Source organism: Schistocerca cancellata, chromosome 4, assembly GCF_023864275.1.
Source record: "Schistocerca cancellata isolate TAMUIC-IGC-003103 chromosome 4, iqSchCanc2.1, whole genome shotgun sequence".
NCBI classification, from domain to species: domain Eukaryota; kingdom Metazoa; phylum Arthropoda; class Insecta; order Orthoptera; family Acrididae; genus Schistocerca; species Schistocerca cancellata.
The window spans coordinates 774,837,366-774,940,601 of NC_064629.1; the positions used below are offsets into that span (position 1 = coordinate 774,837,366).

General features: G+C 40.7%; 1 protein-coding gene across 1 annotated transcript; it reads right to left on the reverse strand.

Annotated features, from left to right (window-relative positions):
- Positions 1-36,864: 36,864 nt before the first annotated feature.
- On the reverse strand, positions 36,865-98,185 carry LOC126183777 (P protein). Its single transcript, XM_049926014.1, has 17 exons — positions 98,106-98,185; positions 84,317-84,443; positions 83,791-83,863; positions 68,784-68,977; positions 60,492-60,598; positions 60,250-60,409; positions 58,781-58,852; positions 58,173-58,304; positions 57,958-58,073; positions 57,207-57,345; positions 49,620-49,758; positions 47,630-47,774; positions 46,103-46,151; positions 42,885-43,118; positions 41,378-41,636; positions 39,732-39,825; positions 36,865-37,328 (listed from the first exon to the last, which is right to left on the reverse strand). The coding sequence occupies exons 1-17, from the start codon at positions 98,183-98,185 to the stop codon at positions 37,244-37,246; spliced, it is 2,205 nt and encodes a 734-aa protein (XP_049781971.1). The 3' UTR covers positions 36,865-37,243.
- Between the last annotated feature and the right edge of the window lie 5,051 nt (positions 98,186-103,236).

Sequence of the window (103,236 nt, forward strand, 5' to 3'; positions counted from 1 at the left end):
ATGTCTATGGACTCAAATGGAATACTGATTTTTACATACATAGACACTCCCCCACCCTGCAAGAAACACCTTGAAAAACAGCCAGCTAATCTGTATCCTGGTACAGGAAGCCTCTGAATTGTCAAATTATTTAAGTGGTGCTCCGGTATACCAATAATATCAGAATCAAAATCTATAAGCAGTTCACTAACTTTAACTCTAATATATCTTATATTTTGATGAAATATGTTAATTCCTTCTCTACTTGGAAACATGACATTTTCTGAAGGTAGTTCCTTAGTTTGAGGGACTTCGTTTAAGCAGGTGTACCTTAAAGCTGAATTCAATCTAAAAAAGGTGTAGCTCTAACACCAACTACTACAGGAATTTTTCCATGAATGATCCCACCACCACCCACTACACTGTCACCTATAAGCTTTGCCAGCCTCCACTTCCCATACCTATTACTTTGTGTTCTGCTGTATGGCAGGTCTTGTGATGGGGGAAGCCTCATCAGAGAGGTCCACCGCATGAGCATCTAGGGAAGTGAGTCCAGTGGTGGTTTCCCGTTGCCTTCCACTGATGATGTCCCATACCTATTGGGCTACATCAGAAGTGTAGCTGTAATGGTATATGTGATTGAGTCTAGGGGCTCAAGGGATTCAGTCTACATCTACACTCCTGGAAATTGAAATAAGAACACCGTGAATTCATTGTCCCAGGAAGGGGAAACTTTATTGACACATTCCTGGGGTCAGATACATCACATGATCACACTGACAGAACCACAGGCACATAGTCACAGGCAACAGAGCATGCACAATGTCGGCACTAGTACAGTGTATATCCACCTTTCGCAGCAATGCAGGCTGCTATTCTCCCATGGAGACGATCGTAGAGATGCTGGATGTAGTCCTGTGGAACGGCTTGCCATGCCATTTCCACCTGGCGCCTCAGTTGGACCAGCGTTCGTGCTGGACGTGCAGACCGCGTGAGACGACGCTTCATCCAGTCCCAAACATGCTCAATGGGGGACAGATCCGGAGATCTTGCTGGCCAGGGTAGTTGACTTACACCTTCTAGAGCACGTTGGGTGGCACGGGATACATGCGGACGTGCATTGTCCTGTTGGAACAGCAAGTTCCCTTGCCGGTCTAGGAATGGTAGAACGATGGGTTCGATGACGGTTTGGATGTACCGTGCACTATTCAGTGTCCCCTCGACGATCACCAGTGGTGTACGGCCAGTGTAGGAGATCGCTCCCCACACCATGATGCCGGGTGTTGCCCTGTGTGCCTCGGTCGTATGCAGTCCTGATTGTGGCGCTCACCTGCACGGCGCCAAACACGCATACGACCATCATTGGCACCAAGGCAGAAGCGACTCTCATCGCTGAAGACGACACGTCTCCATTCGTCCCTCCATTCACGCCTGTCGCGACACCACTGGAGGCGGGCTGCACGATGTTGGGGCGTGAGTGGAAGACGGCCTAACAGTGTGCGGGACCGTAGCCCAGCTTCATGGAGACGGTTGCGAATGGTCCTCGCCGATACCCCAGGAGCAACAGTGTCCCTAATTTGCTGGGAAGTGGCGGTGTGGTCCCCTACGGCACTGCGTAGGATCCTACGGTCTTGGCGTGCATCCGTGCGTCGCTGTGGTCCGGTCCCAGGTCGACGGGCACGTGCACCTTCCGCCGACCACTGGCGACAACATCGATGTACTGTGGAGACCTCACGCCCCACGTGTAGAGCAATTCTGCGGTACGTCCACCCGGCCTCCCGCATGCCCACTATACGCCCTCGCTCAAAGTCCGTCAACTGCACATACGGTTCACGTCCACGCTGTCGCGGCATGCTACCAGTGTTAAAGACTGCGATGGAGCTCCGTATGCCACGGCAAACTGGCTGACACTGACGGCGGCGGTGCACAAATGCTGCGCAGCTAGCGCCATTCGACGGCCAACACCGCGGTTCCTGGTGTGTCCGCTGTGCCGTGCGTGTGATCATTGCTTGTACAGCCCTCTCACAGTGTCCGGAGCAAGTATGGTGGGTCTGACACACCGGTGTCAATGTGTTCTTTTTTCCATTTCCAGGAGTGTACATCTACATCTACATCCATACTCCGCAAGCTACCTGACGGTGTGTGGCGGAGGGTACCTTCAGTACCTCTATCGGTTCTCCCTTCTATTCCAGTCTCGTATTGTTCGTGGAAAGAAGGATTGTCGGTATGCCTCTGTGTGGGCTCTAATCTCTCTGATTTTATCATCATGGTCTCTTCGCGAGATATACGTAGGAGGGAGCAATATACTGCTTGACTCTTCGGTGAAGGTATGTTCTCGAAACTTTGACAAAAGCCCGTACCGAGCTACTGAGCGTCTCTCCTGCAGAGTCTTCCACTGGAGTTTATCTATCATCTCCGTAACGCTTTCGCGATTACTAAATGATCCTGCAACAAAGTGCGCTGTTCTCCGTTGGATCTTCTCTCTGTCTTGTATCAACCCTATCTGGTACGGATCCCACACTGCTAAGCAGTATTCAAGCAGTGGGCGAACAAGCGTACTGTAACTTACTTCCTTTGCTTTCGGATTGCATTTCCTTAGGATTCTTCCAATGAATCTCAGTCTGGCATCTGCTTTACCGACGATCAACATTATATGATCATTCCAAAAAATGGTTCAAATGGCTCTGAGCACTATGGGACTCAACATCTTAGGTCATAAGTCCCCTAGAACTTAGAACTACTTAAACCTAACTAACCTAAGGACATCACACACACCCATGCCCGAGGCAGGATTCGAACCTGCGACCGTAGCAGTCCCGCGGTTCCGGACTGCAGTGCCAGAACCGCTAGACCACCGCGGCCAGCTATGATCATTCCATTTTAAATCACTCCTAATGCGTACTCCCAGATAATTTATAGTATTAACTGCTTCCAGTTGCTGACCTGCTATTTTGTAGCTAAATGATAAAGGATCTATCTTTCTGTGTATTCGCAGCACATTACAATTGTCTACATTGAAATTCAATTGCCATTCCCTGCACCATGCGTCAATTCGCTGCAGATCCTCCTGCATTTCAGTACAATTTTTCATTGTTACAACCTCTCGATACACCACAGCATCATCTGCAAAAAGCCTCAGTGAACTTCCGATGTCATCCACCAGGTCATTTATGTATATTGTGAATAGCAACGGTCCTATGACACTCCCCTGCGGCACACCTGAAATCACTCTTACTTCGGAAGACTTCTCTCCATTGAGAATAACATGCTGCGTGCTGTTATCTAGGAACTCCTCAATCCAATCACACAATTGGTCTGATAGTCCATATGCTCTTACTTTGTTCATTAAACGACTGTGGGGAACTGTATCGAACGCCTTGCGGAAGTCAAGGAACACGGCATCTACCTGTGAACCCGTGTCTATGGCCATCTGAGTCTCGTGGACGAATAGCGCGAGCTGGGTTTCACATGACAGTCTTTTTCGAAACCCATGCTGATTCCTACAGAGTAGATTTCTAGTCTCCAGAAAAGTCATTATACTCGAACACAATACGTGTTCCAAAATTCTACAACTGATCGACGTTAGAGATATAGGTCTATAGTTCTGCACATCTGTTCGACGTCCGTTCTTGAAAACGGGGATGACCTGTGCCCTTTTCCAATCCTTTGGAACGCTACGCTCTTCTAGAGACCTACGGTACACCGCTGCAAGAAGGGGGGCAAGTTCCTTCGCGTACTCTGCGTAAAATTGAACTGGTATCCCATCAGGTCCAGAGGCCTTTCCTCTTTTGAGCGATTTTAATTGTTTCTCTATCCCTCTGTCGTCTATTTCGATATCTACCATTTTGTCATCTGTGCGACAATCTAGAGAAGGAACTACAGTGCAATCTTCCTCTGTGAAACAACTTTGGAAAAAGACATTTAGTATTTCGGCCTTTAGTCTGTCATCCTCTGTTTCAGTACCATTTTGGTCACAGAGTGTCTGGACATTTTGTTTTGATCCACCTACCGCTTTGACATAAGACCAAAATTTCTTAGGATTTTCTGCCAAGTCAGTACATAGAACTTTACTTTCGAATTCATTGAACGCCTCTCGCATAGCCCTCCTCACACTACATTTCGCTTCGCGTAATTTTTGTTTGTCTGCAAGGCTTTGGCTATGTTTATGTTTGCTGTGAAGTTCCCTTTGCTTCCGCAGCAGTTTTCTAACTCGGTTGTTGTACCACGGTGGCTCTTTCCCATCTCTTACGATCTTGCTTGGCACATACTCATCTAATGCATAATGTACGACGGTTTTGAACTTTGTCCACTGATCCTCAACACTATCTGTACTTGAGACAAAACTTTTGTGTTGAACCAACAGGTACTCTGAAATCTGCTTTTTGTCACTTTTTCTAAACAGAAAAATCTTCCTACCCTTTTTAATATTCCTATTTACGGCTGAAATCATCGATGCAGTAACCGCTTTATGATCGCTGATTCCCTGTTCTGCGTTAACTTTTTCAAATAGTTCGGGTCTGTTTGTCACCAGAAGGTCTAATATGTTATCGCCACGAGTCGGTTCTCTGTTTATCTGCTCAAGGTAGTTTTCAGACAAAGCACTTAAAAAAATTTCACTGGATTCTTTGTCCCTGCCACCCGTTATGAACGTTTGAGTCTCCCAGTCTATATCCGGCAAATTAAAATCTCCACCCAGAACTATAACATGGTGGGGAAATCTACTCGAAATATTTTCCAAATTATCCTTCAGGTGCTCAGCGACAACAGCTGCTGAGCCAGGGGGCCTATAGAGACATCCAATTACCATGTCTGAGCCTGCTTTAACCGTGACCTTCACCCAAATCATTTCACATTTCGGATCTCCGTCAATTTCCTTCGATACTATTGCACTTCTTATCGCTATAAACACGCCTCCACCTTCACTGTTCAGCCTGTCTCTGCGGTATACATTCCAATCTGAGTTTAGGATTTCATTACTGTTTACGTCTGGTTTCAGCCAACATTCTGTCCCTAGTACTATATGGGCGTTGTGACCGTTTATTAATGAGAGCAGTTCTGGGACCTTTCTATAGACGCTCCTGCAGTTTACTATTAGCACATTAATATTGTTATTCCCTGTTGCATTTTGCCTACTCCTACCTTGCCGCGTCTCAGGAGGCGTCTTGTCGGGCCTAGGGAGGGGATTCTCTAACCTAAAATACCCCCATGTGCACTCCACACGTACTCCGCTACCCTTGTAGCCGCTTCCGGCGTGTAGTGCACGCCTGACCTATTCAGGGGGACCCTACATTTCTCCACCCGATAGCGGAGGTCGAGAAATATGCCCCAGCCTGAATCTGCCCTCTCCCTCATGACTTCACTTGCCCAACCTGATGCAAAGCAGCCTGAAATAGGCTGGGTCATTACAATGCAAATATTCCTCAGAGAAGACAAACAGCACCATATCAACATGCAAATGAGGCAGAGCTATGGGTATGTGGAAATAAGGATTGCCATACAGTGACATTTGTGCATGCTGCTACAATAGCGACGTGTATAGAAGTAGTAGACAGCAGATGATCATACATAGTGATACAGTGTGACCATAATACTTAGCTATCGTTGTATGTTGGACTGACACTGTAGCACTGCAAAGTGTGTCACTGTATCTTTGTCGTCAACTCAACATTTTCTGCTGCAGACTGCACTGGTGGAACCTATTTTGTTGCATTATCTTTCATTTTGACACCAACCACAGAAGCCCGAGACCGCAATGAGCTCATGAGTAACATCACTGGTGTTCTTAGTGGTGAAATGTAGTGCTTTTGGACGAGTTCCACACCATCCTTTCATACAGTGATGACTACATATGTGTTAGATGGTACTGTGGTGATCCCAATCTTGCAGCCTCCTTAGCAATATATTGGTTTAGGAAGCCACGTAAACTCGATTCCTGCATATTGAGTACAATCTAGACATCAGAGAGAGATTTCAGAGACACAGATACTGTTATTTATTCAAAGAGTTACATATATTGCTCTATTTCACCACCATATGGCATAGCCACTTTTGGTTAGTTTTGTATAGCAGTTCTTCAAGGAACGGAGGGTTCCTCTGCTTCTATGGTCAGCATGGCCCTCCTTACATAGGAACCATCAAAATTTTGGGGATATTTATGGTAATTAAATTGTTGTCATGGTCCTCCATCAACTACCATTGATTCTTTGTGGACATGCTGTATAAGGCTTTTGATTGTTAAATTTTAGTTTTATCAGTTGAAATGTTCGGTAGTTTTGTGTGATTTTTGGATGCCACAGCCAAGGGCCGGGAAACTATGTGTGCCAACAGCCAGAAAGCGATGGAGAATGTACTATTCACAGTCTTCAGTCCCCAGATCCACTCCCCAGATTGCCGAAAATGAAATAAAGTGTTCTAACTCTAATGAGAACAACGCAGAGGGCTCAAGAACCAGAATGATAAATATAATTCTACTGTCATTTAACTGAGCAATATATTTTGACAAAACTACACATTCACAAGAACTAGTTTTGAAAGTCATTAAAGCTTGTTCCAAGGTACTCAGCTGTGGACACAGTTCACAGACGATTTCTACTCTTTGCTCCTAATTACGTAAAGTCAGTTACTCGCCTTAAAGTGGAGAATAATCTCAGACATTTGTCACGCGGTTTTTTTCTAATATAGCGGGCAGCACATAATACAGAACATCGAAAATGAAACACGGGTTTTCCAGTTAAACTATTAATTCAAGTAAGTTCACTTTTACACAGTTTCACAAGATAAAAGTGATATCTCATTTGACCGAAAAACGCTTATGTGAGTCGTCATTAATGTCATCCGACGCTAGTGGACACGAGCGCCGACAGAATCATGGCATGTACTGTAGTGTAGCGTAAAACTTTTCTGTATACTGACGCCAATCGAATCACTTCTCGAGTGCAAGCACATCTGTCTTTCTATAATATCGGTGTGGATGGCGAAGGAAACATTGGATCCCAAATTGCTTCCAGCATCAGCAGCAGCGCTCATTCATCACTCTTCTTGACTACGAAATTTTTTATGCCGTTGTCAGTTGAAGACCTACAAAGATCCCAATTTTTCCCTAGGTAGAGAACAACTTTGGCTAACGCAGGTGGAAACTATTTTCCGGCTGCATAGTGTTGCCTCAGATGCTGATCAGTTTAATTTGATTATTTTCCAGCTGGAATTACGTGTAACTGAACAACTTGACGATATTTTGACTCAACAGTTGTATGCATTATTTAAAGAAACTGTGCTGCAGCGTTTGCTTTTACCCCCGGAATCGCGACTGCAGCGCATTGTCGATAGTGAATTTTGTACCAATAATTCTCCGTCCTAGATTCTCCTGTTACTACATGGGCTGGCAGGAAAACAAACTGTTGTCAGAGCAATCATTGAAACTACCTTGACTCCGTGGCCTGCTGAGAATATACGAGTCGTTCGCTCTGCTTTCTCTGGACTCTCTGTGGATGAACTGGCACAGGAGGCGGATGCTTTGGCGACTGCTTATTCAAGCATTAATTCGTCTGCCACAATGAGTGATGTTATGGATGACGGCCCCTTATCGTGCATGCAAGTAGTGGCGGCTACAACTGGCCTGAACTAGAGAGCCTGTATAGAGGGAGTGTGGACAGCGCCGCTACGGCGGCCATATTTCTGCCAAACTTCGGGCGAAACGTTCAGAAATGTGTGTGAAATCGTATGGGACTTAACTGCTAAGGTCATCACTCCCTAAGATTACACACTACTTAACCTAAATTATCCTAAGGACAAACACACACACCCATGCCCGAGGGAGGACTCGAACCCCCGCCGGGACCAGCCGCACAGTCCATGACTGCAGCGCCTGAGACCGCTCGGCTAATCCCGCGCGGCGCGAACGTGCGAACAGGCGATAGTGGAGTGCTAAGTCCGCGGAAATACCTGTCCTCGAGACAAAAACGCGAGATGAACTTCAGAGAAATACTCAAGTAAATGTTTTTCGAACGATTGATTGCTTACTGGATCAGTAATGCACAACCCTAGTAGTACAATTTCCTGTAGTGAACGTGAAAACCATTCGGGACCTAGTTATTTCTGTTCTGAAGCTCGTTCGGAAAACAGATCATCGCAATAACAAGAACGTGAGTAACAAATATAGGCCGTGAGGGATTTGTTTTCCATCTCAAGCGCAAAACGTTAAAAATATACCGCACATTACGTCTGATAAAACTTGTGACGCGTAAAAATGTTTCACGACATGACAAAAAGTATTCATAAGACGTTCTCACAGACCGAATGCTTCTCATGGATAACTTCGCCATTGAGAAACGTTATTGATATCAGGCGATGTAAAATGCACTGCAGTAACGAACTAATATAACAAGAAAACTAATTCTAACAAATATTACTGTCTCAATTCAGAAAATAAATCTGCAGACGAGGTGCACGACCGAACGGAAAAGTTTCAAAGACGATTGGTTCAGCAAAACGTTTTCAAGTGAATAGTGCTGACGCATCCAACTACAAATACGAATAACATGTGTTAATAATTTATCCGTGTCGAAACTCAGGCGCTGATAACAGTGAAACACAAAAAATGCCTTGTGTTCTGATTTGCAAATAACCTGAAACGTTAATAACCATAATTTTGTAAGACTTTTTGTATTTTTTTCAAAGGCCGTAAAGATACGAATTGTTCGAGGGTACTACGACTAAACACATTACGTGTTCATTCGTTGTTTACACAATATCCCTAAGCAGAACCTTCCTGAGTTAAATTTGACAATCATTTCATTTAGTTCCTTGCATACATTTTTTGAGTCGGAAACTTGTGAGGTTGGTCAGTCAATTGCTGTCGAAGAATGATGTCAGCAATCACTCCATCAGTTTGATGTATCGGACCTCACCAAAATGAACAGGTAGGAACCAGTGCATAAATATCATCTTTTAACAGCAATCAGTAATTCTATGTATCTAGAATTTGGATTCAGGTATGGCATATTTGGATTTTTTCTTGCTCATCACAATATTGCATTGCAATCAATACATTAATATTCTAGCCTTGCCATGACTTAATGTGAAAAATTTCATTTAAAGTATTTCTGGATTTTACTTGTAGTAAATTCTAGAGGGAAACACTGTAGGGTGCAGAAAGATTGACTTCAGTTGGCTTGTAGCTGCATTCAGTGTCAAACGTATAAAATCTGTTGACACATGTTGGCCCCTGTGGAAGGTTTTCTTTCAAAGTCTGGGAGGATCGCTCGTCTTCACGTTAATATTATCGATCCCCTACCCCCCCCCCCCCCCCCTGTAGGACAGCTTTACTAGATGGCTTCAAGCAGTTCCTGTCCCTAACATTTCAGCTGTTTCATTCACCCATGCTATTGTTTCGTCTTCATTTCCCTGATTTGGTCTCCCTCTGGTGATAATGTGAGACAAAGGCAGGTCTCTTGATTGGCAACTATGAGGAACTTTTGTGTTTGTGTGATTCTCAACATGTCAGGACTATAAGCTACCATCCCTCCAGTGACAGGATGGTGGAGCATATGAACCTCCTGCTCACAGCTGCCTTATCTTGCACCCTGGCATGTGGGTTCAGTTGGAGATCTGTGCATGAATATCAGGGTAATTTGGATGTATGCTTATCGGTACCAATTCCAATACAATCTTGCTTGCAAGGTGTGCAGACGCAAGCATGGAGAGTGTTGATATGCAGGTTTCCATGGGTTTGTGGTGCATCTGATTTTTCGCAATCAATGCAGATGGTGAACTTCCAAGATCAACATTAGGTAACACATGACAGCCGTTGCCGTGCTACAGCTCTCTGGAAAGGAGAGTGGGGTGGGGCTGATGGCGGCGGATGATCTGGCAGACACATTGAGAATCCATAAAGCTGATGGCAGTCGTTAAGGTACAAGCAATCCATGACCAATGATGTGTGAGTGATCTTTGTCTTTTATGCTTTTTTGTTTATGAAGTTCTTTGCTCTCTCTTGTTTTTCTGGTTCTCATGGTGATGTGTAGGATAATAACGTGTTTGTATTAACAAGCTTGTGCATTGAAGGGTGTAATATTGACTTCTCCCCTAAAAAATCATAGTGAAAGTTGGTACAGTTTCATTATTACTTATATCAATTACAGTGCTCTCATTTTAGTCTTGTATCTTATATACTAAGGTAATGTAAAATAATTCGTTTTTTATAGTTTTTGGCACGAAAATTAGTTTTTATTTAGAAATTAAGAAAGTAAAGGAGGTAATGGCATAAATACTTCTACCATATGTTTTTGCGGTAAACTGAACGTGATTCCAAAGGTGGAACTCTTTAACTTAAATATTAAACTCTTTTCAGAGTTCAAAAGATTGGAATAATTTAAAAAAAACAGGTGGCTTCCTGAAGACCTTTACAGAAGATTTTTATAACCAACTGAACCTAATTCCAAAAGTACAACTTTCTAAGCTTAATAGTACACACTTTTAAAATTTCGTTAACATTGATCTTCACGCAGCATTCTTCTATCGCACGTCACTATATTCCACTCTGTGGAATTCAAACGTGTGTATTTTGAAATGGAATCCATTAAACATAGATTCATGATAGTGGAAATTAAAATGTGTACTGCTCCAAGTCGGCCGGTTTGACATCCTACCCCCTTAAAAAAAACTCACAGTTAATACTGGGTAGTATTATTTGTAACCGGGAGAATAAGAACTCTTCATAAAATTTGTTTGCTTTATTGTCTATTAGCTAGTAACTTTCTCTTTTGTGTGACAAAATTAAATATAGGAAACATAAAAGTAGTAAAGACAAGAGATTGGAGTACACATTTCTCCAATGCTCAGGGCCTAGCATTTTTTTCTCCCTAATCTTGCTACTGCTCTACACAGCGAAAGAATCTATTTCCGTACCTCATTAAAGTTCCTCAAACGTTTTGCTACATGAAAAATCAAAATATCGTTGTCTGATACTGAATAAGCTGTTATTACGAGTAGTACCCAAGACTGGCGTGGTTTCTCGATCTGATTACGTCTATTTTGTCACTGTCTGCTGGATTAAACGAAATAGGCTTTTCTAACATTGCAGCAATTGTAACACACACCAAATAAGCGAGGCTGTTTTGGCGCAATGTTTTGGCACAAATGGTCATCTTTATCTACCTCATTTACATACATAAAACGACAGAATATTGTTTACCACATACCAATATCAAATGCCTGTTAGGCCTTCTACAAGCAAAAAGTTTTATCTTAGGAAACAGTTTCACATTTCAGTTATAAGATCCAGTTTCTCAAGCACGAGATCGAAAAGCAGTGCTACGAAATTTTTATATAAATTTTACAGTCGTCATATTCTTCAATATAATTTGTGTGATGTCGCCGTTTCTTCTCCTTCCTCGTCATAACAAACAATCTTGTCATCACTAATTCTGCAACTATTCCTGCCATTGTCAAAACTTATTCTCCACTTAACTTCACTAACCCTGCCAGAATCACCGGTTTAGTTATTCCGTGTTTATTGTCCGGTTAGGCGTTGTAATGTGTTCGTACAAAGCGTTTTCCGCTCTACTCCAAGAACTGAAGTTAAGCGGCTGCTAACTGGGGACTGGTAGTGTAGCGATCCGGCAAAAATTTTGTCAAAATTTCATTGTCTCACATACATCGAGAAAATAATATGTAATCTTTCTTACCTGTTATTTCTATTAGTCGTTTATTTCCAGTCTGGTAGTCTTAATCCATGGATTTCGCTAATAATTATAACAACGCTGATCATTTGCACACCCAATCAACCACATAAAGAAACAGCGATTGACATTCACCTGTTCGGGTTTATGCAGCTCAGCTCGTATAGCCCTGTCTCTTTTATCTGCAGAATAGTTTTTTATTTCTAGATGGACGTGGATTCCCCATGCAGAGACATCACATACACGATGCATGTATTCAAAAATATCTATGATTTGTTCAGAAATCAACTTGGAGCGTGTTCAAAAATGTTCAAACACCAGCAGATATGCGTTTCGAAATAATATGAGTAATCGATAGACCAACTTGCGCTGGATCCTAGGCGCTTTGTGGAAGAAGGTTATTTTTTCTTCGAGAATATGAATCTGGCCCCACCTGAAATTACCGCCCGGGGCTAATACCCCGGTTTGCTCCTTTGCTCCCTTGTAGGTCCGAGCCTGGTTCACACAAACCAGATAGAGGAAGATTCCCCAAAACATATCCTGGCGGCTTTTAACGTTTTACTATGATGATTAGTGGCTCTTATTGCAGAATATGAGTGCTTTGCATAATAATGAATTTCCGTTATTAGAGGTCATTTTAATCATAATAGTCATCTATCTTATGAGTGGTGTAAAGTACATTTTACGCACATGCATCCATTCTTGATGTCCCAATTTTCACCAAATAAGTGTGGATACTAGTGCCCATTGGCTTTGGAATATTGCATGTGAAAGGCATGAGATTTTTTAAAGTGAAGTTTTAAAATCCACAATATTTACCATAGAGTTACATTTGCTACAGAAAGATGTCCACTGGCCGTTGTGGCTGAGCAGTTCTAGGCGCTTCAGTCCGGAACCACGCAGTGGCTACGGTCGCAGGTTCGAATCCTGCCTTGGGCATGGATGTGTGTGATGTCCTTAGGTTAGTTAGGTTTACGTATTTCTAAGTCTAGGGGACTGATGCCCTCAGATGTTAAGTCTCATAGTGCTTAGAGCCATTTGAACCAAAGATGTCCAAACTTCTAGACTATTCTAGAAATCTACTACAAAAGGATGGAAGTGCTTAGGATAGTAATTCTGTGGCTCCTTTCTGATGACCTTTTTTTTTCTATGAGCTTTGCCTTTTTCCACTCATGGGAACAGTTCACTGCTCACTGTATCTGAAAAAAATTATGTGTAAGAAGAACTAATTCATTCGCAAATTATATTTCTGGAATGTGATGGGCTTTGTTGCGCCCCAGAGCTTAGTAGTGTTTTGGCAATTTCCAGAGCTTTACAACATTGCTAGCATTCATTACTGTATCACCAGGGTTTACCATCATTTGGCAGTTGAATAGTGTCAAAATTCTTTAGTTTACTGTTACATTTGAAGATGTGATTCATTTTTCAATTTTTGGTTTGATATTGCCCATTTTGCTCCCCATGTCATCAATACATATTTGGACTTTAATTTTTGCTCCTCTGGCCGGTATTACAAATATCTTACTGGGAGAGGTTTTGTCCAAAGATGTTATTATCATGGTAATTCATAGTTTTGTATTACAGCGAAATTTGCTAGATATGCAGATGTGGCACCAATTATTTTGGAAAACAACTTTATTACAGTTGTGGCCACCAGGTGAAAATCTGGCGCTGTACACTGTATGACGGTATGATATCGATGCTGTCATTTGATAAGCCATTACATGAGTAAACAATATGGATATCGAGAAGAGAGACTGTGTTCTGCTAGCGAAAATATTTTATAAAAATGGCAGCAACTGCATTGGTGCATTGACACAGCATCACGAACTGAAGGTTCTGAGGAGAAGCCCAATGTCATTAAATGGTTTAAAGAAGTTGATAATGAAATTCGAAAACACAGGCGAGCGTGGTGTTGCACCTAGAGAGGTGTCCTATCCTGATATAAGTTACGAACGAGTTGCTGCTGCTGTAACTGACCATGCATCACGTGCCCCGGGTAGTGTTAGCGCAGAACTGAAGGATCTGAGGAGAAGCCCAATGTCATTAAATGGTTTAAAGAAGTTGATAATGAAATTCGAAAACACAGGCGAGCGTGGTGTTGCACCTAGAAGAGGGAGGTGTCCTATTCTGATATAAGTTACTGAAGAGTTGCTGCTGCTGTAACTGACCATGCATCACGTGCCCTGGGTAGTGTTAGCGCTCATGCTTTGTCACGAGGATTGACCATTTCATGGTCAATGGTACAGAAAGTTTTGCAGTTTATTTTACACTGGTACCCATACAAGATCCTGCTAGGGCAGCAACTGAAACCTCATGATCCACAGCAATGTTCTGAATTTGCTTTCCATCTTCTGGCATGGATCAAAGTTGACAACACGTGGTTGGACAATATTCTATGGAGTGACAAGGCACACTACAGGGTGTAGAGAATACAGAGAACTACCACATTTGGGGTACTGTTAACACATGTGTTGTGCATAAAGAGCCATTGGTGGTGTGGATTCACAAGCACCTTAATACTTGGTCCGTTCTTCTACGAAGAGAATACACCCGGAGTGCCTGTCAAGGGGTTCATGACTTCTACACATTATCGAGACGACCTTGTACAGGATCTGATTTCTGCTTTGGAAGACTGCAGCTGTTTCCATGCAAGAACACCTCATGTCGCTCGCTCAGTGAAAGATCTGCTTAATGCAACCTCCCACAAACATGTTATCTCCAGAGGTTTCCCAGACGCATGACCTGCAAGATTACCTGATCTGAATCCATATGACTTTTCACTCTGAGGATGTCTAAACATATGCTTTTACTAGGGGCATGTTAGGTCTCTACCTGATCTGTAGGACAATATATAGGAACACATTGCTCAGATTCTAGCAGAACTGCTGTGTCCACTGTTGATCACATCATTTTATGGATGCACATTTCGTTGATGTCTCCAGTGCTCATATTGGACAAACTGTGTAAGTGGCCGTTAATAATAAAATCTACATTGTGCCTTTCTCACTTGTTTGACCTTTTCTGTCCATGTCCCATTCCTAATCCATCACATAAGGAAACGTTTCTGTACATGTTTGTTGCATTCGCAGAGCCAGATTTACTTCTGGATGGCCAAAATCGGAACATTTTTTTTCCAGCGCAAATCGGTTCCGCATTAATGGATTAGAATATCCACCAAGTTTCGCTATCATACGATAATTACAGCCCACAATGGACCTCTGTGAGTAGCTGCACTTTAATTATAACCACCTGGTACATGTTTTTCTAGGGCTTGGTGCAATATCGGCTTGAGTTTGAATCATAGTTCGGTAACAGGTTTGATGTCTGGACATACGATCTGAGAAGTGAGGTGATGTCTTTCTTATCTAACTTACTGAAGACGTAGATTTTTCTTCTTGTTTTATAGTCCTTTATATCTTGGTAGACATTATTGCCATACCTACATATGAACAAGGAAAGCGGCAAGGAAAGCGTTTCTGAAGAAGAGAAATTTGGTAACATCGAGTATAGATTTAAGTGTCAGGAAGTCATTTCTGAAAGTATTTGTATGGAGTGTAGCCATGTATGGAAGTGAAACATGGACGGTAAATAGTTTGGACAAGAAGAGAATAGAAGCTTTTGAAATGTGGTGCTACAGAAGAATGCTGAAGATTAGATGGGTAGATCACATAACTAATGAGGAAGTATTGAATAGGATTGGGGAGAAGAGAAGTTTGTGGCACAACTTGACCAGAAGAAGGGATCGGTTGGTAGGACATGTTCTGAGGCATCAAGGGATCACCAATTTAGTATTGGAGGGCAGCGTGGAGGGTAAAAATCGTAGGGGGAGACCAAGAGATGAATACACTAAGCAGATTCAGAAAGATGTAGGTTGCAGTAGGTACTGGGAGATGAAGAAGCTTGCACAGGATAGAGTAGCATGGAGAGCTGCATCAAACCAGTCTCAGGACTGAAGACCACAACAACAACAACATATGAACAATGTTGCCAGCCTCTCTGGAAGTACCTTTAAAAACGTCAGGGATCCTTATCGCCAATGCATCTCATACATTTTTATCAAGGGTGGGTTTCCTAATAATTTTTTCTCAGTAATCTGCAGAAAAATTTTTCTTAACAATTACGTGGAAGACATGTCTCATCTCCTTCTTTCGAAGTTGTAATCTGCCCAGTGTTTTGTGAGGTGGTTAAAATTCCTCCAACTATAAGAGGCAGTCATATTAAAACGAGACAGATCTAAAAAAACTAAGTGAACTGTTTATTATTTCAGAATTAATCGCCATAACTGTTCATACATTAATCCCACTCTGGGATGAGATGGTCAATGCCTTCAAGGAAAAATGTTTCTGTCTGCCTACACAACATGATTACACCCATACGTGCACCTCTTTGTCCAAAGCAAATCAGTAGCCATGAACGTCTTTCTTCATGGTTCCGAAAGTATAGGACTCCAATGGGGAAAGATCAGGACTGTATGGAGTATGTGTAAGGCTTTACAGTGACTTACTTTACTTTTTCATGTATGGGAGCCAAATCATAGTCTTTCAGCCCATTACTGGGTCACGTACAGAGCTTCTTTCTTGTCCTACCACAAATCGTAGACGTTTCACCTGTAGGGACAGTTTGGATAGATAGGAGACGTTCCCTGTCTTGCACAGCACCACAAGCGCACTTGTCGTCATGCACATTACTGTAACCCCAGTTGATCATATTTGTTTTCACAGGGGTCACCTCTGTTATTATGCAGTTCAGGGTCCTCCATGTTTTCCAGTTTATTGTGGAGTCACCAGGCACTACCTGTCCTGGTGGATAGTCAGGTGGTGGTTCTTCGATGGCTCTGTTTAAGATCCTTTTCCAGGATCTCAGTCATCCAGGCTTTCACTCAGTGACAGAGAGAGGATATCAGTCATAAACAGTTTGTCCAAAACTCTCTGTGAATTGGTGAGATGATCTTCGGGAGCTGGGATGCACAAGACCAGCAGCTCCGTAAGGCTTTTGGAGGGGCATAGGTTTCACACACACTGTTGTTCAACATGTTTTCTTTAAGGGTTTGTCAACTTTCTTTGCGTAGGTTAATCTGGTCCATACAGAGCAGGCATATTCAGCTGTAGAGAAGCATATTGCTTGTGTGACGGATTCAGGATAATAGATGTTACTCCCTGTTCGCTATTTACGAGTTTTCGCAAAATGTTATTTTTGAAGGCCACCTTCTGACGGACCTTTTCACAGAGGTGTCTGTGTGTCGGAGAGCTACTCAACATCACACCCAGATAGGCTGGTTTTTCTGTGTGTTCCAGTGTGGTATTATTTCAGGAGACATTTAGCTTTGGCTTTGCTTGCCGAGATCGAAGATGGTGAGTGCTTATTTGAGTCTTCAGAGGATTCTGTCTAAGGGAGATATTTTGATACTATTCTTACAAGTCTCCAAGTACTTTCTTTAGCTTCTGCTGTATGTCCTCAAAGGTCTTCCGCTAAGCTGTGATTGCCTGGTCATCTGCAGATAGGAAGGCTTGGTATGATTAGGTGTTGATGGCCATTAGTGTATAAGTTAAAAGCGTAGGCGTGGGGGGGGGGGGGGGGGTGTTGAGGGGAGGAGGCAGAACGCTTCCCTGTCTCATCTTTCCGTCGAGAAAGAAGACATAAAACAGGGACTCTACGATCTTGACAAAGTGGTAAAATGTGTGTGAAAACTTATGGGACTTAACTGCTAAGCTCATCGGTCCCTAGACAAAGTGGTAACAACCATATCATATGCAGAGCTTATTGTCGTACCTTCCTTCTACAAGTTCTGACAGGTACAGAACTCAGGTGGTGTATGACTTCTCAGGTAGAAAGCCAGCTCGTTGAGGGATAAGTTTCAGATCTCTAGAATCTGCTGCATGGCTCAGAATGAGTCTCTCATTCAATTTGTAGAGGTGGCAAAGAAGTGATACAGGTTGGTAGTTCTTTTGCGATTCTGGTCCCTTCCCAGACTTCAACGGCACCACTACCCTTGCAAACACTTCATGGGAGCCTTATAAATTTTGCGACAGTGCCTGAAGAGCTGTAGGATCCACATTTTGGCAACTAGGCCAAAATCTTTGATCTGCTTCGTGCACATCTCATCTGACCCTATCGCTTGTCTGTTTTTCGTAGTATTGAGGTCGTGGTTGAGTTCTTTCGTTGCGAAAGGCAAGGCTCTGAAAGGGCACGGATTTCCAATTGTAGGGCCCTGCTGATTTTTACTTTTTTGTGTTTTGTATTGGACTTTGCATTCTAGAGGAGCTGAAGAGCAAATTGGTTGAGCATTACTTCAGCAAGCTGTCTGGAGCCTTTTGGGTTACCATTGAGCATTTTGAGAAGATTCCAGGATATTTTGCTCCTATGGGTCATGTTCATCCTCTGCAGCGTCTTAATCCATTTTCTCACGTTTCACTTAGCACTTCCATCTGTGCCATACCACATTTTATAGTTTCTTCATTAAAAGGGTCTTTCTGATATAGGTTCTCATATTTAGCGAGGAGTTTCTTAGATCTATGTGAGAAACGTGGGATAAACTGCTGTCTACAGCCTCATGGTGTTTGTTGTCTCTAGAGTCTTTGTAATACTTTTACACACTCCTGGTAAGTATGAGATGCGGGGATGAGGTCCATAATGGCTTTATCAAGTTCCTTCTGGAATGATGTCCGTTTGGCCTTCTAAACGTTAAATCTTCTTCAGAACAGTACCGTATGGGTCTTCACTGTGGCATACATCTGTATCCCAATTCCTCTGTGCTGGGTTCTAGGAATAGGCTGATATAACACTTTAATGCAGCAGTTCTTTATGTTTGAACTGGTGACACAGTTGTTGGGGATGTAGCCACACTTCCACATTTTACTTGTGAAGGAACAAGGAAGTTTTGGGTCACGAAGGACGCAGAGATCACTTGTGTCTGCCCACTCCTCCAGCAGGTGTCTGTTATTGGCAGCATGGATCCTGCAGCGCTGACCATAAATCTGTAAGAGTACGAAGGGTGGAGATCTCTTTTGAACAGCACACTGCAAGGCATCCCAGATATGCTCAATAATGCTCATGTCTGGGGAGTTTGGTGACCAGCGAAAGTGTTCAAATTCAGAACAGTGTTTCTGGAGCCACTAGCTAACAATTCTGGGCGTGTGGGGTGTCGCATTGTCCTGCTGGAATTGCCCAAGTCCGTCGGAATGCACAGTGGACACGAATGGATGCAGATGATCAGACAAGATGCTTATACAGGATGAGTCACCTAACATTACCGCTGGATATATTTCGTAAACCACATCAAATACTGACGAAACGATTCCACAGACCGAACGTGAGGAGAGGGGCTAGTGTAATTGTTTAATACAAACCATACAAAAATGCACGGAAGTATGTTTTTTAACACAAACCTACGTTTTTTTAAATGGAACCCCGTTAGTTTTGTTAGCACATCTGAACATATAAACAAATACGTAATCAGTGCCGTTTGTTGCATTGTAAAATGTTAATTACATCCGGAGATATTGTAACCTAAAGTTGACGCTTGAGTACCACTCCTCCGCTGTTCGATCGTGTGTATCGGAGAGCACCGAATTACGTAGGGATCCAAAGGGAACGGTGATGGACCTTACGTACAGAAGAGACTGGGTGGAATAGAGTGTGTCCCGACGTGTCAGGCCAATAGATGTTCAATGTGATGGCCATCATTTGCTGCACACAATTGCAATCTCTGGCGTAATGAATGTCGTACACGCCGCAGTACATCTGGTGTAATGTCGCTGCAGGCTGCCACAATACGTTGTTTCATATCCTCTGGGGTTGTAGGCACATCACGGTACACGTTCTCCTTTAACGTACCCCACAGAAAGAAGTCCAGAGGTGTAAGATCAGGAGAACGGGCTAGCCAATTTATGCTTCCTCCACGTCCTATGAAACGCCCGTCGAACATACTGTCAAGGGTCAGCCTAGTGTTAATTGCGGAATGTGCAGGTGCACCATCATGCTGATACCACATACGTCGACGCGTTTCCAGTGGGACATTTTCGAGCAACGTTGGCAGATCATTCTGTTGAAACGCGATGTATGTTGCAGCTGTTTGGGCCTCTGCAATGAAGTGAGGACCAATGAGGTGGTCGCCAATAATTCCGCACCGTACATTTACAGTCCACGGTCGCTGTCGCTCTACCTGTCTGAGCCAGCGAGGATTGTCCACGGATCAGTAATGCATGTTCTGTAGATTCACTGCCCCGTGGTTTGTGAATCCCGCTTCATCGGTAAACAGGTAGAACTGCAACGCATTCTCTGTTAATGCCCATTGACAGAATTGCCCTCGATGATTAAAGTCATCACCACGTAATTGCTGATGTAGCGACACATGAAACGGGTGAAAGCGGTGACGATGCAGTATGCGCATGACACTACTTTGACTCAGTCCACCAGCTCTCGCAATGTTCCGTGTACTCATGTGTAGGTTCATGGCAACAGCAGCTACTACACCAACTGCACCCGCTTCTCCTGTGACGGGCCTGTTACGGACCCGTTTGCGTGCTACGACCATACCTGTTGCATACAGTTGGCGGTAGATGTTTTGCAATGTGCGGCACGTTGGATGCTCTCTGTCCGGGTACCGTTCTGCATACACCCTGCAGGCTTCAGCTGCATTTCGTCGACACTCTCCATAGATGAGTATCATCTCCGCCTTTTCAGAGTTCGAATACACCATGGTCACAGTTCCTACAACACTACACTATCACAGACATCTGGTAACACGGTGTACTACAGTTGGTCTGCATGCGGAGACGAATGCAGAATAACAATAGCAGCAAGCGCTACATGCGGACACTGCGACCGCTAGACCAAACCACAACAGTGCACTACAGCCACAGTCGTAAACACGGCCGTCATCGTAAACATGTCCCTGCAGATGCTGCTCGCCGACCGTGGCCCGTGTTTGTTACAACACGCAACTGAACGTCGGAGGTTTCAAGCGTCAACTTTAGGTTACAATATCTCCGGATGTAATTAACATTTTACAATGCAACAAATGGCACTGATTACGTATTTGTTTATATGTTCAGATGTGCTAACAAAACTAACGTGGTTCCATTTACAAAAACGTAGGTTTGTGTTAAAAAACATACTTCCGTGCATTTTTGTATGGTTTGTATTAAACAATTACACTAGCCCCTCTCCTCACGTTCGGTCTGTGGAATCGGTTCGTCAGTATTTGATGTGGTTTACGAAATATATCCAGCGGTAACGTTAGGTGACTCACCCTGTATAAATCTCACCTCTCAGAGTCATATCTGGACAGAACATCCACTAGCTAAGCATTCCCCTGCTGACATGCAGGGTCCATGGATTCATGAGGTTATCTCCATACCCCTACACATCCATCCGCTTGATATACACTCCTGGAAATTGAAATAAGAACACCGTGGATTCATTGTCCCAGGAAGGGGAAACTTTATTGACACATTCCTGGGGTCAGATACATCACATGATCACACTGACAGAACCACAGGCACATAGACACAGGCAACAGAGCATGCACAATGTCGGCACTAGTACAGTGTATATCCACCTTTCGCAGCAATGCAGGCTGCTATTCTCCCATGGAGACGATCGTAGAGATGCTGGATGTAGTCCTGTGGAACGGCTTGCCATGCCATTTCCACATGGCGCCTCAGTTGGACCAGCGTTCGTGCTGGACGTGCAGACCGCGTGAGACGACGCTTCATCCAGTCCCAAACATGCTCAATGGGGGACAGATCCGGAGATCTTGCTGGCCAGGGTAGTTGACTTACACCTTCTAGAGCACGTTGGGTGGCACGGGATACATGCGGATGTGCATTGTCCTGTTGGAACAGCAAGTTCCCTTGCCGGTCTAGGAATGGTACGACGATGGGTTCGATGACGGTTTGGATGTACCGTGCACTATTCAGTGTCCCCTCGACGATCACCAGTGGTGTATGGCCAGTGTAGGAGATCGCTCCCCACACCATGATGCCGGGTGTTGGCCCTGTGTGCCTCGGTCGTATGCAGTCCTGATTGTGGCGGTCACCTGCACGGCGCCAAACACGCATACGACCATCATTGGCACCAAGGCAGAAGCGACTCTCATCGCTGAAGACGACACGTCTCCATTCGTCCCTCCATTCGCGCCTGTCGCGACACCACTGGAGGCGGGCTGCACGATGTTGGGGCGTGAGCGGAAGACGGCCTAATGGTGTGCGGGACCGTAGCCCAGCTTCATGGAGACGGTTGCGAATGGTCCTCGCCGATACCCCAGGAGCAACAGTGTCCCTAATTTGCTGGGAAGTGGCGGTGCGGTCCCCTACGGAACTGCGTAGGATCCTACGGTCTTGGCGTGCATCCGTGCGTCGCTGCGGTCCGGTCCCAGGTCGACGGGCACGTGCACCTTCCGCCGACCACTGGCGACAACATCGATGTACTGTGGAGACCTCACGCCCAACGTGTTGAGCAATTCGGCGGTACGTCCACCCGGCCTCCCGCATGCCCACTATACGCCCTCGCTCAAAGTCCGTCAACTGCACATACGGTTCACGTCCACGCTGTCGCGGCATGCTACCAGTGTTAAAGACTGTGATGGAGCTCCGTATGCCACGGCAAACTGGCTGACACTGACGGCGGCGGTGCACAAATGCTGCGCAGCTAGCGCCATTCGACGGCCAACACCGCGGTTCCTGGTGTGTCCGCTGTGCCGTGCGTGTGATCATTGCTTGTACAGCCCTCTCGCAGTGTCCGGAGCAAGTATGGTGGGTCTGACACACCGGTGTCAATGTGTTCTTTTTTCCATTTCCAGGAGTGTAATTTGAGACGAGATGAGACTCGTCCAACCAGGCAACACGTTTTCAGTCATCAACAGTCCGATCCTGGTGTTGACCGGCCCAGGCGAGGTGTAAAGCTTTTTGTCATGCAGTCACAAAGATTACACGAGTGGGCATTCAACTCCAAAAGCCCATATTGATGATGTTTCATTAAATGGTTAGCAAGTTGACACTTGTTGATGGCCCAGCATTGAAATCTGCAGCAATTTGTGGAAGGGTTGCACTTCTGTCACGTCGAATGATAACTCTTCACTCGTTGTTGGTCCCGTTCTTGTTGGATCTTTTTCCACCTGCAGCGATGATGGAGATTTGATGTTTTACCAGATTCCTGATATTCATGGTACACTCGTGAAATGGTCGTATGGGAAAATCCCCACTTCATCACTTCCTCGGAGATGCTGTGTCCCATCGCTCGTGCACCAACTGTAACACCACATTCATACTCACTTAAATCTTGATAACTTACCATTGTAGCAGCAGTAACTGATCTAACAACTGTGCCAGACACTTGTTGTCTTATATAGGCGTTGCCGACTACAGCATCGAATCCTGCCTGTTTACATATCTCTGTATTTGAATACACATGCCGATACCAGTTTCTTTGGCGCTTCAGTGTAGCTCCAGTTGACGCTGTCGCAATTGAAATATCCTCAAATGAATTCGATATTTTCATTGTTAAGACTTTTGAGAGTGTGATAAAGCGAATTTTTCTCCTGATAGTTTGTACACGAATGTGACTGAAGTATCCATTTTCCATTGTTAGTATTTCAATGCTATTATTGTGGTTTTATGTACAGAGGTCACAATTATGTCTGGTGTAGTGAATATGCTACTGTTGTTCAGGAGGCTGCTCATCATTCCTACTTTTTGTCCTAGAACCAGTCCAAAGTGTATGTTGTCTTGACAAAACTCCAACCTCGACCTCCGGATCCTTTGACTTTCTCCCAGATTTGTGGGGTTCTCGCAGCCTACTACTGATGCCCTCCAACTCAACAATCCTACTCTGGACCAGATCATTGATCTCACATTCAAGTACGCAGTCTCTATGGCGGCTGACAAGCGTTTGGAATCCTGGGCGGAAGTGGCGACCCTCCGCGACCCGGACGCCTCAGAGCCCATCGCATCGTTGGGGGAGGTCGAAGACGTTGCCGCCATCCGTTCCAATGACCAGTGCCAACCGTCCTGTTCTGCACGGTGTCAAAAGGGCAGTTGCCCTGTTCAGGAATTTGCCCCCTCGGATGGCTCCGCAGGTCCGGCGGAGCAGACAGTCAGTGCACGGAGACCCCTGTGCCCTCACCAGCACCGCCAGCCCCACCGGCTGCTGTCCTGCCCGGGATGCTTTAAGAACCATGCACGGGAAGACTGACAGGTGGGCATACAGTGCAGTGTGTATCCATAACGGACATATCAGTTCGGTCTGCTCGTCTCGGCAGCCCCCTCCTCATCCAACCAATGACCGCGGAGGCCTATACCCATGGATGTCAACCAGGTGCAGTCTTCAGGATCTTCCAAGCTGATGATCGACATTCAGGTCAACGGTCTGCCACTGCAGATACAGGTGGATACTGGAGCAGCAGTCTCACTGGTTAACTATTCCTCTTATGTGAACATTGGGGCACCCCGCTGGCGCCCACACCTCGGCGCCTCCTTACTTATAATAAGCAAGTGATGGCCCTCTTGGGTCAGTTCATGGCTTCCGTCATGTATTAATCGGTTCACCAGGAAGTTACCTTCCTTGTGGTCAACAATGCGGACATGGTGGACCTCTTTGGGTTGGATGCCTTCCGGGCCTTTGGCTTCACCATCGACAACAGTGTTCATCTGGTGTCTTCCCAGGTTCTGTTCCCAGCAGGCAATGCCTTGTACATGGAATTCCAGGACCTCTTCTCGCCAGGTGTTGGCTGTGCTCAAGATTTTCATGCGTCGCTCCAGCTGAAACCGTCTGCCCACCCAAAGTACTTCCGAGCCTGGCAGGTTCCCCACATCCTCCAGCAGCCTCTTCAACAAGAAATGGTCCATCTCACCATGGAGGGAGTCATCACTGCAGTCTGTTACAGTTCGTGGGTGACACCCTTGGTCATCCTCAAAAGACCGGATGGGTGTCTTCGAGTTTGTGGCGACTTCAAGGCTAGACTTAACCCTCAGCCACAGGTTGAAGACTATCCCATCTCGCATAGCAAGGACCTGTTCTCCAAGCTCACAGGGAGACAATTTTTTTCGTAGGTCAATCTTGCCGAGGCCTACCTCCAAATACCTTTGGATGAGCCTTCTACTCACTTGGCCATTGTCAACGCACCGTTTGGGCTGTTCCGTTTGAACCATCTCATGTATGGCATCTCTAGTGCACCGGCCAATTTTCAGCATTATTTGGAACAGCCTAAAATGCAACCTTGCTGAATGCTCCTTTTTTCAACCTGCTATCTCCTACATGGGTCACATCACCTCCTCCCACATGGCCACTATAATGGCCCTTCCTCATCTGCACGACGTCCACCAATTGCTGTCTTTCCTGGGTAAAATTCCTTACTATCGAAAGTTCATTCCCTCCGCCACATTGCGGCGCCACTCCATCACCTATGCCGAAAGAACGTGCCTTTTCATTGGTCCCTGGCTTGTGAATCAGCTTTCGGAACCTTAAAGTGGTGGTTGCACTCTGTGGCATATCTCATGCCATATAACCTATCTATTCCTCTCCTCGTGACTACGGACGCCTCAGACTATATTGTTGGGGCTGTCCTTTCGTACCATCTACCGGATGGATCGGTACGCCCTGTGGGATACATATCTAAATCCATTACAGAGGCCCAATGCAAATATTCTCAAATTCAGAAGGACGCCCTAACCATCGTGTTTGCATGTACCAAATTTCTCCCATACCTCTACAGTAGGTCTTTTCACTTAATCACTGACCATAAGCCCCTCGTGGCCTTATTTTACCCATCAGCTCAGTTACCGATGAAGACTTCCCACCCCCTGCAGCGATGGGCCCTATTCCTTTCTCATTTTAGGTACACCATCCATTTCCGGCCCACCTCCCAGCATGCCAACGTCGATGCCTCAGGCCAGGATTCGGCATTTGATTCGTCGGACCTCCTAATTCTTCAGGGCGATGATGACATACAGGATGCATTAGTTACATTCCCAGTCACAGCTGAGAGGGTGGCCACAGCGATGACCGCAGATCCGCTCCTCCAACTGGTGCGCCACTATATTCTCCACGGCTGGCTCATGCCCAGGCTGACCACTGATTCTTCTTCTCCATCTGCCATCAACTGGTGGCCATCAACAGGCTGCTCCTCCATGCTGAAAATTATGCCACTCCACGAGTCATCGTACCAACTTCCCCGTTGTCCGGGATTCTCCACGTCTTACATCAAGGCCACTGGAGTATTGTTCGGACGAAAACCCTCGCATGTTGCCATGTCTTCTGCATAGGCATGACAGCGGATGTGGAGCACACAGTTCGGGGCTGTCAGCAGTGTACCCAGGCCCTTCCTGCACTGCTCGGGCCCTTCCAATCCTGGCCAGATGCTTCCCTCCCAATAGAACGCATCCATGTGGATTTCGCGGGACCCTTCCTCAGCACTTACTGGTTACTCATCAAGGATGCCTACTCCCACTTCCTTTTCATTGTTTGATGCTCCTCTATCACCACAGAGAATACCATCATGGCCCGTCAAAGATATGTTCCATTGAAGGCCTTCCCATCACCTTGGTATCAGACAACGGCCCACAGTTTTGCAGTCAAGAGTGCGCCAAATTCTGTCACGATAATGGTATCCATTACATCTTTACCCCTTCTTTCCATCCCCAATCCAATGGAAAGGTGGAATGCCTTGTTCGCACTTTTAAAACTCAGATGAAGAAGTACATGGAGGACCATTCTCTGGAAGAAACTCTTAACGTTATTTCTCAGTACCTGCAGGGCCATGCCGGTGGGTGACAAGAGTCCAGCCAAACTGCTCCATTGTCGCCAGCCTCAGAGCCTACTCCATCTCTTCCTGTCACAGGGTGGACCTTGTGCCCTGCCAGGCGCTTCCCGATATTCATCAGGCTCCAAGGTGCGGGCTCATGGTTTTGGGCCACGGCCCAGCTTGCTTCCGGGTGTCATTATCCGGCCCTGTGGTTGACAACTGTTCGACGTACGCCTGGACAACAGGGTGGTTTTACGTAACTGCAACCAACTGCATCCTCGTTTCCTCGAGCAGCCACAGCCCCAAATGCCGGCTCCTCTCTCTCTCTCTCTCTCTCTCTCTCTCTCTCTCTCTGTCTCTGTGTGTGTATGTGTTGATGCCCTCTCCTCAGTTGGTGGATGATCTTCCCAGAGATAGCTGGGAGACGCAGGCTGTTATCTCCATGCCACTGCATACTCAGGACCCGGGACAGCTACGGGAGCTTCCCCTGAACCCACTTCCTGGCCCCTCTTTGGCGCCGCCTTGGCTGGATGACGCGCACGTCCCCATGCTGCTTGCCCAGCTCGATATTGCCTCGATACTGCCACTGCTGCGGCGTTCCAGCCGCCTCACACAGAAGGTGGTGCCCTACTCTCTGGCAGCCGGGTTCCACCACCTCTTTCAGAAGGACGTAGCTGCAGATCAGCCTACGGCACCAGGCTATATTGGTACTCTTTCCCCCGGGTCACCCGTCTCGCACCAGCTTTTCCAAGAGAGGAGGGGTGTTATACGGGAGCCAAGGTATCCCCTGAGGGCCAGCAACCCATATTACACCACAGAGTGCGAGGTTGTCTCTGGCTAAGGCATACCGAAAGCACCATGGTAAACACCGGCTATTTACATACTAGGTAATGGCAACAGACATTCCGAGCACTACTTCCTGCAGGGGCAGCTCGAGCCACAGCCTGCAGGAAGTATCACTATGCTAAAACCTGATTGGCTGGAGACAGCTATTTAGGGGCTAGAACCAGCCCCCAAAATTCAGTTCATTCAGGATGCTGACCTCGTGCACTTTAATCGTTGAAGATTACGTCTTCATCTCTGAATTAGACTATTACTTGTGTGTGTGTGTGTGTGTGTGTGTGTGTGTGTGTGTGTGTGTGTGTGTGTGTGGTTTTTTTTAACCATGAACCTTTGTGGAAAATTGTAAGTGAACTTTTGTTTGCCTCAATTAGGAGACTTTCACTGGCATTGTTATTGTTACCTTTCGTTTGTTGTTCAGTCATCAACCTTGTGAACTTACAGCAATAAAAGTTGTGTTTGTGAAAAATTGTGAATTGTCAGTCATAACACGGATTATACATAAAAACAATTTGCTGTTGCAATACATAGATTAAGGAATTTACAGCTTGTGACACAGTCTTCAGATCTGAGATTCAGATATTCACAGTTTGTGACACAGTCTAAGATCTGTGATTCATATTTTTTAGATGGATGGTCTTCCATCATACAAGTGTACTAAATCTAGAAACTCATCCATTGAGTACACAGGATTGTTTAGGAGCCATAATTTTAATTTCTGTTTTAGTTCTGTAATGGGCAATTTGCAGTTAGGGTGGAAGCAATTCAGTACTTTTATACCTGCATAGTGAGGGCTTTTCCCAAAGTGTTGTTCTATGAGAGATGATGAAGGGTCTCTCTCTACTTCTAGTGTTGTGATCATTTATTTATTTAGTAACTGTTTTGTTACTGTTTACTGCCATAATTTCATTTTCATTTCGTTTGATTTATTATCATGCTTTGCATCATTTATATGATATAGCAATTGTCCTAATACTGTCCAGAATATGCACAGCAGAATATTAGGAATTTATATCAAACACATAAAATTAACATTATATAATACGTTGAAAATTAAAACATTGAATTAATGGGTTGTTCTTTTACGTGCTCTTTTAATATGTACCATATGTGATGATTTTATATATATATTTAGTACCTTTTGGAAAACACATATTACAGATAATTCACAGTTAAAAGAGTATAAACAAGACATAGAACTGACAATGAGAACATGATATTGACAACACAACTTTCAGTTAGTGATTTAAGGATTCAAAATATTCCTCTATGCCATAAAAACATTTATCAGATACTTTTTTAATTCTGACTTAAATTTTCCTTTATCTTCTGTTCCCCTGATGCAGAGTGGCAGAGCCTTATAAAGCTTTATTCCATAGTGGCTCACATGTTTTTTGAGTTTTTGTTTTTCTTGTTCTTTCTACATGCAGATTCTTACAGATACATGTATTGTAGTCATGAAGATCTGAATTTACATGTAAACTACTCCAGCATGTTCTTGTATGCAGTATGCTTTTTAATATGTACAAAAATGGTACTGTAAGTATGTTTAGTTGCATGAACAAGTGCGTGCAGTGTGTTTGTGGAGAGGTGTGTGTAATAGTTCTAATGGCCCTTTTCTGTAATTTAAAAACCTCTCTCAAGAGACGTTTAGTTGCACCCTAGAATGTTATTCCATAGGATATAATAGAATCGAAATAAACCATATACACTAATCTTGTACACTCTGCACTGCAAACTCTAGAGATTCTCAGTGCAAAACATGCTGAATTGAGTTTTTTTGATATGTATGTGACAGTCTTTCCAGCTCAGGTGCAGATCAATGTACATGCCCAAAAATTTTGTAGACAAGACTTTCTCTATTTCATGGTCACTCACTCAATGATAAATGGTGATCACCCTTGTTATTTACATTACTGTACTGTATGTAATTTGTTTTATTTAAATTGAGTGTTAACTTATCGTAAAACCACTGTTGAACACTCTTCGGAACTTTTTCAGCTGTAGTGACAGAATTTGCTGTCATCACTTATAATTATGCTTGTGTGATCTACAAATAATTTTTTATGACCTGTTGGGCTTTTCAATGTCATTTATATAGATTAGGAATAACAGAGGGCCAAGAACAGTGCCTTGGGGGGACACCTGCCACTTTCTTAGCATCAGATACCAAATTTTTTTGATTGTTCTTAGATTAGGTGAGTTCCACAACGTGAGTTCTATCTTGGAGATAGGATTCAAACCATTTCCTCCCAATTCCTCCGATGCCTATTGCCTCCAGTTTGTCAAGGAGAATTTGATGATCTCCTGCATCGAAGGCCTTGGAATGATCTAGGTTGATTCCTACTACACATTTTTTTATTGTCTAAATTTCTAACAATTTCTTCCACATAGGCCTATATAGGTGTTTCTGTGCTGTGACCTGTACAAAAACCATGTTGATTACAATTTAGAAGATTGAAGGTGTCAAGGTAGTTTATGAGTAATTTTCATCAGTTTTTCAAAAAAATTTTGATTAAGTTGGAAGGAGGGATACAGGTCTATAGTTTTATATCCTATGTGTATCCCCATTTTTTTGAATAATGGTTTAACCTTAGAAATTTTCAGCCTTTGGGGGAACACATCTTCATTGAATGATAAATTGACAATATGTACCAGTGGTTCCAATATTTGAGAGGTGACTTATTGTCACTAACACTGCGTCCAGTCCTGCAGCCATTTTGGGTTTCATACTGTTAATTACTTTCAATATTTCATATTTATTAATGGGACTTATCATGCTACTGAGTACTTTTGGTGCTGCTGTTTTTTGTTCTTTGGTAAAGCTCTTGCTTAATTTATCAGGTACACTTAGGAAGTAGTTGTTAATGTAATTGGACGAGACTTCCTTCTTTGTTTTAATGTTACCACTGGATTTAAGCACAATATCCTGGTCTTTACAGCTTTTTTTCTATTTCTTTTTTAACAATTTCCCATGTGGTCCTTGATTTATTGTCTGACTTCCTGATTAGTCTATCATTAATACTTTTGCTAAATTTATTGCTCTACTATATACCTTTTTTGTCGTTACTAACACACTTTCTTAAAATTAGGGTCAGTATTAGTTTTCATTTCAGAGTTTAGTCGTTTCATAGAGTTTTTAATGCCAGATGTGATCCAAGAACATGTGTATCTATGGCTAGATGAGTTGATTTTAACCAATCTTTTTGGAAAGCACATTTGAAAATTTATATTGTATGCAGCATCTGTATCAGTTTGTGACAATACTTCTGCCCACGATTGGTTAGTCAGTGTGATACCAAACTGATTGCAGTTTTTGGGAGAGAAAGTTATACATATCATGTAATGTTCTTGTATGTATTGGAACTGTGAGCACTTATTATAAAAGTGCGTTATGGTAAGATATTCCTAGGTCAGTATTCAAAACTTCTGTACCTGGGCTTTCTATATTTTAAAATATATCATCTATAAGACTATTTTAAGTCTTTGTTACCCTTGTAGAGCTGTTCATATTAGAATATAGGTTGAAACTTTGTAAAATAATTATATTAAGTACATACAGGTTATGAGCAGTTACTATTTTATGTTCTTGAAACAAATTTCTGCAGGACTCACTGACAACTTCTTTCCCATAATTCTAAGTGACTTCTTTTGTAGAATAAGTACACTTTCCATATTACCTTTACTGCTGGATCCACATACTTTTATTCCATAGCTCAGACAGGACTCAAATGGTGTGAAATATATTTATGGAGCGGTAATCTTACAAAACTTATTTTTCTTAGGGCATATATGGTAGTGGACAGCATTTTTCAGGTATCATTTACATGATCAGACCAGTTTAATTTTGCATCGTGTGTAAGGCAAAGAAATTTGGTCTAGTTCTCTTTAATGTATTTGTCACCCATTAAAATTTGTTTTTCGTGAGTTTGCCTCCCCTGATCAAATTCAATAGAGACATTTGTGTTTAGTTTGTTTTCGTTAAAATACTGCAGAATTATTCCTGCAGCAGTATTTGATTCCACTTCAAGCTGCAAATAGCGTGGATTGCGACATATTAATGTCGAATCATCTGCATTTAAGATAGATGTTGCTGGGTTAGTTATAGACTGAACATCATTAACAAATGATTAAAAGAAGGGTCATAATATTGACTCCTATGGAATACCAAAATTAATAATTTCATTAGTGTGATTTGTATGCTCCCTCTGTTGTACTAATAGACACAAACTGCTTCCTATTTGTAAAGTAGGATCTAATCAGATTATGAGCTGCACTTCTAATGCTATAGTTCCATAGTTTGGCAATATGGTCGTATCAATACAGCCAAATGCTTTTCTTTTAAGTCTAGAAAGATGACAGATTCACGTTCTTTAGTATCTATTGCCTTAGTGACATCTTTGATTACTTTGGATGCTGCTGTAGTGGTGGATGACCCCATTGACACACCTATACCATCCCTCAGAAATTATTTTGCTTACCAGGAAGTTGCAGGTTCTTATGTATACAAGTTTCTCAAAGATTTTAAATATTATAGGAAGAACAGGTATGGGTCAAAAGTTTACTAGATTTCTGTTTCCTTTTCTAAAAATAGGCACAACTAGCACAATTTACAACTCATCTGGAAATAGACCATCTTCCATATGGAAGTTGATAGTTGCTGATAAAGGTGAGGCAATTTTATGAACATTTCTTACGAGTGTCCAGACTTAAGCCATCATATCCTACTGCATGAGAATCCTTCAAGCCACTGATGTTAATTATTTCTTCTTCACTTGTTGGCGTCATACTTCCTGACACTGGTGTTCCTCTGAATTTGTATTTGTTTATGCTAGAACCAACAGAAGCAATCGGCTTAAAAAATCAAAGTACTTGTTAAATAGATTGACATTTTGATCAGGTTCTATTGTGGCATTTATCAGCAAGTGATTTGCAGTTTTATTTTTTCCAGATTTACCTATTTCTCTATTTACTAGTGACCATGTTTTGAAAATATTATTGGGTAACACATTAAAATTTTTGAGAGAGAATTTTCACGAATCTGTTGAAGTTTGCCTCTACATTGCAAGAAAGGAAGGTAATTCCACTACCAGTTTTAGTGCTTCATTAATGGTGTTTATATACTTAGCAGTTAACCTAACATTTATCAGTAATTAATGTCCATCATGACCTTTATGGTGTAATAGGTGATCAACATTAAACAATCTTAGCTAAATCAACTTCATAAGAAATGTACAGAAAAGTTATGAGGGCAGGACTAAAGCCTCGTAGGACTCATTTGTAAATAAGATATTTTGAAGTTTTAAAATTGAATATGTATCTGGTCCTGCTGCTCCCCATTTTGGTATGCAGTACAATGTGTGGGGAGGTAAGTCTGTATGACATGGTCAGCAGGATTTTTGTGTCCACCATTTACCACTTTTTCATTAGAGATATTTGTACTTTTTCCAACATCTCAGTGTTTTCCTGTGTCAAAAATTTGCCCACCTCCATTCCCAGAACCCTATTACAGTCCACTGAATCCCCAATGCTCAGAATAAAATCCTTTCATCTGTTCTGTGTCTCAAATTTAGTACACATTGTTTTCTTCCCATTGAACAATAAAATTGTTCTCTAAAATACCATTCTACTGTTCACATATTCTCACTGGCTGTCTTCAAAATCCTTCACCAAGTCACTACACACTAACAAAGATGTGTCGACATACATAATCACCTTTTCATTTACTGCTGTGTGCATATTTATATGTAAGAAATAGCAGGAAGTCTTAGAAATGAACCTTGAGCAACACCATATTTTACCTGCAGAGAATCATAGTAGACATCTATTTCTGGATTTACATTTTATTTTAACATTTGTCTTTTCAACAAAGACTTATAATGGCTGTAGGTTTTACTCTTCTGCCACAGCAGTCCAGCGTCTAACCATTTTGCGACAATCAAAAGATTTTGAAATGTTTAATCACACGCCATATACTTTACTTTAACCTCTAGAGGCCTGAAGTCAGCGTTTTGGAGTAAACTGGACACTCCAAACTTTAATGTGTTGGTTGGCACCACTGATTTTAAAATATCCATGAATATATTTTTATATTTACACATTGTTGCAGGTCATGTGTCTCATACAATACATTGGCTTGCTAACAAGACAATCTGCCACACAGTGAAAAAATAAATGTTACTTTATTTTTGCTTATTGCATTACATACATTCCTACTCATGATAGAAAATTCACAAAGTTGTTATGATTGTCTCATCCCATGTTCTTTTTTAAATATAAATTGTTAGAAATATAAATTACATGAACTTTTTACAGATTTTTAAAAATTTTGCAGAATGTTATTAAGTATGAAACTTTTTGAAACAGTTTCTTTCCAATGTAAAGCACAAAAACACCATACATTCAAAACGTTTGACATTCGTTAGCTTCGAACAACCCATTCCTCTGCATCTTTATCTGTTCTTTTTTGGTATCCATTTCTGGCATGTGCAAAGCACATTTGTACCTTTTGGCCACTGGTGGTACTGGCTGAACTAATCTCTTTTCATTGTCCTCTCCACTTTCTTCACTTTCCTCTTCATCACCTTCATCACCTTCCTTTTCACATCTGTCTGGGTTGTTTGCCTTTCTTTCAGTGGTGCTGAAAAGATTTTCAGCAGTATCCATCTTGAAGGACTCTTCCAGTGCAGTGTTCTTGTATTGAATACATGATGCAGCAGTAGCAGCAAAATCAAAAAATTGTGCAGTACCTCTGTTGTCCACTTCCTCATTGTGTCTTTCATGGCGTATTTGCTAATGGCCCTGTCCATAAGATCCACACTGCCCATGTGAGAGTTTTACATATTTACAGCAAAAGGGCAAGGAATCTATATGCTGACCTTGGTGCTTGCTCCACCTTCGACAAGTTTCCACAGAATTTACCCCTGAGTATGTAGAAGCCAAATGAATGGCACCATGATCATGCCATTTTATGATTGGAATCTCATCACAATCTCTCACCATTTGGTTGAAACTTCCTCTTCCCTCACATTTGAGAAGTCCATCTTTTTCAAGCCAATACTTTTTGGTAACCTTGAGGTCATCATTGTTCCACACCCTCAAATAGCTCCGTGATTGAGGAGAGAACTTTGAAGAGGCAAAGTAGTGAAATATTGACCCATGAAAATCTTTGTTCCTGCTGGCAATATATCAGACTACTACAATACCACTTTCCCTCCAATATGTAATTTTTCAGGCATAGGCGTCTTCTCTGAATTAGTTGGTCTCTGTCCACTCTCATACATAAAAATCTAAGGGTAGTCTTAGTCCACTTGCTAAAGCCATTACAAAGTTCTTCAGGCCCACAGGTTAAGATTTTCCTCTAACGTATTGTTTCATGTGGACTTTCCCATGGAATGACACCATTTGTTTGTCTGTCTGTTCTTTGGACGAAGATGGTAGACATGTTTTTCTAATCATTGACAACATTGGTGAAAGTTTCAAGTATCTGTCCGTTTTTTCATTGTCACTGACAGTATGGTCATCAACAACCTTGAGATATGCTCTAAGGCTGTAGAAACTAACTATGCTGATGTTTACTGCAACCACTGGATATCTAGTACATTGTTTCTGACAGCCTAAGCTTAGGAGAACCAAAAACTGAAATCACAATACTTACAGCCCAGTATTTCTTGATCTCATCTAGGGTGGTGGTGGTAAGAGATCTTCCATGTGATGAAACATGCTTTTATTTTGGTTTTTCTGCCATATTACTGAACAAATCTTCATTTAAATACTACTAAAATATTCGAACAGTTTCCTAACTCCTGTACCAACAGATTCTGCATTAGAACTATGATGTTGACATCATGGCAGTTGATATACAAGGCGAAAATTAAAATAGAATAATATTTCTTAAAAATTATTGTTTTGTAATAATTAACATTCATGCTTATTTAAACTACTAAAATATGTACTCTTCTGTGGTAGCAGCATTGTGTTCGATCTCTAGACCACCACCACCACCACCACCACCACCACCACCACCACCACCACCACCACCACCACCACCACCACCACCACCACCACGAAGAACTCATCCAGAAGCTAAGCTATTTCTAAATCAAATGTACCTGTCAATAATATTTGGATTTTTACATCCCGTTTGCGAAGTTTTATTCATACAGAAAGCATTAGAAATGCCTATACCATTATTAAAGTTGTGAAACAAATCTTAAAAATAATAATGTTGAAACAATGAATGAACAATATAAAATGTAGCCGCCTGCCATTTGCTCACATCCATATGAAATGTAGTCACAGAGACCCAATGTATCAAATATGATACATCTACTAAATTAAGAATTTTTCAGAAGTAAACTCATCTTTCATGTCACTTTGATATAATTAGTCAGGGAACAGTTAAAAATATTTTTGCACTTCTTTAGAAGTATGTAAATGATGAATTAACAATACTAACCTTTCTTGATGCCATGTTTACACAATTGTTACTGACTGCTCCTGACACTTAGTGGTCATTCTGAGAACTAGGAATAGGCTGCCTGGTTGTTCTGCAGAGTGTATTTAATAGGATACAGTGTTTTTACGAAAAAAAGGGCACACATTGTGTAGGAACATGATTTGAACAGATGTATTATATTTGATACAAGGGGTCGCTAGAGGTTAATGATTTAGGGCCTCCATGAGCATTATGAAATTGGTCAGCACAGTCTTCATTTTCTGAACCCACATTACACTTCACTGAAATCATTTTGTTTCTCTAATACACTTTGAATGATGTTTAAACACTGCTTCTGTTTTAGACAGAACAGTTATTATTCTTATGGGTCTATAATTTTCTGCATCCCCTACTTTTAGCAGAACTTCTGGCCTAACTATTTCAAAGTTCAGTTTGTCTCAGTTCAGCCACTATGTTGTCCTCTGTCTTTCAGTTCAGGCTGTGAAAAATGGTCTGCACCAACAGAATGCACAATCTGAATTTTGTAGGTACATTTGATGGACAGTATCAATGTTCTGAATGTTTGTTTGTATCTTTTAGATTATATATAATGGGGGTAGAAGACATTACCAGACTGTGTGTGATAATCCATGAATTAAAAATTCTTAAAGTCATTCACCCTTCATTTCTAAACTGGCTAACTCCTTGCAGTGTCCTGTTTTACCTACAAACCAGTGTAGTAAAATAGCCATGGTTCAACCACTTCCTTTCAAGTTACAGGAAGTAACTCATACCATCAAAAACATGTGGCTCATGCACAAAAGTTTCATTAAAAGTTTAAAAAACATCATTGCCAAAGTATGTTTAAATTTAAGGACTGAAAAAAATATTTCACAGAATTTATTTAGTTCATTACAGCACATTTTCATTTATTCATTAGGAAATATGAATGCAAATGATTCATCTATTTGGAATGAGCTTGTGAATAAAATACATGTTCACAAGACATTGCAATTACAAATTGGACTTCTTGTTTAAAGTTCTTGTTTTATGTTTAGAGCTTGCACATCATTTTCAATACTTAATTGTGTTTAATTTATTAGGATAAAACGAATTCAAAAAAGGGGGTTTTTGAAGTTGTCTCTAAAGCTGACAAGGGAATTGTCTTATGAAGTAATTTATAGCTTTACAGTAAATTATAGGAACTACTGTTAATTTTTTTAGTATTGTGCTTGGTAAAAAATCATCAACCAGAATCTGGAACAATTCTAGAAGTGTTAAATGTAAAGATAAAATCAGTATTTTATATACAGCAAACTTTAAAAAGCTTACAGCATTCATTTTCCACATATACAAAATATCATTTTAAGAATAAATAAGATTTCACATTGAGATTTTCATTCATCAAATACATTAATTTTACACTGGTGGCAATCATTCAGTACTTCCCTCATCACAGAGCATCACCTACAACTCAGAATAATTCTTAGTTTCAAAAACCTTAAAATGCAATTTCCCTGCATTTCTCTGGTCAACAAAGGATTGGTCTCCTTAAAGTTTCAATATTTAATGCCATTCTAAAGCAACATGGCATATTATAAGGTACACATTGGCTATTATTACAGTGACAACTGTGACTGGCATCCCAATCCTGTGGAAATAAAAGTGTTTTGTTAGTCATTCATTTTTAATATTTTTCAAGCTAATGCTAAACTATGCTGTCTTAGCATACAATACCTAACAAATAACCTACAGTAGCAGTGGAAGGTAAAAAAAAGTCAACATCAGTCATGACCACTTCATACAGGGAACAATATCTATCAACAGGGAATGCATATCTATCATAAACCAAAGGCAAATATCAAGTGCTGCTGGGATCTGTAATGTGGCCATTGCTTTTTAATATGTTTGTAGAGTACATAGGTGTTGAAGGGAAGGAGAAGAAAATTTTGTATGCAGATGGCATGATATTACTGAACTGTGACCAAAATGTGGTACAGCTGGAGAGAAGAGCATACATATCTGCAAACACTGCAGCTCATTTGCTCCTGGAAAATAAGAAGTCTGCCTGAAGAACTACAGAGCAATGTACATGACACTACATTTTCAAAGAGCCTCACAGACTGTCTGGTGGAAAAGGAATTTTGCAGTGTTGAGGAGTACTTACCACATTAAATTTATATGTATTGTTGGTGTTAAAGTCATTAGAATGTAACAAAAATGGTTAGGAAGTATGTGATAATTTAAGTTTTCTATTTTTGACATGCCCTGTATTGCATGTACATTCAATGTACAGCATCAAATGAAATCCAATGTATCTTTACCATTCACAATCCAAACACTAAAATTTGGCTAACCAAAACATTCATTTTTTAGTCAATTATCAAAATCTGTACAATGAGGTAATCAAGGTAACAATAGATAAGTCATCACATAATTTTCCTCTATAAGCCTTTTTACAAATACCATAATAATATAGCACCCTCTCAACCCATAAATGTAAAATTTTCTGTAATAACTGGTTCAGTGGCAACTGTCATAACTGCAGATAACTGCAGATAAATTTGTGCACTAGATCTGTTGTGAAATGCCTATTAGTCATGTTTTAATTTCTACTAAAAGGGTATTTTAAGACATCACAGTGATAAAGGCAGGCTGCAAGGAGTGCGATATCAAACCTACTTTGAGAGTTTACCGTATTTCGTCACAGCACTAACCAGGTGAATAATTTATCTTTGCCAATTAAGAACCACTTTAATTATAGCCATTTCATGACTAAACAGTGTCTAGTGGAAATTATCACAATCTGCATGTTGCAGTATTATATAGGTCAGAAATATTTTCTCACAGCAAATTAGAGTACAATTTTAAGTAAACAATGGGAAGAAACCGGTTATTTTGAGCATTAAAATTTAATGTTCTTAAGAGTATTTTCAGTCAGTCATTGCGTCTTCAAAAAATGTGCGTTTTTTGCTAGACACATTTCACTTTGAGGTAAAGCATCATCAATGGTCTTTAAATTATTTACACTTTAATTTGCTTCAAGATAAAAAAGACAGTTAAAACAAGTCAGTTAAAAACAAGTCAGTTTTGTTTTATGGTGACTTCCTTTTTATTACTTATCCATAGTGTAAGGTAGGTTAGGAAGTGGAGTTCAGTCTGAATTTGCTAAGCTAATAATTATCACAAGCTACTCACAAAGTTGCCCAGAAGTAATGATTCATAGATTAAGAATTAGATTAGATTTGTTGCACTACTCCATCCTAATTTCAGAAAGACACCATTTGACAATTTTCCCTCACACTTTATGGCCCATACCTAATTTTCACAATTAAGACAAGTTTTTTTTACACTGAATTTTGTGATTTTATTCACACCAGGATTTGACAATTACTTCAAATCCTAAATGCAAAACAGTTTTGCCAACTACTTTCTTATTTGGTAGTTACAACTACATGCTGATTGTTGCACGAACAGAGAAATTCCCAGGAACACCACCTTGAAGTGCCTATTAAGAAGGGCCAAAGTGATATCAGTTTTTCTTTACAGTTTACACATTGTGGCCTACTACAGTTTAACACTTCCATAAAATAGGGATTCAATTCCTTAACCACTGGGCCAACTCAGTTAAGCATCCACCAGACAACTTGTGCTGAACCCTAAATGATCAGTCTCTAGGCAATATCTATCAAGCTGCCCTTTACACTAAACAAACCACATGAGACTTCCATAAAAAACCATTTTTAAAGTTGGCGTGTATCATATAAAATGATTCTTAGTATATGTGAGTCATGCAACAACCTGACCATATTGTCCCCTAATTTATCAGCTCTATCTGGTTCCACCAGTTTGCACACATTCCTGCACCTCTGGTGATCTGGTGATCTGTTTCTCTTCAAATACACTTTTGCTTTGGTCTTTTTAGAAAACCTTTACAGGATTCGCTAGAATGCTACCAGCAATTACTAACTTAACAAAATTTTAGTTTTTTAATAGCATAAATAAATTTGAGTAACTGATTTTAAATGAATCTATAAATAAAATTTTTCCTTACTTGAAAAACTGCATAAATGTGAACCTGTAGCCATGTTGCTCAGCAACTCCAGCACAGACAACATTTGATGATGAGCCAATTAATGTACCATTGCCTATAATAAGAAAATAAAATTGATTTATTAGTGACAATTGTGTACCCTTTGCAATCTTGAGTAATTTTATGACTTGTTATGAAACATATCCACACAGTCACCTTTGTAAGCAATTTTTGATTAATGTTAGACAAGTCTGTATTAAAGCACTAATGTGTGCACTGTTCCCAACAATAGATTGCTTGTTGTCGATATTACTTTTCCATTATTACAGTACTTTTATGTATTGCCAGCTCTTTTGATAACAGTTTCATGGCTGATGTGGAACCTTTTATTCCTTCAAGATTTGGTGGCATAATGTCTTTAGTGAAGTGGCATAAGGCAGGTTGGGGCAGTGGCAGTGGGGGAGGAGGGAGAGAAGGATTACTGTTGCTCGACATGCAGTATATCAATGGCCAGTACCATTTCCTTCTTTCTCCCCTCGCCATAAGCACAGTTAGTTATTAACTTGTTTGACGCAAGCAAACACTGTACTGGGCAGTTTCTTGTAAAGTGAGTTGTGTGGTATTTTATTTTTCAAACTGAAAACCTTGGCAACAAGTTCACTATAAGCTAAGCTCAGTGAATGGTCACAAGGTTACTAGTGTGTGGTCCAAGCTCTGCACAGGGATTTTGTATAATACCAAAGTTATTCATAACGAAATGGCCAGTGATTCACGTCAGTGATTTGTAAATAGTTTCTACAATGAGTGCATTGTAGTATTAGCTCAAAATGACATCCTGGGAAATATCAGGTCCTTGCATTACAGGACTGTTACAGAAACAGTCAAATTTGTAGACATGTACGCAATGTTATGAGACAACAGAACTTGGCAGATGACTGCACTTTAACATTTACAACGTAAGGAATAAGCTGATAAAATTGTGAAATGGGATGAAAAAACTTTTCAACACTGCCCTAACAGTGGGTGCACAGCCACTAAGATAGGGATAACAGTGCATCTTCATCTTTGATTATAATGTATTGTATTGGCTCTACAAGTTGGGTGGTATAGCTCTTGTTTGTTTATGCTCACTGTAACTCCTCTGCACATTACATCTAGTTCAGTAATTACCATTTACATCACATATTGAAAATATTTCCTCACTGCATGCAACAGTATAACCTAGTAACAATGTATAAACCAAGTTTTTACCATCTTGACATACTCAGTGCTTTAGTTTAAATAAAATTTATGAGAACACTTTGATCTAGATTGCATCTCATCTATAGGCCTTCCAATGAAAATGGAATTAAGACTTTAACCACCAATGTAGCTGTAGACTATAGTCATGAGGAAACTTTCTTGAACTCTACAAATTTCATTATTATTGACTGCAATAAAATTTATATAGATAGGGTTTGGTGTAAGTGTTTCTGGTAACACTCTTTCCACCTAAGAAAAGCACTGCACATATGCTAACATGTGATGTGGATGTAGCAGAAGTTCGAAATTTCTTATATTAATGAATATAGGAATTTTAAGCTCCAAATATTAAACAGGAACTAATTTTTGTACACTGGAATAACTGCATGAAACATCAAAGATGCTTTAATACACAAGTCTCTTACCTCCTAGACAGGCACCAAAAGCCATTGCCCACACTAAAGGTCTTAATGGCAGATTCAATTCTTCTTTCTTCGCAAGTGAAGTGATTACTCTTACCATCATCGTTGAGAGAGGAATGTTGTCGACGAGTGATGACATTGCTGCCGATACCCACAATATTAACTCAATTGCCACTGCCAGTCTAGCAGATTCAGAGACAGACAGAATTACATTTTCTGTTTGCTGACCAACCCATTCTATTAAACCCAGTCTTGAAAGTGCCTGAAAACAGACACCTTTATCATCATTCATGCATTAACACCTTCATGAGAAACATTATATGATAAAATTATGTAAATTTTCAACAAAACATTAACACAAGAATATGGCTTTTCTGTATGTGACAGGTGGTGGTTCAGTTATGATGTAATGTATCATATGTATACAAATGTGTAGAAGTGAAATGTCTGTTTAACCATTTTCAGAAAATTTGTATAATTGTATAATATAAGGTTTTAGGTGTATGCCATATATTTTATGAATTCTTCAGTATATGGAACTTTATGGAATTTATAGGAATGTTTCTTTAATGAGCATGTCCTATGTTCTTGGATACTGATGTTTGAACACTTCTCATATGAACTGCAAGTTCATGAACAAGTTTTTTGATATTTTATGTAGGAGATTATTCTGATGCTTCATATGATAAGTTTGTATCAGTGTAGCATTGAAAGGACAGTAATGAAAATTTGTAATTGCGAATCTAATTTTTGTGAGCATAGATTGAACTGGATGGAAAATTTTTTAATGACCCACTATTGGTTTAATCTAGATCAAAAAATCTGTAGTGTGTACTGAGGAGAGAGTACTGATTATTCAGGAACAGATGCTGTGATCCACACATGTAGGAAGAGAAAGAACAGCTGTTCCTCTCATGTATTAGAGAATTACAACTTCAAGCTGCCCTGTGTGTGGCAGCTACAACAGTAAGCATTTTGGCAGGCACAGTGGATAGATCATGGTGCATTAAAAATACTGGGAGTAAAATGGCAAAAACTTATCGACACCATCTCAACCACTGCACCTCTTCTCTCTGAACTTAGTATAAGCCAAGTTGTGCCATAAATGACGAAGGAAGGGTTTTATATCAGGACAAACTGAAAATCTTGCGGAGTTCCTGGAAACAATCCAGAGTAGAGCAACAAGCAACTTCTCATTATGGAACCATACCAGCTATCCACTTCAATTTTAGGAAACCATTGTATGAATTACAAATTTTTTATATAGGCCCCACTTTTCCTGATTTTATTCTGGTTTGTAAATTTTCTAACTTTTACAACATTGACTGAAAAAACAAAAACGTTTAATGGAGTACATAGTTTCAAGTCTGAAGTGAAATATGAAATGTCAACATCTTTCTGATATTTACATTGAAATTTACAAATATTTATATTACTTTTATTTAAGTTACATTTATATTGCTGTTAAGGTAATATTTAAGGAACTTCTGAATTAAGATTATGTTAATACCTCCATTAAAACAAAAAGTGCAGCAAAAAATATCAGTGTCCCCCACTCAACACGAGCTAGTACACCTTCTATATCTTCATTATCAGCTAAAAGCAAAAGCAGCATTGCACCTAGTAGGGCAGTCCAACCAAGAGAAAGTTTCAAGGCTGGCACTGAATGCAAAAAGAACATTGAAATCACAAGTAGTAATGTGATTCCCGACTTCCACAGCAATTCCTTGTCACGGATAGGATACTGAAAAAAAAAAAAAAAAAAAGATACTTAAATGCATTTTAACATTTCCATAACAAATCAATTATAAGTATGTAACAGCCTCTAGAGTTCTATAAAATGCAAGTGCCTGAATGTGTACACACACAGGTAACTAAGATAAAAAGCCTTTGTTCATTTAAATGAAAAATTATGGAAGTAACATGCTAAATGTTTATATTGCTGAAGTTTACAGAAGGCCACAGACAAAATTTTTGAAACTTCAGTCTACCATGTTCAGCACACATCAGATCACTTTCAAGAAGCATCTGTGCACACTACAGCTGATGATTAAACTTAACTGAACACAAGAACAAAGTCTGTCAAAATAACTAAGTTCTACTGAACAAACAAAAATCTCAAGCAAAATGGATGAAGGTTACTGTTATCATATGCATCCTCAACATTTACTTTTGAAAAGTAAAGTCTTTGACAAAATAAACTTAATTGTTAAGTAGCACTGCTATAAAGCAAATACCAGATAAACTTACCAGTTGTTTGTGTACGAAGTAATGTATCATGGTGCAACAGTCACTGATTAGAACAGCAACCCTAGACACTATGAAACAGTAACTTTATATTTGTACTGAATGATTATCTGAGAAAATGGGCAAATAAGGGAGTCAACAAGAAAGCTCCTGCAACTATCATCAGTGTCAAGTACACAAAAAGAGAACAGTCATCCTCAAAATATGAAAGACTGATCTAAACTTTAGTTTTAATGAAATTCTTACTCTGGTAACACTAGTCTCTTAAATCATATGTTCAATTATAATTACAGCTTGTGAAACCTTGAATGCACACTTTCAATGCAAACTGGTTCTCTTTTTATTTGATTCTACTTCAATGTTGATTGCCACTATATACAAGACACTAATGCTGCAACTGAGGAAGTTTTCTATCACAATGGCAAATTTTTACCAAATACAGTGTGCTAAGATTATCTGAATTCCACAAACTTAAATTTTGGAACAACATGTAAGTTATAGTAAGGGCATTAAAACCAGTGAGCTTATTGTTAATTGTTAAACAAAGGCAATACTTCTGTGGCACAATTAAATTATATTTTTTAAATGTCAAGTGTTGGAACCAAGTGCTTAATGTACAAGGCTTTCACAACCAATCAACAAATTCAATAAAAGGCTTTAACAAATTTTATGATTCAGCATCTAGATGTATGTACTGTTATATAAAATTTGGAGGAAAACTGACAGCATATTTAGTGATTGGAGGGTTTTCAGGTGTATGTTTTGTTTCCAGGGTTCTTTGGTGTCCAGTCAGATGCCACTGTTTCAGCCCCACAATATTTTGGCAAATGACCCTTCCGCCATCAGGTGGTTCTGATAGAATGGTCAGTCTGCTCTCACTTAAAATGACAAGCCTTTCCTGGGCTTGACAGCAGGTTAAGCACCTGGTGCGCTTTTCCTACTGTTCTTCGGTTTAGGTAGGTGTGCTTCACTTCTCTGATAATGTTCTTTTGAGGATGGCTGTTAGGCCTTCCACAGGCTAGTGTGATAGATTTCTATTCCTCAGCAGGTCAAGACAGCACATGGTTGGCCTGTAGTGGATCTGCTTGGAACAACAGCAAGGGCACATAGCCCAGAATTTGTTTCAGAACAAGTGGCACTTAGTACCTGGTGCATTCTGGTGGCAATGTTTTAAACCACTTCCACACTGATAGACCAGTTCTTACTGACTAAGGTTAGGCACATAGCCCATATTTTGACAGTAAAACTAAATTTTTGGCACAGACCAGATTTTATAATTAGTTGATATATTTATTTACTATGTTGACACTACATGCCATAGTCAGTGGCAATAGTATTTTCAGTTAAATGTTTGCTATGATCTGAATTAATATTTTGATCAGAAATGTTCCAACTATTGTGTTTTTTTATTTAAATCTTAAGTATTATGAGAAATGTTTTAGTAGCAGCAGCAGTAGTAGTAGTAGTAGTAGTAGTAGTAGTAGTAGTAATACTTTAAATGTCAGGAAATTTCAAGACTGCACATACTACTGCATAGTGGAAGAATTGTACTGGTATCATTAACATATTACACAGATCTAGACATTTTCAAATTTTCGGACAATGTGAGGAGTTCAGCAACTGCTTAATTGTTTATGTTTACATTTCTAGTACCTACATAGAAGTGATATGATACTAACAAACTCCTTACACAAAAGTAAATTAGCCATTTGGATTGCGGGAAACCTAAATCAGGACAGACGGAAGCAGGTTTGAACTATTGTACACCCACATGCAAGTCCAGTGTGCTAAACACTGCATCACCTCACTCAGTGTAAGCTCTTAAGAGAAAATGGAAAATGTTTCAGCACATTTTAACACCACCTCAACACAGGAAATTTAGTCGTATTAAATGCATTGAATATGGACAAACATGTAACTAGGTCCAAGTACTTTAGTATCCAGTAGTCTTCTAATTTTTTCATGGTGTTTGCATTCTTTAACCAAACTGTTCATGAAAATATAAGAGCCCTTAACCCTCAGCATCAGGTTAATTCATAACACTTTTTCCTATGAAATTTCAAAAGTACTAACCAATATGTGTGAAAAAATATTTAAAGCAGATTTATCAGTAACCAAACTATTTTATCAGTTAACTGTGTATTATTCTTTAGACTTTTTTGTTACACAAAATTTGCTGCAGACTAATACTAAACTGAAAATATTCCACATCAAATCATATAGGCTGTAAAAAATATTTTTTTTTTAATTTTACAAATGAAGTAAGTCTTTCACTAATTTTTTTCAGAATGATCAAATTAAACTACTGAAGTTTGACAATTTCAATACAAATTTTATCCACCGTAACTTGGCATTTTTAGATAACTGTGGCTTTGCAGTTTATCTTAGTATCGTTTCTAACGAGTTGGAAGCCTGAACTATTATCAAAAGAGTAGGCTTTTTCATACTACAGGTCAAAATGAATTGCTCTAAAATACTGACCATGTTCTGCAAACGATCTAGTTCTGTAGAATAATCAGGCTTGTCCTCCCTGAAAAAATATTAAAGCAATCAGTTTCATAGTATGGTAACCAACATTTGATAAATTCCTGAAGTCTTTCTCAAAAGCATTATACAACTACTATATTTTATAAACACAGCTGGACATTATGAATTTTGAAGAATTTTAAATGCTAAAACTGAATTATCTTTAACCATTTCTTTTTTGCTATGTCAAATTTGAATTAGACATCATGAAAGCATACTGGAGGTCAAGTAAATTTCCTTACCTGTAATAATGATATAGTGGATTTTGAGAATAATGAGCTTTTTTAACCTGAGGGCAGTAGTTTACTTTCCCACGAGTCTGATTGACAATATTGTTGTGGACACTAACAATTGATAACATAAGCTTAACAAAAATCTTAAATGGTCTTTCAGACCGCAATGGGCAGTTGTTAAAAATGTATGGTGTGAACCTGACTAGCAAGAGTAGTTTTACCATTAGAGGTTTTAGACTAACAAATAGTGAGAATCTGGAAACCTTCAGCAGACATTTGCAGCAGTTGAAATGGGACACAGTGTATCAGGCTAAAGATGTATATGACAAATTTAAAATATTCCTTAATGAATGTTACCATTTTTGAAGCAGTATTTCCCAAGAGAATTTCAAAAACACCCAGATTAGTGATTACAGGCAACAATGACTCACTAAGGAAATCAAAAATCCTGTGAAAGAGAATGCTTTGTGTCTCAATCAGAATTTCTAACAAACCACATGATAGGGAGCAAGACAAGTTTTACAATAGCATCCTAGAAAGTGTCATTAAAAAAGTGAAGAGCATTTTTATCAGACCAAATTAACAATTCAAATAATTAAATAATTATTTGGAAGGTGGTCAAAAGGGAGACAAAGTTGCTGAATATACAGACAGTAGGGAAGTGTTTCATAATGAAAGCATGGTTGATGATATAGTTGCCAATATCTTCAATAACCATTTTTCAACAGTAGCGTATCTGACTAAAGGGTCTATAGTTGAAGCCTTGAGTCTTCTACAATAAGTTCGGGGGGGGGGGGGGGGGGGGGGGGGAGCCCCCCTTTTGTAGCTGTTTCTTTAAAGTGGTGGGAGGACTGGAGGTATGTGGGGACATGGCGTAGTAATTCTATTGTGGATTAGGTTAAGGGTTGTTGTCTGTCTGAAGGCCTTCGTGAGGTTTTCAGCATACTGGGGAAGGGGTTCTCACAGCAGATGTCGTCCACAGGTGGGAGATGACTGCAAATACATAGGCACGAAGGATAGAAGTGTCTAGTGTTAACACATTTGTTTTATTTAAAAAGCTTTAAGTGTTTTCGAATAAATTCAGCAGCTTTACTTTCCAGCACACTCTTAGAAGCTTTAATTTCATGCAATAGCTTTAATAAAGTTTGTGAATGAATATGGTAAGTGGATAAAGAACTAATCAGATGAAGCTCACTGTATGAATTCACATTAAACTACGCAATGAGTTACGTTTCAAGAAGATAATTACCCTTCATTGTTTATTCGCTCTGTAAGGTCTCTTGTAAGGTGTTTCACCTTTTTCAGTAGTGCTCTTCTCACAATATCTTCATCTTTTGAATATGATGTTAATGATGCAGCTGCTCTTTGCCAGACACCAATCTCATGCCGTAAATCTAAGACAGCATTTATGCAATTAATTCTGAAGCAGAAGCTTATTTCTGTATTACATAATATGTAGGAAATAATAAGTTAAATATTCACATCAGCATATATGGTAGCTTTGATTTATGTTACAGACCATCTAATATGAAATATGAATACTAGTTTTAATACTAAATGCTAGAACTGAATGATTCACTGTTTTTTTACATGCCTGTCTGTATCTGTACAGGCAAGGTTTTTGTTGCCAGTGAAGGTCTGAACATACAAAATGTGTTTATTTTGCTAATTTTATATTTTGATGGATTTGTATTCATTTACTAATCTCTCAATTAAGTATTATTATTTGATAGATTTCAACAGACTTTGAAATTGCTAAAATTGGCAATTGCTTCCTTATTTAAATATGAGTCTTACATTACTCTAAAGAATTTGGGTAACTGCTTTTATTGCAACATTTTGTATAAGTGAAACCATTATTAAATATACTGTATTGCTAGGCAACATGCCATGTAACACTACAAATTTGTTTAAGAACTCAATATATTTTCAGTGAAAATTTTTAAATCCATAGAATTCCTTTGATAAATCGCTTTTTGGCCAATTTGTGGCATGAGAAGTTTGAACATTTACTTTAACATGTTAAATTGATACAGTTAATATGGAACCAATGACAAAGTTGGCTGAAAGCTCAATGTGCAAGAACCTTTTCATTGTATCTGTTTGCAACTCAACATGTCAGTTTTTACAGTCAGTAGCAATATCTCCTTTTCCCAATATTGTTGACGTTCACTTACGTATTCACTAACCACAAGGACACATGGTTATAATGCTTATGAACCACAACACAGATGGAAAATAAGCATACAGTAACTGATAAAAGTGTGTTGCCTATAGAAATGGTGATATGGAATAATGGCTCTGAGCACTATGGGACTCAACTGCTGAGGTCATTAGTCCCCTAGAACTTAGAACTAGTTAAACCTAACTAACCTAAGGACATCACAAACATCCATGCCCGAGGCAGGATTCGAACCTGTGACCGTAGCGGCCTTGCGGTTCCAGACTGCAGCGCCTTTAACCGCACGGCCACTTCGGCCGGCGGTGATATGGAATACAAAAATCAACAAGTGCACTCTTAGAATAATTAAGTCTAATGATTGGATTCCTATACATTGATGCAAGAGCCAGCAAGATAGTTAAAAAATAGTTAATTCCATTAAGTCTAAACAGGGAAGCTTAGTCTTTCATAAAATAATTGTAGACCACATTCAGGTCCAATTATATATAATTTTTCCATTTAATAAATGAACTCTTGTTTTCATATGCTGTCTGGAAAGTTAAAACTGTTTAGATTCAATATTTTTGATATAGTTAACAATAAGAATTTTTTCTACCTCAAAATAATTATGCTATCATATGATTCCTGTATAAATTTCCATTTAATTTTAACTCTGGAGCCCCACACAGAATTTGAGTTTGCCAATTTCCCATTTGCCATTAAATACAGTGCATTTACAAGAAACTGAAATGCCATACATTGTGTTGTCTCTGTTTAAACAAAGTTGTGAAAACAGATATTCAGAGAGCCAATGCTTAACTGTGTGGAATGATCACTATATTATGAGGGCTATTTTGCAAGATATGAGTTTTTGAAGATACCCATGTTAAATTCCTTATGTTTTCTATGCTTTTCAGATAAAAACTAATTAGTAAACACAAAGAAAAGTTTCACACAATGTGTTAAGTCTCTTATAATTTATTTTCTTTAAGATAAATGTAGAAAGGTTGTAGCTATGATTAATTGAAATTTTAAAAACCATATTTAAGGAAAATTCAATTTGGAGAAAAGTACTTACCCTGAACCTCTTGTGGTTCATTGTAACGCAGATCCTCTATATTTCTGAAGAATATGAAGCGCAGTAGGATGTAGAGTGATGACATGACAAATACTAATCCAACTCCCATATGCAGTATGAAAGACCCAAAATTGACACCCTGTAAATAAATGCTACTTTATTTTTTTACAAGAATGAACGAAAACTTAAGTTACAAATGAGTTAGTATAAAAGTGTACAACTTCACAGTGACAAAGTAGTAGGTACTTGGCAATATTTAGTCAATATTTTTAAGATTATAAAATCTCTTCATGTACATCTGGTGTTTTTCTTTGTGGTAGCCATAGTGCTGGTGTTGCTGCTCTCTAATGCACAAAGTTTCAGAAAATGTGTGACAAGTCAGATACTGGGAAAAATCTACACTATTTACAGAGATATTTTTAGATTACACCCAAAGTGTACAGCCAGAGCTGCTCTGAGGCTAAGGCAAGAGTGACTCCTGACAAGGGCACAGGCACAAAGGAGGAGGGAGGGTGGGGGGCAGACGGGGGCCACACAAAAAAAGTGTAAGACATAACCAGCAACAGTTCACGGCATTTCCTTCAGCCCAGTACCATAAATGCATGCTGTTGCCAGTGTCATTTCACCCAATTGGCATCAAAGAAGTGACTAAGTGAACAGTTATCACATGGATTGTGTTGATTATACAGCTAGCTCGTTCTCAACAATGAAGCTTTTGTAGGATATCAAAGGTTGGCAAATGGGTGCTTCGGCAAATATCCTAATTGACTGTTGGCTTCCCAATTTCTGCCATTTAAGGACAGGAATGAAACCGAGATTGCTTCAAATTATTTTATCAAATAATGTGTTAGATGGGAACAGGTCTCTCCGACACTTTGAACTAAGTTTCCGGTCACCAATATGTTAAATGAGAACACACACATTAAAATAGCTTTGAGGATATTTATGAAAATTCTAGGGACTGCAGCATCTTAATCATTTTTAATTTGTTGGCACTTTACTACTTAGGGTCAAGTACACATGAACCAGACTATAATTCAGCTAAATTTTCAATAGAATACAACAGCTGCTAAATTTGACTTTAGTGGCATAACCAATAAGTTTGGCTCACTTAAATGAAGGATATGAAAAAATTTTACCAAAATCACTGGGGAAGGTTATTTTCTCACCATTTCATTATAGCTTTTCATTTATTTACAGTCAATTTCTGCACTATTTATAATTTATGAGGAAAAATAAAACTATTATTATACATCATAGGAAAATCAGTGTACAGTAGCCAACAATTTTAAGATATTTTGTTTTGCCTTCACCACTTTAGAAATTTACACAATCTATTTTATTTAAAATTATGTATTTAATTAGTTTTCTACAACATTTGTCTTTTGTGGTGGTCTTTAGTCCAAAGACTGGTTCGATGCAGCCCTCTATGCTTGTCTGTCCTGTAAAAGCCTCATCTCTGTTAGTACTGCTATCGACATATTTGTACCATCTTTCTGTATTAATGAGTCTTCCTCTGCAGTTTTTACTCAAACACCTGCTTCTATTTTCAGACATAATGACTTGACTCAAGGAATTAGTTACTAGCTGAGCCCTTCTTTTAATATAGTTTCACCATTTCAATTTATAAGCTATTTCCTCTAGTCATATAATCTTCAGCATTCTTCTGTATGAAGATATCCCAAAAGCTGTGTAGTCTGAATTGACTTTCATCCATGTTTCACTTCTGTACAAGACTACACTACAGACAAATAATGTCAGAAAAAAATGTTCAGTAGACTTCCTAATCCACAGAATTTTATAATACAATATTTTCCACTCTTTCAGAAAATTTACATTGCTATTACTAGTCTGCACTTTACATATTGTATTTCAGTCAATGTATTTTGTGTGCCCAGATAATAGAATTACTACTAGTGTGTCATTTGTAATTTATTTCCCTTAGCATCATCAATTTACTTTGTCTACATTCCATTTCCCTCATTTTATTTTTATTAATGTTCATCTTATGACTTCTTTGCAATACACTATCCTGTCCATTTAACCACTCTTTGAAGTCATTAGCTGTGACAGAATTACAATGTCATTAGTAAACCACAAAGTTTCTATGTCGTCTTCCTGAAATTTAATTCCTTTCAAAGTTTCTTAGTTTCTTTCACAGCTTTCTCAGTATACAACTTCAGTATAAGGGATGAGCTACATCCCTGTCTCATTCCCTGCTCAACTACCGTTGCCTTTTCATTTCCTTAGACTCATAATAGCGATGTCATTTCTCGAAGTTGTATTTCATATTATCTGTTTCTAATATCGTGTTATAATTTCATGTATTGACTCGTTCCATGACCATGGAGACTTCTCCTTAATTTGGTCCCACAGAACAATAAATAAATAAATAAAATAACTATTAAATACCTATATTTCAACCCTGCTATATATAAAATCTTTAACAGTATAGTCCTTTCCACATTAGTTTTTTCTAAATCTAAAAATGCTGTAGATGTAGGTTTGCCTTTCTTCAACCTATAGTCTAGGATAAATGGTATTGACACCACTATCTTGGTTATTTTTCTCCAGAACCCACACTGTTTCCCAAGGTCAGCCTCTACCAGTTTTTCCATTCTTCTGTAATTTATTCCTGTTAACATTTTTTGCAACAACCTTTTATGATATGTTAGTACTTACACCAGTCAGCACCTGCCACCTTTGGAACTGGAATTATTACATTCTTCCAGAAGAATTAGTGTATTTTGCCTGTGTTATCTTCAGAACAAGTAGAATAATTTGGTCATGGATGACTCTCTGAAGAATTGCAATAATTCTGAGAGAATATCCTCTACTTCACATGCTTTATGTCTACTTTAGTCTTTCAGCACACAGTCTAATTATTCTTGCATTTTGCCTTGCATCTCATCCTTCCTTACGTACACTTCCTCTTCTCTACAGCCTTTTTTTGTCCTCTGCCCCTTCCTGCTTTATCTTTTGCACTTAGTCATTTTTTGGATGTTTTTCTTTGTGACAACTTTACTGCATTTTTATATTTTCTCGTTTTGTCAAATTCACTGTCTCCTTTGTTAGCCAAAGCTTTCTATTATGTCTTATTTTTACCTATGTTATCCTCTGCAGCCTTCACTACATCTTAGACCCACCAATTTATCTTCTGCTTTATTCTTTCCCCAGTTTCAGTCAAATTCTGCCTAATGCTATGTCAATAAGCTCTGGTTCCTTCAGTTTATCCAGGTCCCATCACAATTTCCTACAATTTTTGCAATTTTGTTTAGTTTTGTCTGCAGCTCAAAACCAAAAATCAGAATTCACATTTTTCCCTAAAATGTCACAGTTCAAAACCTGGTTTCAAAATCTGTCTTAAGTTATGTCTAAAGCCTGCTAGTGTCCCCATGTTTCTTCCATGTACAGTGTTCTTACACGAGTCTTAAACCAAATATTGCCAGTGATTCAATTGCTTTGTGCAGAATTCTGCTGGTCACCTTCCTCATTTCTTTCCACAGTACATTTGCACCCACTATTTCTTTCCCTTCATTTTCCTGTCATGAAATTCCAACACCCATCAATTCATATTTTTCCTTAACTATCAGAATAATTTCTTTTTCTCATCATACATTTTTCTAATCCCTAAATCTTTAGAACTTCTGGGCATATAAATTTTTACTACTGTCATGGCGCTCTGCTTTGTGTATCATGGCTACAATCATTCAGTAATCAGTGGTGTATCTGAGCTTTTGGGGGTGCACCTGCAAACAAACATTGGGTGTCTTACTAATTTGCATTTGAAGAACAAATATGGGAACAGATATACACACACCACAAACTGACAAATTGATCCACTCCTTGTAATGTAACATGTAGCCTCAATTTATGTAAATGAAGGCATTGCTTAAAGTAAACATTTTTCCATTTCTCTTATGTTAAGCACCCAAAAAATGACCACATTCAAGTTAAGAAAGTGACATGTTCATGCACACTTGCTAAAGCACTTCATTTTGACTGGCCTCTAATTTCCAAAAACCATTTTGAATAGTTTGAAATTAGAAAATGACTTTTCTGCCACACCAGCAGAAGTAACTGGCATAGACAAGTACAGCTGAAGAGCTGTGTATACATCAGAGATACTACTTGCAAGTAAAGTAGTTTCAACAAACATTGAGAGATCTTTAACTGAGAACATTTCCTTTCTTTCCAAATTCTTTCAACATGAGTTTGTTTAGCTAGTAAGTTCATGCTAAAGAGAGAGTTAAATGTCATTATTTCTAACCAACTTTCTTTGCTCTGTTCTGAATTTTTCAATTTCTAGAATAGCAATGGGATATAAGCTATAAAAATAATCATTAACATTTTGAAGGCTCATAAAACATTATGTTTAACTATTGATATTTTATTCAACAAAAGTATGAGAAACTGACTTGAAAAGACAAGGCTATCCACAATTTTATGATCTGCAGAAAGCATATCAAATTTATTCACTGTATGGGTATGTTTTGAGGTCAACTAAGTATCAGTGCTCTAAACTGTCACTAGTACTTTCACATTTCTTACTACAGCTTCCAAGTTGTTTAGGGTGGTGATTTTTTCTTGCAGTTTGGAAATAGGTTAATATTTCTCAGTGTTTAAGTACAACAGGCAGGACAATGTTTAAAATTTTGATATTTATCAAATTAGAAGCTGCTTCTGTTTTCTTTTTTATTCTTTAAAATGATACTGGATGGACACTGCAAAATGTGTACAAAATTTTGTTTGGTAATAAATCTGGTAGACCATCTAGTGGAACACAGTTGTGTCAGTCTTAACTAAAATTGTTATAACTGACAAATGTGTTATGTTGCACAACACTAAAGATTACAAATACATTGTATTTTCTCATAAGACTGTTTCAGTTACATTACATTCATGACAATCATTTAGTCAAATTCTGTTTAACAGAAACTTAACATTTGGGACACTTCCTTTAAGTCTTGACTGCAGATCTGATTATTTGCCTCTCAGATGGAGCACCATCATATCCTTGACCTCTGCTTTTATGCAGTTTTATGTTCATCTCTATGTCTTCTTTCTTTTTCAAAACTTGCAACACCATGGCCCCTTAATAGAATAAAACTATTGCTTTACTGCAAACTACTTTCTATATGATTTGCTTAAATCTGAATGCAAATATTTTACAACATAGTTTGTTCTTTCCTGATATGTCATGGGTTGTGTCTAATTTTGAAGAACAGCTGCTGTTTAATTTCACTGATCCACAGCAAGAATCATTTAACAATTTTATCATATTTTGAAATTGTGGGCTTAGGTATTTTGTTTTAGCTTTTCATTTGAAAAACTCCAGAAGGCATACCTGGAGAGGAAGTTGTTATATTTAAGAAGTTGTCAGACTTTCTGTTTCAGATTCACAATTGTGACAAACATATTTCATGGGCAGCACATATGACATACTACACTAATAGTAGGGAAATAGCATAGTCAAAATACTGAAGTTTCACGATTTCTTTTAGTACAATTACAACAGGTAAACTATCTTATTAGCATCTCTAAGGAAATGGCCTGCAGGCTTGTATGGACTACTATTTATGATTTTTAGTGTATTTTCTTCATTCAGTCTACCTTTGAATAGTTCTCTGCATTTGCTGACTGTCTTAAGTTAGAAAGAGCAATTCACTGGTGGAAATTCATCAATTACTGGTGGTCCATTTTAAATTGTGCATCACCTGAATTTACACCCAATTCATTTTTACAGCTTGTGTCATGTCCACTATGTACTTGCCAACTAACAATTTTTCAATATAAGGCCACAATTTTTTTTGGCAAATATGCTTATTTCAAAAACCTTTATATGTGGTGAAATTGTTCAATTTTTCCTACTGGCAAACGGAGCATTATTTGTGTATGTTCTTGTTACACTTTGTGTCAGAATTATTAATCTGAATATACAAAGTATCAACACATACATCCAGTACTCTAACATTGGGTTAAATGGAGATGGAAAAGTAAAAATATCTAGGTTTACACTACCCAATTAAGAAGCATCTGGATAACACTATCTGTAATTGACCACTACATGTCAAAGGGTTGTACTGGCAAGTATAAAAGGAGGCAGGGAGTATTTCATTCTCAATAGAAAAGCAGTGTCACCAGAATGGGTCAGATGATCTTGCCTTGTGACTTAACAGACTGGTCATTAGATGTCACCTATGATATCCACAAGAGTAATTTCAAGCCCTCTGAAGCTGCCCAAGTTTATTTTATTTTGAGATTATGACATGGTAAAATGAAGGAACAATCACAGCTAAACCAAGACCAGGCACGCATCATACTGACAGGGACTATCTGGTATTGCAAAGTATGGTTGAAAAAATTGCCAGAAATGTGAAGGAATCACTTTTACTTCTGAAGTATTACCAGCAGTCCAGTTAGTACAATAATTGCATAGGGAGTTAAATAGAATGACTTTCACAGTGGCTGACCAGCTCAATACAAGTCATGTATTTCTGGAATCAAGATGAAGCAACACCACTAAACAGTTTTAGACAGGATGGGAGTGATTTAGAGTCATGTAGAATGTCATAAGTCATTTGTTTAAGACTTCATTACTATTTCCAGCTTTGTTTCTTTGTAACTGACAATTTGAAGAATTTGTTTTTCATATGTAATTTAATGACTACTTACTAGTATCCCTATTTAAGGGTTTTTTGAGGGTTGCTCAGAAAGTAATGCACCACATTTTTTCCTCAGCCAAAAACAATGCTACAAATGCGAAATGTTATGTATGTGTTATTTGAAGTCTGAGTGAGCATGCCAAGTTTCCATTACTGCTAACAATAGCATACCTGCAGGACAGTTTCAATATGGCGTCTTTAGACAATTTACATTACATTCAAAGTGCCACCATTTGATTTTTCACTGTAGAGAAAGAAACTGTGGGAAATATTCTCAAATGCTTGTGCAAATTCTATGGAGCATCTGCTGTCAGCAGAAGCACAATTAGTCACTGGGCATGGAAGCCGAGGTCATAAGAAGGTGATTTGGCAGAGCTCCACAGATCTGCAGACCATCCATGGCTGTCACACTTTACTTAGCCCCTCTGATTTCCACTTGTTTGGGCCATTAAAGAATGCGATTCATGTAACACGTTTTGAGGATGATTAGGTGGTGATACAAAGAACGAAACACTGGCTCCATCACCAGGACAAGGGTTGGTATAAATAGGTCATATACACTTTCTTGCACTGGAGGAAGGCCATAGTTTGTGATGGAGATTAGGTGTAAAAATAGGGTGTGTAGATAAAACACCATTCTTTCGTGTGTTTAATTCTCATTATGTTCAGCAAAGAATTATTGAAGAAAAGACATGGTTCATCACTTTCTTGACAGCCCTCATACATCAACTTCTTATAACTTTTATATCACTGTATATAATAAAATGGATGAGCAATAAATGAAATTACAAGCTCCTCTTAGGGTACAGGATGTTATAATTACATTTAATGTTCAATACTTTACTTAGTAATTCATTGTAGACAATATATTCAATGAAAATTTTAAGATAAAGTTATTTCAGATTCTCTAATTACTACTCACTGCATTCTGTATGTCTGAATTCGATGCTATTATTACATTTGGTGGATCACCCACAGGGGTTAAGGCAGCCCCTACATTGGAATACATGATAAGTGCCATTAATATTGGCACAGGATTTATCTGCATTACTTCACACAACCTGGAAAGAGGAAGAAGACATTCCAGTAGAGCTAGATAGTTAAACTAAATCTTTTATTCCAACTGATTTAAGTATGGAGGCTCTATTGAAGACTCAGTTTCCAAGTATGTTAAAGTTATGTTTCTTTGTAATTCTTTTGAGAATGTTTTGTTATTTTGTTGGAGTTAAATTATAAAATAATCTTTCTCACCCATTTAATTTTTAAATTTTCCAAATTTAAGACTATTCTATATTAATTTTTGAAAAAATTAGCCCTTGTCTCCCCACTGTACACAAATTACTTTTACAAGAAGCCATTGAGTGTGTCTTTAGTTTCACTACTGAGCTTAACACAAATTAAATAAAAATTTTGTTGTTTTAAGTCTTATCAGCAACATATACTTTTAATATGATTTTCACTCTTTAATGTTACAAATGCTACATTGGCAGAATTAACTCTTTGACTAAACAAAATTTTTTATATAGAGATACTGTTTCAAGAAGTCTAATGTTCTATTTGCTTAAGATGATATTCACTAGTTACATTCTGTTCCTTGGTGGCATAAGATCTCATTTAAGAAAATGACTTACTGTACCGAGAAGTTCAAAAATATTTTAAGATAATCTGTGTACCTGATTGTTACTGGAGTCATAAGCATCATTGTTGTGACATTATCCAGAAATGAAGACAGTGTAGCTGTGAAGATACAAAGTACATTGACAAGTGGCCATACTTTACCATTTGTCACCTGTGAATAAAAGAATTTCAAAGATATTTAAAGTAGAAGTTCCCTCAATTCTGTGAACTATAAAATGAGCTCATTTATGTAAAATCTATGCACACTAACCTTAAATGCAAAGACTGCAAGATAGTCAAAAACACCAGTTTCAGCAAAAATAGCAACCAAAACCATCATTGAAAATAGCAGCAGCAGTGTTTCAACATTAAGCCATGAGACAAGCTCTGCCATGGAAGGTCTCTGAAAAAGAAATTGTGCTAGAAATTATGAAATTGTAAATGAATGAAAGTTTATTAACAATTTCTGTAAAAAAAATTAAGTACACTGTTTCACTACAAATGTTTATCTGTTAGCAAAAAATTGCTCTGGACAGTTAGTACTTCATTTTTGGTGTTACATCCATTGAACAGGATATGCTTTACAATCAGATTTTGTGCTTTTGTTCTCATGCATTGCAACTGGGACCATTCATGTTAAAATATTCAACTGAAGATTTATCAGACTTAAGAGACTTGGCACATATTCTGATTAATGCAATCCCTGTCCCCAGTAATAGATTAATAAATCTTTTTATAACCAATGTAAAGTTATTACCAAGAAAAATTTAGTTTTTTTTTAAAGCAACATTTATTTTAGTTACAAATAAAGTCTACATAATTATTTTCATGAAATGTGGTTCCTTTACATTACCAATACTACTACTGTTGACAACATACCTCATCAAAGTAGGCAAGAATTGCAACAGACATTGTTGAGGCCAGTATGGCAGCTAATGTACGATGAACAACCTGTAAACAAATTTACTCGCATTGACTATGGCGCAATACTGCAGACATTACATTGCATACGTATTACTGAGGAAGTACTTCAGAAGACACTGAATAAAATGCTATAAAAATTATATTACAATTAGTTTATTTAATAACAATTTGAAGGAAAATTTATCATTTAACATAATTTCATTAATTGTTTAAACCTCTTAACACTATGGCAATGTACAATTTTTATCTTTGGTTACACTAGTTATAATAATTATATTTTGGGACCTTTTGCAAATAATATCCCATTGGTTTGCTTTGATCCATTACATTAGTACAACATTGGATATTGGTCCATCAAAATTAGGACAACTGAACATGTGCACATTGAAGTCTGCATGGTAATTTAGGATCCAAATTTGTACACATTTCTGTCCATCCATCCTACAGCTTCAAAATATTGTGTAAATTAGCACAAAGCTGTGGAAAGCCAATTGTAACAAACTTCCTGGCAGATTAAAACTGTGTGTCGGACCGAGACTAACTCTGCACCTTTGCCTTACGTGGGCAAGCTGTGAGGACGGGGCGCGAGTCGTGCTTGGTTAGCTCAGTTGGTAGAACACTTGCCCATGAAAGGCAAAGGTCCCGAGTTCGAGTCTCGGTCCAGCACACAGTTTTAATCTGCCAGGAAGTTTCATATCAGCGCACACTCTGCCGCAGATTTAAAATCTCATTCTCAAATTTAACTGGCTTGCAGTGCCTCTCAATAACAGGTAGAAGAGTTCTTTCATGCAAAATGAAAATTAGCCCAAAGAGACTCAATTTTTAATGAAGAAACTTACATGGGTAAGAGTTTTAAAGTTATGTGGAATTACATCTCCCACTACTATAAAGCCACTATGCTTAATGGTAGTAAGTGACTGATTATAACTTTAATATACTTTTATGACTGCTATTCTGAATCAACTTATATTCTGATATCACACTAAGTTTCTTTGTGCATTTCCTTTTTTAGTTTGGAGTGCTTGCTGATAATCATTTGTGAATGTGTTTGTAGGTGTTTTTTCTGAGTTTTTAAGGAATACTTTGTTTAATAACACTATGTAAAGTGCAGCAGGGGAAATGAGGGATGGTTCACAGAAAGCCTTTTCTTATTTTTGAACAATTGGAACACAAAAGTCTGCTTATGTCCATTTCTCATACTTTAGTGATTAATTTATGTACAAGGGGGAAAATCTGCAAGGCATAAATAGTTCAGTTTAAGAACAAATGTTACTGTATATAAATTCTAACAAAATAATGTCTTAAGTAAATTTTTACACACTTATGAAATGCATTTTATGAAGTTTATTGTATCTGAAGAACACTCATAAAAAGTAATGGTTTGACATTTCTGGGTACTTTTTACAGAAAAAAGTGCTACATACCTCAAACACAATTAATATGTAGAGACCAAGGAGTACCAGAGCTGCCAAAATGATTCCACCATGTGTATCTATTGGAGTTAAATTATAACCAATAGCAACAGGCACACTAGCATCAAGATTTGTCCGTAACTGTAGACGAAGTACACTGTGACTGTCACTGCTATCAAAGAAAAATGGAACACACTGAATTTGTCAACAATACAACCCCAATTGTTAGCACTGAATGCAATATTTGTACTTACTATTTGCTGACATCTATCTGTAAAACTTTCTCAACTGTAACTTCTGGAACAAGTTCTATTAATTCTTTGCTTGAGACAAGGGGCACTTTCCATTCAGCAGATACATTCTGTAAAGTATATCACTATTTCAAATTACATTTACATTTTGCTTTTATTTCATTAGAAATAATGGTACTTGTTTTTATGTATTAAATATGAATATGTATATTATGCATTTATTCTAGTTTGATGCTAATAACTAGGCTCCATTTATTACAATCCAGCACAATTTTTCTGTAAAGTTTCATGAGCAGTATCATATTTTAGATAAACAGAGGGCTTTTGTAGTGACATTGCTTTCATGCAATGAACAATATACAGTTACCTTGCAGTGTATATTTAATGTTCATTTTGTACTAAGGTAACATTCCACAGTTTATTATGTAGGCTTTTACTAACCCTACAATATTTGAATAGTATAAAAGTCATTGGCTGCAAAGGTAATACCTGACCATTTTTTCACACATTCACCACCACCACCACCACCACCACCACCACCACCACCACCACCACCACCACCACCACCACCACCACCACCTTAGAGTACAGGAAACCTACTGTAATCCAGGAACAACTCTTCACTACACATTTGTCCAACTGATTCCTATACTTATACATTTTATCGAAATGTTTCAGAGCAGGATTTAAAAGAATTATATTCTTTTGACAATTACAATGACTTTAAATTTAAATATCTCTAGTGAAGCAGAATTTTTTCCCTCAAATCTTGCATATTACCCTTTACCATGCATTATCTTACCGAACACTACCTTCTACATCAAACCCCGGTTACAAATGAAAAGTTCTGTAGCATGTAAATGGTTATCCTGGCAATTACAAACTTAATTTCAGTAGGCTAATTCAGTGCATTACTTTAATTTTAATGTCTTAAAACATATTTATATTATCTTTATTATAAATTCTATGTCATTCACCAGCCACAGCTGGACAGGTAACACTACATTTACACTAATATAACTACAATAAAATTATTTATAGTACCTGCTTTGACATCACAGTTTAAATTTCAATATTTTATTCAAAGTTAATAACTATATTCCAATATACTTTACAATAGTGAGACCATCAGAATAGTAGCAAAATGGAGTTGCAGCTGAGGTAAACATATCAAAGTAATATTCTTGTATACAGTAAAGAGGAGGTTCTTTCAGTATACACAAAACTTTAGTTCTGAAGTGTTCAACTTGTATTTACTATTTCCTTAAGTAAAGGATTAAATAATTTTAGGTCCATTACTGGGAAGTGGTTCTGTGTCTTGACATCATCTGTCTGTACTGTCTACAGTGATTGCTGCTGCTTAATTTCATTTCTTGTTCTGTATGTCCCATGACCTGTGTGTGAACAAAGCAGTTGAAAATATATTGCCTGAAAACAGAGCTTGTAATCTGGAGAAAATTGGTTTGCAATGGTCAGTTTTTTTGCCCAAGGTTGGTCAGTCAGTGTGCTCCCTGCCGCCGTTGGATAAGCAGCTGCAGCAGCAAGTCGTATACTCCTAGCTCACTCATTTGTTACATAGTTTAATTCTTAATTTCTTTGCGTGTTTTTGGTACTTGCATTGTTTAATTCATAAATTTCAGGCGTATTATAGTATCTGAGAGTTGTAGCATCGCGTTTTAGTACCTGAATAGTGTAAATTCGCGTAGTCGTCTGTCATCTGTTTTCGTTTTGAACGGCCAGTGTCGGTTGGTCACAGTCAGTGTGCTCCCTGCCGCCGTTGGATAAGCAGCTGCAGCAGCAAGTCGTATACTCCTAGCTCTACCACATAAATTTCGGGCGTATTATAGTATTTGAGAGTTGTAGCATCACGTTTTAGTACTCGAATAGTGTTAAATCGCGTAGTCTCCTTCCGCCGCCGAGCAGTGTGTCAGCAGTGCACAAGTGGCAGCATTACTGCATTTACTAGGCAATCTTGTATTTTAATAACCGCTTCAATTTTGTCGTTTTGTTTGAGCTCTCTGTAGATTAGTTCAGACGTTCTTTGCACAAGTTTTTAGCATGGATAGGGACTGCAACTGCTGTGTTCGGATGCAGGCTGAGTTGGCATCCCTTCGCTCCCAGCTTCAGGCAGTGTTGGCTTCGGTCACACAGCTTGAGGCTGTTGCCAATGGGCATCACTGTGGGGGTCCGGATGGGGGTTTGTCGGGGACGGCCAGCTCGTCCCACGCATCCCCCGATCGGACTACGACTGTGGTTGCCCGGGATACTGCCCGCATTGAGGCTGATCCCTCACCTGTGGTAGAGTGGGAGGTCGTCTCAAGGTGTGGCAGGGGGCGAAAGACATTCCGGAGGGCTGAACGGAAGGCCTCTCCAGTTTGTCTGACGAACCGGTTTCAGGCTCTGTCTCAGGCTGATACTGATCTTCAGCCTGACATGGCTGCTTGTCCTGTTCCAGAGGTTGCCCCTCAGTCTGCAAGATCCGGGCAGTCGCAGAGGGTGGGCTTACTGGTAGTTGGGAGCTCCAACGTGAGGCGCGTAATGGGGCCCCTTAGGGATATGGCAGCAAGGGAGGGGAAGAAAACCAAAGTGCACTCCGTGTGCATACCGGGGGGAGTCATTCCAGATGTGGAAAGGGTCCTTCCGGATGCCATGAAGGGTACAGGGTGCACCCATCTGCAGGTGGTCGCTCATGTCGGCACCAATGATGTGTGTCGCTATGGATCGGAGGAAATCCTCTCTGGCTTCCGGCGGCTATCTGATTTGGTGAAGACTGCCAGTCTCGCTAGCGGGATGAAAGCAGAGCTCACCATCTGCAGCATCGTCGACAGGACTGACTGCGGACCTTTGGTACAGAGCCGAGTGGAGGGTCTGAATCAGAGGCTGAGACGGTTCTGCGACAATGTGGGCTGCAGATTCCTCGACTTGCGCCATAGGGTGGTGGGGTTTCGGGTTCCGCTGGATAGGTCAGGAGTCCACTACACGCAACAAGCGGCTACACGGGTAGCAGGGGTTGTGTGGCGTGGGCTGGGCGGTTTTTTAGGTTAGATGGCCTCGGGCAAGTGCAGAAAGGGCAACAGCCTCAACGGGTGCGGGGTAAAGTCAGGACATGCGGGGACCAAGCAGCAATCGGTATTGTAATTGTAAACTGTCGAAGCTGCGTTGGTAAAGTACCGGAACTTCAAGCGCTGATAGAAAGCACCGAAGCTGAAATCGTTATAGGTACAGAAAGCTGGCTGAAGCCAGAGATAAATTCTGCCGAAATTTTTACAAAGGCACAGACGGTGTTTAGAAAGGATAGATTGCATGCAACCGGTGGTGGAGTGTTCGTCGCTGTTAGTAGTAGTTTATCCTGTAGTGAAGTAGAAGTGGATAGTTCCTGTGAATTATTATGGGTGGAGGTTACACTCAACAACCGAGCTAGGTTAATAATTGGCTCCTTTTACTGACCCCCCGACTCAGCAGCATTAGTGGCAGAACAACTGAGAGAAAATTTGGAATACATTTCACATAAATTTTCTCAGCATGTTATGGTCTTAGGTGGAGATTTCAATTTACCAGATATAGACTGGGACACTCAGATGTTTAGGACGGGTGGTAGGGACAGAGCATCGAGTGACATTATACTGAGTGCACTATCCGAAAATTACCTCGAGCAATTAAACAGAGAACCGACTCGTGCAGATAACATCTTGGACCTACTGATAACAAACAGACCCGAACTTTTCGACTCTGTAAGAGCAGAACAGGGAATCAGTGATCATAAGGCCGTTGCAGCATCCCTGAATATGGAAGTTAATAGGAATATAAAAAAAGGGAGGAAGGTTTATCTGTTTAGCAAGAGTAATAGAAGGCAGATTTCAGGCTACCTAACAGATCAAAACGAAAATTTCTGTTCAGACACTGACAATGTTGAGTTTATGGAAAAAGTTAAAGGCAATCGTAAAATGCGTTTTAGACAGGTACGTGCCGAGCAAAACTGTGAGGGACGGGAAAAACCCACTGTGGTACAACAACAAAGTTAGGAAACTACTGCGAAAGCAAAGAGAGCTTCACTCCAAGTTTAAACGCAGCCAAAACCTCTCAGACAAACAGAAGCTAAATGATGTCAAAGTTAGCGTAAGGAGGGCTATGCGTGAAGCGTTCAGTGAATTCGAAAGTAAAATACTAGGTACCGACTTGACAGAAAATCCTAGGAAGTTCTGGTCTTACGTTAAATCAGTAAGTGGCTCGAAACATCATGTCCAGACACTCCGGGATGATGATGGCATTGAAACAGAGGATGACAAGCGTAAAGCTGAAATACTAAACACCTTTTTCCAAAGCTGTTTCACAGAGGAAGACCGCACTGCAGTTCCTTCTCTAAATCCTCGCACCAACGAAAAAATGGCTGACATTGAAATAAGTGTCCAAGGAATAGAAAAGCAACTGGAATCACTCAACAGAGGAAAGTCCACTGGACCTGACGGGATACCAATTCGATTCTACACAGAGTACGCGAAAGAACTTGCCCCCCTTCTAACAGCCGTGTACCGCAAGTCTCTAGAGGAACGGAAGGTTCCAAATGATTGGAAAAGAGCACAGGTAGTCCCAGTCTTCAAGAAGGGTCGTCGAGCAGATGCGCAAAACTATAGACCTATCTCTCTGACGTCGATCTGTTGTAGAATTTTAGAACATGTCTTTTGCTCGAGTATCATGTCGTTTTTGGAAACTCAGAATCTACTATGTAGGAATCAACATGGATTCCGGAAACAGCGATCGTGTGAAACCCAACTCGCTTTATTTGTTCATGAGACCCAGAAAATATTAGATACAGGCTCCCAGGTAGATGCCATTTTCCTTGACTTCCGGAAGGCGTTCGATACAGTTCCGCACTGTCGCCTGATAAACAAAGTAAGAGCCTACGGAATATCAGACCAGCTGTGTGGCTGGATTGAAGAGTTTTTAGCAAACAGAACACAGCATGTTGTTATCAATGGAGAGACATCTACAGACGTTAAAGTAACCTCTGGCGTGCCACAGGGGAGTGTTATGGGACCATTGCTTTTCACAATATATATAAATGACCTAGTAGATAGTGTCGGAAGTTCCATGCGGCTTTTCGCGGATGATGCTGTAGTATACAGAGAAGTTGCAGCATTAGAAAATTGTAGCGAAATGCAGGAAGATCTGCAGCGGATAGGCACTTGGTGCAGGGAGTGGCAACTGACCCTTAACATAGACAAATGTAATGTATTGCGAATACATAGAAAGAAGGATCCTTTATTGTATGATTATATGATAGCGGAACAAACACTGGTAGCAGTTACTTCTGTAAAATATCTGGGAGTATGCGTGCGGAACGATTTGAAGTGGAATGATCATATAAAATTAATTGTTGGTAAGGCGGGTACCAGGTTGAGATTCATTGGGAGAGTCCTTAGAAAATGTAGTCCATCAACAAAGGAGGTGGCTTACAAAACACTCGTTCGACCTATACTTGAGTATTGCTCATCAGTGTGGGATCCGTACCAGATCGGGTTGACGGAGGAGATAGAGAAGATCCAAAGAAGAGCGGCGCGTTTTGTCACAGGGTTATTTGGTAACTGTGATAGCGTTACGGAGATGTTTAACAAACTCAAGTGGCAGACTCTGCAAGAGAGGCGCTCTGCATCGCGGTGTAGCTTGCTCGCCAGGTTTCGAGAGGGTGCGTTTCTGGATGAGGTATCGAATATATTGCTTCCCCCTACTTATACCTCCCGAGGAGATCACGAATGTAAAATTAGAGAGATTAGAGCGCGCACAGAGGCTTTCAGACAGTCGTTCTTCCCGCGAACCATACGCGACTGGAACAGGAAAGGGAGATAATGACAGTGGCACGTAAAGTGCCCTCCGCCACACACCGTTGGGTGGCTTGCGGAGTATAAATGTAGATGTAGATGAGGTTACAATCCTCATTGCTTTCTTTTGCAATAGAAAGACTTTGTAGCCCACAGATTGACCCCATTGTAACAACCCATATCTAATGAGGCTGTGAAATATTTTTCGGTATACTGTTGTGATATAACCCTTTTTAGTTTCCACAAGAGGTAGAGAAAACAGTTTTGAACACACATTTGATGTGCTGTTGCCAGGTTAACTTCGCATCTATTAAGATAGCCCAGAAGATTAATAGCTGCCATGCCACCAAATGCTCCAGTATCACTTAGGCAGTATGTCATCCTCTGTTGTCTCCATTAATTTTCGTCTTGTTCATGATGAATCAGGCCTTGGCCACACTCCATAGGACTACTTCTCCTTGAACAGCTTTAAATACATTCTCCCTCTTGAGAACGAAGTTGTGTCATCTGCAAACTGCAGCATGTGCTATTGGAGCCTGCATCATTAACAAAAATTAACAGAGACTATTACAGATTCCTGTGGCACACTGTTTTGCCATAATTTTACCAGAATTGCTCCATGTATTGATACACTCATCAGTTATTGAGGTAGGATTTGGGAATTTGTGTAACAGCTAATGCCATATTTTAGCTTACTGAACAGGGCATTACATTGGATAATATCAAATGCCTTACTAAGGTTACAGAGTACCAGTGTACAGACTGTCTTCAAAACCCTGACATTTGTAACTAAGTCAAATACTGTTTTAGTTTTGTTGTTCTGAAAGCTGTTCTGTGTATCATAAATAGGGTTATTTTCTTGAAAGTAACTAAACAGCTGATTTTTCCTTATGGATTCCACCACCTTACCTAGCATTCGTATTCTAGGTGGCAGCTCAACTCTTCACATGTGAATTACTAGTTTTATAAACTGGTACTGTATGTGCCACTTTCAGGAAGTCAGAAGATTCCCAGCATGGAGGCATTTCTTTATTACTACTTACAGTGGCTGAGTAATTTACAGATTATAGCTTTTAATATAGTAGAAGACATGCCATAAATATCAGGGTTACCAAGTGTTTATAGTGTTACTATTTTTATTGCATCTTTTTTGACATTATCCTCTACATTACCATGCTGCATTTCAGAGCAACTGCAAGATCTGTTCCAGAGCCAAATTTCTCCTACTGTGATTCCCACTAAGTTGATAAAGAATTAGAGCAAGAAGTGGGATTTTTTGCCCATGTGTATTAACTAGATCCTACACTGCTTTGTAGGGATTGTGAACTGCTTCCATATATCTGGCATTACTTTCCCTTTTTGCTTTCTCTGCATTTCTGTATACCCTTTTGGCCTGTAAAGAACTTTAGTGTAGTCAGTCCTTAATGCCAGTATCTTCAGTGGCTTTGACCATCATACAGTGGTTATACAATGAATGCACTTTATTTTAGCTAATCTTGAGGTATACCAGCTCTGACAGTTTTCTGTGTTTAGTTTTGTCTGTCAACTGGAAAATTTTCCACTAAAACCCAAGAGAGATCCATCAAATTTGGCTTTAGGAATCTGGAATGAACTGAATGTATCATTTAGTGCCAGTTTTTCATACATTTGATGTCAATCTATAGAAAACACTGCAGATTTTGAATTAAATCTTTGTTTGTAATAATGCTATTTCTGGAGATAATTTGAATGCCAGAATTTGTTGAATACTTACCGAGTTTTTTTCATAACAGTATGATTACTGCACTGTGATCTACAAGCATAGGGTCAAACCACACTTTGTACTCCCAACTATTTAGTTTTGTGAGAACTGTATCAAGCCAGACATATCTTGTTGGTAGACAAAGTGCCACAAATGGTCCAGAGCTGCTTACTAAGTTCACTAAAGCTCTCTCTCTCACTACATTCCCCAATATGGATCTCTCTACTCCTAGACACACTAGATGGCACAGGCAGATTTTGAATTTGCTAGTGAAGTTACCAGAATTGCTATTTGCAGAACAGTACACAGAAACAACAAAGTTAGCTCCTGGTAGCCCCAGGGCAGGAAAGTCTAGATCCAACTTCCCACAGACATTATTTACATCAATTTCTTGGCACTGAGCTTACTATCTGCATTTACAGACACCACCTTATATCGAAGTATCTAATTTGATGATAGCACACCAAAACTCTTACTGGACACAACATTATTAAAATGAACCTCCATGGAAATGTTAATACCTCAAATATTTTCTTTAATGGACTTTAGACTAAATGACAGTACACTTTTCACATATAATTTCCAATACCAGTAAAACAACAACCAAACTTAGTGTTTCATCAGTTTTTTACTACATTTAATGTTTTAGTGAACTTTTGACTTACTGAACTGTTATCACTAAAGAAAAATTGTATCACAGAAAAATTTGTCATGTAAGTAAAAAATTTAACTACCCACCTGAACAGAAGAAACATGTGTTTTCTTGAACGATGTTACATTTCTTAATAACTTTTCTTTGTGCCTGTAGGAAACTAGCTGCACCCTTGCTGTCAGAGCTTTTGTAGACAAATTTCTGTAATACTTTGGTAAAAATGCTCCTGTCAAACTCACACCCAAATGATTTTGCTTTGGTTCTTCCAGAATCAAGTAACCTGTCACCATTAAGTAAATAACATTCAAAAGTGATAAAAGGGTGTGTGTGTCTGTGTGTGTGTGTGTGTGTGTGTGTGTGTGTGTGTGTGTGTGTGTGTGTGTGTGTGTGTGTGTGTGTGTGTGTGTGTGTGTGTGTCAAACATGTATAATCCCTATGCCTGTACTCCAGTTTATCTGCAGAAGTGGCCAAAATGTTTTACACAGATTTTCCATTATTAGATCAATTTTTTAAATAAAGCTGATAACCATTGGACAAAGCTGTTACTGAATTATCACCTAAATGATCATTCCATTCTAACTTCTAAATAATTTTGCTCTTTCTCAATACCTAAACTTTATTCCTAGATGTTGATATAATATATTGACCACCCAATAGCTGAAGGGTCAGCTTGACGGAATGCTATGCAAAGGGGCCCATGTTCAATTCCCAGCTGGGTAGGAGATTTTCTCCCCTCAGGGACTGTGTTCCACCACCAGAGAAGAGCAATGCACCCCATACTGGCAGTCAGCCAAGGGGGCACCTCTCTGACAGGTCCTGGGAGAACCCCAAAGGGGATTATGTGCATTCAAGTCACTGAGCAGCAAAAATGGGGAGGTAGCTGCCCAATAAGCTGAAGAAAGTCTGCCCTGGTGACATCAAATGATGGAGGGACTAAAATGGTGAAGAAAAAAACAGGTGGGGGAAGGAAAAGGTGTACTGCAACACTTGTTCCAGTTATGGAAAGAGCAGTGGTGATACAGTGACACCACATGCTGACAGAAGGACACAGATTGGAAGGAATGGAAGAACTACCAGGCTGACATAGGATGATTCCCACCAGACTAACGTGATCAGGGACCTACATGACCATCACCGTGGCTCTGTGAAGAGTAAGTAGAAGCTTTCTTGGACCCATTGCACTACGGAATGGACTGTGTACAGCACAGAGACTCTGTAGATAACTGAAAACCCTACGTTGCCAAATGTACAGCTTGGCCCGAGTGTGAAGTGCTCTGTTGTGAACACTGAGCAGTATTCTGGAAGCTGGTACTGAAAGTAGTCAGTGCGAATGACAGACACACCCGACACGAGTCGGGGCCATCAGTGTACACAAAGGCACTATCACTAAGTTCTATGTGAAAGTAGAGAAACTTACTGTGGTAGATTGAACATACAATAGTGTCCTTAGGAACAAATTAAGTCCAAAGTGAACACTAGCTGCCACATGAAGGCATTGTGGTGAACTGTTCACACCCATCATCAGGAAAGTGTTTTGTTGTGCAAAAAACTGGGGTCATACACACCCAAGTCAAAACTATACAACATGAACATATGAGGGAAACAACTGTCAGTCCCAATGGACAGAATAGGGGACAGCTAAAAAGGCACAAGGAAAAAGGGCTAAGGGCTAAGAAACACCATACAAAAATTGAGCTCAAACTAGAAATTAAATGGCCTTCGCCATATTGCTTTGTCAGATAAAAATAAGATGCAGTCGACAGCCTGCATGTCATTCACTAAAACAGTTCATAAATCAGATGGCAAAAACAAGCAGTAACTTAAATTTGTAAGAAACAGCATTCCAGCAGGAAGTGGTGGACAGTTAAGATTTGGGCGCAATGTGTACCAAGTGGTGGGGAGCCCCACTGACCAAATGACTGACTAAAAAGGCATTGCCCAGTACGCAGCCAAGTATCTGTATAATTTATCTCCTCCCAGCAGGAGGGCCAAGAGGAGGTTGACCAAGCTGCTGCGAGAGGCTTAATGAACCTAAGCTTATGCCCATGAAGGGAGGACCATTGGTGATACCAAAGGGACACCACCTCCTAACAGACGGCAACACAGATGATCAGAGGGAATATGGGCACTCGTGGGCTGAGTTACGAGGACTGCAGCCTTGGCAGCAGCAGCCACGTTTCCTGGCAGACCAACATGACCAAGGACCCACAGAAACATGACATTGGCTCCATGAAGAGTGAGCAAGTGACAGTTTTCCTAGACCTGCTGCACTGAGAGATGAGCAGTGTACAGTGCACAGATACTTTGGATGGTGCTGATAGTCTGAGCAGAGGACACAGTAGGGAAGGCTGTGATGCTGGATGTGCTCTGTTGCCTGATACAAGGCAAAACGCTTGGCTGTAAATACTGAGGAGTGTGCCACAAGCCGATATCAGAAGACATGGGTGACAATGATGAAGGAACACCGGACCCCATGGCCAGTCAGAGCCATCAGTTTATATGAAGGTAGTATCGCAAAGTTCCATGCAAAAGTTGTGAAACTGAAGTCAATAGACAGACTGGAGCAGTATCCTTTGGAAATGAATGAAGATTAAGGCTAACATGTCTCACTTCACAAAGCCAAGGTGGTGAAGGGTTCACACCCACTGGGAAAGTTGCAGGTAGTGTGAAGTTAAGCCACCATAGCAAGTGGTGAAAGCAGACTCCAGGAGGTAACAGAAGAGGGACGAGCCCCATACTGACACTAAGGAATCCTAGGAGGGGTGGCCATGCATGGCAGACATATGGCATGCATATCTGCTGAGGAGAAAGTCACAGCAGTAGGTGAGTGGTAGTTCAGCAGTTTCAGTATACAGACTCAACCGGGCTGGTGTAAAATGCTCCCATGGCCAAACAGATGCAATGATGATGGATAGTGTTGAGATGGTGTAAAATGGATGGGTGTGCACATGCATAGACAAAGCACCCATAGTCGAGTTTTGATTGGATAGGGGACCAGTACAAACAGAGGAGAGTGGTTTGATTGGCACCCCAAAAAATACCATTGAGGACATTAGGACATGGAGGGACTGCTTACACTGGGCTGCCAGGTAAGGGACATGGGAGGACCAAGAGTTTTCCATCAAGCATGAGCCCCAGGAATTTCATAGTGTCAACAAACAGAATGGCAACAGGCCCAAGATGTAGAGATGGTGGGAGAAACCATTTGCACCACTAGAAATTCATACAGACAGTTTTGTCAGTGGAAAAGTGAAAGCCATTGGCAATGCTCCAAGAGAAGATGACAGCACTGAAGATGCTGCTCAAAGAGAGAAGTCCATGGAGAACTCTAATAATTGGCAAGATCGACAAAAATGGAGCCTGAGATGCCTAGCAGGAGACAGGCCATTAGAGAGTTAACAGTGATAGCAAGGAGCATGATGCTCAGGACAGAACCCGAGGCATACCATTTTTCCTGAATAAAGGTGTCTGACATGGCAGAACACATGTGCCTTGGAAACATGTTTTGAAAAATGCCTGAAGAAAACAGGGCAGGCACCCACAGATGCCCCACATGTAAATAGTATGGAGAATATCAGTTCTCCAGCAGGTGTCTTAGGCCTTCTCCAAATCGAAAAAAAAAAAAAAAAAAAAAAAAAAAAACACACAGCCAGTCTGGGATTTCTGCAGAAAACCATTCATGGCATGGGTGGACAAAGTAATGAGATGGTCAACTGCAGAACACCACACACTAAATCCACATTGTGCATTTGTGAGTAAATGGCAATACTCAAGTCACCACACCAGCGTGGCATGAATCATACATAACATCTTGCAAATGCAGCTGGTAACAGATGGAGGAGTAGCCTTACCAGGCTTAGGTATGGGTATGACTGGTTTCATGTCCATGTTCAGGAAATGTGCCCTCATCCCAGATGCTGTTTTATGTGTTAAGCAGAAAGTGCTTGCCTGAAAGAGGGGTGCTGCAACATATGTGGATAGTGTGTGGCCCTGGGGCAGAGGACTGGGATGAACTGCGAGCATGATCTAGCTCCTCATAGTGAAGGTGGCATTGTAGCACTCACGATTCAGAGAAAAGGGTATCGCCTGAGCTGCCTCCACTCGTTTCTGATGGATAAAGGCAGTGATAGTGGGAAGAGCTCTAAACTTCCGCAAAATGGCAGCCCAAGGTGTTGGTGATAGCAATAGGATCCACAATTACAGCAGTACCTACTGTCAGGCCGGAAATGGGGGAATGGATCTTGGTTCCAGAGAGCCATCTGAGGTTGGCCCACATAACAGAGGAAGGTGTGGAACTGTTAAAAGAACTAGTAAACGAAATCCAACTAGCTTTTTTTTGGGGTTTAAGGGCGCTCAACTACTGAGGTCATTAGCACCCAGTCACAATTGTTAGAGCACATAGAATCTAGTAAAACTCAAGGGGGGGGGGGGGGGGGGGGAGGACACCAGAAAGTTCTTACAAAGATGCAGATAAAATATGTGAAAGAGTTAGATGTCTTGGGATAAGCCAGTCAAAGCAATAAAATGAACACAAGCAGCTGCTCGAGCATCATCTGCTAAAATATCCTGTAAAGTAGATGGCAGAGACAGAACACAAAATTGACTAAAACGGGGACATGACAATAAAACATGGTGCACTGTTAATGCTTTACCACAAGGGCACTGCGGGGCTGGGTCACCGGAGAACAGGTAGCGGTGGCTAAACCGGCAATGCCCAATCCGCAACCTGGTCAGGAGGACCTCTTCTCGCCGAGATGGCCGGGAGGGGGTTGTCCAGGCAGTTGGGAATGGTTTTACTGCCCGGAGCTTGTTTCCTTGAAGTGAGGACCAAGCATCCCACCACAACGACACAAGCCTCTTACAAACAACCCCACCAACATCAGATGACGGGACACAATGGGAGGCTGGCCGAGGCAAGAGGACTGGAGCCTTGGCTGCACCATCAGCAGCCTCATTCCCAGGCACTCCTACATGGCCAGGAACCCACAGAAAGCTGACAGGAGAGCCACCCTCAGCAAAAGAATGGAGGGACTACTCGATCCGTTGCACCAAGGGATGGACCGGATAGGGAGCTCCAAGGCTCTGAAGAGCACTGAGTGAATCAGAGCAGAGTACATACGATGAATGGCAATGGCGGCGGGCATACTCAACGGCCTGATGGAGAGCAAAAATCTCAGCCGTAAAGCTGGAACATTGGTCGAGGAGCCAGTATTTAAAGGTGACGGCCCCGACGACAAAGGCACAGCCAACACCATCGTCAGTTTTGGAGCCATCAGTGTAAATAAAGGTGCGACTGGCAAGTCGCGCACGAAGTTCAACAAACTGTGAGCAATACACTGCAGCTGGAGTACCCTCCTTCGGGAGTGAGCTGAGGTCGAGATAAATATGAACCGGAGCCTGGAGCCAAGGTGGAGTCTGGCTCTCACCCTCTCTGAAGGTGGTAGGGAGGGCAAAATCCAATTGTCGAAGCAGGTGACGAAAGCGGACTCCAGGGGCAGCAGGGCAGACACATACAACCCATACTGACTGTCGAGAGAATCGGCGAAGGACTGATAAGAGGGGTGGTTGGGCATTGACATCAGCCGGCAGGCATACCGATAAAGCAGTACGTCGCGCCGGTAGGTCAATGGTAATTCGGCAGCTTCAGCATGAAGTTTCTCGGCGGGACTAGTGTAGAAGGCTCCAGTCGCAAGACGTAACCCCTGATGGTGGATGGAGTTGAGACTGCATAGGAGGGATGGTCGCCAAGGAGGATTAAAGGTGCCAGTCACCCTTAGTAAGCTGCTAGTTGGGCGTGCATGTGGATGGGGTATGAGTCAGACAGTTCACTGTAAATGGTCACTCGAGTAGGTACCAGAATGGACCACTCAAGATGGCTGGCAAGCTGGACAGTGCAAAAGGATAGGTCCAAATGGGAATAGGTGTGTGAGGAGTCAGAAAGGAAAGTGAGTGCTCCAGTGTTAAGGCAGAAGAGGTTAAGTTGGTTAAGAATGTCAGCCAAGAGGGAACCTCCGACAGGTCCTGGGAGAAACCCAAAGGGGATGGTGCACTTTAAAGCCACGGAGTAGCAAAAGTGGGGGAGGCAGCTGCCCAGTAAACTGAAGAAAGTCTGCCCTTATGACATCGAATGAAGGAGGTACATGAATAGTACAGAGGGAGAAATTCAAGTGTGGAAGAAAACAGCAAATGGTAACACCTTGAAGACAGGTAGTCGGGGAGATGGGTTGACTATGAAGGTCATCCTGTATGAGCAGTAATGTGAAAGCTCAGAGGTCTTGAGGGTGCAATTTCGTTTCCTGAAGGCAGAGTACAAGGGGATGCTGTGATGCTAGAAGCAGCTGCAAATCCTCTGTGGGACCAAAGGCTGTGAACATTCCATTGGAGGAAAGTCATGAGGAGGAAGAGATGTAGGCATGTCAACTCTACAGCCACCGACAGACAGCCGGTGGAGTCACTACTACATAGTGCAGAAGCAGGTGGATCCTGTTCCATGGGGTCAACAGAAGCATCAGTGTGCTTGTGTGGCCAGTCTGTGGAGTCCAACACTGAAAAAAGTTTGGTGATGCACACCAGCGAGACGGAGGCCAGCCAGGCTAAGTGACCACGTGGAGGCACCGTTGAGCAGGATCTTCGAGTTGGTGAAGGAGAAGACCATTTGTATTTAGTAAAATACTTCAAGCACTTCTGGTTAGAGGAAGATTTGGGAGTTGTTTGGCTGGACAGACATAGGAAGTCTTCACAGGAGTACTCCTTCCATCCTTTCCTGCCTGCCGGTTGTGTAGTGGGTAGCATTGCCCGTTTAGGCGAGAGTGACAGTTTGTTGCACAGTTGAACGGGGGTACAGCGATGCTACCCTGACAATGGGCGACTTCACGACCACAGAGCCAAATCTGAGGTCACATGTCAGCATGGCCATGTCCTTCATGGGGGCGAGGGGGTAACAAGAAATGAACTGTAGGTGCCAGACAGGAGAACACAGGGTTTGCAACTAGCCAGTAGGTTGCGATATACTGGCTAAGGGACTTTTTCCTTTACTCAAATCTCTAACACTCATCTAGATACACAGGACAATCCTGGAGGAGGCGGCATGGCCACCACTGCAGTTGATACAGTGAGGAAAAGGAGGCAGACATTCGCCCTTGTATGCATCCCTGCGATGGGCACCCATTTGGCTGGGTGTGGACAAGACGTTCAAGTGTGTGTGAAATGATGACACTGGTAGCAGTGCATCGGATTTGGAATGTATGGCCGGACTGTGGTGATTTCATAGCCTGCTTTAATCTTGGATGGAAGCACCACCCTATCAAAGGTGAGGCAAAGAGTGCGGGTGGGCACCAAAGAGGAATCTACCTTTTTCATTACACAATGGACGGCAATGACACCCTGATCAGAGAGGTAGGATTGTATTTCAGCCTCAGTTAGACCGTGAAGCAGCCTGCTGTAAATTACACCACAGGTAGAATTCAAAGTTGTATGTGCCTTGACACAAACAGGGTAGCTGTGGAGAAGCGAGGCAGCAAGTAGTAATTGTGCCCGAGAATCAGAAGCCATCTCCAAAAGCAAAGTGCCATTCAATAAACCAGAGCAGAATTTCTCAGTCAGCAATGGCATCAACACCTTTCTGAATAATTAAGGGATTGACAGTGGTGAAGGACTGACCATCCTCAGTATCCGAAACCACAAGGAACTGTGGTTCAGCAGGAAGGGTCTTCGAATCCGTAGCCTCATTACGTTTACATTTTGTCAACATCTATGGATAGGGTGATTGGCTCACTGCGAGGAATCCCCACGATTTCCATCATGTCCAATGGCGCACTCCTTCCAGCTTAGGCCCCTTTCACAAGGCGGGACACACCCGACTTAGGTGATTCTTCACCCCTCAGATCTCACAACCTGAACACCCGACAGAGGGAGCAAGGAGGGGAAGGAAGGGAGCAAGGAGGGGAAGGAAGGGAGCAAGGAGGGGAAGGAAGGGAGCAAGGAGGGGAAGGAAGGGAGCAAGGAGGGGAAGGAAGGGAGCAAGGAGGGGAAGCGAAAGGAAATTCAGCCCTGGAGAGAAAGAAGGCTGCAATGGCTCGGGGCCCCGTGCTTGCCACACACGTATCCACAAAAGAGTTGTGGACCCCCCTGGGGGGTTTTCCAGGTAGAGAAGAAGTTGGAGCACCACTTAAATAATTTGACATTTCAGAGGCTTCCTTTACCATGATAGATTAGCTAACTGTTTTTCTAGGAGTTCCTTGTGGAGTGGGGAGTGGGGAGAGGCTGTGTACATAAAAATCAGTATTCCATTCAAGTCTGAATGTCTCATGGCACTGCACTGAACAGATATTTGAATGTTGTGCAGGGGCAGTTGAATTTAGTGAAATAACTTGTTTCTAGGTCCCCTGACTGACTTCAGAGCATTTCTGCTTAAGCTAGAGGGGGTTCTTCATTCACTTGCTAGCTAATAATTTATATGTACAGTATTTAACTATCTTTTCTGAGCATTGCTGGTGAATTAAATAAAAATTTAGCTTCTACAGAGAATCATAATTCTCTTGGAAAATGTCTTTCCAAGAAATGTCTCCAATACTTCTCTGATGCATACAAGGGCAATATTGAGTCAATAACTGAAGACTAAGGCCTCCCATGGATATGATGGAGTACTTAAAAGAATATTAAAGTACTGTGCTGCACATGTTAGCCCTGTATTTAGCCATATTCGTAATTTTTCTTTAGGAATGGTCAGTTTCCTGAAGGATTAAAATATTCAGTAGTAAAGCTGCTTTATAAAAAGGGAGAAAGGGATAATGTAGGCAATGTAAGACCTATGCCATCAATGTTTGCTGAAGTTATTGAAAATGCTGCAAATGTAAGGGTAATTTATCATTTTATATCACACCATTTGCTATCAAATGTAAAATTTGGCTTTGGAAGTCCTTTAACTGAAAATGCTGTATTTTTTCTGTGAGCTACTGGATGGGTTAAAATAAAGATTTTGAATGCTACGCATATTTTTGATTTAACTATGGCGGCTGATTGTGTTGATCACAAAATATTGCTCCAGAAGTTTGACCATTACAGAATACAGGGAGTAGCTCACAACTGGTTAACATCTAACTTTAGCAACAGACAGCAAAAGGTCATTATTCACAATGTTGAGAATGGCTGTGATGTGGGGTCTGAGTGGGGTATAGTCAAGTGAGGAGTGCCACAGGGATCAGTGTTGGGGCTACTCCTGTTCCTAATTTATATAAATGATTTGCCTTTTAGTATTACAGGTAACTAAAATATTTCTGTTTGCTGACAACACTAGCTTGGTAGTAAAGGATGTTTGAAACATTGACTCTTTCAAATAGTGCAGTTCATGACAAGTTCATGACTTCTAGAAAAACTAACACTAATTCACAGTAAGGTCAGTTTTATTGTTTTTACACACAAGTCAACAAAACCTGGTGTTTTAATTTCACAGAATAGGCATATGATTAGTGAAACTGAACAGTTCAAATTTCTAATTTTCAGATAGTAAACTGTCATGGAAAGCCCATGTTCAGAATCTTGTTGAAAGACTTAATGCTGCCATTTTTACTATTCAAACATTATCTGAAGTAAGTAAGACTAAGGCCTCCCATGGATATGATGGAGTACTTAGAAGAATATTAAAGTACTGTGCTGCACATGTTAGCCCTGTAACCTGCCTGTGTAAGGCACAAAAGTGAGTCTACTTTGCTTATTTTCATTCACTTATGTCATGATTATATTTTAGGTAACTCTTCCCACTCAAAGGATTTTTTGGCTCAGACAAACTGGTAGATTTTTCCAAAATGCTTACTCAAATTGAGGTACCATTTAACCCAATGTTATACATTTCAAGGAGACCAAAGTTTTACCAGATGTGCACAACATGATGGCCCAGGTACTGGACCTATTTCATTCCATGTATTATGTGTATTACAAGGACATAAAAATATCACGTCTTACATAATTTTTCCTAATAAAAATGTTATTTTTTCTATAATGTAGTTGATTCTGCAGTAAAGCATTAGTCTGCTACATAAGTATGGACTATTTTAAGTCACAGAAAAAAATTAGAGCAACACTTTATAAACTTTATGAAATATTTCTACCTGAATTCTGAAAAATAAAACTTATGGGAAATTGCAAATGAAGATACAAGTCCAATTAAACATTCCTGAAGCATAGTCTTCATCCTGCAGCATTTATTCATCTTCAAGCTTCCTCTTGGCATTATTCTTAGCACTTCTTGCTTCTTTGGTAACTAAGAAAGCATCTTTCCACTTCATGCATCTGTTTTCTGTCACATGCAAGCAATTTATCTCCCATATTAGGGCCACATTTTATGCCTACAATTTTCAGGACTTCCAACCTTCCTCTTACTCCATCATTGAAACGTATCATTGCATCTAGTACACCAAATTTTAATATATTTAATCCTGTGGAAACATTCTTGGGTAATCTATCCCATATGCAATGGCTGGAACTCATTTGTATTCTGAGTGCCTCCATGAAGACATTTACTAAGCAAAACAGGGTCACTCAGGTCTCTAAAAACTGGATTTGTTTAGTTCATAAGTGTCTCAGGAAGAAAATGCTTATGATGGTATATTTGACCACTTTCTTTTGCTTTTTGGTAACCACACCAAGAATTTGCTCTTTTAGGGCAAGGTCTTTGAACAAGATGGGCATCTGTGGGCAACTTATGAAAGTAGGTGATCCATACAGCTTCTCTCATTGCTTCACCATCATTCAAAGGCACAGTTTGTGTAATGGCTCGTCCATAATAACTCTGAAGGTGGTCTATTTCAGTCTGTCAATCTGCCTTGACCAGACAGATTTTCCACCAGATATCAACTTTCATTTCTCTTTGTAGCTTTTTCCATATAGCACCCATCCTCTTTTGTAGAATTCCACAACCCTCCAGTTTTGTTACCAAGGCATCACCATAAACACTGAACTCAATTTTATTGAAAGCTTTAGGGTCCCCATTGCCTAGGCACTTCAAATATGTAACATTATAAACAGGCACTGACCTCATATTTTTAGATGTCCATCAGAATCCATACCTCCACTGTAACCATCATAATTCTTACAACACTGTTGTTCAGTATGTTTTTCAGTGTTACCATGGTACATGTGGCAGTACTTAAACACTCCACATCAACTTTTCCCTTCTATAGAGAAGTAGCACTTACAACAATTCAGGGAACAATATCCTCAACATTGCCATGTCCTATCAAGTGCAACAGCAATGTTCCTGGTTCCACTAATATTTACAGTTTCTTCTACTGCAGGTTTCATAGATGCTTTAGACAACTGTCAAGACACCTGAAAGTATTTTTATGTACATGCTGAATGTACTGGGAGGAGGAAGGCCATCAAACCACTAAACATTTGACCAGCCTTTTTCCTTTTCCTATTGCACACACTGCATACGCTAACTTCAAATTCATATCTTATGTATTATGCACGATGTTCAAAGTCATTTTCGAGGTAGACTTATTGTAGGATCTACACAGAACAACTAATTTTGACATTAACCCTTCCTTCTACCTTGTTGTTCAATTATTTCCAGACAGCCTATACCATCACATTGTTCACATTTCACGACTTCCTTTATCAAAGAAGATAAGATGCCCACAACAACAGATCCACTACAAACAGCATCATTGTTGATACAGAAATTTGAATCACCAGTAGGTGTGCCATGTGGGAGTTTCTTCCCTGAAGAACTGATACACAGGTTACTTTCAACAGTGTTGCTTGCACTTGGGCAACCAACATTCAGTAACATGTTAAACTACTTCAGTGAAACAGAAGTAAATACTAGCATGAATCATTTACAGACGCTAGAAACCTGCACTGTTACCAACATATACAATGTATCATATGTATAATTGCTGGAAACAAATCTCACAGTTCTTTTCAAAATACTTTTTTTGTAAAAGAAAAGGGGGCATGGCAGCATACATGATAAACTTTAAAATTTGGTATATAGAAGTCATTTTTCATTTTAAACCCTATGATATATACGTCAATGCCATCAGGAAAGACTATAGAATTTAATAAAGTCCTAAGAAATTTCTATTTTTCCACCATGTGTAAGTGCCCCGTATCCTTAATACTCAGCAGAAATCAAACCTGCATTTGGATCAGACTACTTTAACTCTTTTGCAGAAAGAGGCTCAGTATACTGCTGCATCCATTTTCAATAAGGTACTTCTAGACTTAAAAAATCTTAGCTGTAATCCACACACTTTCAAATCAGAACTGAAGAGTTTCGTCATGGGTCACTCCTGTCAAGGCATTACTTGAAAAATTATGCCGATTCTTGTTGTATTGTTGATTGCATTTACTTAAGTTTATGGCTTGACTGGGTTCATGAACATTTTAATTTGATCTGTTATTACTTTTCTGTTATAATTTCATGTACTGTCATGTTCCATGACCTTTGATATTTGCTCCTCAATTTGGAGCCTATGCAACAGCTGGTTTGTTTTCCTGAGTCAGCAAAGACTTTATATTTTTTTATTTACACAAAGTTCCAGAGCATGCTCTTCAGCCAGCAAGTCACAAAATAAAGTTTACTAAAGGAAAAAATTATCTACAATGACCAACTATTATGCATGACTATGCAGAGAAGCCAATTAAATATGTAAGTAGAGGGAAAATAGGAAAAAAGTGACCTTGAAACTTAACATATGGATAGTAGCTATGCAGAATCACTAAACAGTTTATCTTTGACAAGATGACAATAGTTAAAATTTATCCTTGGCAAGAATTATCAAATTGGTTCAAATGGCTCTGAGCATTATGGGACTTAACTTCTAAGTTCTAGGGGACTGATGACCTCAGAACTACTTAAACCTAACTAACCTACAGACATCTCACACATCAATGCCCGAGGCAGGATTTGAACCTGCGACCGTAGCAGTCACACAGTTCCTCAAGAATTATCACTACTTATTTGTAACTCCAGCACATCCTTTTTCTACATTAAGTTGGTCACTCTCAGATGTCTGACTCAGTCAGCAAGACTCAACAGAGTAGCAAAACCTCTGAAGATGTCCAGCACAGTTCTAGAAGAAATGTTAGGAACAGAAGAGTTTCGTGAGCAATGACCTTATATGCTGAAATGTTTACCAGCAGTGACATTCGTATTTTCCACAACATGTAACATCTTGGTGGTGGTGGTGGTGGTGGTTGTTAATGTGTCTCCGAAAGTCCTACTGCAGACCAGGTAGCAGGGAAAGTGATTCACCCCAAACCAGCAAGCCTTGCCCTCATCTAAGAGTGTAGCAAGATAAGGGAAGGCAACAGGGTCATAAGAAGCAGCATTAAATGATCCATTGTCAATCAAATATACAGATTATATAGGAACAGCCAGTTTTTGGAGCTTTATACATTTCATATGCAAAGCATTTATCCCAATATCACTGGCTGATCAGGGGCTCTTCCCATGGGTGCCACCCAGCCACAGCAAGGGCCACTTGGCATGGCAGCCATTACTCAGAGGTCCAATGTCCCAAAATGACAAGCAAACACTCCTTGGAATACATGGGGAGGAAACAGCTCAGGTATCAGAAGTTTGATCCCTGTGGTGTCAGGGGGCTCAGCCAGATGGGTAAATTACAATCTCACCACAGACTGGCTACACATGTAGTGTGGTGTGGTGAGGGGAGGGGAGCAGCAGGGTCAGGGGCAGGTTTACACCAGGGAAGGAGGAGTAAGACGAGTCCATGCCACAAATGCAAGGGGAGTGTCTTCTTCCCCAAATGGCTCACACTACAGAGAGAAAATTAATAAGTGGACACCAAAACCCATAGGAGAATCAAATACCAAAAAGAAAAAGTGAAGAAAAGACAGCAAGGGGATAAACTAAAAGGAACAAGAAATCAAGTGGATAGTCAGGTTGACTTACATAGGACGGGGTGAGGTGGGGGGGGGGGGGGGGGGGGGGCAGCCTGGGAAGGAAGAATGGGCTGCAACGTCTTCGAGCCCCTTGTGCACCATGCATGAATCCATGAAAGAGCCATGAGCCTCCAGCAGTGTGAATTAAAAGTACACTTTTCTACTGTATTTTTACCAGTATCATTGTAGAGTCTAATGATTTCACAGAATCTAAGAAGCTACCACTGATTTGTTATTGAGCACTATAAATTACTTCATACCATTTGTATGCCAATGTCCTCTCCCTTTTGGTGGCAAGGGACCAGAGTAAAAAACTGTCAGTTTGTGTTACACTGTGTACATGTCAACACTTGCAGACTAAGATAAGCCAGGAAACTTATCTCTGAAGATAAATCTTTTCCAATTGACCTACAAAATACAGGTGTTTTACAAAAATATGGAGACAATACATTATCATGCCTAATGGTTTAGGAGACTTATTGGCATTCTAAACAGGTTCCAGTCTGAATGGATAAATATAGATCCAGTGTGGTTCAAGGGAATCTTACCATTCTTCCCATAAAAGGGTGGCAAGCTCAGCTAACAATGGAGATGGATAGTGTTTATGCTCTCTTCTCTTGAGAATCACAGAGGTTCAGTATCAAGCTATAATGGCTGATAAACAGGGGAGGTGTGCAAGTTCATCCACATGCACACCAAATCCACTTGTGAAGGATGGAAGCTGTGCGAAGAGGGGCACTGTTTACCTTTGACATAGTATCGCCATTTGATAATCAAACTTTTACCACGGGAAGGGTCTGATCAGCCAAGAGGGTTAAGTGGTGTTTGGCAGTAATGCTGTCTTTCAGACTCCTACCCCCCCCCCCCCAAAAAAATTGTCCATGTGCAAATGCACTGAGCTCCAACAATGCCCTCAACTAAAAAGAACATTGTTCTGATCTCTACTGACTCTTGCACAGATGCCATTAATAATCAAAGGGCTAGCATCTGTACATGTGTTTAAGAAAGTATTTCTTGTTCCGTATCTTTGTCCAATCCTTGTACTTCAGCTTTATGTTTTGACTTTGGTGAAATGTTTTGTATGTGCTTCAGCGAAAAAGTTTCAGGTCACTAGCAGAAGTATATCTGGCTGAGTAACAAACAAAAATCTTAACTGACACACTAATATGTAATTTTAAAGGATACTTTTTGCTTCTCTAGGAGGTACCGATATTTGGTAAGTGTTTAACACTTTCTCACTTTTTATCATGAGTATCATCTGTAAAAAAGATCAGTACTTTAGTCAAAATGTTCAGTAACTTTTATAATACTTAACACTATTTGTAAAATATTTCTTAACTTTCATATGATTCAAGTTTTTAAGTTATTCAATTTCAACTTTCATTTGCTTAATTTAATGACTTAATTGCTGCCAAGGATCAGTTTGTTCACAGTACTAATTTTTACCTACACAGTGAAAATATTCCTTTTTCACAATATTCCAATTTCAGAATATCTTAACCACTACATTTAGATCACAGATCATTCTTATTTTGACCCTAAAAAATGGTTTGCAATAAGCTAAATGTGAAAAATATAGTACAACATTGAGGTAACTAGTACCAAACATGCTTTACATATATGTAAAAAAAAAGAGAGAGAGAGAGAGAGAGAGAGAGAGAGAGAGAGAGAGAGAGAGAGAGAGAGAGAGAGAGAGAGAGAGAGAACAAACCGTGAAAGTTGCCCAGATGGCAACAAGGCAACAAAGTTTCAGCCAGCGTATCCAACGTGTAGCTGGTGCATCACACTTTATGTCTTCAGTTTCTTCAGTATCTTCTTCTTTACACTGCACTTTTGAACTGGAACAAAACAATAGTAACACTTGTCACTAATGATAAGTTTAGCAGTAAATATGATTTACTTTACAACAAAATTTATGGACAATATAGATGAGCTCTAACATCACAATAGTTTAAACATGTGCACATCATGTTTATGCACAAAATATTGGGAAAGTCTTTTACAATTGTTTTTGCCTTAAAAGCTTTCATATAGCAAATAAAATATGTGGAAAGTCTTTAGACTGTGTTAATCATTTCCAGTTAAAAATTGCTTTATTAATTCGAAATTATTAAGACAGATTATGGAAATTCATGTTTAATATGTTTCAGAGCCTTTGGAAATAAATGGAGAAAAATGTTAAAGAAACTTTCTGGATGTACAAACTGAAACAGTCTGTCAAAAGTTTCTCAGATTGATGTGGTATTAAAATAGAGATTTCATACTATCAGTTGCTGAAAGAATACTGTGTGTTTAGAAATTACACAAAGTAACTTAATTGTGAACAGTAACTTACAGAAGTTTGACATACACTCCTGGAAATGGAAAAAAGAACACATTGACACCAGTGTGTCAGACCCACCGTACTTGCTCCGGACACTGCGAGAGGGCTGTACAAGCAATGATCACACGCACGGCACAGCGGACACACCAGGAACCGCGGTGTTGGCTGTCGAATGGCGCTAGCTGCGCAGCATTTGTGCACCGCCGCCGTCAGTGTCAGCCAGTTTGCCGTGGCATACGGAGCTCCATCGCAGTCTTTAACACTGGTAGCATGCCGCGACAGCGTGGACGTGAACCGTATGTGCAGTTGACTGACTTTGAGCGAGGGCGTATAGTGGGCATGCGGGAGGCCGGGTGGACGTACCGCCGAATTGCTCAACACGTGGGGCGTGAGGTCTCCACAGTACATCGATGTTGTCGCCAGTGGTCGGCGGAAGGTGCACGTGCCCGTCGACCTGGGACCGGACCGCAGCGACGCACGGATGCACGTCAACACCGTAGGATCCTACGCAGTGCCGTAGGGGACCGCACCGCCACTTCCCAGCAAATTAGGGACACTGTTGCTCCTGGGGTATCGGCGAGGACCATTCGCAACCGTCTCCATGAAGCTGGGCTACGGTCCCGCACACCATTAGGCCGTCTTCCGCTCACGCCCCAACATCGTGCAGCCCGCCTCCAGTGGTGTCGCGACAGGCGCGAATGGAGGGACGAATGGAGACGTGTCTTCTTCAGCGATGGGAGTCGCTTCTGCCTTGGTGCCAATGATGGTCGTATGCGTGTTTGGCGCCGTGCAGGTGAGCGCCACAATCAGGACTGCATACGACCGAGGCACACAGGGCCAACACCCGGCATCATGGTGTGGGAACGATCTCCTACACTGGCCATACACCACTGGTGATCGTCGAGGGGACACTGAATAGTGCACGGTACATCCAAACCGTCATTGAACCCATCGTTCTACCATTCCTAGACCGGCAAGGGAACTTGCTGTTCCAACAGGACAATGCACGTCCGCATGTATCCCGTGCCACCCAACGTGCTCTAGAAGGTGTAAGTCAACTACCCTGGCCAGCAAGATCTCCAGATCTGTCCCCCATTGAGCATGTTTGGGACTGGATGAAGCGTCGTCTCACGCGGTCTGCACGTCCAGCACGAACGCTGGTCCAACTGAGGCGCCAGGTGGAAATGGCATGGCAAGCCGTTCCACAGGACTACATCCAGCATCTCTACGATCGTCTCCATGGGAGAATAGCAGCCTGCATTGCTGCGAAAGGTGGATATACACTGTACTAGTGCCGACATTGTGCATGCTCTGTTGCCTGTGTCTATGTGCCTGTGGTTCTGTCAGTGTGATCATGTGATGTATCTGACCCCAGGAATGTGTCAATAAAGTTTCCCCTTCCTGGGACAATGAATTCACGGTGTTCTTATTTCAATTTCCAGGAGTGTAGTAAGAGGTGTGTGTAGATTGTGACATTTGAAAATCATGGGTTGCCACTTGGGCATTTATTACTAGGCACTGTTAATACAGCCTCATTAGGCCATGCATGAAAGTGAATCTATAAGGTTCATAATTGGTCACCTAATATAAATATTTTAACTGCTGACAGAATCTTTAATGAACACTAAGGAACTTACAGAAATGTTTCCTGCAGCACTAAGTGCAGCATATCTTCAAGTTCATTTTTTCCAAATGTCCAGTACAGCTTCATTTTGTAACAACAAATTTCCCATCTGTGTTCAGTTCCCTGCCAAATCTTATGAAGCTAGTCTAAGTATGGTAGCAACTGTTGCTTACCATTGTCACAGCTCATCAACATTTTCCAGAAATGGAAGACCAAATACTGTAACCCCATACACAGATATCTATTTGGTTAAATCAGGTGATTGTGGTGGTCAAGATACTGTTACATCATGTCTAACCCAAGTCAGCATATTCCTACAGAGATGAACGACAACTTCACAATGAAATTGTGGTGGTGCACCATCTTGCTGATAAATTCTGTGCCCATGTGTTGTCTTAATTGAGGCATTAGATAATTTTCAAGTACATTTATGTTCAATATGCCAGTTGCAGTTTACTTTAAGAAAAAATAACCAAAATATGTTACAGCTTACAGCACAGAAAATATTTACCCTAGGTGATTCCAATACATGGTTGATTAGTGAAGTTTCTGCTCACCCCATATCAAAACATTATGCCAATTCACTTTACTGCTGGTACTGCTGGCTGCTCATTGAACATAATTTTATCAAGAAAATTGTCTTCAGCATGCAATTTGTTAAACATCCCTGCATACACTGAGCTCATTTTCTTGTGTTTTTTCCCTCAAAGCTTCAGTTGTTGGATGCTTAAAAGGACAAAACTACTAGGTAATCAGTCCTTTTGCCCTCCAACAGACAGGGCTACATGACGATCAGAGAGAGCTTACCACACAAACCCTTGGGGAAAAGAAAAACATCTACCAATGTCAGTGACTGAGGTAAGAGACAGAAGACGGAGACAGGAATAAAGCCAAGCAAGGTGCCACTTCTAGGGAACAGCCAGAAGTGCAAAGTGGAGTACAATGAGTGGGACATACTTCCCCAGTCCCTGCTATTTACCAGTGGTACTCTACTCCAAGATTGCCTGGGAAAGACTAGCAACAGACAGCTAGAGAATCACAGAGAGACAGAAGACAAATCAAACAGACTACATGAGGAGGAGGGAAGAAGAGTAAAGAGCAGGTAGGGTGAAGACCAACCTGAACCACCAAACCCAGAGAACCACAGCCCAGTCTGGGCAGGGGCAGCAACTGTTTTCTGCCTACCTGTCAATGGGCCAATATGGTTATGTGGCCCATCCTTGACAATTGTGGTAAAAACCCACTTCACAAAAAATGCAAAAGTCAGCCACTCAGGCAATCTCTCTAACATCAGGAAGATTTAAAGTCCACTGCAGGGTGGCTAGGCTGAGCCAGTCCAGAAAAATTTGGACCACTATGACAGGGGCACCGCCATGACAGGGCAGTGGGTCCTCGCTACAGAGGAGATCATGAATCAGCAAGTATGGCTAATATGGAGCCAGTAAAGAATGGTACAATCCTTGTGAGAGGCCTGCTTGAACTTTCACAGATTCATAGTCTCCTTTATCACTTTTAGTTAGTTTGGTGAAAGTGAGCTGTTCTGTATTCCAGACATCTAAAACTTGATGGCATAGTAGCAATTGGAGGTCTGTTTCCAGACTACTGATCAAGAGTCAGTTTACTGGTAGCCTGTTTGGCCAGGCTATGTTCATTTCCTGGAATCCAGATGTTGCTCATAGTCCAGACAAAGGTCACTGAGCATCCACACTGTTCAAGGGCATACAGAGACTCTTGGATAGCAATAACCAAGGCATGACAACAGTAGCACTGGTCAGGAGCTTGCAGTCTGAGCAAGGAGTCCATGCAGATGAGAAAGGACCCACTAGTGTAGGAACAAATATACTCAAGGGCACAACAAATGACTACCAACTCTGCACTACAGCCATTCACAAAGAGCACAGTTCTGTATGTCTTGTAAGAATATAAGCAAAATCCACATGACAAGTAACAATTGAGCCACCAGTGTAGATGACTTCTGAACCCTGAGATACACCAAGGATGGAGAAAACTGAGCAGCAGAAAGCCTCAGAATAAATCTATGCTTCAGGTCCTTGTGATAGGTCAAGATGAAGCTATGAGATGGATTACCATGTTTGGAAAGAGGAGATGGATTACCGTGTTTGGAAAGAGGAGATTGTAGTTTGGATGCTTAGGGGAGCTGTGAACATGGGCAGTGTAATTGACAAGCTGCTCTTTGTGCCTGATCCACAATGGAGGGATCCCAGCCTCCACCAGTAAGCTTTTCTCAGGGCTAGTTCAGAAGGCTACTCTTCAAGTTAAACCCCACAGCAGTTTATCAGATCCAGTATCCACAATGCTGAGGGTGATGCTGAACTATATGCCAGACTTCCATAATCGAGGTGGAATTTTATCAGGGCTTTGTAAAGCTGCGGAAGGGTAGTGCAGTCTGCACCCCAGCTCGTGTTACTCAGGCATCTAAGTGTATTGAAGTACAGTCATCCCTTTTAATTAAGCTGGCAAAGATGGGGAATCAACAAATAAAGGCAAGTCCTAAGAAGTAAGTACCCACCACATTGAGTAGCTGGACGCTGAGGTAAAGTTCTGGTTGGTGTGAATGGTATGACTCATCAGAAGTGTGCAACTTTAGTCTTGGCAAGGGAAATCTAGTCATGCCCATGGCTGCATCTTTCATATGGTGACTTGCAGTCTACATTCAGTGACACTCACACTAGAGGAGTAATATTGGAGGCAAAAGTCATCAGCATACAAGGACAGGTACCGAAGACCCCACAGCTGCTGCTAGGCCATTGATGGCTACTAGAAAGAGGGCACTCAGTATATGGTCTTGCAGGACCCCATTCTCTTGGATATGGAGGTACTGTGGGAAGCAGCAACTCTAACCCATAACACTTAATGCAACAGGAAATTCTGAATGAAAATCTGGAGCAGACACTTGAGACCTCACTCTTGCTAGGTAGCAAGGATGTGGTGTTGCAACAAGTCTTTCGCAGGTCAAAGACGATTACTATAAAGTTTTGACACTAAACAAAAGTGTTTGGATGGCAGCCTCCAGGTATTCCAGATCAGTAGTGGAATGGCCTTGGCAAGAACCACCCCAGAAGAGCCAGAAGACCCAAGATTCAAGGAACCAATACAGCAGCCACTCACCATGCATTCAAGCAACTTACAGTTATCACTCAATAAGTATCACTAATGTTCTCTGTATCTCTAGATGGTGCTTACCCAGTTTCAGTACTGAGACAAAACTGATTTCTCAGCATTGCCATGGGAATTTGCCCTTGCACCAGATGCAGTTAAAGATAGCAAGGATATGATGCCAACAGTCTGTTGGTAAGTACTTTGTCAATATGGTTGCAGATGCAGTCCAGCCCTGGAGCTGTATCAGAACAGTGAGTGGGAATTGGTCGGTGTCTTAACCCACTGAAGGGAGCATTGTATGGCTCCAGGCAGCACATATTTAAATATAATTGCTTTCACTTTAACTGCTGTTTTAGGACTAAGGCCATGTTGCTCAAGAGTCAGTGTCGAATTATCAAGTGCAGAGCAAAATGTACAGTGATGGTGGCTGGGTCAGTGTTGACAGTGTCATTCGAGGTATACCAGGTACACCTGCAGCTGTCTGGTATCTGCAGACACCTGGGATCTTTGCCCAAACCTGCAGAGGAGAGGTATATGGGCCTTTAGTTTAAACGTACTGTTCCCAGCATTTTCACTTCCATCTTTTTATTAGGCAGTGGACCCATGCACAGAGCCACTTAAAAGCAGTAGTGATCCATTTATGGGCACCACTTAACAGCATTGGAGTGTGCTCAAGATCTTTAATAGCCTCTGCACTTTCCGAGTATGTATGAAGATTACCCCAGTCTTCAAAATTTAGCATTGGCTACAGAAAGAACTTTTACATCTGAATACAACCAACTGTGTTGCTGCAAATAGTGGAGAAATCAAATTTATTGTCCCACTACACACAGTAAATATTAGGTACAGGAGACCTATCAATATTTGTGTACTAAACAGCTATTTAAAACCTAATTGATTAAAGTGAAGTCCTGATTTTTAGAATACAATATTTTTAATTTATACTATATACCACTAAATGTATCTTCCACTACTGTGTTACATCTATAAAATCTAGCAAGTAATACCAGTATTTATTAGTACATTGTACACTTTTGCATCTACTACTTACAACCAATTTCTTTAATATTCTGTGCTTAGGTACATGTATAATGAAGTGAGGGAACATAGAGGTTTTTGGTAATTTCATGCAGGCATTTATAGTTTTGCAGGCATTTATAGTTTAAGTATTGTGGAATTTTTTTCCTTTCAGTAATTGAATTTTTTGTATGAAACCAGAAAATTGACAGAATGACTGTTCTGGCCAGTAAGTTAAAATGAGTCACAGAAAAATTCAAAGTTTTCTTTCATATTGAAATTTATGAAACTTTTCTGTAGCACTAACTTTATATTGCAGTGGTGCCTATGACATGTACTTTAAATAAGCTATTGGGATTTGATATTTTGAAGTGCAGATACCAAAACTTACAGATATAAGCATTTCAAATTCACAATTTTTTATACTTTTTGATTTAGCCATAGAGCAACAAATTGTACATATGTTGTCAATTGTTGGTACAATGTTTCTTACTAAACATACACATTCTTACAAATTTTACAGCTCTTAGTCTTGCAATATTATGTCATTTTGTTTAATACATGGGATAGTCATCACTATTTAAGGACTATATTTCAAATATATGTTTACAGTGTAATAGCTTGGCTGACATTGCAGTATTCACATCTTTAGTTTACTGTGGCAGCCTGTTTTGCAGCCCTTATATAGCACATATCAAAATCCTATGTAACATTTACGAAACCTCCACAGCCTTTGTGAGTGTTGTTGAAGATACTTACGAATTTTCCATTGAAAAGGGTGTAAAGCAAGGAGATTCTCTATCTCATTAGAAAAAGCCATGTCTAAATTTGATTGGGTAGAAAAGGGAATTAAAGTTCTCAGAAAGAGACTTAATTTGAGGTTTGCAGTGATATTGTCCTATTTGCGAATGATATATAAGAATTTCAGGTATTAGTTAAACTTGTGTTAGTGAGCTCTGAAGTTGGACTAAAAATTAACATTGATAAAACCAAGATCTATCAATGGGCACCTGAGGGAAGTATATCAGTCTGAAGTAATCAACTCAAAAGAGTCACAGAATATCTGGGTCAACTGAAACATGAAAGGAGATTTAAAACCAGAAATTGGCTGGCAAACTTATGGGAGGCACTCTTCAATTCTGAAATCTAATGTGTCAGTTGAGCTGAAGACTTCTATTTCTGACTAATGTATATTGCCAGTAATAACTTATTGCCATGAAACATGGACATTAAAAGAGTTCATTGTTAGGAAGCTAACAATAGCCCAAAGAGAAATGGAAAGGCCAATGTTTGGTTACACAAAAGGAGACAGGAAGAGAGCAGTTGAAATAAGATGAACAATGAAGGTCACTGACATAATGGAAAGAATTCATTGAAATGTCACTGGGCTGGTCATGTTGCTCAAAAGACTGTAGGTGATCCAAAGAAGTCTTACACTGGAGTCCAATTTATATAAAAAAACCTAGAGGAAGACCACCATACAGATGGGACAGAGATATAAGGAAGGCAGTGGGAAGCTCAGGATTGGAAGAAATGGAAGATCTTACTGGGATGCTTTGTTACATGTTGACTCAAAGAAACATCATTAAGTGATAGAACTGGCTGATGACATAGCATACTACTGTATGTGTGATTTTTTCATTTAGGTATATTATCTAGTGTCTAGTTTTATGCTCAATACTTTATTATGTAGAATACAGATTATGGATCATCTGGATCTGACATTATTCCATAACCAAGGACTGTTGTGTGACAAAAACAAATAGGGTCACACATGTCCATGTCTAAACTATAATGCCGAGAAAGGGAGGAATAAAAAACCTATACATCAACCCATATCAATGGCAGAGAAGATAGCTAAATACAGTGACAAGGAGAAAGCTGTATAAAATACACTAGAGAAACAGGTCCTGAACTAAAAATTGGATGGCCTTTGCCAGTGCTATGATGGATACAAAGTAAAACAGCCAACAACCTGCTCATCCTTCACTAAAACAGCCAATAACAGCAAACAAATTAGAACATACGGGGGCTAAAAAGTGAATTGTCAGGAAGTGGCAGATCATCAAACATTTATCAGTGAGACCAAAGTGGTTGGGGAGCACCACTTAATTGGTGATGGCTAAGAAGACAATACCCAATATACAACCTAGTTAAAATGAACTTGCAGTAAGAGGGCCAAGAGAAGGTTGTCCAAACCACTGGGGAGGCTTAATAGCCTGCAGTTTGTTTCCATGAAGGGAGGACCAGTGGTGATGCCAAAGTGACACCATCTGCTGACAGACAACACAGATCAGAGAGCACATAAAAACTAGCAGGCAGAGGTACAAGGACTGCAGCCTTGGCAGCAGTGTCAGCAGCCAACATGACCAGGAACCCACAAACATAACCGTGGCTCTATCAAGAGTGCACAAGTGACAGCTTTCCTGGAGCCATTGCACTAAGGGATGGACAGTGTGCAGCAGAGATTTTGAAGGCCACAGAGAGAGCAGATGATGCAACTGAGAAGCCTGTGTCGCTGGATGTACTGCATGACCCAATACAGGGCAAAGAGCTTTGCTATAAATACTGAGCAGTGTTCTGGAAGCTGATACTAAAAAATTCTGGCACCAATGATGAAGGCACACCTGACACCAGTCAATCCAAGAGCCATCGGTCTATACAAACATACTATGTGACATTTTGTGCAAAGGTTGTGAAAGCGATAGAGCAAGGCTGGAGTAGTGTCCTTAGGAACTGAATGAAAGCCAAGGTGAACACACACCACCATATGAAGCCAAGGTGGTGAAGTGTCCATACTCATCAGGAAAGTCACAGGGAGCACAAAGTTATGCTGCCAGAGCAAGAGTCAAAAGCAAACTCCAGGAGATTGCAGAGAAGAGGGATGCACCCCATACTGACGATCAAAGCCATCATTGAAGGAGGCATAGAATGGGTGGCCATGCATGGCACAGAAACAGCATGAGATGGTAAGCTAGCAGTAGTTCAGTAGCTTCTGTATACAGACACTCAACCTAACTAGTGTAAAATGCACAAGTGGTCAAATGGATTCTATGATGGTGAATAGTATTTAGACCATGTAAGAGGACTGGATGTGCAGATGCATAAACAAAACACCCATGGTCTAATTTCAATTGGAAAAGGGACCAGTACAGAAGGAGTGGGGTGGTTTGACTGCAGCCCACTATGTACCATTGAGGACACACAAGACATTTAGGGACTGCATACAGTGGCCTGCCAGGAGAGACACACAGGAGGACCAAGAAACTTTCCTATCTTACAGGAGCCCCAGGATCTTCGTAGTTTCAATGAATGGAAGAGCAATACACCCAGGATGTAAAGATGGTGAGGAAACCAATTGCACATAAGAAATTCATTCAAATTCTTTTGTCAGTGGTAAAATTAAGCCATTGTCAATGCTCCATGATTAATAAGACAACATTGAAGGTGCCATTCAATGACAAGTATGGAGAACTGCAATAGATGGCAAAATCATTAACAAAAATGGAGCCAGATAGCCCTGACAGGAGACAGGCCATAATGGGGTTAATGGCCATAGCAAAGAGAACAATGCGCAGGGTCAAACCTTCAAGCACTCTGTTTTCCTGGATAAATGTGTCCGACAATACAGAACCCACACATGCCTTCAAAATTCTGTCTCAAATTCCTGAAGGAAACAGGACAGGTGACAATGGAAGCCCTACATTTAGAGTGTAGAGAAGATACTAGTCCTAAAGCAGGTATCTTAGGTTTTCTCCAAATAGAAAAACGTTGCCATAGTCTGGGATTTCCGCAGAAACCATTCATGATGTGGATGGACAAAGTGATGAGATAGTCAACTGCAGAACAGCACACTAAATCCACACTGTGCAGTGGATAGTAAATTGCAAGACTCAAAACCATTCAGTCAGGCATGAATCATACATTCCATCAGCTTGCAAACACAGCTGGTTACAGAAATGGGGTGGTAGCTGGAAGAAAGGAATTTGTCTTTATGGGGCTTAGGTATGGGTATTACTAGCTTCGTGCCAACATTTGGGAAACTTGCCCTCCGCCCAGGTGTGCTTGCCTGCAAGAGGAATATACTGCAACAGCTGAATGCAAGCACTGTCTGTCCCTGGGGTGGAGGATTGCAATGAAGTGAGAGTATGACCTACCACCCTCATAGTAAAGGCAGCACTTTTGCACTCAATTCTGAGAAGAGAACTGTTTCACCCAAGACACTTCCACTCTTTTCTGATGGAGGAAGGCAGGGTGATAGAAGGAGCAGCTTGAAATCTCCACAATATGGCAGCCCAAGGTGTTTGAGGTGGCAATAGTGTGTACAACAAAATAATCTGCTACTATCAGGCCAGGAATTAGGGAATGGATCTTTGTGCCAGAGAGCTGTTGGATGTTTTCCCACAAAATGGTAGAGTGAGAGGGACTGTTAAAAGAACTAGTGGATGAAATACAGCTAGCTTTTTTGCTATCCTGAATAGTGCAACAACACACTGCATGCAACTGTTTATAATTAATGCAGTTTGCCATCATAGGATGACTGTTGAAAATGCTGAGAACATATCTCCACATACGAATTATTGTGACATGCCTCAGTCCAAAAAAGGAGCCAAGACACAGCATAGTAGTGAGGAATGGAATGTTCTGCAGTGGTAAGGAAAACATTTGTAAGGTATTCTACTTGATCACAACTGGGAAAATGTTCATCAAAGGTCACCAGGGAGGCATGAAGCCTCCACTCTGCCTTAGTAAACTGCAATTTGGGTGTACATGTAGGTGGGGTCAGTGTCAGCAAATGGATCCACACAGGAAATTTAAGTATGTGTCAGAACAGACCACTCTAGAGAATGGGCAATCTGGAAAGAGCAGAAGGATACGTCCAAATGGGGACAGGTGTACAAGGAGTCAAAGGAATGTGAGTGCTCCTGTGTTAAGGCAGGAGAGGTTAAGTTGATTGAGGTCAGTCAAGAGGGCAACTGAAAGGTTCTGGGAGAACCCCAAAGGGAAAGGTGCACGTTAATGTCACCGAGCAGCAGAAAGGGGTGAGGTAGCTGCCAAAGAATCTGGAGAAGTCTGCCCTGGTGACATCAAATGATGGGATATAAACAGTAAAAGGATAAAAGGTCAAGTGAGGAAGGTAACTGCAACAACTTTATGTGGGTAGTCAGGGAGATGGATTGACTATGAATGTCAATCCCGTATGAGCAACATGACTCCCCACAAGTTGGAACACCATCCTTGGCAGTGTGGGGGAGGGAGGGGGGGTTGCGGCCAGGAGGAAATTTGAGTGCTTAAAGTGGTCATGAGGAGCAATTTTGTTTCCTGGCAGCAGAGAACAAGTGGACGTTGTGATTCTAAGGGCGGCCATAAATCATCTTTGTTGGATCAAAGAACATGAATGTTCCATTGGAGGAGAGTCATAAGGAAAAAAATGAAGGGTTATCACACTTGCCATGTGCCAGCCTTCAAAGACACTCTGATACAGGGTAGAGGCAGGGGCATCCTGCACCATGAGATCTACAGAAGCATTGCCATCTTGTCACCCTATGAAGTCCAGGGCAGTGGCACAGTTTGTAGTGTGCAACAGTGACATGGAGGTAGGCCAGACAAGGGTATCATGTGGCAACACCATCCAGGAGGATCTTCAAGTCGAAGGAGAAGACCATTTGCCTTTGACTTCTTAGAGCCTTTTCATTTGGTAGAGGAAGACTCAGATGTTTGTTGGCTGGAGGGTTGCAGGAAATCTTCACGGGAGTATTTCTTCTGTCCTTTCCAGCCTCCCAGTTGTGTAGCTGGTAACTTTGCACAGTGAGGTAAAAGTTTGGTAACATGTTGCACAGTTGGAGGAGACTGGGATGCTGCCACGACACTGGGTGATTTCACAACTGTGGTGCTACATTTGAGGTTGCACGTCTGCATGACCAAGACCATGTCCTTTGTGGAGCAAGGTTTAGCAAGAACAGTACTGTAGGTTCCAGATAGTATAATGCACAGTTTCAGACTAGCCAACAACTTGCGAGTGACCAGGTAAGGTTTCCCAGATCTCCTGGACAGCCCACTTATCGAGATACATGGGGCAATCGCAGGAGAGGACAGCATGGTTGCTGTTGCAGTTGATGCAGCATGGAGGAGGGAGGCAGACCATCATCCTAAGCATCTATACCATAGGTTTCATTTTCCTGGGTGTCAACAGGACACTAGCCTGGTTGTAATGATACTGGTAGCAGTGCATCAGGTTCAGAATATATGGTCTGACAGTGATAACTTCATAACTTGCTTTGATCTTTGATGTAAGAACCACTATTAAAGGTGAGGTAGAGTGCCTGTGGACACTAAGGAGGCATCTACTTTTTTCCTCACCCAATGGACTGCAATGACAGCCTGATCAGTGAGGAACATTTGGATTTCTGCCTCTGTCAGATCATCAAGCAGCTTAGTGTAAATAACACCACATGAAGAATTCAGTGTTTGATGGGCCTCTAACAAGATTGCCATGGAGGAGCAAAGCTGCAAGCACTAATTGAACTTTATAATCAGAAGTAGTCTCCAAAAGCAAAGTGTCATTGCATAAAAGAGCAGGATTTCACAGAGCCAGCAATTGCATCAACATATTTCTGAGTAAAATGGATTTAATGCTGCAAAGGACTGACCATCTTCATTACATGAAACCATGAGGCACTATGGTGCAGCTGGGGAATCTTCCAATCGTTAGCCTCTTTCTGTTTCGTAGCCATTGACTACGAAGATGATTGGCTCATTGTGAGAAAATCCCACGATTGCCAAAATCTCCAATGGCGTGGCCCTTCCAACTGGAGATCCACTTCAGAAACGGTCCATCCTCAGATCACACCTATGAAACACCTGACAGAGGCACCAATTGGCAGTTTGGGAAGGTAACAGCTCAGGCAATCACCCCTCCCTGGGCCTGATGTGTACTGGGGGTATGTGCGAACCCTACCTGTCAACCCAGGGCTGGGAATTGGGTTACCCACTCACCTGTTACACGTCAGACATGGAGGAAGGACAGGAGAAAGAAAAAGAATGAAAAACCTTCAGTATTCTGATATTTACAACTGAAAATGCACAATACATTTCCAAAAACAGCCCAGACATGATCCCATGGGAGGAACAATATCAGCAAGATTATAGACATGCAGCATGGAAGAGAAAAAGTGCTGCAAAGGCTGATGTCTTGTAGTCAAGACAAACCTTTTCTTTATATTTAAAATTTTTTAATTAACAGTCGTGGACATCTGTAAGGGCTGCATTAGCTTTCTGTCATTGTTTTAACTTACGTTGCTGTCATCATGAAAACTTTTGCCTTCACATCTGACACTGGGAAATCGTTAATATAAGTAAAGGAAGGATTCATATAACCTAACAAAGCAAATCTAACTACTTATAGAAATTTCTTACCTTGTTGATGGGACTGTGAGCATTGTTGGTCCAGGTACAATGATACTTTTTGTTGCAACAGCTTCAGGCAAAAGAGGCATACTCCTAAATTGAAGAAATAATGTGTGTTACTCTTACTTTAACATTTAATAAAATATGTTCAAACATATTTTAATGGTTAAGTAAGAAAATTTCACAGTGCATCATGTTATCACTGCCAATACAAACTAAAGTACACACCCAAGCCTACCTTTCAGAACTAGTAGTACTGACCAGTAATTGTGTCTCAATTTTATGGCTTTGAGAGAACTGATACAGTTTATGATGTACAATATACATGAACAGAAGGCAAGCCTTGTGTATGGTATTTCAACAAAGCTTACAATCTGCAGCATTGTCCCCAGAAATGATCATGGCCCTTTGGTTCAGAGTCAAGTGGAAGGACTGAACTAAAGGCAAGGTTCTACGACAAGTGAGGCCACATTTCTGGAATTGTGCCATACGGTTGAAAATTATAGGGTCCCCTAAATGAGTCAGGTATGCACTACAAATCAGAGGCTACTACTAAGGTAGCTCACTGGGGTGTACACAAGGGTCTTTTTGATTAGGCAACTCTATCCTATCCAGATAACAATAGCTGTAGGAAACCAGAAGTATCTGTAAGATTAAAGGACATGATTCTCACAGCTGAGTATTAAAATCCTAATGTTTGACAGTCAACACATTTCCAAGAAAGTGTCAGTCTTAAGTGCTCCTGAAAAGCACTGAAGTTCACATAATACTAGGTACAAAAAGCTGGTTGAAGCCTGAAATTTATAAATTTTGTGGCAAACTAAGTGTATCAAAAGAACAGGCAAATGGGAGATGGAGGTGGTGTATTTCTCACAGTAAAACTCAGATCCACACAAACTTCTTGTGAGATTGTTTGGGCAGGTCTCACTATCAGTGGTGGGCAGAAAATAATTGGATACTTTTATGACCCACCAGACTGCTCCTGATGTAAATGAAAACTTTAGAGAAAACTTCAGTTTAGTTGTACTTAAGTTCCCCAGTCATACAGTAACCATCAGTGGAGTCTCTACTCATTCAACAATTAACTGGGAAAATTACAGTTTGTTAGTGGTGGATGTAAAAAATCCTGTGTAACATTAACTTCTCAGAAAATTACCTACAACAGATAGAAAGGAACCCCACTCATGATGGAAATATGGTGGCTTTAATGGCAACAAATAGACCTGACCTCTGAGGTGGTCTACACCTAAACTGGTATCAGTGACCATGATGCAGTTGTGACAACAATGAAGTACAAAGGACAACGAAATCAAGTAGAAAAATAGTTCAGTTAACTTAATGAAAGTCAGCAGTTCAGTTAGAGGAAGTATGGCTCAAGTTTAAAAGAATAGCTAACTATGCACTGGATATACAAGGTGCATTCAAGTTCTAAGGCCTCCGATTTTTTTTCTAATTAACTACTACCCAAAATCGATGAAACTGGCGTTACTTCTCGACGTAATCGCCCTGCAGATTCAAATGGTTCAAATGGTTCTGAGCACTATGGGACTCAACTGCTGAGGTCATTAGTCCCCTAGAACTTAGAACTAGTTAAACCTAACTAACCTAAGGACATCACAAACATCCATGCCCGAGACAGGATTCGAACCTGCGACCGTAGCGGTCTTGCGGTTCCAGACTGCAGCGCCTTTAATCGCACGGCCACTGCGGCCGACCGCCGTGCAGACGTACACATTTTTCACAACACTGACGCCATGATTCCATGGCAGTGGTGAAGGCTTATTTAGGAGTCTGTTTTGACCACTGGAAAAATCGCTGAGGCAATAGCAGCACGGCTGGTGAATGTGCGGCCACGGAGAGTGTCTTTCATTGTTGGAAAAAGCCAAAAGTCACTAGGAGCCAGGTCAGGTGAGTAGGGAGCATGAGGAATCACTTCAAAGTTGTTATCACGAAGAAACTGTTGCGTAACGTTAGCTCTATGTGCGGGTGCGTTGTCTTGGTGAAACAGCACACGCGCAGCCCTTCCCAGACGTTTTTGTTGCAGTGCAGGAAGGAATTTGTTCTTCAAAACATTTTCGTAGGATGCACCTGTTACCATAGTGCCCTTTGGAACGCAATGGGTAAGGATTACTCCCTCACTGTCCCAGAACAAGGACACCATTTTTTCAGCACTGTCAGTTACTCGAAATTTTTATTGGTGGCGGTGAATCTGTGCGCTTCCATTGAGCTGACTGGCGCTTTGTTTCTGGATTGAAAAATGGCATCCACGTCTCATCCATTGTCACAACCGATGAAAAGAAAGTCCCATTCATGCTGTTGTTGCGCGTCAACATTGCTTGGCAACATGCCACACAAGCAGCCGTGTTGTCGTCCGTCAGCATTCGTGGCACCCACCTGGATGACACTTTTCGCATTTTCAGGTTGTCATGCAGGATTGTGTGCACAGAACCCACAGAAATGCCAACTCTGGAGGCAATCTGTTCAACAGTCATTCAACGATCCCCCAAAACAATTCTCTCCACTTTCTCGATCATGTCGTTAGACCGGCTTGTGCGAGCCCGAGGTTGTTTCGGTTTGTTGTCACACGATGTTCTGCCTTCATTAAACTGTCGCACCCACGAAAGCACTTTCGACACATCCATAACTTTATCACCACATGTCTCCAACTGTCAAATTTCAATTGGTTTCACACCACGCAAATTCAGAAAACTAATGATTGCACACTTGTTCAAGTAAGGAAAACGTCGCCATTTTAAGTATTTAAAACAGTTCTCATTCTCGCCGCTGGTGGTAAAATTCCATCTGCCATACGGTGCTGCCATCTCTAGGATGTATTGACAATGAACACTGCCTCATTTTAAAACAATGCGCATGTTTCTATCTCTTTCCAGTCCGGAGAAAAAAAATCGGAGGCATTAGAACTTTAATGCACCTCGTATATGTACCCAGTAGAACCGTTCAAAACAGGAGGGAGCCTCCGTAGTATACAATCACTGCAAAGGAACTTCTGAAGACCTGGACTACTGCGTAACAGATGTCAAACAAAATGTAGGACTATAGATATGCTGAATGAAAAATGTTTGGTTGTCAAGAGCAAGGCATGATACCTTCTATGACTACTGTAGAAGAATGATAAATGATCTTTCACAGAACACAAAGAAATTCTTGTCTATGTAAAGGCTGTTAGGTGTATGGTGTCAATCCACGGATCAATAGGCCACAACATCATGTGAGTATTATGTCTGAGTTATCTTTGTATACTTCAGGGACCTCAGTTCTGGGCTAGTCTTCGACCTGCACGTTTGTCGTGTAATGGAAGTATTTACGATTAGAAGAGAGAACCATGGTCATTACCTTACCACCTTGATATCTCCTTCAGTGGTGACCCCGAGGTTCGAGTAACCCATTGAACTGAGTACAAAGTGACTACTGCGCCAGTTTCCGCATTCCACGTGGACCTCTGTCCGCTACACAATGGCCTTGAACATGCCGCTGCCGCTGCCGCCGCCACTGTCACCACCCCGTTCTCACCAGCAACAGCAACTAAATTCAAGCACGCCAGCTGTAGTCTGTGCCAATCATGAATTTCCAGTCTTACAGCTTCAAGAACCCAGGGATCTCGTCAGGTGCATTGGTTTTGAACTTGACTCCAGCAGTCTCCGACTCCAGCTTTGTTGGCCCTGAAGTGCTTCAGTTTTCGCCACACAGCAGTGGAAGAAACCACTACACACTGATACCAAACTTTAATTCAAGTACTGTAAATAGTGGGGAGCATAGTTTTCATAATGTGTCACAACAGGATGCCTTTTTGAATGTGCGAGCTCCACGTGTGTATCACTCCATGCCACTTGCACACTACGTGAATGAAATTCGCCAGCCTGTGACTCCGAGTGTTCACCAGTGCAGTAATTTGAGCATGTCAGGTTCCACCAAGCTCATTAGTGACTCTGTGGTGGACAATTTCGCTACAGATGTGGAGCACCAATTGCATAACAACTTGTCTAGCAACCACCGTGACCACTGACCTTCCGCCGCAACAACCGGTCCCACTTCACTCCATGTCGGGCTTCCTGCTAATGGATTTCACTCCCCCTCCAGCTACTATGAACACAGCTGGCTGAGTAGCTATGTCCGTACACTGGCATTTTTAAAGTGCCCAACACAGCTGCCCAGGCGGCACCTAGTTTGTGGCCAAATTGTAGGATCTTTGACACTGCCATTTCATTCATAGATGTGGCTACTACCACACTCCTGTGATCATGCCACAGAAGGGCATGATACCTGATAGCTGAGAAAGCATGAACACCTTTTCCTGCTTTCAGTCACATTCTAATTTCATTGAATTATTTTAAATGGCCTCTACTGGTTCCACCACCTACACCAATGTAGGTGTTCGTACTACACTCCAAAGGAGGTGTAATCACATTCAGTGGTGTTTCAGGGTGACAAGGTCCTCACATTGGTGATTGTCAAGAATATAGTTCTGTTCAAATGACACTGGAAACTTATTTTGAACCACATTGTGTGCATGTGTGCAAATGGACACCGCAAGACAAGGGGTTGTTTCATTTACACCCTTTGTACCACCCTGAGACTGTGTCCATTATGAGTGACTATCCTAAATTTTTACCCTCTGCTGCCAGTAACAAAACTGGTTTATTTCAACCATGGGTGTTACAGTTCTGACATCCATCACAAAGGCATCAAGAATGTGTGAATTGTGAACTACAGGAAGGAACAACCTATCACATCTATGGTGGAATTAAGCACAATTGTGAAATCTGTTGCTAGTAAATTCTCACCTTAAACCTCACATGAACTTCAGAGCTCTGACTTTTCACTCATGTTGACACCCTGCTATTTGAAGTTTTTCCAAGCCTAAGGGCAATGAGAAAATGACTTTTCAAAAGTGGCCCTTGAATTCTTTTGTGCAATTTAGTTCCAGTGTGTTACTTCAATTATTGAAAATTTACTATTATTAGCCATCTGACTGCCTTCAAACATATAGCTTCAGACATCTTTGAACAGTTTTCACATTAAAGACTTGTAAAAGAAGAATTTTTGAAATATCTTCCACTAGTATGGTTTTGATAAAAGCAACTATGGAATCATTAAATTCCAAATTTTATGGAGTGAAATA

What these genes read in the sequence shown, in the direction of transcription:
- LOC126183777 (XM_049926014.1), bottom strand. Translation starts at nt 98,185, where the DNA reads ATGCCTCTTTTGCCTGAAGCTGTTGCAACAAAAAGTATCATTGTACCT. An exon ending in CACATGTTTCTTCTGTTCAG is followed by an intron (nt 60,599 to 68,783) that starts GTGGGTAGTTAA and finishes TATACTTTACAG; the next exon opens with AATGTATCTGCTGAATGGAA. An exon ending in ATGACTCCAGTAACAATCAG is followed by an intron (nt 57,346 to 57,957) that starts GTACACAGATTA and finishes TCCTCTTTCCAG; the next exon opens with GTTGTGTGAAGTAATGCAGA.